The sequence below is a fragment of the Acinonyx jubatus genome, chromosome C1 (genome assembly GCF_027475565.1).
Source record: "Acinonyx jubatus isolate Ajub_Pintada_27869175 chromosome C1, VMU_Ajub_asm_v1.0, whole genome shotgun sequence".
Lineage (NCBI taxonomy): Eukaryota > Metazoa > Chordata > Mammalia > Carnivora > Felidae > Acinonyx > Acinonyx jubatus.
Genome location: NC_069381.1, coordinates 206,289,541 through 206,433,719, shown reverse-complemented (window position 1 = coordinate 206,433,719; position 144,179 = coordinate 206,289,541). Strand labels below are relative to the sequence as shown.

General features: G+C 42.7%; 1 protein-coding gene across 1 annotated transcript; it reads left to right on the top strand.

The window, feature by feature from the left end:
- The first annotated feature begins 23,375 nt into the window (after positions 1–23,375).
- On the top strand, positions 23,376–82,923 carry IRS1 (insulin receptor substrate 1). Its single transcript, XM_027049053.2, has 2 exons — positions 23,376–27,648; positions 81,898–82,923. The coding sequence occupies exon 1, from the start codon at positions 23,923–23,925 to the stop codon at positions 27,625–27,627; it is 3,705 nt and encodes a 1,234-aa protein (XP_026904854.1). The 5' UTR covers positions 23,376–23,922; the 3' UTR covers positions 27,628–27,648; positions 81,898–82,923.
- The last annotated feature ends 61,256 nt before the right edge of the window (positions 82,924–144,179 follow it).

The window sequence follows — 144,179 nt, the reverse complement described above, 5'->3', positions numbered from 1 at the left end:
GGCTTGAACTCACAAACTACTATATCATGACCTGAGCAGAAGTCAGACGCTTAACCAAGGCGCCCCAAACCAGAATCTGTTTTAAATGGAGGGCTGTTGAGGGAACACTTAGAAGAGAATGAATGCCACCTAAAGGTCAATGGGTCAACCTGTTCCCTAGCATGTGGTAGTCCTGGGCGGTGACTGGGAGAATCAGAGGCAGAGGCATCTCAGGTGGAGGGAGCCAGGGACAAAAGACACAGTCAAAAAACTTACAGAATTATTGCTAAGGTTCTATCCAACTTAACGACAACAGGCTAGGAAAAATGGGGCAGAACATGGGGTCGGGGGGGGGGAGGGGGTTGATATCACCTATAATGACAGAGAGCTCCACTTTGCATTATTTAGATTTTTCTTTTTCTTTTTAAATTTAACACACCTGATTTCTAATCAAAGCATTTCCTTCTCGGGGGGATTTGTTTTTTTGAGTGCTAACCACATAAGTAAGAGCTGTCATTTATCTGAGAATTTTAAATATGTGTAACTGGAAAAGGATTTTTAGAGGTAACTTTACTTTTCTTATGAGCATGCCAGGCATCAGGTGGATGTCAGGTCATACAAGGTTTTATGCTGCCAATTATTTTTTAATATTTATTTTGAAATAATTGCAAACTTTAGAAAAGTTGCAAAAATAGTACAGAGACTTTCTCTATATTCACAAAATATGCTGTTAACATTTGTTTCTCTTTTCCTCTCCCTCTCTGTCTTTATATATACATTAATATTAGCATTAGTATTTTAATATATACACACACTTTTTTCTTAATTATTTTCATGTAAATTGCAGGCAAGGTGCTCCTTTGCTTCAGTATCATTGCCTAAAACAAGATTTGTTTTTTAAGAAAAAAGTTACCAGTCTTAAATCTCTGGGGTAAATCTAGCACACTATTCTATGCATTTTAAGTTGCAAACGTCCAAGTGCCATGAAGCTCAGTTGGGAGCAAATGATGACATCCATTCTATTCTAGACCATACATTTAAATATTGAGTAGAGCACAACCTGGATTTTAAAAAAGCAAAATGCAAATTGATACTTTGGGCTGAACTACCAACACGAATTAAACATTTCTAACTACCAACAGGACTCAAACATTTCTTTCTACTAGGGCACAAAATGACAAACATTCCGACAAAATTTAATTCATTTGACTCAGTAATGTCCCAGAACCTTAAAATCAATTGATTGAATGACTACAATGAATCCAAGATATCGAGGATGCGGCGAGGTGGGGATGAGCATGGGTCTAACAGGCTATGGTAGAACTTACTATTACATAAACCTTTAAAGCTGTTTGAGCGCTTGATGCAGGCTTTTGTTTCTAATGTTTCTGACTTACAAGGAACAAGAAAACACAGAAAATTGGAAAATGCACAGAATATGATTTTCAGTTCTACCACTGCCATGTGGCCTCACGTAAGCCATTCTGACCCTCTGACACTTAATTTCCTGAACTGTAAGATGAGGGAATCACATGAAATGATTTCTAAGTTCTCCTTCAGCTTAAATATTTTAAGATTCTAAGATGGAAAGAAAAAATAAATACAATGTTAGAAAAAAAATCAAAGAAGATAATAAAATATAAAATGTGACTATAAGTAAAAGTTGCTAAGCCAAAGAAACATTTTAAGATATGGATGAAAGATCACTATAATTTTCAACACTTAAAAATTCACATAAGTTTAATTAAAACCTTGATAGTGAACAAAAGTAAAAGGAATAAAATATATGGTTTCGCTGTATTTTAGAATGAAGAAAACAGAACGAGGACACAGTCAAAAAACTAAATACAAATCACAATTACTTACTAAATATGTCTTGTGTTACGATGTCGATGAGACACGGTTACAGCTCTAGACAAAGAAATCTCAATTATGGAATAACGCACAACTTGAAAAATCAAGCAACATAAAGTTAAAACATTTCTATCTATTGAAAGCCTGTAAGTCATGGGGCGGGGAGGGAAGAAAAATATATAACTAAGTGAAGTCAACAACAGTGAAACCAACTCAAGCAAAGAGTAAGCTGATTATTTTTTAACTTCCTAGGAAAAAATATCAAGAATTCATTCACTGCCCTTACAAAATATAGAAGACACTCGTAATCGTGATTGCATTCATAAGCAGCTTGAATTCCAGCACACCAAGCTTCAGCCTTAGCCCTAGCCAAGGGACTGTGTGTTCTGACCAACCTCTCAACTGGGCCAATAATTCTTTCTTCTGTGGCTTCTCGCCAGGATTCAATGAGATAAGGTATGCAAAATGTAAACCTTCGTGACTGGCACATAGTTAAAGGCTCAAAAATATGAACTCTAATATCAACTTTTCCGCAATTCATACTCAGTTTTCCACTTTGGGGAGGAAAAGCCAGAGCTTGAGTGGCAGAGATAAAAGAAAATGGGGGGTATTGGAAGCCAGAGAAAGAATGGGGGTCTGACTGATGTGGGGGTGCTGGGTGCCCACCTTCCTGGACCAGTTAACAGGCCCTGTTTCTTCAACACTGCTCTTTGGAACACCAAACTTTCTGGTAATTCCTTTTTCGGTCTGTGTTAACAGCTTTTCTGATCTAACTTGCAAAAACAGAAGTTAATTTTTAAAACAAATATTTACTTTTCTGTGGACTTCTTTAGAATATGCACCTGAGAAATGGAAGATTCATCAAGAGAGTCTTAGGAGTGATGACTAGATATTAGTCTGAACAATACTCTGTCATAGATAACTCATTTGCCTTTTTCTTTTTTTGAATGAATAAAGCTCCTTATGAGAAAAATTAAAACAAGGATTGACTACCTGCCTTTTTAGGGAGTTTTTCCTAGGCCTTAGGAAATATTGTTTAGTCAGTATCAGAAAAAGAATCACTGATGAAAATAAAGGCTATCATTTACTGAACGTTTGCCATGTGCTTTACTCATCAAACTACATTTATCCTTCTAATGAGTCTACGAAATAGGATTATTATCTCCTTTTACAGATACAGAGCTCCAAAACAAAATGACTAAGTACAAGTTCACAAAGACAAAAAGACTTTGGACTTAAACCTAAATCGCCATGAATTCACCCACAAATCTTCAGCTGCCCGAGCTACCGGAGGGACCTGATTTGTAGGAGAAAACTACCATTTAGTTTTCATACTTAAACCTCGGTTTGATATTTTATTAACAGGTTTTTACCTTGAATTTTCTTGAGACTTATTTTTAGTGCACATAATCAAGGGAGAAAAAATAATGAAGGGAAAGGCTGACTCTTCCAGCACCAGGTTATATTTAATCTTAGGGAAAGGCAACATGTTGTTTAATTTTCAAGCCCCACTGAGAAATAATATGACAGATTTTAACTGTATTTTTATGGAAGAAATACAAGACATGTTGCTTATTGAATATTCTTGGACTTTTAACCACATGTGATTGATTTAAGGTGAGTATTTAAGAGTAGTTTTTAAAATTATTTATTTTTGGTAAATTGTAACCAGTTGTTTCCTCGAAGACAACAGTCTCTAGAAGCACTTTCTTCCTTTTGGCTGTGAAAAATATTCACAAAATAAAATATGCACATCAATTAGATGTGGCAAATTGTGTAGCCTCTTAGAAAGACTTGAGTTATATTAGACCTTCTTTTGATTAATGGGCATTCTTTAAATGAATTAGCCCAGATTCTGCCCAGGAGCATAGTCTGGGCATCCCAGGGGAATGCACTAGAACAAGTCAGAATGTGGAATATCTGTCTTCATCATCAAATACTGTTCAAAAGCAATTGGTTTTGAAGTACTCTTCAGACAGAGGTCACAAACTCCAGTGCCTAGAGGAGGTAGGCAGGTGATACAGAGTCAAGTGGGCTGGGTGGAGGAAAGGACCTGACACATCATGGTGACAAATGGCACCTGACACTTGGCCATGGTGTTAGGGAGATGAGCTGGTGCCATGGGACTCTGGCAAACTGGCCATGGAAAGGGGCAGCTGTTTTTCAATTTTGGCTGACTGAGGCCATTTGGGAATCGGGGCTCAATGCTTTCAGATCATTTGATTTTTAAAGAGGAATTAGAATTTCAAATTTTGATGGGTATCTTCTAATGTTTAATAGTTGACGATTACTTTTGAAAATACTAGTTGGGCCAATTAAAAAAAAAATACCCTGGACCACTTCTGGTTAATAGGCTACCAAGGGTGCAACTTCTGATTTAAGGAAATGAGACAAATAGTAATAGAAGTGATACCTGCAAATGATCTCATGGTTCTGAATTCTTATACCTCTTTACTAGCCTTTATATAACATTAAAAATGCACTTAAGTTATACTTGACCAAAACAAACAGCAAAGAAGGTGTAGGCCTGGCGTCCTATATGAAACCATATGGTGCGTTCCTTGATGTGTGAACTCTATACCACCTCCTTCAGAATTAACTAAAGAGCTTATTTAAAATGTGCATGCTGGATTTACATTAATTAGGTCTCAGGTGGCTGCTACAAATCTGACTTTGTGCAAGCAAGCACCTCAATCCCCAGATGATTCTAACTGCCATTAACGGAGCTCCCCCATTCTGAGAACACGCAGGGGATGTGGTCACTTCCTTTACGTCTGTATCATCCCTGTACTCCCAAGCAGACACAGCTCTGATTTAAAAAGGGTTAAGTTTTGGACTCTTTGGATCCCTGGTTGCTTGGGTGACCCAGAACACGTCTGTGCTTTTGGGTCATTCAATTCTGTAGTTCACAGTGACAAATGTCTACCTCATTAGCTTGCAGTTTATAGATGCTCAGTACACGTCTTCATTTAGCTAATGTCTTCGTGGGTTATTTCCTCCTGGCTCCCTACTGAGGATCAATGTAGTGTACCTGATCGGCGCCCAGTAAGTAATTTTTGATCGACTATTATAATGTATTAATTAGAACACTGTCAACTAGGCCTACCAAATCAACTGTCTGTGACTGAACTGAACAATCATTTACTTTAACCCACGAGGCATTTTGGGTAAGCCAATAATTTGACTAATTTTTAGTTCTCAGAAAATTATTTGATGACATTGACCAAACGAGCCCATCCCCAAATAATAAAATTTCTGGCCTCACCTGCTCTTAAATTCAGGAAGCAAGCACATTATTAGGAGTGTGTAACTCACTATGCATTCTTACACAGGACAAAAATAGTATCATGAAAGTGTGACAGTCGCATCATTCTAGACACTGGAAACATTAGCTGTAGAATATGCTGATAGATTGGCACGTTCAATGAGCTACACATTTTAGTGTGTCTAGGGAAAAACCACAACTGAAATGTAAATTGCTATTTTGCTTCGGTGAAAAATGAAGCAAAATGCAAGTTGTATTTTAAAAACATCAAGATCAGGAAAAGGCAATAGACCTGTGTGTTCTATCAACAACAGAATCTGGGTATAGGGCACAGTTTAAGAGATCATTCATCACTTAGCTTAGACTATAAATAAACTGCCTCTTAAACCATTCCATGCATTGGTAGACAAAAGAAAATTTTGACCTCCAAGGTAACCTTCTCCAGAAGATAAACTGATAATTTTTTGCACAGCTTGTCTTTTTTTCATCATTTCCATGCTATTCTAGTTAAGGCAACAAGCCTTGCAGTTCAGAATATTCAAATATGCTATTAGGATCCTGGACACAGTGATGGGTCTTGAATTCACCCCTGCAGAGGTGAAGTAACATTAAATTTGTCCCTGCCTCCTCTAAGTCAGCAAGATGGCACCATACAATATCTTTAGAAATACTAAGTTAGGAAGCCCACGGAGAAGAAGGTGAAAAGAAGGTTAGCTACAGCATAAAATCACGCACCAGATGCGATGACCCTTCATCAGAGGCTCTGTAGCCTGCAAGTCAGCATAATGTTATCGGATTCCCCTTCCTAGCTGAAGCCAGACACATTGACAAAGGCCACCCCACCTGCACACTGATAAGCCATCAGCATCACCTCACAAACTAGAAACACAGAGCTGGGGCAATTTATAAAGAGAACTTAAAGCTATAAATAGCCTCTTTTATTTTCTATTCCCCTCTATTCCCCTCACCCCAAACCCAAAGAATTGACCTTTTCTTCTAATGTCTGAAGAGCCCATGAATATAACTTAGACATAAACATTGACCTTTGGTAGCCAGAATTCCAAAAATTACACTTTGAAGAATTCCTAGAAAACTCAGTCCTCCATTTTTTGAGCAAGTGGAATAAAAAACTTTAGTATTGCTCGGAACAAATAGAGTGACAGCTCTTCAAATAACCGTTTCTTCCACAGAAGACACTTAGCAGAAATAACTTCAACTAGAATTAATGAAGTGGAATAAAAATTGCCAGTTCTAATTTGTACTTTTGCCTTCTGTTACGTAGGTAAAGTGCATGGTCTTGGAATCAACCAAACTTGATATGCTTTGATTAATACAGTATAAAAATTTCCAAAAGAGTTCTGTGTGACCTAGAGGAATTAAAAAGTAAGATATTCAATGAATCTTGAAAGCTTGGATGAAATGTATAGTAACTGTATTACCTGATACACAGATCTTTATTTTAGAAAAGAGAATCCCCAAACTGGATGCGAAGTGGGATTCTAGAAGGCAAATTCTAGGAAATTGTTCATGATGAAATTTTATTTCATTTTATTTTATTTTATTTTATTTTATTTTATTTTATTTTATTTTTTAATTTTATTTTATTTAGTTTTGAAAGAGGGAGAGCATGCAAGAGGAGCAGAGAGAAAGGGAGAGAGAGAATCCCAAGCTGGCTCTGCACCGTCAGCATAGAGCCTCATGCAGGGCTTATCACAAACCATGAGATCGTAACCTGAGCAGAAACCAATAGTCGGACACTTAACCGACTGAGCCACCCAGGCCCCCAGAAATATTATTTTAGAAATTAGAAAAATCATTTCAACTGCTCCCGTTGCAGAAATTAACTCATCATATAATTACTGATGGGAAATTAATTGCATGAAGACAACCAAGGACCTCAGATTAATGATTAGAGTTCATGAATAAGGATCATGGGAAGAAAAATTAATTAGATTGGTTTGGGCAAAGAAAAGAAAATAAGTTCAAGTCAGTTATACCTAAGAAGGAATCAGAAGCATGCACTTTAAAAGAATGGTGTTGGGGCCCCTGGGTGGCTCAGTCGATTGGGCCTGCGACTTGGGCTCAGGTCATGTTCTCGCAGTTCCTGAGTTCGAGCCCCATGCCGGGCTCTGTGCTGACAGCTCAGAGCCTGGCTGCTTTGGATTCTGTGTTTCCCTCTCTCTCTGCTCCTTCCCCACTCGCACTCTGTCTCTGTCTCTCAAAAATAAATAAACATTAAAAAAAAAAAGAATGGTGTTGGGAGGGCCGTCCACCACTGGCCAGATGCAGTCTGTGAAAAGTCTTTGAGTGGCCAGCCTGTAGCCTTCTCCCTTTCCTGATGCTGAGCAGTCTCTGTAGTTAGTCACATGGGCAACCATGTCAAGGTGCACACAGTGTGACTACCATAAGTTCCTACTCCCTGGGGGACAGCAACGATGGGAGGATGGCTTGTTTTCTGCTTGCAGGGCTGGGGTCATGGGCTCCTCTCCTATACCAAGCCCGCTTTTTGTGCAATATCCATTTCAACCACTTGTGTCGGCCTGGTGGACTTGTGGGGAGAGGAAACTGGCGTAAACATGACTTGTGGTTACTGCTTTTTCTATGAGTAATAAAATCATTCATCGCCGGGGAGAAAAGGTGATCAGATGTCCCATCAGCTTCCTAATCACTCAGGATTAAAATTCTAGTTATCTTTGAGTTCTGTCACGATGCTCCCAAATATCCAATCTGTTTTCAAAGCATTGTCTCCACCTCTGAATTTTTTCTGCATCTCTTCCTTCCTCTTCATTTTTACCACCACAGACTTAACCCAGACCCCCATGATCACATTGGTTCTATTGAAACAGACTCCTAATAGCCTATCCCTGCCCAAGGTTTCCATTTTATTCTATTTCCTGGATCTGCTCATGTCACTTCCCCTGTTTATCATATCAAGTGCTCTTCATTACTAATGAAATAAGTCCAAACTCTTTGATCTGCATTCAGAGTCATCTGTATGGTCCTCAAGGTTATATAATAGCATCTGATTCTAAAATTGGGTATCAAGTGCCTGCTATATAATAAAGATATGACACTAGATGTTCTGAACGGTTCTCAAAGGAATAGGACACTCTTCTTCTCAAAGATTTTGTGGTTGCCACTTCTTATAATGGCTATCACGATGGTTAACTAACAGGTGCTAAACACATTACAAGCATGATCTCATTTATAGACAAGCCACATGTTCTCCTTACTCCAGTCCACATAGAATGCCTGTGTTTCTTCATGATTCTCCCACCATTGTTCATATAGGCCTCTGCCAGGAAAGCTTTCTTCAAGCCACCTTTCTTTAAGACACATCTATTGCTCACCCGAAGATAGCAGCGAACAAATCACATCCATTCTCTACTTTATGAGAATAAATAAGTATAAAACATGTCTGGTGATATTTAAGAAACATAAAGTAAGTTAATAGTGTCAAACTGACCAAGTCTTGCCCCTTAAGGATGGGGTTTCTGTGATCCTCACCACTCTAGGGGAGGCCCTGTTCTATAATAGGGTAGGGATTGAAGGGTGAGGAGTGATGAAGAGTGGTAGGACTAATCCCATTCAAAATACATGGTTGAGGATAACGACCATAATGCCGATGATGGTTAATATTTATGGAGCACTCATAATGTAAGCTCTAACTGCTAAAAATCTCACAATGATTTAGTGAAATACTACTTTATTCACATGCTATTGACTTTTGAGACATGAGAGAGGTTGAATAAAATGGTTGACATTTATAGTGATGATAAGTGACAGTCAGTTGGCCCAAGGCAGTCCAGACCTAAGGTCTAAACTAATAGCCATTCCATGAATCGATGCACAGAGTATGAGGGTGCAAGAGATGGAGAAACTCGATGCTGGGTAGATGCCCCCCAAATTTCCATGTTAACTACCTCTGTGCCTCCAATCTCCTCTCTTCTAAACCCCTCCTTCAAAACTCCAAGAGTGCTCTATTCCACAAGAAAGTCCAACTTTGTCATTACCCTGATTAAACAATTCGATGGCTCCCACTGCTAGAGAGAGAATCTATTATTATTATTGTTATTACTATTATTATTACTTGCTAACAAAATGTATGAAGTGGTACGTACCTTGACTGTCAGTTTAAGAAAATCTCTATGCCAAACTTAAGCACCTGGTACAGAAGGAAAAGTTTATTTAGTGATTTATTAGCCATTATAAAGAGAATCCTTATTAGATTTCACTGATAGACTGGAATTTAGTTTCTATGCACAGAAATATGTCCTCAGGGGCATAAAAGCAAAGTAAGAGACAGCTCGGGGTGGCAAAAGGAAGAACAAGCACAAGGGCTTTGGAGCCAGAATTTGGAATCATGGCATGCTGACTTCCTTAGAGATCCAGCAGACTTATCTGCAGCACCATCAAGTGCAATTTGGGGAAATTTTTTCCTCCTCATAAGGTTGTTGTGAGCATCAAATGAGACCAGATATTAATGGGCTGAAAACAATGCCCGCATAGAAATTCCTGAGCAAATGATAACCATTATATATTATTAAAGTTTTCATTGTTCTACCCTTATTATATGCTATTATGGTAGTTAAATTCAAGTAGTAATATGTGAATGTAGCTTTAAAGACAAGCAATCTTATATTGCTTGAATATGGGATAAAAATCCTTCTTCCCGAGAAATCCACTGCAAGATTCCTTTTTCTTTTTAATGTTTATTTATTTTTGAAAGAGAGAGACAGAGTGTGAGCTGGGGAGGGGCAGAGAGAGAGGGAGACACAGAATCTGAAGCAGACTCCAGGCCCTGAGATGTTACCACAGTGCCTGACTCGGGGCTCAAACTCAGGAACCACGAGATCATGACCTGAGCCGAAGTGGGACACCCAACTGACTGAGCCACCCAGGCACCCCTCCATTGCTAAGATTTCTTATTTGTCCTTCTAGAATTTTTGTGTATAAAAATATACATGAGCTCTTTAAAAAAAATAAGTGATAGCATTTATTATATGGTTTGCATCTTACCTTTTTTTTTCTGTGAGGATTATTCTGTAATGGCACTTACAGATCTGCTGAGTTATCTTCAGTGGCTATGCAGTATTTCAATAGGTAAATGTGGCATAACTTATTTAACAAGCTTTATAACTGATGGACATGTACGTGGTTTTCAGTTATTTCCCATTGCAAAATAACATTTTCCTGAATATCTTTGTATAATTGTGTTTTTTAGAATTCATTTCTAGAAGGGGAATTGTTGGGTCAAATGGTATGTGCATTTGAAATTTGTATAGCTCTTGTGCAACTGCCTTCTGAAGAGGTTGAAAGAATTCATACTCCTCCTCAGTTGTAGTGTAAAGAAGCTATTTAAATACATTCCTTAAAAATCACTCAATTTTCTTAAGCCAATTTTCTCACTGTCCCAGAAAAGCCTATGCTACATTCCTACCTCCTTTCCTGTAATTGTCTTTGCTCCTAGCCTAGAATTATCCTTCTCATTTGTCCTATCTAAATCTTCCCCATCTGCATTAGTGGGACACATGTGGTAGTAAGTAAGAAAACTCAAGTGAAACTAGATTAAGGAAAATTAAAAGAGTGGGGAGGATAATTACTGAATGGATTCTAAGTAGTTCACGGAATTGAAAGATGAGCTGCAGGTTCCAGAGAAATTCTAGAGAGGTAGGACCAGAGTCTGCACACACACATCTAATTATTCATTTACAACTCTGAATCTCTGAATGATTGAATTATCTTCATTGGTAGACTGGTGGGTCTCATAACTGTCAAAAATGTGAAAAGGTAGCAAAGTATAAACACAGAACTTCAAAAGATATTTTTGCACTGGCAGCTGCTGGTTTATCCATACTATTGGTATCTTCTTATTTGACGGAATTCAATCAAGAAGTTTAGAAAGCTCTGGTAGAGTGTTCAGAAAAATCATCCCTCCTAAATATCAAGGAGTCATAATTTCAATGTTATTATTTATAATAATGTCCTATAAGTGAAAGTTGTGCAGCAACAATTCCAGAATCATCTCCTCCCCCACCTACATGACTAGAATATTTTGAAAGCGCCCCCTTCATCACGCTCTCCATGGTCCTGAACCACTACAGTCAATTGAAATGTGTTAGGAGGGGGAAAAGGGATAGAAAAAGTGAAGAAACTGCCCAGTTTTGTTAATTTTTAAATACTCTCAGTAACCAACAAAGAACTAAAACCAATCTTGATCGAACCAAAAGAGCAAGCGATTTTGTAGGAAGCCATGTCAATCTGTGCAAATGTGCAAGTGCACAGGCAAAGTCATGTAGGGGAGTCAGCAGATCATCACTGTGTAGAGAAATGGCACATCAACTGCCCTTCACAGTGAACTTATAAAAAATTACATGGATTTTCTTTATTTCTACTTTGATGTTATGATGGGATAATTGCAGAACTAAAATAATAATAAAGTCTCACAATTCATAAAGCTGTGTTTAAGTATATTTTGTAGTTCCATAAAGATTTTGAGAGTTATGGCTTTTACTCTTTGGTAAATTGTGTGCTCATCAATGACATAGTCATTTTTATTTTACATAATTATATTGTTGGTGTTGATTTATTTTACAAAAGATTTTATTTCTTACTTGTCCAGCTTAAGACTAAGTGCTAGTATTGATATTTGTCTTTTGGGGGCACTAAATACTTTACATTAATCTTTAAAAGTAATTCAAGATAGGGGCTCCTGGGTGGCTCAGTCGGTTGGCGACCGACTTCAGCTCAGGTCATGATCTCACAGCTCGTGAGTTCGAGCCCCGCGTCAGGCTCTGTACTGACAGCTTGGAGCCTAGAGTCTGCTTTGGATTCTGTGTCTCCCTCTCTCTGTCCCTCCCCTGCTCACACAGTGTCTCTCTGTCTCTCTCAAAAATAAACATTAAAAAAAATAACGTAATTCAAGATAAAGGGGAAAGCTATTATTTATTTGGGAAATTTTTAAAGCAATAAGGTGTGATTAATCTAAAAGTAAATTTCTAGAAATACACTTGCATATAAAAATATTATTTAAAAGTTTGGTAAAAAAATTAGGACATATGATCTTGGAAATTTTTTCTATGAATCTCTATCTCTCTCCTCACTTCCCCCTTCTTTCCCTGTCTTTGAATTTCAAGAAATGTCGTCTAGAAGTCTAGGTTTTAGAGGCAAGAAGGTAAAAGTCCGTGGTGAGAATTATCTAAATATAACATCCATACCTTTATATATTTCAATACCTTTATCCTTATGGCAATTTTTCAAGTAAGAGTTATTTAGCAATTAGAAAATGTGTTGCCATGATTATCCACGTAAGCGCTACAGATTTTACTATACACATTTACTGTACTGTATACATCTGAAGAGTACATTGAACTCCAGTGATTTCCCTAGAAATCAAATCATACCCTGGGCAGTTTGTGTGCACCTGAGATTAATGTTGATCAGTCTTACACATAAAACACAATAAGGCTAAAGCCTGTGCCAATTCCAAGGTTTCCTCTGATTTGACCATCAGTAGCAATTGACTTACTAGTTTACTTTCTTCTCCCTGATACAGTGTCTTCCCTTTGCCTTAAAGAGAACACCCTTAAGTAGTTACTCTTCCCACTCTCCTTTGCTGGTTCCTTTGTCCTATTCTGTTCTCTACTTTCTGCCTCTTGATGATCGTGTCCAGTATCATGGGCTTTCCATTCCACATATGCCAACAACCCAGACCAGACCAGTCGTTTCAACTTCAATTTTATATATACAAATGCCTACTTGATATCTCAACCTAAACATTCAACATGCACCTGAAAATCCGCATGTCTAGAACTGAAACTTCCTGATCTTCCCATCATCCGTGTACCTGTTTACTCACAATCATCCAATCTGTGGTGGTTAAAAAAAATGGCTACAAATTCTTTATTATTCCTCCCATGACAAATATGGTTCAGGTGTCTTCCCCTTTAATCTGGCAGGGGTTGGTGACTGCTTTGCCCGAGAAAGTACATACGAAAGTGAAGCTCTATGACTTCTGAGATGAGGTCGTTCAAGGCTACACAACTTCTGTCTGGTTCTCTTGGAACACCCCTCTCAGCACGTTTGCTCTTGGGGTGCTCTGTCTGTAGTCTCAATCCTTTGGAATTTAGAATTTAACCTTCATTCTGAGCTCTAGACACATGGAGAGAGCAGGTATAAGTGTTCTGAGAGACACAGCCTTTCAGTCATCCCAACCCAGGTGCCAGATGTATGAATGAAGAAGTTTCCAGATGATTCCAGACTCCAGTCATTCAAGTTGCCCCCAGCTATTCATGCCATCCCAGGAAGGGTCCTGGGCATCATGGAACAGGGACACACCATCCTCACAGTGACCTGACTGAATTCCTGATCCATAGAATCTTGGAGCGGTTTGTTAACCCACTAATAGAAAACTGACACTGTCTCAGTTGTTGGAAACTTTACCTTTCTGGTTGTGCAGATAAAAATGCCCTTTTTCTCTCATGTCACATCCAAACCACCTACAAGTCCTGCTGACTCCACGTTCAAAAAATATTCAGAATTTGACCACTTCCTCCCATCTCCACTGCCAAACGGATCTCCATCACATGATCCTTTATGGTTTCATGCACTGTTCTCTCTCGAATCTCTCTGCTTCCTATTCTCTCCTTCCCAACTCTGCTTCAGCTACGCTTCCTTCTTCACCATTCCTTTAATGTGCCAAGCAGTTTCCTAACTTGGGCCCTTTGCCCTGTCTATTTCTTCAGCATGGAATACTCTTCACATTTTTCAGTTGGCTATTAGCTCATCTCCTTTGGGTCTCAATGTTACCTTCTTGAAGGAGACTTAAACCTGGACCATCTACTTATCACTGCAAGCCTCTGCTACTGCCAACATTCCCAAACCTCCTAATCTTGATTTAATTTTTTTCTTCCATAGCACTTATCAACTTCTAACATACTAGATATTTTAATCATTTAAGATGCCTTGTCTTGGGGCGCCAACTTGATGGCTCAGTTGGTTAAGTGATGGACTTTGGCTCAGGTCGTGATCTCTCCATTAGGGAGTTCAAGCCCCCACATGGAGCCCCATGTGGCGCTCTGTGCTGACAGTGCAGGTCCTGCTTTGGACCCTCCGTCTCCCTCTCTCTCTGCCCCTACCCTGCTTGCACACTTGCTCTCCCTCTAAAAAATAAAAATAATATTTTTTAAATGTTTATTTTTGAGAGACTGAGAGAGACAACAAGCCAGGGAGATGCAGAGAGAGAGGGAGACAGGATCTGAAGCAGCTCACCGCTGACAGCAGAGAGCCTTATGTGGGGCCCAAACCCATGCACCGGGAGATCATGATCCAAGCCGAAGTCGAGGTCAGATGCTTAACCGACTGAGCCACTCAGGCACCCTAAAATAATAAATATATATATTTTTAAAAAAAAATTTTTTTTCAACGTTTATTTATTTTTGGGACAGAGAGACAGAGCATGAACGGGGGAGGGGCAGAGAGAGAGGGAGACACAGAATCCGAAGCAGGCTCCAGGCTCTGAGCCATCAGCCCAGAGCCTGACGCGGGGCTCAAACTCACGGACCGCGAGATTGTGACCTGGCTGAAGTCGGACGCTTAACCGACTGCGCCACCTAGGCGCCCCTATATATATTTTTAAAAAGATGCTTAGTTTTCTCGCCATGTGTCTTCCCTTACTAGAATGTAAGCTCTGTGAAGGCAGGTACCTGGCCACCTTGTGCTGTACGTATCTCAAGCATTTGAAATAGTGACTGACAAACAGTCAATGCTCAATAAATATTTGTTGAATGAATGATAAATAGCCCTTAAAAACTTAATTTCCTAGTACTCGGAGGTGTTTATGTTTGGTAAATTGGGAAGTACAAAAGAGCATTTAATATTTTAACTAGTTTAATGAAACCAATGTCAATAAAACTAATTTACATTATTAATACGTAATTCATTTTTAAATGTGTCTCCTTTACAATAAAGGGCAGTCCCTTTCTTATGTAACCTCAATCCAAAACTGGTGCAAAATTAAAGATAAGTTTATATGAATATATTTTATGTGCATTTATGTCTACTTCACCTCAAATACTTTATACATCTTGCAAGGGAAATGACGTTAACAATACAATAGAATAAAATTGAGAAATGACAATAAATATCTATTATCTTTAAGAAAATAGTAATTGAATTACATTATGTTCTTAATTTGTCTTTCACCTGTATTTAAATTTCCATTGTTAAGATACATGGAAAATTTAAGTGTAGCAGACTTCATTACTTGGCAGGTACAGATTGGCTTCAGTGGAAAAATCATTTGGTTGGTAATAAGAATTGTATAATTTAAATGAACTAGAATCCACTGGAAGTGTGATGTGCTTTTGTCCTTGGGAGGTTTTATGGTGAGCACAACCGAGAAACTAGAGGTGTGGTTGTTTTGCTTTTGAATTCAGAAATACTCCTATAGTGAGGCAAACTGCAGATCATGACACGTTAATGTGCTTGGAAATTAATTTAGTGGCTCTGAGCAAGCATTAAAAGAGCATGAGAAAAGAGAGAAAGATGAGTAAAAAGATTCAAGTGCATTGCAGGGAATAAGGGTAGACCATGTTTCAGTTGTGTATGTAGATATGTACAGGGCTTGACATACGATGTGTTTGTAAAATGTATTTTTACTGCGGGTCATGGTCAAAAGATTTTAAGTCACTGCAGTAGAGTATTTCAGAATAAAACTACTGACCAAAGGTCAGTCCTTATGTATTACATGATATTTTCATTTAAAATATGTGGGTTTAGACATAAGATATGGAGTGGTTTGCAAATCTTAGCACACATGAAACTCAGTGGGGGAAGTGCACATTAAATTAGAGAGCATCTGATCCAGGAGTCAGGGGTGGGATAGAAAAAGGCTGCACATTTAACAAGTACCCAGGTGATTCTGATGCGGGTGACCTTCTGCCCACATGTAGAGCCATACCAGACAATACCGCGGTCATTGATGTGATTATGAATGCCTTGAGTTCAGATTAACTCATATCTTCCTAATCCACACATAGTAAATATTCCTAAGCTTCTAATCAGTTGTGCATTTTTTGTAGGTTTTTTCTTTGTTTGTTGTTAAATAAAGAGCCTTAAAATCATAAGCCCTAGTTTGAGGAAGAATTACAAGAAAAGAAGAAGAAGAAGAAGAAGAAGAAGAAGAAGAAGAAGAAGAAGAAGAAGAGGATGAGGATGGAGGAGGAGGAAGAGGAGGAGGAGGAGAAGGAGAGGAGGAGGAGGGAAGGGGGAGGGGGAGGGAAGGGGGAGGAGGAGGGGGAAAGAAACAAAAGATATGATTATTAACCCTGCCATTAAGGGGGGGTTGGTGGGAGAAAAATGAGGGGCCGTGGGTGACCAGGGATTCTTTGTTAGGAAAACCAACATATTTTACCTCCAGGCCCTGACTACTGAATAAAAAGTACTGCAAATTTGTCATTACTAAAATTCTTATTAAAAAACAAGTAAAGTTGGGCCACCTGGGTGGCTCAGTCGGTTAAGTGTCAGACTTCAGCTCAGGTCATGATCTCACAGTTTGTGGGTTGGAGCCCTGCATTGGGATCTGTGCTGACAGCTCAGAGTCTAGAACCTGCTTTGGATTCTGTGTCTCTGTCTCTGTCCCTTCCCCGCTTGCATTTTGTCTCCCTCTCTCAAAAATAAATAAATATTAAAAATTTGTTTGGAAACAAGTAGAATTATTTTGAAGACATTTTTTGGTTATCGAATTTTAGACGGAGTGCACCACACGAAAACATTTTTAAATTTTTTACGTTTTTAAAAAGAAAAAGCAAGTCCTTTAGATGAGTGTGTCAGTCATGGGGAATCAACCTAAAAAAATCATCAATCAGTAAAAGTTCTGAAATGGAAAAATTAAAGACTGGCATAGAGTTCTCACCTGCTCCCTCCCCTCCAACCTCAGTCATCTGTTTACTTGATGTTTTGTTGATACCCAAAACAGCAAAAGGTTTGAGATTGTCTGTTGAGGGTGTTAATTAATGCCTGTCTGAAATCCTTTGTGAGTTCTCAGTTAGTTATCTTCTCTGAGTTCTCTGGGATTGATGGGGAATGAAATCAAGACTAGAGCAGAACTGGATCCTTACTGGCTGACTGCCTGTAACTGATTATTCCCCAAGACTCAGAGACTTATCAGGTCTGAGAAGTCTCTGTTTCACCCAACGGTTGTAAATAGCCTGCAGGTAGAGACCTTTGCTTCCTGGTTAAGGCTGTGCATTTACCTATTCCCAAGGTATTTAATGAAACATTCCCCTTTGGGCCTAAGCCAATGATTCTTAAGTTTTAGTGTAAATAAGAATCTTTTAGAATGCCACTTAAAAAAGTAGCAGCTCAAAATGTTGCAGGATTTTTACCTTAATACCCGGAATTCATTGTTTTGCTGCAGATGCAGCATGAGCAGCAGGCAGAGGTTTATTAGAGTATAAGATTAGAAAGGAAGAATAGTAGGAAAGCTCTCTTTGCAGGGGGAGGACATCGGAAAGCAAGTGCCCGAGGACTATAAGCAAGGGTCCTTGTTTTAGAAAATTCTGGGCAGCCCACCCCCTCCCCTTCCCCCTGTTCCTTCTCAGGTTCTACACTTATTGGTTTGATAGCTCTAGGTGCTGGGTTGCCCGTTCCGGAATGGCTTGTTTCCATGGTAAGAGGGGTGGCCTATGGCCACTCTTAGGTCTTTCATCAAATTCCTGAGGAAAACCTGAAGGGGAGTAGGGGTTCTGTTACATTCTTAAGAGGAACCTTTCACCGGAGGGGGTTTGCTGGGATCAGACACTCCCAGTGTTGTTCCAAAATACGTGTTTTTCTCCACCCAGTGACCTCAGGTCCTATCCTTTCCCTCTCTGCCTATTTTATCCTCTTTTCCTATCATAATAACAGCTACTTAAAAATGCAGATGGTGGGGGTCTAGTGTTCTGACATTTTGGTTCACTAGGACTTGGATGTAGCCAGAACTCTACATTTTTAATCACACCTTGGAAAACACTCACACAAATGTTTTTTAAGAGACAGAATAATTCTTCACACTTGTCTGAAAGATTTGATACCTGTGAATGAAAAGAGAGAAGCTCCAATGCAATAATGCCTCAGTTAAGTAGAATTTTCATTGCTGTGTTCTCTTGGAATGTATATAATACTGAAATGCAAGTACTTGCCTTTCACAGCAGCATATTGTTGTGCCTTGCAGCCAATCGTCAGTCATCTGAAACTGTGTCACAGAAAAGATGGTGCCCGCATGGACCCGGCAGAAATGGTGTCACTGGGAGTATGTCAAAAATGTAGGACATCAGCCTGCCCTAGACCTTCTGAATCAGAACCTGCACTTTACAAACACCATCAGATTTGAGAAGCATTGATCTTGCAGATTCTCGAGCCAAATGTCACTTTCCAGCTCACTTTCAATTTCCCTACCTCACATTTTTTTTTTTAATCTGAAAGGATGAGAGATTTTAATCACGAGAACAAGGTTATTAAGGGGAGGGGCATCTCCAGGCTCCCAAATCATACCATTTGTGATTGATGACTTTTAAATCAGAGGCCAATAGGCTGACATGGGATATTGTTTGCCCTGTGCCTACTTTTTCACGAGATCACAGTGTTCTGGAATTGTATTAATTCGTCCCCCACCTTCACTGTAAGCTTTCTGTGGGCAGGATCATATCTCAGGAATCTAAATCTTCAGTGCCCTGCTTAATGCCTGACCAAAGAGGTGACCCTAGCACCTGAACAGAAAAAAAAAAATGCCTATCACTTACCTGAGTGATAGCCACCCTTCAAGTTCAAGCTTAAGGCTTCTCTCCTTCACAAAGATTTCTTTAGATATTTCATCTACCATGCTCTCCATCTGCTCTAAGTAAATACTTCTTATTCGACATTTAACATACGTACATAGGACTTTAGGTATCATTCGTCATTATCTTGTATCTCTTATTATCCCATCAAAGCTGTAAGAAGCTCTTTTATATATTTTATACTGCCTTGAAGAGAAGGTATTCAAATATTTGTTACTATTAAGTTATCTTAAAAATAGATATTAAAATGAGAAAATCTGCAAGTTTTTATTTTCCTTCAAGCATTATTCTAAACGGCCAAAATTTTAGAGATGACTATTTAAACAGCTCCTCCAGTTGTGAGCTATTTCTCTTTTTTTAAAAAAAATTTAATGCTTATTTACTTTTGAGAGAGAGAGAGAGAGAGAGGAGAGGTACAGAGAGAGAAGGAGACACAGAATCTAAAGTAGGCTCCAGGCTCTGAGCTGTCAGCACAGAGCCCGACGCTGGCTGGAATTCAAGGATGGCAAGATCATGACCTGATCCGAAGCTGGACCCTTAACCGACTGAGCCACCCAGGCATCCCTGTGAGCTATTTCTCTTAAGCAGAACATGTTCTGATACAGGAAATACTAAATGCTTTCTAATTGTCAGTTGTAGTTTCAGCCCATTCAAATCTAATTTCTGTTATTTCTGACACTGACTTATACTTCTCTATGTTGACAATATATAAAATGTTTAATTTATAGCAGATTAATTCATAACCAAAATAAGTTTATACTTAGAGATCACTTTAGGGACATAGGTAATAATTTACGAAGTTTTTACGATGTCCCTGATAGCATTACACATAGACCAATATTTTCATTTCAAGCTAAGTGTAGACATATTGCCCAATAGTGCATCCATGGCATGTGAAGTTTTAGCTCCTGGAATCATCACTGCATTTGTGAATATCAACACAACTGTTCCCGTGTTTAGATGAACCATTTCAGCTCTTAGTTTTAAAATGCACTCTAGTCTACCACACAACTCATCTCTAACTATCCTATAGATGGCAGCATTGAGCAACATATTCGGTAACAGGGTTGCTTTTTGGTTTCTGTGAATTTTCAGCTAGAGCTGAATTTTTCATACAGTGTTATTTCATTACAGTACGCCACAAGACTAATTTAGCACGTACAGTGACAAAATAATACTTGTACCTGCTCCAAATTACTTAGATTCCGCAAAAGCATCTCTTTCTATTCTGTATCTTATATGAACCAAATGTGCATTTCCAGAGTAATCTCAACCCATTAATAAAAAAAATGTGAAGAACAAATGAACTTACTATAGTACAATTATAATAAATATTAACCATTTTAAACGTTGGTAGTAAAAAAACATCAGCAAATAGGAAGAAATGGCAATAACATCCCGTTATCAGCAGTAACCTTCCACCTGAAACCTGCTGGTCTGAACGGAATTTGTCGCAGCAATCTGGCTTATGTCATGATTTTCATAGAAGTTTTAGCCACTGAAATTCAATTTTTAAGGCAGAAATCATTTATCACTAAGACAAAAAAGCTTTTATATTATTATGTAATAATTTATTTCATATGATTAAAATCCAAACCTCTCTGTGAAGGTTAGGGTAGAATATTTATTTGCAATTAAATTGATCTTCTGGCTTTCTCCTCCTTTTAGGAGAGAGTATTTTGTTTTCTACAAAGGCGTATTTCCTTTATTTAGCTTTTGGGGGGAAGGGAGGTGGGGAAAGGAAGAGGATCATTTGAAAAGTAAAATTCTATGGATTTGGATGATTTTCCTACAAAATTATAAATACCCTCCAGTCCCACCCCGCGCTAACCATCAAACTTGCAAAAAGCCCTTTGGCCTTAGATTATGTTACTAACGAATAACCCTTTCGTCTCACTTTTTTCTTGCTAAGGGTAAAAGCCCACACAATTACACTTTGCTATGAACTTCAGGCTTCCCTGCTCCGCACCCCCCTTCCCTGTTCCCTAGGAAGCAAGCGGTGCCCCCAGAATCCCGGTCCCCGTCGCTGCAGCCTCATTACCAAATATCTGCTATTTATAGCTTTGCTGTAGTGGGCACGTGTGCCCTCATCACCAAGCTGTCAGAGGGAGAGAAGGGCGGGCTTTCAATTCAACAGTGTGTACACAAATTACAGATTAACCGGGTTTAGATGAGCCTGCATGATGGCAGGGAACGTGAAGGTACGAGGAGAAATGAGAAGCTCCCAGGCTTCCGCAGATGCCGGGTCTCCCAACTTACATACCTTACGCCACTGAATGGCGCCTATGGTTCTCTCTCTCTCTCTCTCTCTCTCTCTCTCTCTCTCTTACTACGCTTTGCAACCTACCTTGGTACCCTCACCCTCTGTCCCCACCTCCCCTCCTGCTATGCAAGGCTTGAAAGACAGGCAGCCCTACCAATCAGCAGGCTTCCCCTGGAAACAGCCCCCGCCCCTCACCCCAGCTCTAGGCCCAGGCGCGCTCCGCCGCGGCCCAGCCGGCCGGGCCATTGAGCATGCCCAGCGCTTCCACTGCTGCGTTTCCCCGCGAGCATCCCGCAGTGTCTGCGAGCTGGAGGCAGAGGAGGGTCTCCGGCGTGGAGAGGGGGCGGAAACCCCACACTGGCCAGGGACGGGGTGGATAATTAAGACAGCGTTACCCTGAATGACAAACGTCATCTTTGGAGGGTTCTCAATGCCAGGCGGGCGAGCAAGGGACAAACTGCTTGTTCATAGGTCAGCTCACACAAACAACTTTGGGGAGCGTTGGCATGTGGTGAGACGGAGACCCCAAGATAGCTGTCAGACTATGCAAGCAGATCCAGGATGCTGACCTGTTCCACTCATGAAGTACCATTTTCCCCGTAGCGTTGAGCTGGCAAGATCCTTGTTTTCTCCCGATTATCCTTGTGGTCAAGGGTAAAAATGTTACAGGGTGGTTCAATGGGTGTGGATGGATACCGTGCGTGAAACAAACACTTAAGCCAATATTTACACAGTAGGGTTTGGGCCTTATGAACCCTCTGTAGGTCCCTAACAACCTTTTTAAAACAGACACATTTCGGAATATGATAAAGGACGTCTTCGTTTTCTCGCCCAGCCTTCACCCCCGTGAATCCCCGCCCCCTCGCTAGGAAGGAGGTAGGGGGAAGCCGTGATATGTACATTTTTTCCCCCCAGTTCCTCAGCAGTAACCCCACAGCGCTGGGTTTCGAACACCCTACCCGGATCCCTCTTCTCATTTGGAGTGACCAGAATCCCCCAGTAAATGCCCTTGGGCGTCCCTCTGTCCCTTCGAGGTACCTCTCCCTGCAGTGGTTTCGGGGATTCCAAGGTGGAAGGCTGGCCCAGAAGTCCCTTAGAAGACCTTATAAAAATACAGATTTCCTCACCGTGGCCTATCACTGTGAAACTGAAGTCTGGCTTCTCTATTTTCTGGAGGAAAGAGGCTTGACCAGAAGCCACCCTCTCGAGGGGTCGATCTTACCTGTTAGGTAAGATCTAGCCCAGCTCCGGCGCCCCCTCCTCCCTGGGTCCTCCCACTCAGGGCCCTGTAGCCGCAGTCCCCCCCCCCCCCCGCCGCCCCCCACCCTCACTCCTGCGTCTTCCCGAGCTCGCCCCCCCGCCGCCGTTTTCCCAGACTCCCCTCGTGCTTTCGGGTAGCCACCCAAACACACCCGCCCGCACCCTCGGCGGGGATTCCTGCGGGCCGGGGGCGCCCTGGGTGGCACGCGGGGAGGACGGCTCTGCGCCGGGGCGGGCGGCCGCGCAGGGGCGCTGCCCGAGCGCTGCGCCGGGGCCCAGCGCGGGCGCCGCTGCGGCACTGCCGGGGGGCGGAGAGGGGCGGGCGCGGGGCGGGCTCGGCCGGGAATGTAGAGACCCGGGCGGGAGCCTCCCGGCGGCGGCGGCGGCGGCGGCGGCCGGGCTGCGGAGCGCGGAGGCTCCGTCACGTGTTTTTCTCCTCCGAGTGAGACGGCGGCGCGGTCGGCGGGGGCCGGCGCGCAGAGCCAGACGCCGCCGCTTGTTTTGGTTGGGGCTCTCGGCAACTCTCCGAGGAGGAGGAGGAGGGAGGAGGGGAGAAGTAACTGCAGAGGCAGCGCCTCCCGGGGAAGAGGCGTCTTCCCCGACTCCTTCCCAAACCTCCCCCTTTGCCTCCCGCCCTCGTCCCCTCCCCTCCTCCCCTGCCGACTGGAGCGAGGGGCAGGGATGAGCCTGTCCCTCCGGCGCGTCCCCGGCTCCCTCGGCCGCCTAGTAGCGTTTCGCGTGGAAAAGGCACTTTCTCCGTCCGCCGAGATGGGCCCGAATGGGGGCTGCAGCGGACCCGTCCGCGGGCGGCAGCAGCAGCAGCAACAGCCGCAGCGCCGCGGTCTCTGCGATTGAGCTGGTATTTGGGCGGCTGGTGGCGGCGGGGCGGTTGGGGGGTGGGAGGAGGCGGAGGAGGAGGCGAAGGAGGAGGAGGAGGGAGAACCCCGTGCAACGTTGGGACTTGGCAGCTCGCCTCCCCCTGCCCAAGGATATTTAATTTGCCTCGGGAATCGCTACTTCCAGAGGGGAACTCAGGAGGGAAGGCGCGCGCGCCTGGAGGGGCAACGCGGGGACCCCTGGCCGCCGCCGCCGCCCGCCTGCGCCAGACTCCAGCCCCGGCGGCGAGAGATGCATCTTCGCTCCTTCCCGGCCGCGGCAGCTGCGAGGAGACTTGGCTCTCGGAGGATCCGGGCTGCACTAGCGCCGGACGCACTGCCTCCCCCCCAGGGCATGAAACGCCCGTAAACTCCGGCCGGGGCCACCTCCTTGGCGCAGCCGCTGCGTCCCCCTTCGGCTGCCCCTCCCCGGCGCGGGCGGCGGCGTGGTGTTTGGAGTCGGGGGTTCTGCCGCCTCCAGCCCTGTTTGCATGTGCGGGGCCGCGGCGAGGAGCCTCCGCCCCCCACCCGGTTGTTTTTCGGCGCCTCCCTCTCCTCGGCGGCGGCGGCGGCGGCGGCGGCGGCGGTGGCGGCGGCGGCGGCGGCAGCATGGCGAGCCCTCCGGAGACCGAAGGCTTCTCGGACGTGCGCAAGGTGGGCTACCTGCGCAAACCCAAGAGCATGCACAAGCGCTTCTTCGTGCTGCGGGCGGCCAGCGAGGCGGGGGGCCCGGCGCGCCTCGAGTACTACGAGAACGAGAAGAAGTGGCGGCACAAGTCGAGCGCCCCCAAACGCTCGATCCCCCTGGAGAGCTGCTTCAACATCAACAAGCGGGCGGACTCCAAGAACAAGCACCTGGTGGCCCTCTACACCCGGGACGAGCACTTTGCCATCGCGGCGGACAGCGAGGCGGAGCAGGACAGCTGGTACCAGGCCCTCCTGCAGCTGCACAACCGGGCCAAGAGCCACCACGACGGGGCCGCGGCCCCCGGGGCAGGAGGCGGCGGGGGCAGCTGCAGTGGCAGCTCGGGCCTCGGCGAGGCTGGGGAGGACTTGAGCTACGGGGATGTGCCCCCAGGACCTGCGTTCAAGGAGGTCTGGCAGGTGATCCTGAAACCCAAGGGCCTGGGTCAGACAAAGAACCTGATTGGCATCTACCGTCTCTGCCTGACCAGCAAGACCATCAGCTTCGTGAAGCTGAACTCGGAGGCGGCGGCCGTGGTGCTGCAGCTGATGAACATCAGACGCTGCGGCCACTCCGAGAACTTCTTCTTCATCGAAGTGGGCCGTTCCGCGGTGACGGGACCTGGGGAGTTCTGGATGCAGGTGGATGACTCTGTGGTGGCCCAGAACATGCACGAGACAATCCTGGAGGCCATGCGGGCCATGAGCGACGAGTTCCGTCCTCGAAGTAAGAGCCAGTCCTCCTCCAACTGCTCCAACCCCATCAGCGTCCCCCTGCGCAGGCACCACCTCAACAACCCGCCACCCAGCCAGGTGGGGCTGACCCGCCGCTCTCGCACCGAGAGCATCACCGCCACCTCTCCGGCCAGCATGGTGGGCGGGAAGCAGGGCTCCTTCCGCGTGCGCGCGTCCAGCGACGGCGAGGGCACCATGTCCCGCCCGGCCTCGGTGGACGGCAGCCCCGTGAGTCCTAGCACCAACAGGACGCACGCGCACCGGCATCGCGGCAGCTCCCGGCTGCACCCGCCTCTCAACCACAGCCGCTCCATCCCCATGCCTTCGTCCCGCTGCTCGCCTTCTGCCACCAGCCCGGTCAGTCTGTCGTCCAGCAGCACCAGTGGCCACGGCTCCACCTCGGACTGTCTCTTCCCCCGGCGCTCTAGTGCTTCTGTGTCCGGTTCCCCCAGCGATGGCGGTTTCATCTCCTCGGATGAGTACGGCTCCAGTCCGTGCGATTTCCGAAGTTCCTTCCGCAGTGTCACCCCGGATTCCCTGGGCCACACCCCACCGGCCCGCGGGGAGGAGGAGCTGAGCAACTACATCTGCATGGGAGGCAAAGGATCCTCCACCCTCACCGCCCCCAATGGTCACTACATTTTGCCTCGGGGTGGCAATGGTCACCGCTACGTCGCCGGGGCCGGCCTGGGCACCAGCCCAGCCCTGGCCGGGGATGAAGGAGCTAGTGCAGCCGATCTGGATAATCGGTTCCGAAAGCGGACTCACTCGGCCGGCACGTCCCCTACCATTTCCCACCAGAAGACCCCATCGCAGTCCTCGGTGGCTTCCATTGAGGAGTACACGGAGATGATGCCTGCCTACCCGCCAGGAGGTGGCAGCGGAGGCCGCCTGCCCGGCTACCGGCACTCCGCCTTCGTGCCCACCCACTCCTACCCCGAGGAGGGTCTGGAGGTGCACCGGGGCCACCACCGCCCAGACACCTCCTCTCTCCACACTGATGATGGCTACATGCCCATGTCCCCAGGAGTGGCCCCAGTGCCCAGCAGCCGCAAGGGCAGCGGGGACTACATGCCCATGAGCCCCAAGAGCGTGTCTGCGCCACAGCAGATCATCAACCCCATCAGGCGCCATCCCCAGAGGGTGGACCCCAATGGCTACATGATGATGTCCCCTAGCGGCAGCTGCTCTCCTGACATCGGAGGTGGGCCCAGCAGCAGCGGCAGCGGCGCCGCCCCCTCTGGGAGCAGCTACGGGAAGCTGTGGACCAACGGGGTCGGGGGCCACCACCCTCACGCTCTGCCACATCCCAAACTCCCCGTAGAGAGTGGTGGCGGCAAGCTCTTGTCTTGTACTGGTGACTACATAAACATGTCGCCGGTGGGGGACTCCAATACCAGCAGCCCCTCCGACTGCTACTACGGCCCGGAGGACCCCCAGCACAAGCCAGTCCTCTCCTACTACTCGTTGCCAAGGTCCTTTAAGCACACCCAGCGCCCCGGGGAGCTGGAGGAGAGTGCCCGGCACCAGCACCTCCGCCTTTCCTCCAGCTCTGGTCGCCTTCTCTATGCCGCCACCGCAGAAGATTCCTCCTCCTCTACCAGCAGCGACAGCCTGGGCGGCGGGTACTGTGGGGTCAGGCCCGATTCTGGCCTCTCGCACATCCACCATCAGGTCCTGCAGCCCCATCTGCCTCGAAAGGTGGACACAGCTGCCCAGACCAACAGCCGCCTGGCTCGGCCCACGAGGCTGTCCCTGGGGGATCCCAAGGCCAGCACCTTACCTCGGGTCCGAGAGCAGCAGCCACAGCCCCCGCTGCTGCACCCTCCGGAGCCCAAGAGCCCAGGGGAATATGTGAATATTGAGTTTGGTGGGGATCAGCCGGGCTACTTATCTGGTCCCGTGGCTTCCCGCGGCTCGCCTTCTGTCAGGTGCCCATCCCAGCTCCAGCCAGCCCCCAGAGAGGAAGAGACTGGCACTGAAGAGTACATGAACATGGACCTGGGGCCGGGCAGGAGGGCCACCTGGCAGGAGGGTGCCGGGGGCCAGCCAGGCAGAGTGGGCCCCACACCTCCTGGGGCGGCCAGCGTGTGCAGGCCCACCCGGGCCGTGCCCAGCAGCCGCGGTCACTACATGACCATGCAGATGGGCTGTCCCGGTCAGAGCTATGTGGACACCTCACCAGTTGCCCCCATCAGCTATGCTGACATGCGGACAGGCCTCGTTGTGGAGGAGGCGAGCCTTCCGGGGGCCACGGCCGCCGCTCCCTCCTCATCCTCGGCGGCCTCGGCTTCCCCCACTGCGCCTCAAAAAGCAGGGGAGCTGGTGGCCCGCTCTTCCCTGCTGGGGGGCCCGCAGGGACCCGGAGGTATGAGCGCCTTCACCAGGGTGAACCTCAGCCCCAGCCGGAACCAGAGTGCCAAAGTGATCCGTGCGGACCCGCAAGGGTGCCGGAGGCGGCACAGCTCTGAGACCTTCTCCTCGACACCCAGTGCCACCCGGGCGGGCAACACGGTGCCCTTCGGAGGGGGCGCTGCAGGAGGGGGCAGCGGTGGTGGCAACGGCAGCGCCGAGGAGGTGAAACGCCACAGTTCTGCTTCCTTCGAGAACGTGTGGCTGAGGCCTGGGGAGCTCGGGGGAGCCCCCAAGGAGCCGGCCCAAGTGTGCGGGGCCGCCGGGGGTTTGGAGAACGGGCTTAACTACATAGACCTGGATTTGGTCAAGGACTTCAAACAGCGCCCTCAGGAGCGCCCCCCTCAACCACAGCCGCCCCCGCCCCCGCCCCCTCATCAGCCTCTGGGCAGCAGCGAGGGCAGCTCCACCCGCCGCTCCAGCGAGGATTTAAGCGCCTATGCCAGCATCAGTTTCCAGAAGCAGCCAGAGGACCTCCAGTAGCTCGACTGGACATCACAGCAGGTGCGTTTCATGGTGACAAAGTCAGAAGACAAAACCGCTTTGAACCCTGTGCTGGAATTCTCTTCCTCTTTGCCTAGGCCCCTTTTCCTCTCCTTCCCACTGCTTCCTTAGGGGGTGCATTCCCAGGATGGGAGAGGTTAGGGCACACAAGGTGTACTCTCCCCGCCCCCGCCCCCCCCCCCCCCCCCTCATGACACTTGGCTGGTGGTCAAATAAACCTGTTGGAACAGCGGCCCAGGAGGCCTTTTTCATTTGAGGTTCCCAAGTGAAATACTTAACCGTATGATTTGCAAAAATATATACCCTACACCAGTGCTGAGGCTTGTGAAGTCCCTATATAAGAACCTTGTTCTCTTTATTGAAGTTTTCTTTTGACTGTATATTTAGGTCAGTCCCTAGAAGGAACAGACGAAAAAATACTGGTTTATACAGGGTCTAAACCAAACCCTCCACTTGAGATAGTTTCTTGGAGCTCTTCAGGGCGATCTTATCAAGTTGCTCCGTGTCCTTTAGTTCTGTGATTTCACAATACCAAGGCAACATAAATAGCAGTGGAAACATCAATTTTTATTCCTGCTGCCCTAAAACGATTCAGAAGGAAGAGCTTATTCAGGCTTACATATTTAGAGAGACATACTTGCCTGTTTGTGACTCTTTGTAGAAAGTCATTATGGGTGACATTCTCTTTTTGTTCCCGAACCAGGATTTGTGAAATATTATTCACACACCGACCCACCACCTCACAGGCATGGCTGTTTTCATACAGGGTATGCAGTGAAGTCTGCTGGTGTCTGAGACCCATTATTAGTTAAGAGTTATGGAAATTCACCCCAGCGTGTCTGCCTTACCGTTGTCTGTTCTTGCAAAGGCCTCAGGGAGACATCACCCAGATCGTTTGAGGACTACCGCACATCTTCTGTAAAATTACTTAACATTTTTTTGTGTGTGGAAGAGAAAGTATTGAGCTAGGGAAGCGCAGGGGTCTGGTTTGATTTTGCATTGAATGTTAAAGCCCCTTCGTTTGGGGGGCATTTCTGGTTGGTCTTTAAAGGCAAGAGTAGACACCTCAGTAAATGTGGAAACTTAGCCTGTTACGTCTTCTGTGGCTAAGGCTCTACTGAAAATGAAAAACATTTGTAATAGGAAATCAGCCTGTCCTTCATTCCGTTGAGCCTGTTTTCTGGTGGTCATAATTGTGGGAAGAAGAGAGGAGTGCAGTTTGCAAATAATGTGATGAGTTGGCAATGTAGAAGTTTCCAGCATTTGGAAACACTTTATTCTGACGAACTGATTATCTTGTGATAGTCTTTTTGATATACCCTTCACAGAATGAGCTTTTAAAAGCATTATTCTTCGTAATGTGTGTCCATTCATAAGAAATTGTGCATTGGGTTTCTATTCATAGGTATTTGCTTATCATGTGGCCTCAGTCTCCTTGATTCTAACAGCCTCTAATATTTGACCCCTATCCTTCTCTGTTTTCTAGAACAAGACATAGATATAAAAACATTCCGACTAAGATTTTAGAGGATATATTACACAAAGCATTATTTGATCAGTATTTAACCTTTATTCTCATGAGTCACTAGATGAGAGATTTAATTGTATATATCAACATCAGTTAAAAACTTTGGTTATTTTTAAATGATAAAAAAAATGCTTAGGGGAAAACCCCTCTAATCCTTTAACCATTTATGCTGAAAGTGTTTCATTTATAAAGTAATGAGAGTTTGAAGGAAAAAAGAAAAAAACCCAGCAGAACCAACATTGTGGCCAGAGGGGAGATGAAAGAGGACAGGAAAGAAGAAATTCTCCTCACCTGCTTTCTTCGGTCGAACCGGTCTCTTTTTATGTAGAGTAGAAGAAATAATATTTGCTCTAAAAGAAACTGATGACCAAATAGAGTTTTCATCTTTTCAAGGGGCTTTAAAATGCAATCCCCTTTACGTGGAGGGCACCTTAAAAACCAACCAACCAAAGCCAAACGATCTTCTGAGCTTTCTTAGGGAGAGTATGATATTTTGGAACACGCATATAGTCATATCCCTAATAATCTGGGAGTAGCAGCACACCATGCTTTCACAGCACCATGGCAGAAAAATTCGACAGTGCGTATTGTACGATGTAAATGGCGAGATGAGAGGTGTGTGCGGGTGTGTTTTCTGTGAGGCACCGAATGCTGCTTGGCCCGCTTCCCATCGTGAATTCTGCTCACCTGCCTCTGCCCTGTTGAGTTTAAAGACAGTCCATTCTCCTCTGAAACACAAAAGCGGACCCGCCCCTGGCAAACAACTTTTCCCAGGAATGAGTATGCTGCTTTGTGAAAACATCCTTTTCCTAACTCCCTTGGCAATTTCTGTCTTTGCCTGCCTTGCTGTTGCTCAGGTAAAACACGAAACTGGGAAGGAATGAGGCGCGCTTCCTCCTCCCCCCCCTCCCCGTTTTATTAAACATTGCGGCTTCTCCAGTATTTTTCTCTATTAAAGGAGAACATTTGTGAGGCAGCTCAGGAGCTCAGAACTGGTGGTTTTCCTTCTGATTGACCTCATGGCAGCTACCGGGTTTTGTCAACCTGTGTCTCCTCGGAGTTCTGTTTTTAGTTGTTTTCCGGCATCCCCTTCTCCCCTGTTCTTTGTTTCCCATCTCTTGTTTCCTGTTTCTGGCGTTGTCTTGTTGTGTGTGTGTGTGTGTGTGTGTGTGCGCCTCATTTCAGAATCTCGCAGTCCTTGTGGCCTACTCTGCAGAGAGTGGGTTGAGAGCCCAAGAAAGAAGGCAGAAAGGACACAGCAGCCCAGTTTTTCAGTTTGTTTTTTAGTTTTGAAACTGCAGCTCCGGCACATAGATCAGGCTTTGGCAAAGGCACAGACCCAAGCCACCCCTTTTAGGTCCCCCCCCCCATTTTTTTCTTTTTTGGTCATTTTGTTATGATCCCCTCAAAAAAAAAGGGAGGGGGGAGCATTTTTCTTTCACTGCATTTCCTTGGGATTTCAAGGATTCCTACCTCCACGACTACCTCCCTCCTCCTCCCTCCTTCCCTTCCCCTCCCTGTGTGGCCTTTTTGTCTGGCGCATACCGTCTCAGCTCTGGCACTTTCCCGTTTCCCGGGTCACCTCCGCTTCCTGCATTCCTCCCTATTTATTTGGCACTTGGCTCCCCTCCCTCCTCCGAGCCCCTTGAGCCGGGGGTTGGGGAATCTGCAGCGGGGCTGAGGCCGCCCTCACAAACCTCCCACCCCGCCCACCTCCGGTCGCCTGGGGGCGCCGGGCTGCCTGGCCCCGTCCCCGCCCCGCCGGCCGCGTGGTGGTCGGGAGAGCCTGCTGAGCCCCGGCCCCTCGGTGCAGGACTGGCTCTGGGTGGGCGGGGCGGACGGGCGCGGATTGGCTCCCGCCAGAGCCAATCAGCGCGAGCATTGGCAGTACTGCGGAGGGCGCGGGGTGGGGCCTCGAGCGGGGGTCGGGCGGGGGCGGTGGGTCCGGGCCTCCGGCCGGGCTCTCCGCGGTAGCCGGCGGGCTGGGCATCGGGGGCGCCAGTCGTCTACCTCTGTCCCTCCACCTCTTCCCTCTGGAGCCCGCGGAGCTGAGCCAAATGCGCGTCTCTCCCCCCGCCACCCCCCCCCCCCCCCACGCCCGGAGGATGTTATGCTCTCAGCCTTATTCGTGCCTCCAGCCCAGAATCCCAAGAATGAGAAAAGTCCAACCAGCCCACTGACAGAGGCCGGAAACACACACTTCCTCTTTTTTTTAATTGAGAAAAATCCAGGCCATGACCATGTGACATGCCCCATTTTGTTTCCCTCCTCTCTTTACTACGGTTTACTACGACGCCACGTTCCTTCATCTTCCTGTCTGGAAATCCAGGAGCACGTGGTTGTAGGATTGATTGGGTTGGCTCAAGATTCTTACATTTACGTCCCTTACTAATGGGAGGGAGGAGGGGGAAAAAAAACGGAGGAGGAAGTACAAGTGCTGTGGCTGGCACTGTTTGGGGAATCATTCAGGAAAAACTCATTTGGCTGGAAATTGCATTAGGGTCAACACTATATATCGAGCGGCTGCAGTTCGAAAAGCATGGAGCCAGATAAGATCAACAAAAACTGACCCTTCTAGGCCCAGGGGAGCTCCCAGTGAAATGAAAACGCCGGATATAGCTTGCAAATCATGAGAATCTAGAGATTCATTGCAAGGGCCTGGGTAGGGTTTGGTACTGAGGTTGGGGGAAACGCTGCTTAAGCTCTCAAAACCAGGTTTGTTTTTTTGACCAGTGACAGCTCCAGTGAAAGATCATCAGGGGAGACTGGCTACCTTTCTTAAAGCTTGCTAGGTTTGTGTTGTGGCCCTCACATAACCAACAGCATATGAGATGTATTACTTGAGGGGATGGAAAATGTGTTCAGATCTATCCTTTCTAAAATAAAGGAAAATAAAAGAAACCCTCCCCTTCCCCTCTCACCAGCCAGCATCCCTCATGCATCACTGCAGCATAAGCCCCAAAGGCAGCCGTTTTTTCCGTAGGTGTAAATGTAAGGAAGAAGCACCGCCCTGATGTAAATGTCATGCCTCATGCTGTTCTGAGCTGTGGGAGAGTTTCTCTGTTCCAGAAAACTTTGAACATCTAACAATCTTATTAATCTCTGCTCTCCTTGAAGTAGCATTTTAGGTTAAAAAAAATAAATCCATAAAAAATTCTATATATTGTAGTCGTTTCTCTGATTGCCCGCCCCCCCCCCCCCAAATGAAGACTATCTCCAATATTGCCTACAATAAAGGACTTGCAATTCAAAAGTTCATGTCTCCCCTGACCCTTGCTTCTTCCCTCCCACCCCCGGAGTGGTGGGGAGGTTATCAAAATTTCTGGAAAATAGCTTTATGCTATCTTCAATGATGGAATGGAAAAACCAGTTCCTGGAAGCCAGAGATCTTGGGTTGTAACACAGCCTGTGCCCTTCACTAGCCAAGCGACCTTGGGCAAGTCACTTAATTTCTCGGAACCTATTTCCTCATCGGTAACTCGAGAGTTGTGTTCTAAATTATTCTGACCTCCTTTGCAGCACTAAACATAGGAGTATTTTGGAGACAATAACTGATATTCTTTAATGGGTCAGTTGTAATGAGGATTCTTTCTGAAGAAGCTGTTGATGGGGTCATAATGAAGTGCATGAGAATATTCTGTTTCGTCCTGTTCTGGCTTTTGGATCACTCTTAATAGTTTTGATTCAGGACCTATTTTAACCTTTCTGGTTTGGAGGGGAGCAGATTTTAACAGACCTTAAGACAAGACCTCCAGACTGCACCAGTCTCAATTTTTCGAAACTTTTCTAGACTGAACTGGGCTCCTCCTCCTCTTTCCTTGTTGAAAACTCAAATGTGTGTGGGAATGCAAGTCAGCTGCTAGTTTCTTGCCTCCTAAGGTCAACTGTTGGAAGCATCCCACCCCACAGTACAGGTCAAGCTTTAACCAATCGATGCCTATGACATTATTCTGTTTCTTCTCTTGGAAATCACCCTTTCTTATGTGGGTGGTCTGCTTATGGATAGTGTTTCTCATTTGTACAGTCAGAATCCTTCAGTGAGGTATCAGAGAGGAAACCTGAGAGGGCAAGTGAGGACTATAGGAAATCTTTTACAATTTTTTGTTTCAGCCTTGTTAGGTGTGTGAAAAGGCCCCGTATTTCTCTTGCTGGCAGCCTGAGTGTCACCTAGCTTTTTTGTGTGTTCTCTTTTCCAATCCTTCTGCTACCTATCATGTATATTTCTTAGCTGTATAGTATATTAATGGGTTTTTTTTTTTATTTTGGTGGGTTGGTAACTTTAGGATAATGGGACACCTCACAATTACAAGGTTTTGTTTTAAAGAAAGCTATTCTCTCAATTATTTCCTCATGTTACAAAGTTACTGGAAATTGTATTCAAGGAAAATAGTGTCTTGTGAATTCAGTTTGAAGTCAGTTTCACACTAAAGATTCTGCAACCCTCTTTGCCACATCTACAATTATATACTTGATTTATTATTTCCTTATGAGTCCGTAGCTATGCGTCAGACTCTAAAAGCTGTTCTTAAAATGTTCTTGAAACATGTTTAGAAGTTGTAATCACGTTGAATTTTAATTTAACAGAATTACATTCTAGTATTGGTATGGGATATAATATTAGTGTGCTCATTGCCAACTAATGAAATAGTTGCCCCCCCAAAAGTTATCATAAAGCTTTTTTGAATGATAGCTAGGAAATATCATCTACTTACTTCCATTCTTGTCTTGCAAGGTGGAGATGGGAGTATCTTGCCCGTTCTTGATTCACAGAAAAAAGGAAAAGATAGATTACATGGGTGTAAGGTACTGTCATCTATGGGGAAAGGAACATTTCCCATTTTAATAATATTCTTGCTTCAGGCTCTGCTATAATCTGTTTGTTAAAATAGAGTTGGTTGGATAAACGGTATTTGTGCTTCCTCAATGAGCCAGTGATCTTTGAATAATAGAGCTTTTAAAAATGATGTGTTGATGTTGAAAAGGCTGCTTTTCTTTTTCAACCCTCTTTCTGTATTTTCATTAATGATGGCAGTGGAACTGAATATGTGGGTCAGGCTATAATTTTAATTGGATCATTGCATCTGTCTTCAAGCGGAGAGGAAATTTTGTGGTTTTATTACCCCCACCCTGAATGTTTTATTGAGTAATGTTTTACTGAGTGAGCATTCATTGTTTTCCTTTTGCCATTCCTTGTTTGCTCCTTTGTTTGTTCCCCACTCTGTGTCGTACCTTCTGCCATTTACTCCTGGTCCTGTTTGAGCCAAACCCACATACATTGGATGCTAATTGGTTGGGCTGTAAAGAAGATGCCGGTAAACCCAAGTTCATAAACTTTTCCCCCTTGTTTTCTATTGACCGAAAAATACTTGGATGCAAGTTCTCTGATCTGCCCTGACATATTTAGGTCATGCTGCTGAATGAACAGTATCACTTAATCTTGAGAAATTGATAGTTGTGTTATGTTTGTTGAAATGATTAAAGAGACATCCCCCCCCCTTTTCTTTTCTGTGAATGTGGATAGTGTGGCAAACAAATTATATTTTGCACAAAAAGTCATGATGCTTCTTTTTAGGAAAGTTACAATCCATGCAAGGTGGGCAAAAATTTGAGAAAAGACATTTATAAAAATATGACAGTTAAAGGTCTGCAAAAAATTCATTAGTTACTCTGTCTTCAACTATTATTTGTCTTTTATTCTCTCATGATCATTTCCCTGTTCCCTTTTCAAATTATTTGAAGGGCTCATTAGGATACCAGAAAATAATCATACTTACCCTTGAATTTTAGGGATTGTGGAGATAATCAGAAGAACTTTAGCTTCTCTGGTACAAGACCAGAGGCCGCCTACCTCCCAAACTCAACATACATGATCTGCCCTTGGCCTGACAGGCCCCAGACCATGTTTTCTTGCTGGCCCCTCTCCCTCTTTTCCTCAACATACACCACTGAGCACCGACGGTGTTCCAATAGCACATATTTTCTTGTAAGCCAATGGGGGTGGACCCATGAAAGTGGAGGGGGGGGAAAGGTGGTGAAGGCAGTTCAAGTAATTACCAAACTTCTTACGGCACAGCTTATCTGAGGGAAAAGAAACAAACCAAAAAACAAGATTCAGAACATGAAATCCATGAAAGTCTCATAGCCTTATGGGGTGAATGTGCCCATCTACCTCAAAGGATTACGCTTTTCTCAGCCCTTCTAACCCTGCCTTCCTGGCTGGCAGTAACACCAGCATAATTAAATAGCTTATAAGGCTGTTGAAACTATTTGGAAGAGTGGCCCATTTTTGGATATTCAGCCGGCAAACATAATATTAGCAAGAAGCAAGAGAAAGATCTCTTTGGCTCTTTTGTGCAGGTGAAGCGGCCAGGAGAGGGGGTCCAGGTGTTATAGGGACCAGAGTTCATGAGGACTTGCTGGAGGTTGGGCCGCATTACGAAGCCTGGGGTGAAGGTGGAGGCTGCAAAAGAAATTGTAAAAGTCTTCTTTCTGTCTTCGAAGTTCTATCATTCAAGGACTTTTTTTTCCCCCCCTTCGGGTGGGTGGTTTTTATTTTTAGTAGTGACAGGCTTTAACTCTCTGACCTCTGGTTCCTGTGCCTGCTTCTGGCTGGAAGTATAATCTCCTTTGAGGTTTTGTCATTGCTGTTTCTTCCGTGTGTTCCCTTGCACTCTCTCTGCTTTGATGATGGGCAGTCGTATTTGTTTTTAAGGTTAGAGTCGTTTCTTACGGGAACAAAAAAGCATTTCTTTTTTAAGACCACCAAGTCTTAGGATAGCTTGCCGGATCTAGTCACGTTATTTAAAAAAAAAAAAAAAAAGTGTCGGTGTGGGTAATTCGTGCGCGTGCTCTAAGTTTCAAGCAGTTGAAAACATTTTTTTTTTGTTTTTTTTAAGGTATGAAGTGAAAACTAAGCTTCCCTCCCGCTCTTGCTCCCCAGGTCGCCTTCCCCTAGGCCACCATCAATGCTGGATTTTGTTTATGTTTCCAGAGATGAACTGCTCATAAATTTTGAAGCTTAGTAATAGGGGGTTGGTTAAATGCCCAACTGCTCCAAGTCTTCCATGGAAGAACATGCTCAGATCCCCCGTTTTTGCACCGAAGGAACACAGCAGAGAGCATGCCTCTTACGAGACACTCACTGCCTTTTTTGTTAAGAGGAAAAAAGAAAAGTACTCTTTACCTTCCTTGCCTCTTGTGACTCTTCAGGACGCAATATAAAAAGCATAATCTAGTGTAACCCAGCGATGGAGGGAAAGCATTAGTTAGGAAATGATCTGCTTTTCTAATTTTGAAGCATTTGTGCAAATTGATTATGAAGGGAAAAGGGTCTCAGTCTTCAAAGTGCAAGTCTTTATTATTCTGTTTTCTCCTCGGGGCACTTCCATGGTAGCTGGCCAGCATTTCCCCGCCCCCTCCAATGGAATGAACAACTAGTTCTTAATATAGTGTGGTAGGATTAACTATAAAGGTTAACGATCCTTTTGAAGGCTTTCTGGTCACCCAGGTCTCCTACTGGTGAGAGTTCAAAAGAATTAATACTTTCTATTGGAATGGTCTGAAAGATTGGGGAAACCATTTCAAATTCTGGGAGCAGGTTACTTTAGACATCATAATCGCATGTAAATAATACAATAAATTGCTTTCGTGTTTTCCTCTCCTAGTAACTTTGGAGAAAGTGAGTGGAATCTGTTCCGTCTCCTGAGGAAATGTGTATCACTGTGTGTATGACAGAGATAATCTCTACTTTGTACCAGAGAGGCAGCCTAATGGTTAGACACATTTATGGCTGATGTTCTTCCTGATTGTGGTCCAGGTACGGTATGAATAGGAAGGGGCAGTTCTCGTTACAAAATAGAAACTTTCGAGAACACGAGAACAGATAACATTTAAGTCGTAATTACCAATATTTTTTATCATTTTTGGTGACTTGTTAATAAGAATATGCTAAAGGCAATAATACCGGGTTTTCTTCCAGATCCTCTGGAGTGAGGGATGAAATACAACATGCAGGAACTTTTAAAACAGCTGTTAAAGAATTTAATATAGGAAGCAAGCTAATTTCTTGGGTGTATGCATCATTTGCCTTCATTAGGTGTACGCATCATTTGAGCTGTAAGAAACCACCCCAAGACCTGTTGCCTTAAGATATCTGTCATTTGTTAGATCCCAGTCCTGAGGGCTGGGGAGCTGGGCTGCGTTCAGCCGGGCAGTTCCTGTCTCACCTGGGTAAACTCCTGTGGTTGCAGTTGGTAGACGGTTGGCCGAGGGCTGGTTGGTTTACAGTGGTTTCCCTTACTTGTCTGGTGGATGATGCTGACCCTTGGTGCCTGCTGTTGGTTGAATCAGAGCAAGCTAACCCAAAGTTCGCGCAGTCTTTGGGTGAGCAACCAGCCGCAGCCAGAGGGAGCAGGAGTGCACAAGTACTTTTCAGTGCTCTGCTTACACCACTTTTGCGACTCTCCCATTGGCCGGAGCAAGTCACAAAGCCGTGCCCAGTTTCAAGGGATAGGAAAATAGACACTACTTCCTGATGGGAGAAGCCATTGTTTCTGATTTCTCCAATGTATGAGCGTATGCATACGTGCAGTTGTTCATACCATCATTGACCATTTATCAGTTGCATGTTGAACATTTAGAATAAGGTTATTCTTAAATGTGTATAATGAACATGCCTAGCTTTGGGTGAAACATCCCTGATTCCCTTTGTATGAAGTGTTATCGCTTTTTTCCTAATTTTTCTTTGAAAAACACAAAAGCTTAGAAGGTCTCCACAAACTTTTATTGAGTTCATACTGTGAGCCGGGCACTGGGGACGGAAATAGGTGTGCCCCTGCCTTCCTGGTGCTTGTAGGAGGCAGAGAACAAAGACGTAAACAAGGAATTTCATTGCTGCAGAATGTGGTACGATGAGGAAGAAGGACACGGTGTTACGAAGTAGAATAATGGGAAACCACTTTAAATGTGGGGACAGGAAATGATTTGAGAAAATAGTACATAATATGGTTCTATCATTCAGGTTTGTGAAAGGAGAGCAAATATTTTTCTATCACGTGTTCATGGGGCCAGGTACAGATTCAGATGTTTTTTTTTAAGAGTTTGATTTCCCCCTTGAGATAGGCCTCTTATGGAATGAGTGAAAGCTGGAAGTTCACCTCTAAGAAAAACATGAAAAATGACTCCTGAGGTTTCTAGTATCAGAGGCTGTTGTGGACTACACTTTCTAACAGTCCTCAGGCAGTTCACACAGTCTTGGCGATGAAATGGGGCAGTAGAAAGGGGCCAAAGCCACAGGGCATCAGGCATCTTCCCTCTGCCCCTTCACCAACACCACCCTCTCCCCACGCATGTGGCAAGCTGGACCAGAGCAGAGCTTGTGCAGAGAACTAGACTTTTAGTGGGGAGTGGTGGAGAGTAACGGGTGAAATGGAGTCCCGGACTTTTCGACGGTTTGAAAGGAATTTTCCCACCTGAGCACAAACGTAGACTTTGGTAACACAGAGTTGCTGGTTCTTGGGGAGCAAATGCTTGATGGTTGGCAGTATCCGAAGGCCAACCCTGTCCCAGATCTCTTACCAGGCAGGATTTCCATTTTTCTTACACCAGAGCCTCGAATGCCTTAAATGTTCCTGAGGTCAGAGAACAAAACAAAACTGGGACACTGGGTAACATATGTCACATCGGGAGGAGGGAAGGGAGATCCCTAAAGTGTTTTGAGGGGCTAGTTGAGTGGTGTATTTATATCCTGATCTTGACAGCTTGCACCCACCCCCCAGCTCCTCCTTGGCCTGCCCTCTGCCCCCTTCCCAATTCCAGCACACTCTTTGAACCGCAGTTAACAATACCTTCCTTTCAAAGCTGATCTCCTTCCCTCTGGTTAGATTAAGGTATATAAATATTACATTTTTTTCCCTAAAGAATGGCTAATGACTTTACTTCTGAAAATATTTTACTTTCTCTGGGAGCGTACCCTGGAAGTCATTGGGATTATAATGAAAACTTTCCCTTTTGCTAAGCTTTTCGTGTGTGTGTGTGTGTGTGTGTGTGTGTGTGTGTGTGTGTGTGTGTGTGTTTGGAGGCGAGGAGGGCTGGGGAGTGGAAACTACATTCCAATAAAAAGGGTTACATTCCTAAAACGAGGTCTTTAAAAATATTTTGCAGCCTGAGCCTTTGGTCCCTCACAAGTTCCTACAAGGGACAACCTTCAGACAGTGTATGGGCTTGTTGATTCTCGGGCCTTTGAACTGTGTGAGCAATGTGTCTCAAGACGGAAAAAGGAATGACTCCTGCTTTTAGGCTCTAGCCTGAAAGCTGGAAGAATGTTATTGTGTCTTCAAAGCCTGCTTCCCACCACGCTGTATTAGATGGGTTCTTGGAAAGCGTCTTTGCATGATCAAGTGTACAACAAAAGCCCGTGCCACCCAATTTGATCTAATTCAATGGCTACTTTTAGGTGGGTTTTAAATTAATGTGTCTCTTCTATAAGAATACAGCCCCAATCCTCTGCTCCCTCTTTACCCCAGTTGAGATGATTTATAGTGACTCACTAGATTAGGAAACTTGAGGCCTTCCTTTTTGGGGGGGGGTGGGGGAGTGGGGATTGGGGAGTGGGGAATGTTACTTTAAAAAAAAATAGTGGCAGTGGTATTTCCGAAGGTAAAGAGTTCTTAGCTCTGTAGAATTGAGAATAGATTTTCACTGTAGGTAAGTCTGATTGAATTTGCATTGTAAAATCAGTACATTTAAATGATCACAGAAAACATGTAGAGTATTTTATTTGCCTGGTTCAAGTGTACCTGGCACCCTCCCTCTCTCCTTTCTTTCAGAAATGTTCCCTCTTCCTGTGATGGTGGGAAAACCCTGGTGTCCAGGCACTCGGGCACTCTTACCTACTAACAATTGTGAGCTCTTTGAGCGTAGACTCCAGTATCTGAAGAGGGAAGGGCCCACAAGACACTTGGCCAGATTAAAAACTTGTTCATCAACAGTTCAGGGAGCAGTTATTGAATCAAGGCAGGGGATAACTTTAGAAAAAGTCTCAAACAAAAACAATGCTGTGGGTATATTTTGAGTGCCTCCAACCATTTCATTCCCCAGATATCTTAAAAATCAAATTCAGATTTACCATCGTGTTAAAAATAATCAAACCAAATTAACAGGAGCTCTTGCGATCTGATATGACCGGATATGAAAAGCTTAGGTGAAATTAATTGCAGCCTCATCATTCATATGTCTGAAATGCTGGGGTGCTTCCTCTGTTTCCCCCAAACCCTTTTTTAAAAGATTGATGGAAATTTTGCTTTGTTTTGGCAAGATTTATTTCTCTGCTTCCAACAGGAGTTTAACCAACTTTTAGTCTGCTGAGAGAGTTCTTCTGATGTTAATTGTAGTTTACTAATCTAGGTCAGAGCTTACTTAGCATTCTCACTGATGAGGTTTAAAAGTATTAAAAGCAACGAGAAAATTATTTGAAAAATAATTATTGTATCACCATTACCTCTGCCTTTACAAAGAGGCTAGTTTGTTCTCTGTGCTTATTCCTTTTCTTCTTCCTGAGTGTATCTTTGCTAATTAGCCCTTCTACTAAAATACTGGGACGATCTGGGGAAAGGAATTAAATTTAAATGAGTCCGTTCTGCCAGTGTGGCACGTGTTAGCTACTCTGCTACAATGTTATCCTGGGTCTGGGAAGTTGAACCTAATTGCCAAGGTAGGAGACTACCTGCTACCCCCCCCCTCCCCCCGCCCCCGGGTTCTGTTTCCACACTCCATTGAGGCTGGGCTGGTTTGATGGCCACAGTTCTAGGACGTGTATTGTAAACTAGTGTATCAGCTATTAGAGCAATTCTTCTTCAACATTGCTTTTGCTATTTCAAGTATGAAGCTAAAACTTAGAATCTAAGCAATTTTACACCTAGCAACACCAGTTGTCACCCTTTGTTCTGAAACCCCAAATCTGTAATATAAATGCCTTCTGTTTTATTTTGAAGAGTCTTTCCATTTTCTTGGCCAGTCATTTGACATTTATGCTACTTTCTAAATAAAACCTTGCAGTGTTTCCCAGCAGGTATATGCATCTGGTATTGGGCTAGGCTATTTCTGGCTCGACCAGCGTGGTTGACTGGGTTCGAATACTTCATGCAGTGAGTTTGGCATTTGGTAGATACTGTTTGTTGTCGATACTGAATAAATGAATGTGGGGCCATATGTTTTTAAACCACAGTATGGGAAGTATGCCAGCACTTTATTTATCTGTAGACCAGAATCATATTCTGTTCAGGAGGATAGAGAGTGTTTCTCAACTCCATTGCCACGGCCTCACACTTACTTGGCGAGTACTTGTCTTAAATGTTTCCATTCGTTCCATAATCAAGCTGTTGTAATTAGCAAACCTGGATATTTGATAACTGGTCATGAAGACAGTGGTGAGGAATTGCCAAAGGCTCAAATGTTTGTAGACCAGACGTGAGAGAATGTTCTAGTTAATACAACAAGGAGTTAGTGGGTTTCTGCCGAGTGCCAGGCATAGTCCTAAGTTCTGGACTCACAGCTGTGAAGAACAGACATCAGTTCGGGCCCTTGTAGAGCTTCTTTTCTCAAGGACAGGTTGAGGGAGTAAGCTGTCAAGGATCAGCTTTCCCAGAGGACAAAGGAGACCCACTGAGAGATGTGACAAGGGCTTCTGGCCCCCCCTTTATGGACTTGAGAGGTTGACAACATTGATTTGTACACACACTTTTACCTTAAAACTCATCACAGTCCTTTTGCCTGGATGTAAATACGTCATTTGGACTCTTTGTGGCTTATCAGTCATGACTAAGTTTACCTTGTGACTCACAAATGCAGCAAAGTCTGATTTTTCTGCTGTAATAGGGCTGTGTATGAGAGAGAAGGAAGTAAGAGTTGAAGTTGATGTGTCTCCGCTTGGAAGAGATGGTCTTACACGTAAAGTCAAGATCTGGAGCAGATGACAATGAGGGAAAAAGGGTGATGGGTATTGATATCTCTGGGGGGTCATGGCAAAGATGGGAACTGGCCATAGGTATGGCCACCATTGTGTGTTGGGCCACAGATGTGTGTTGGTGTCATGAACAAACCATAGCTCATGTTGCGATGCTGACGTCAGTAATTTTCCCTGGGTGTCAAAACTTTTCTTTTGAACACCAGTGTGCAACACTGGTGATGTGTAATACCAGTCCTTTTCTGAAATTTTGTCTGGAAATTCTGTTGGAAAAGTATTTAGTATACTTTCTCTATGCTTATTACTTGTACAGAATGTTTGGGAGGAAAGACCAAAATCTTGAAACTACTCCTATATAGAAAGATTTTATTTTTATATTATTGTGTGTTTTGCTAGTAAGGATCTTCAAGCATATTCCTGTTAGAACCACAGATCACAAGAGGAAATCCCACAGTTTCAGGGAACATTTTCTAGTGGTTTAAAGCTTTTATGGTGAGATTTCTTTAGAGCTGACTTAAGTCCCTTATTCTCAAGGGAGAGAGAGCATTTCCCTCATTCTGATTTTAGTAGTGGTGAGAAGTGATAACCCCTGTCTTTTTTTTTTAATTGGGTATGTAAATTTTATTTTTATCAGAGGGTTTAAATATATATATATATATATATATATATATATAATCTACTGTAAAGGACAGTAAGGTTGTAAAAACAAATTAAAAAATAAAACATAATGACTACGTTTATTTATTTTAATGTTTATTTATTTTTGAGAGAGAGCATGCATGCAGGGGAGGGGAAGAGACAGCGAGCAGAGCTCAGATGTGGGGCTGGAACTCACGAACCTCCAGATCGTGACCTGAGCCAAAGTCAGTCACTTAAACCCCTGAGCTACCCAGGTGCCCCTTTAATGGCTAAGTTTAAATGTGCAGAAAATGATACAGGAAATCACAATAACCTTGGTGCTGGTACTAGTCAGTTTGCTAAAAGAGGAAATAAGGCTGGAAATGATTTTAAACCAACTCTTCAAAGAAAATAGCCGTAAACATAAAATGTTTCATAAGCGATTAGACAATGCTCATTAAACTGGATATGACTTTCTGGGTTTCAAATATGATATATATTCATTAGCTGAAATTTATTTATAGAGTCACATTCTTCTGAAAGAAACTTTTTATATTTTGTTTTTTATTATATTTTATGTTATGTATTTTCTAAGAAATATTTTATATTTTATAATTTACTTTTCTACCAGTAACAACAGCGCACCCAGTACAATTACAATTTGGGGCTCTTTAAAGAGTTTACTTTTAAGTAATCTCTACACCCAGCGTGAGGCCTGAACTCACAACCCCGAGATCAAGAGTCATGCACTCCACCCACTACGCCAGCCAGGCACCCCCAATTTAGGGTTCTTTTATGTGGCCAGGAGATTTAAAGGTGTTTGAAAACCAGTTGGGAGAGCTGCTGAATATTTATACAATTCGGTTTTTCAAGTAAACTTGTTTCATCGTTCATTTTTAACTCAGTGGTTTTTTTTAAGTGTTCCCTTACTTTGTGACACTACAAGATGCCCCAGGATCATCTGATTTATTTTCTGCCCTAACCCTAGAATCTTCCATTTCTCCAAGAAGCCCTGGATCCTTTCCTTGGTGAATTGTATTAGGGACCAACATAGTGGCACTAGCTGTGTTTGTTGCTACGGGTGTCATTTATTTTCTGCCCTCCCAGTTGCCAGAGTGAGGAAACACATGTGTGTATATTACACCCTATAGATACAGACATACCTACAAATATGTCTATATGTAACCATCTGGATCTATACCACACTACACATGAGTTCATACTGATGTCTCTTACCTCTAATGGATTTCCATATGGATTCTTCTAGCTTTCCCCCTTGTTTATCTGTCACCTCCCACCCCCAACTGTGGGAAACTTTGCTCTCACCATCCTCCGTCAGTTCATTTCCTTGTTGGAATCTACCTCGTGCATATGCATGCCAGTTTCAGAATTGTTAACTTGTGCCCTATAGGAAACAACTTGATCAACCAGAGCATGGTGCTTATGTAGTTTCTTTTGCCTTAAGTCTTACAGATTCCCCTCCTTTCCACAGTTACTTTAGTCAGTATCTTCTTCCTTGGCCCCCTTCAGTGAGGTAGTTTCATGGGTTTGTAATGCATTTTGACTCTTCTGTCCCATTCTGTGTTCTACCTGTGATCACTGACTTTTTTTTTTTTTGTAGGATCCCTTAGAATATTTTTTAAAATGTTTTTTTAATGTTTATTTATTTTTGAGAGAGAGAAGAGAGAGAAGAGAACATGAGCAGGAGGGGTAGAGAGAGAGAGGGAGACACAGAATCCGAAGCAGGCTCCAGACTCTGAGCTGTCAGCACAGAGCCCGACGTGGGACCCGGGGCTCAAACTCACGAAGTGTGAGATCCTGACCTGAGCTGAAGTCGGACGCTCAACGACTGAGCCACCCAGGCGCCTCTGTGATCACTGACTTCTTAATGATTTTTAAAAATTTGCAGACATTAAGGTTTATTCTTTTTTTATGTTTATTTTTTTTGAGAGAGAGTGCAAGCCGAGGAGGGTCAGAGAGAGAGAGAGAGAGAGAGAGAGAGAGAGAGAGAGAGAGAGAATCCGAAGCAGGCTCCAGGTTCTGAACTGTCAGCACAGAGCCCCACGCGGGGCTTGAACCCATGACCCGTGAGATCATGACCCTGAGCTGAAGTCTGCGCTTAACAACTGAGCCACCCAGGGGCCCCCACGTTCTTCCCATTTTAATCTGCTCTATGTCAGTATTTATTTGTGCAGCCACAGAGCATTATAGATTTTTGTACCACCTTGGAGCTACTGTGATTGTCACAGCCTGTTTCAGCTTTCTTCCTTGAAGGGTCTAGATATTTGGGCGTTTGAAACTGTGTTGTTTGAATCCTCCTGCTGGTCATCTTTTAAAAACCCTGTTTTGTAATCTTGCCTCACTGTAGATATTTATAAAATCTTCACTTTTGCTTTGCCTTAGTTGATTGACGGGGCTCAAGGAAACGAGTTAATACAGTTAATTTGAGCCTGGTCATCATCAGTTCCTAGACACCCGGTGGGAATCTGGAACTGGCCACACACTGCTGCCTGGGCTGGGCACAACAGCATGGGTCACAGGAGGCAGCCACAGGGCTCAGCCCCATCTGAATTTGTCCTCTGGGGACAGGGCTTTCTTTGCTGGACTGCAGGAAACTGTTTCTGGGCTTTAAAAGGCCACTTTGTGGTAAATTGGTGCTTATCACCTTTGCAGGAAAAAAGCAGCTACTTAGCAACTGGCCGAAAGGGGCTTGCAGATCGTATTTACAGAGTCTTTTAACACTCAACCAGGTTTTTTTTTGTTTTGGGGTTTGTATGTTTGTTTGTTCTGTTTTGTTTTTTGATCATTTACTACAAGCAAAGTGTAATCAGCCTTAAGGCTACTTTCTCCTGGGGTGGCTACCCTTGACCCAGACAACTGTGCTTCCTACCCACCAGGAGAGCAGGTGTGCTGTGGGGCAGGTACTCAGAGGGGGGAGTGACAGGGGAGCCACAAAGGCACAGATGTTTGGGTCAAATGCTAGGACACAAAAGACAAATAAAATCCAGGTCATTTATGTTTCACAGTCTTATTCCCTACAGTCTTTTTTTTTTTTTTCTTTAAAAACACAGACATTGATTTTTTTCTCACCCTCTGAAATTGTCTCAACTTGTGTTTCTGGCAATAGAATTCCTGACATACTAGATCATAAAGATTACTGCTAGGCGTATTTTATATCTCTCTGTGTGCGTGTGTGTGTGCGTGTGTGTGTGTGTGTGTGTTTTCTCCATATATTTAACCTTGGGTTACATGTGTAATTTTTCAAACATTCCCTTATAATCAGTTTTGTTGCCTGTACTTGTTGACTGTGAAAGCCTCTGGAAAAGTTGTTTGAAGTACAGGAGACTCACGGGTTTCTTTATACGTGTCCTTTTCACCAAAATGAACCTGGATGAAAGTTGTTTTTAAAACTGTTTAAAAACCTACTGACCTAAAATACATCTTATGCCCTTTTTTAACCTTATATTGAAAACAAGCATGTATACCTGCTAATGCCTGTGATTTCAAAATGCCCAGACATGTCCAAATAGCGTCCCACAGGTCATTGACTAGAGACATTCATGGTATCCTCCATAGAGTTTCTGGCGCTGCTTGATTTTGCACATTCCAGATTGTCACCAGAGTCTAAAAAGAATTAGTATGCCTGGACTATATTTGCATTTAGAGTGTTAGCAACCCTCCAGAGTACACACACTGGGCTATTTATGAAGCAACTTCAGCTGACAGCTGAAGATCAGAAGATTCTATTTTGGGAAGTGTCCTAAATGTGAGGTTCTGTGGTGAAAAAATTTAGTGCCCTACAGATAAGAATACTTAAAACAGGAAGCAGTGGTAATTTATTGCTTCCTGTGTAAGTATCCTTATCACTATGATAAGCTTTAGGTTTCAGTTCTGCTTTTCTGATCCCAAGATTTCTTTTCTTGTAATCAGCTCCTGTAAGAGGATTACAGATAATAATAATAATAATGATAATAATAAATATAGGGAAATGTACAAATGTGGTGGTTGCAGGTGGGGCGGGGTATGGGGAGAGAATTTACCAGCATGATTTTTCCTGTCTTGAGAAAAGTCTTTCATTTCCAGCCACTCAGTAGTGTTTGGTAGGCTAAGACAAAAACTATACTACTATTGGCTCATTCCCTTGGCTCTGTCTGTTGCATGCGTGTGCATATGGCATCGATTCCAGGTTAGTGTAATGCAAGGCTGGGTTGACTGTGGCTCATGAAAGGTTGGATAATGGGATAGACCAGCATGGATAAGAAAAGAGGAGATGGGAATTTTATTCCTGATCCTGCCACTTCCTGGGATCTACCATTTTTGACCTAATTTTCTGGTTCATAAAATTAGAGGTAGTAATAATCGTTCCCCAATCAATCTGATAGCGTTGTTCCAAGGAGCAAGTGAAGAAATATATGGAAACTCATTTATAAGCTGAATTGCCTTGGGAGCCTGTGGTTTATAGTGGTTTCCCTTAAATCCACCGCTCCCCTTTAGCTCGTAGGACACAAGGGTACTTTTGACTCATGTTCCTTCCTTAGTAATAGTATGTTTCAAATTCAGTCAGCTTCCTAGATTTCTCGGCTGGACAACTATATTGTGATTGTACCTGAGAAGATGCATCAATGTTGACTCTCTAGTGGAGATATGTGTTTCATGAAGTAGGAGTCTGTTGTGCTGTTAAATTCTAGGGAGCTGCGTTGCATTTATTAGCTTGGCATAGAAAAATCAAAGTTCTACATATGGGCTAAATTATTTTATAAGCTGTAAGTATAAATCAGGATTAAAGAGTGAAACGTATTTATTACATTTTAAAAGGAAGTATGTACATGCATTTTATAGTTCCTATGGATTTAATTATATACTAAATATGGAAAATAAAAGTATTACTGGGTAGCACTGAATGTTTACTTCCACAGCACTCAAGTTGATAAATGTCTTTGCTCTTGAACCTGTGCCTTCTTTGCCAGAGAGATCTGGTGCGATGCGCTGTGCCAAGCAGGAGGGACAGCCATCCTAAAGAGATGGGTGAAGGAAAGCCAGTAGCACTCAACATACTTACGTAAAGGTTGGTCATAGGTTCTCGATGGCATAACTTACTCTTCCTAAAGAAAGGGAGCTTTGGAGAGCAAAAACCAGCTAAATCATCTCCTATTCACTCCTGCTCTTGCAAAATGACTTTTTGTAGTGTTGGCTGTGTTGTGATTTTAAAGGGTGCCATGTTTTTATGGAGGAGAGTGAATATTCAGTTGTGAGCTCATTCTTGGTCCTGACTTGCCTTTGTCAAGGTCACAGGTTTGTGGGAAGGATGACGATGATAGGGTACACATGGCTGTAGAGGAGTCTACAGTTGGGTCCCCTTTCCTGTCCTCAAGTGTATGACATTGGCCAGCTCTCCAGAGTAATTATGTCAGTGGCTCACTGGGCTCATATGTGTTCCAAAATTATTTCAGAGCATTGGCTCCATTGGTCAAGGACAAACAGAGATAAAATGAGAAGAACAAAGGGTAGGTTGGAGGAGGAGTAAAATTCATGTGGTGGTTTTGTAGACAGCCACTGACCAGAGTTAATTACTAATTTATAATTACCCAGGGGTCAGGAGTTTGAATTTTAGTTATTTCGCTGTTTTGTTTTCCACGTAGAGTGGGTTATGTGAACTATTATATGAATCTTTGAATTTAGTAAGAAAAATACTAGGCCTGAAAGTGTCCCTAAAGATGATAACACTTCAAACATTCATTCTATGGTTAAATAAATTCAGGTCCAGAGAAGTGAAGTCAGTTGCTTTAGATGATACGGCTGTTTCATGGTAGAATCAGCAGAGAACCCTAATATATTATCTCCAGCTTGATGCTTTCTCGGCACCCCCCCACCCCCTGCCATGCTATACTGCACAAAGACATTCATGCATATATGCCTTGTTGATTTTATGTGTATATAATGTTACACATGTTGCATACATATATGTGTGCCCAGAGGGTATACACTGTAGATTTAATCGTTCATTTATTTGTTCCTCAAATAGTTAATAATGCTAGGCACTGTTTTGGGTGCTAGGGATATAGCTGGGAATAAGAAGTTTATATTCTAGTGGGAAAGACAATAAACAGATACAGTTATTTCAGATACATTTATTTCTGATAGTGGTAAGTACTCGTTGGGAAAAATCCAGCAGGGTGGAGATAATGGGCAAAATGCACCATCGTCAGTTTATCAAAGCAGCTAAGTGGACCACACTCAAATTTAGTTTTAATTTATTGTTATTGAAGTCGTTCTGAAAAATTCGATTGGGCAAGAAGCATTTGGGTTTTCAAAGACATGTTTGGGGAAAAGTTATAATTTATGAGAATAATTAAAGGATTTAAAAGATTGCTTGTTAAATGAAGTTTCCTCTTTTATATGCAGAGTATTTGATTATTAACCCTCCATGAAAATAATTCATGAGCATTGGTAATTAACTGCCTGTATCCATGACTTAGCCAGCCCTATCCGTAAAGTTTTAAAAATGCATTTATGACTGGCAGGAATTTATTAGTGCTCTTTTTTCAGCATCCTCTTTCCTTTCTGGGGGAGGAGAGGACTAGATTTCCCAGTGTTTGCACTGCTCTGCTCATCTAGGAGAGCCCTGAAAATGGTGATGCTGTATTTTATATAACTTGGAAGGACTTATTTTAAATAATAGTAAGGCAATCAATGGATGATATGTTTAAACTAAGATAAATGTATGCTGGTTATCAATGAATAGCCCTGGTTCCTTGGTAAAAGTTGGAAGACTCTTATTTCATTGGCTTATGACTTATTTTTATAGGTACCTGTTCTCCCCACAGTTGTAGATAAAGAGTTTTCTGGAGATAATGACCAGAGTAGTCCTTGCCTGTTTTCCCCACTACACAGATCACTTTGTCAAGTGACTTTGATATTATGGTAATGGTTGGTAAGTTGTTGCTTCTGAAATGGAGGTTAAGTCTCCAGACTCCTGTGAAACTCTTAGGGAGCCTAAAATGTCATGTCCTGCAGGTCTAGGTCTTGTATTCATAAACTGGTTGGCTGGAAGGACAGGCCCAGAAATGGCTCTCTGGTCCCATGGGGCGCTGGGGACCTGCATTGTTTTGGTCTAACATTTGGACTTTCTGAAAACCCTCTGTGTAGCCTGACTTGAGCTCCTTTTTCCTTTTGGTTGCTGATCATTTGAACCTGGATTCTCCTGATTTTAGTGTCCATATCCTTCATGGCCCTTGTCCTTTCTTGGCTGGTCAAGGGCCTGTGTCCTAATTGTCTTCAGTTCATTGTTCATGACTCTTTTCTGAGCGTGCTCCATTGACTGCAATCTTTGGCATATCTTCTGTGCTTTAAGAGCATACTTGTGGCCACAGAGCAATTTGGTGATGGTGATAGTGTTGAATTAGGAGAACTCTAATATCAGTTTCTAGGTTCTGATGGTTTTTCCAGTGGCGTAAACAATTTTGAAGTATACTGAATATAGTCACATAAAATATATAGAATGTGAGTAGTCCCATTATGGCCAAACAACACATCAGTCAGCTCTGATGACTTTAAAGAAGAATCAAGATCTTTGTAAATTTCTGAGGGCCTCCAGATTGGTTTGGTAACAGCGAGAGCTTAGTTCCAAGTAGATTTGAAGGTCAGCAAATATCGAGGAATACTGAAGGCAATTTTATCAATCACCTCTAGACATTCTCTGTAGTACACAGACACCTAAGTCTTTGATTAGCCCTTTGGCTTTGGTTTGGTTTATTTTCATCTTATCAATGGTTATTTGCTTATTATATTCATTACTGTCTCATTATTTCATAAAATATATTTGTATCAAGGCAACTAATATATGTCCAGTTATTCATTGCATAGGTATTTACTTGTTGACTAACCTACCATGTACCCAGCTACTTTGGAAGATGGAGACTCCAGTAAATTAGGCAGAATTAGGTTTTTATCATCATGACATATATATTACCGTAGTGGAAGAGACAAATGATAAAGAAGTAAACAAAAGCATATAATTTCACGGAGTAAGACCTACCAGGAAAATTAAGTCGTGTACAGTGATGGAGAAGAAGGGGTAGGGTGGGCTATTTCTGATAAGAGTAGTCAGAAAGGAAGCATTTGAGCAAACACCTGAGTGAAGTGAAAGAGAAGCTCTTGTACCTATCTGCTCGTGAAGAGCGTTCTGAGGAGCAGCAGATGGGAGTCCTACAAAGGGAACAATCCCAGTACGTTCCAGTGCATCTGGAACAGCCGAGAGAGGGGTAGCAGACGCAACAGGAGTAGTAGGTTAGAGCCAGATCTTGGAGGGCTTGATAGGTCATGGTGAGTGGTTTGGATTTCATTCTTGTGAGATGGAAAGCCCAGTCAGAAGGTTAACATACGTGCCAGGAGCACCCTACACGCCTACCAAGGATTCTACTGGAGAGACATGGAGTTCGTCTGTATACTCTCTTACTCGTCACCTCTTTACTTTCAATTGAGCCAGTCAGCTGGGGCCTCTTCCATGAACTAAAACCACCTTCGACCTAGGTTTTCATAGATCCGTTCCTAGAATTGCTTAGGCACATTTTAGGGGTACCTCCAGGAGATTTCATCTTCGGTCTTGCCACAGCAGCATGTTGCCCAAGCCGCTGAGATGCCCATGGGCCAAACCAGCCCCTTTGGATATTGTCACTACAGTTTAGTCGTCATTCCAAAACTTTCTGGATGCTTGGCCACCCACCTAATGATCCTTGACACATTCCTGGCAAGGCACGCCTACTCTGGTTTCTTTACAGCCAGATCACAATTCTTTGGAGAATGGCAAAGCCCCTTTCATCTAGGGTAGGGTCCTTGATTGAAGCCTCTGTCAAGCATTCTAGCTGCAAATAATTTAAGCCAGTTTTTAATCTACCTTGATTTGGTCATTTTTGTTTTGGAATCCACATCACCTGACATGACCCGTTCACATATTGGCCTTATTAGTGCTTACATTTATTTCAGCCCTCTTTTTATCTTAAGTGGTTTTTAGGTTATGGGATCCAAATTTAGACTTGCCGATAACAGTTGGATGCTAGTGGACTGGCATTGAGTGGAAGTCTGTATGTTTTAGGAAGTACAGTATTAGTTCGTTTTAATCCTTTGATCTTCCTGTATGCTGGATACTAGTCTGCTCTAACACCTACATTCAGAGCATTTTTTTTTTCCTGTGACATTTAAAAGCTGTAATGGAAACATATGGCACCAATCAGGTAGAGTGAGTTAGCTTTGACTTTTATTGCTTTTTTTTTTTTTAACTGGATTTTACCTACTTCCTGGAAAATGTTGGCCGAGTTCACTTTTAATGATGTTTTGGATATGCCATTTGCTTTGAGGTGTTAACTCTGTGATCTTTCTTGTTTTGAGCTGCTCTGGACAGCTGGCTGTAGTGGCTTCATGGAGACATGCTCACGGGTTGATGAGACCCTAAATATGCGCATGGCAGGGGGAGGTGGCAGGGGGAGAGTGACCTTCATTATCTGAGGTCCCGCCATTATTAAGGATTTAGTAGGGAAGTAGAAGCTATAAAAATATTCACTAATAAGCTAACCACTTCTAGAATCTCTCCATGCTTATTATCTCTCTATACTTACTACCAGGGATGGCTCCTCTATCTGCTTTATTCAACATTGAAAGTGTGCATTTTGCAAAAGATGCAGAATTTCATGAAGTCAATGGAAAAGACATTGAAAGGGTGCCTGGGTGGCTCAGTCGGTTAAGCGTCTGACTTGATTTTGGCTCAGGTCATGATCTCACAGCTCGGCTCGTGAGCTCGAGCCCCATGTTGGGCTCTGCACTGACACCATTGGAGCCTGCTTGGGATTCTCTCTCTCTCTCTCTCTCTCTCTCTCTCTCTCTCTCTCTCTCTCTCTCTCTCCCCCCCCTGCTCACACTCTCAAAATAAATAAACTTTAATAAATAAAATAAAATAAAATTCTCAAAAAAAAGAAAATGAACTACTGAGATTCCAAAGTAGTCAGTGACAAGTCTAGATCTAGCAGAATTAGATGAGAGAGCTACTGAAGAAACAAATCAAAGATAATGACTCCTTTAGGGAATGGTAAAAATATAGGATTAAGAGAGGCCCATGGGGAAATTGATAAAGCCTCTGAATATTTCTACAGAATAACTTTTTTTTATGATTGTTCTATAAAAACCGAAGAACTCAAAGAGATGAAATATGCAGGAAAAGTATTTTAAAAAATGAACACTTTGATCACACTCTGTTCATTCTAAGACTTTGCCAGGAGAGGCAGCTGACTTACATTTTGTTAAGTACAGGCAAAATAGCTTTTTCCATCTATTTTAGTTTCAATATTTACAGTACTCTAATTTTCCAATATAAAATTCCATTGAAACTGCTTTTTACTAGAAAAATGGGCTCCATCTTTTAAGTAGATTTTACTTTTTTTGTAACTTTTTTTTGTTTGTTCAGAGAGAGAGGACAAGTTGGGAGAGGCGTGGAGGGAGAGAGAGAGAGAGAGAGAATCAGAGAGAGAGAGAATCCTAAGCAGACTCCACGCTCAGCGAAGAGTCCAACGTGAGGCTCCAACTTATGAACCTTGAGATCATGACCTGAGCCGAAATCAAGAGTCTGATGCTCAGCTGACTGAGCCACCCAGGCACCCAGATTTTACTTTTTTAAATGGCTTTTTGCTAGTACCAGTTACGTTCAGCTGATAATGACGTTCTGTGTATTTCTTTTATGCATGTGGCATATGATAGTTGTGGGGAGGAGCCCTTCCCTTTTCCTGCCCAAATTTTGCAGAGTAGAATGGAGTTTCTCATTGTGTCAGTCCAGTTGTTGAGTAGGCAGGTAGCAAAACTCCAGGGATAATTCACTCTGGTGAGCCCAAGAAAGACCATTAGTGCTCACGGATGGTTTTGAAAACTCATTGGAACGGAGCGATGCTCGCCAGCGTTGTAGCAAACACAAATAAGTTGTCAATTCCACGGAGTCCCAATAAAAAAATTCTTCCCGGCCCTTCCAGCTAGATATGGATCAGTCCTCAAGAAGGCTACGCAGAGAGGAGCCTCTTAAGAAGTTTGTCTGACAACAGATAGCCATTCATGAAAAGCTTGCTGATCCTAGTCAATAAAATTTAAAATTTTAAGGGTTTCTTCTCATGTCTAATTCCCACTTCAGCTCAACTGCATATTTCCTGAAGGAGGCGGAGTTAGAGCGAATTTTTTTTTTTCTAAGAAAGGAATATGAATCAATGAAGCCATCCATAGTGGGAGGTTGGGCTAGGTAGCGATAATATCCAAGAGGAGGGTAATGGAAATATGCACAGATTTTTCTTGGCTGGGAAGAGAATTATCAAGAAACGAAGCTTGTTTGATACAATTCTAAGCACGATATTGATGTTGTTCCTATAACCACCACCTCAGTGTGATTATGCACTGCTAGGTCTTCCAGGGAGCACTTAATTAGTGTCTTGTAGAAAAAAATCAAATCTTGTAGGAAAAAAGTCAGTTGGGCAGCTGTCCAGTTTCTGATCTGCTCACGCGTAAATGAAGATGAAGACCTTAAGAACTACAACCCAGAGCATAAATTGTAGTATCATTTGTGAACAGAGATGATGACGTGGGATGACCACCACGATCTACTTGAACTCCTTTTTCTGGATTCATAACATCATCCTCGTTAGTCATTCTTTTTTTCCTGGTCTTTGTGTTTCAGGCTCATAGAGCGCTTTCCATAGCAGTTTAAAAGTCCATACTTCAAAATTCAATTCTTTGTCACATTCTTTGGGTGATTCTGTTATTGCCAAACCAACACATGCTTTTATTAGTGCAGTAAAAGCAGAAGCAAAATATTATTTAGAAAATCTGGCATAGGGAGAAATCATAAAATTTATTTTCAAATGGAATAGAAATGGTACTGGATTGTGTGCTGTTCAAGTTCATCCATGTTCCATCTTTCATCATTTGGCATGAACTACAGAGTTATGTATAGGGGTTTTCATTTTATTAGTGTTTGAAGTTCATTTGCTGTAAAACATTGATACAGATGAGTTTTGAAGCCCTGATTAACCCAAGTGGTTGGCCCAAAGATTATTGTATGAAGTAGGACATATTATTGCCCTGAGACCTATTGTTGGTATTGACTAGAGTAGCTTGGGTATTGCTCAAGAGAAATTTGATTCAAATTGTGAATGGAGGATTTACCCAGGGTCTTTTGTGATGGCATTTAAAGTGGACCTGGGATGTTTGTGCAGATAATGAATAATTCCAGATGGAGTAAAACTTGACTTCTATCCTAGAAACCAAGACAGAAAGACCACAAAAATGTTGATACCTTGGCCATTAGAAATCAAACGCACTATGATCAAATATTTTGGATTACTGGCGCTAGGGAAGAAGAAGACTCTTTCTGCTGCCGTTTTGCTTTTGAAAAGCAGATGGCATCTTTTTAAAAATACCCTTGAAATCCAAGCTCTCTGGATTGCTCATTTCATTTTCACGTGGGCATTCAAGGGGGTAACCACTGGGATCTGGGATGTGGCATCTATGGTACTTCTTGTGGCTTTCGTTTGTAATATTTTTGTCAGAAATGTGGCGAGCAGCCATCCAGAGAACCTTAATACAGGACTCTTAGAATCGTGCATAATTTTAGGACCAAAGAAACCACGGCATAAAAAGAAAAACCCCAAAAATGTAGCAATTTGAATAAAAAGGACCCCAAAATAGGATGGTAAGGGAAGTGTTTAGGGAACGAGGAGTTAAAACTAACAAGACCCTCCAGTGGAAGACTATCTGCCATGCATTCTTTCCACTTTCTGGATCTCTCACACAAACCATCTTCCCTCCTTGCCTTCAAGGGCTTTGTCTCTTTCCTCCTTCTGTCTTTCCATTCAGAAAACTGCCGTACGTTCTTTACTAGAAAAGCATTTAAAAGAAGATGATGACACAGAATGCTCTAAGTTGGTCTTATTCTCTTCTGGATGGTCAAAATAGTATCGCAATATTCTTGTAAGAATCGCAAATACATATTTATCCACGACAGACCACTTGTTAGCTATTTTCTTGCCTGATTCCTTGCATCAGAAAGGTGTTTTATACTTGCAGGGTTGTTCCTCTGAGTTGATTTGGGTTTTATGTGTAGTCCTCTTTGTATTATTCCCGCTTTACAGTAAAACACGTAATTCTACTTAACGCTAGATAAGGAGTTGACAGAGTAGAGCTTGTGGGCTAAAATCTGGCCGTCACCTGTTTTCGTGTGTGTGTGTTAGTTATAATGGGGATTTGGCCACCCCATTTCTTTATGTATTGTCTGGCAGCTTTCGACCTAGAACAGCAGAAGTGAGTTGTTTGAAGAGAGATTGCAGGTACAGATGGTAGGTAAAACTTGACATTGTAATTGCTCTCTATCTATTTTGTGCGTGTCTATGGTCTCATGGTGCGTTAGGTGATTGTATCACAGGAGGCCTGAGTTCGGTGTCTTTGTCAGTACAAGGTGACATCTATTATGACTTCCCAAAGAATCCTGGACCGTGACTCCAAGTCAGGATGCCACATTCACATGGTGATAGCGCATATTTATAGTCACTAAGAGCAAGGTTTTACAAAGTGTAAGTAAATTAATAAATCATGCCAAATTTGAATGGATCGTTTCTGGAAAATAACGATCGCCAGTTGTTCAAAGAAAGTGAACCTCCGGGAGCCTCGTAATTCGTACGGGGAGTGCTTCTGTAGTGAGCCAGGAGTGGATAGGTGTAGGGCTACAGATCAGCCCTTTGTATTGATTAGTCATTTTAGTCCTGTTTTATATGCTTTTTGAGTCATCTGAATGAAGTGACTGACCAGGGGTCTTTGCTAAAATTAATGGGAAACTAATTTTTGTATAGTTTATGATCATGGGAAAGTACTGTTATTTGACAGCTTCTATTCGTGACCATGCTTATGGCCCTGTCATAGCTTCTAAATTACACTCATGAAACAGTTATTCAAGATTCACAATTTGTATTTTAGTCTAGTTAGACAGCTCTTCCTTGGGCTGATTCCATGCATTTGGAGAATTTCAGGTGTATTGATGTACCTATAAAATCTTAGTTCTGTTCAAATGTTAGAATGTGTATCATCTGTAATTGGGGATCTTTGTGGGGAGGAGAAAGCCTTTTGAAACCTCAAAAAGCCTTTATTCAGTGGGAGGTGTGATAAGAAGCAAAACTTTGACACTGTGAATGACAGTTGACCGCTGTGGCGGAGGCGACTGGAAAGAAGTACATAGGAAAGTACCAGGGACAGGATGGCTACTTTCCAGCTTTTTCTGAGGCATGGTGCTTGGCAACCGGTTTCGAATGGCTTAATGGAACTCACAACCACCGGGCTGTGTACGGTGCAATTCACAGGGCTATTCTCACGCAGACAGTGGTATAAACAGCGCCCCCTGTAGTTGTACTGCCCTAACCTCGGTTACAGCAAAAAGCCAAACTAACACCAAAACACATTCCCAAGCCATTATGTTGTTGTTTTAGTTAGATTATCTGGAGAGTTGGGTTTTATTGCCCTGCCTCGCTCATTAAAACTGAGAGTGAAGAACTGGAATTGTCTCTAGGTTCCCACTCCTGCTAATTAGGTGTGTTGTAGCTTGATACAGAACCCAGCTTGATTCTCAGTTTAACTTCCCGTCATGAGCCAGCCCTGAAACCTGGAAGTATTGTTTTTCATGGAAGCAGTGTGGAAGACCTCAGCAACTCCTGAATCCATGCCGAAGTACACATGCATGAGTCCGCTGCTCTGGGGAGGAAAGAGCTGCAGGGTGAAGATTCACAACGCTGCCGTCACAAGATTGGCCTTCGTATTATGCATATTTGCTTCCAAGGCTTCTAGTGCCGGTAAAAGGCAGCGCCTTGGATTTCAGACAGCTTCCATGGCACGTTTTCAAGCTTTGTTCTTGCAACATCTTTTCAACAAGGAATTATTTGGTGTGTGATGAACGTACAGAATTGAATTAAAAAAAATACACCTTATTTTCCCGCTAATAACTTTATCTGAAAGGGGGAAGAAGAGGGTGCTGGAGGGATTAACCTTTTAGCCAGTGTCCGCATGCACATAAGTGGGTTCCTTCCTACGTGCCCAGATCTCTATCAGCTGTGTACTTCTTCTTCATCTTTCACAAGGGTGAGGGTTTTCCTCTGACGTAGAGACATTCCAGATGGACAAGAGTGTAAATGCCAGGTGACATTTTTAGGGGCTTACTAATGGAGCCACAGCAGATTAAGAGCGGGGGAAAAAAGTATGACTGCACAGACTTGTAGGCAAGTGTGGACCGGACACTGTTAGATTAGCTATTTGTGAGAGCCTCTCTTTTTGATATTTCATAAACTTCTTGAGTATTTTTCAACTCTCTCCAAGGAATAGAAAGTAGAATCTTAATGTCACCTTTTGTGGAAATAATATTACGGGCAACCTTTTTTTATTATTATTTATTTATTTATTTTTATAAAGAAAAATTTTAATGCTTATTTTTGAAGGAGAGAGAGACAGAGTGCGAGCGGGGGAGGGGCAGAGAGAGAGGGAGCCACAGAATCCGAAGCAGGCTCCAGGCTCTGAGCTGTCAGCACAGAGCCCAACGCGGGGCTCGAACTCACAGACTGTGAGATCATGACCTGAGTCGAAGTCAGACGTCCAACTGACTGAGCCACCCAGGCACCCCTCAGGCAACCTTTTAGTAAAACCACTTATTGAATCTTGGTTTTAAAATTAATTGTTAAGCTTGTCTTAGGGCAAAAGACAATAATGCAGGGAATAAAACAAATTTAATTTGTGCAGATACACTAAAAAACTTGTTTGAAGGGTGGGCTTATTCTGCGAGTGACTTTTCTTTCTCATCCAAGCCTACGTACATGTTCTAACAGACTGAGGTCAAAGCATTTCAGCGTATCTTCATGGTTTCATTCTTCATGGTACTGGTGCCATATTTGCATTTCAGTGTGAGTTTCGGTTCTCTTGCGTCTTCTCTAGTGTATAGAAAGTGCCATGGTTTTAAATTACAGTCAAAAAATGGATTTGGGTTGTCTTTGCACGATTTTTGAAAGAAGAAGTTTCTATGTTGCTTTTCCTTGTTTTTAAACACATTTGAAAGTGTATTATCTGCTTGGATCGTAATACCCCTTTTCTGCTCACGTAGTCTCATTCAGCCTTTGTGAAGAAATAAATTTCGTTGCATATCAACATTTTACGATATTATAGGAAGTGCTCCCGAGTTTTGGAATGTGACTTGCTTCAGCTGCTGTTGGTGGTTAATGGTTCAGGAAATTTGCCAACTGCCGTGGTTTGCTGGCCATGTCAAAACCTTTGTAACTTCAGACTCAAGAGCCCAGCACTTACTTGCCCCTTTATTAAACGCAGGTGCCAGGTTTAGAAGTTCCTTTGCTCCAGATCTCCATAAAAGTTTTCTCTGGACAAACTGTTTTGCTTTTTAGAAAGAACTGGTCTGTTTACCAACATGGCATCATAAAAATACAGCAGCTTTATATAGCTTTCAAGACCACATGGTTGCCTAATGAATATTACTTGCTAGTTGTGACTTTTACTTGTGATTTGAGCCCTTGTGTGATATTGTTCCCCCTGAAACAGGCATTTTGGGGCATTAGGGCTTATTTTTTCGGTATTCCCCCATTGGGCCTCTCTGAGTCATCTTCTGGGCACAAACAGAAGTGAATGTATAATTGTAGAGCCTCTCTGATTCCACAGTTACTGGATCAAATAATTTGTAAAGTGCACCGAGGATCTTTGTTAGAGGAATTTACAAGAACATCTTCAAAACAATCCTCATATCCATTTGTCCTTCAAAACCCGAGGAGCCAACATTTCTTTTGGTATATCAATTGTATTCCAAACTATTAATTATTGGTGCATTAACCTCTCACTGACTACAAATCATAGTAGGAATTTAAGAATAGAAAAACAAATATGGTGTTGTCAAAGTATGTTTTTGCGTTCAATTAATTTTTATCAACTTTTCCATCCTAAAATTTCTCTTGTTTCTACTGGTGTATATTTTGCCCAGGATTTTATCAGAATGCTCTTTGAATAGTGAAGTTCAGGGAGAAATGATTTTCGGGGGGGAGAAATTTTACACAGCCTTTCTCGAAGTGTGCTTCACAGGGTGTTCGAGTTGTTAGTATGGAATAAGATCTACATACTTTCTGATCATAAGTTTGGGAAACATGGGGTTAAACAAAATGTGAAGGCTCTAATGTCAAGAGGGAGATATTTCCTAAATGTCATGGGCCACAGAACCTTCTTTGTCATGGAGCTCATGTTTCATAGAACATACTTGGTACTGTTGGCTTACTGTATGGCCAGAACTGGGTCTGTTGGAGTGCACAAATTTGGGGGCACCAACCATCCTCCCTAGTGGAAGCTTCTTACCTTGTATATTGTAGGTTCCCCCAAATATTGCTATGACTTGGAGTCTTGGTCCTGATCCATTAATTGTAATACTGTGAAGTAGAGAAATATATTTGCTATTCTTACACATGCCCTTCATCACTGAAAGCAAGCGCACAGCACTTAGACCTTTCTTTGGCTGTATCTATATGGCTGCCTTCTCAGAAGCCTGTTAAGAAAAGGAGGAGCCATCATATTGAAGGAGACAATTTGGGGCTTCCCTATAATTCTATCCTAGTTGGTCTGAATTCATACTGTTACTGTAATGCATCAATAAGGATATAATTGATCAGTAAGTCATCTGATCTCTAAAACTATCTTCTCTACTTATATTCTAAAGGAAAAATATAGGGGCGCCTGGGTGGCGCAGTCGGTTAAGCGTCCGACTTCAGCCAGGTCACGATCTCGCGGTCCGTGAGTTCGAGCCCCGCGTCAGGCTCTGGGCTGATGGCTCGGAGCCTGGAGCCTGTTTCCGATTCTGTGTCTCCCTCTCTCTCTGCCCCTCCCCCGTTCATGCTCTGTCTCTCTCTGTCCCAAAAATAAATAAAAACGTTGAAAAAAAAATTAAAAAAAAAAAAAGGAAAAATATATTCCTTTGGAATGTCAAGACATTGGAATATATTTGGATATTTGGATGTCAAGACATTGACTTCCAGTTGCATGGTTAACGTTTACAAACAGCGCCTATAACTCTTGGGCGACGATTCACTGACACAGGAAGCATATCCAGGGCTGTTTCACCGCCTTTCGTGGTGCATATGTTTTGATTCCGTGAGATCAGCGATGCCAGATTTTAACATCGGGATTTTCTCAGTAAGATGAAGTTGGTGATTCACCTTGGCTCATACCTCAGACATGTGGGTATAGGATAAATGCATTCTTAATGATAGTTCAGAGCCGCCAAATCTTTTATCTGCCTGAACTTATTGACTGTGTTACCATTGATCTTAATTGGCTGCTCCTGATGGAAGTGTGCTTGTATTAAAGTTTAAAAGGGACTTAGAGGGGCGCCTGGGTGGCGCAGTCGGTTAGGCGTCCGACTTCAGCCAGGTCACGGTCTCGTGGTCCGGGAGTTCGAGCCCCGCGTCGGGCTCTGGGCTGATGGCTCGGAGCCTGGAGCCTGTTTGGGATTCTGTGTCTCCCTCTCTCTCTGCCCCTCCCCCGTTCATGCTCTGTCTCTCTCTGTCCCAAAAATAAATAAACGTTGAAATAAAAAAAATTAAAAAAAAAAGGGACTTAGAATGAAGTCTCTCCCTTTATACGGACAATTGAAAGTAAATGCGCGAGGCCTGTAGATGACATGGAGTTTTAAGGACTTTTTGCCAACTGTTGATCTCCTGAAAATGTAACAGAGTTTGAGAGGTTTGGCTCCTCCCTTCCCCCTTTCCACTTACCAGGTGGCTGGGATGCAGAGATTCATGCTTTTCGGGTTTGCTTGTTGTGGCATTCGTGCGTTAATGTTCAAAGACAAGAGTTTAAAAACTGGTTGTCGTGATGGGGACACCCGGTTTTCTAAGCTGGAGTATCAATGATCAGGCCGATAAGGATTTATGGGTGGCACTAATTGGTAGGGAGAAGCTATTAAGGGTAAGTTAAAAAAAAAAAGTTGGGAGGAGGAGGGAGCTAAACAAGGGATGAAGGCACAGAGTGTCCCCCAATAATGGCATCCACCGTCACCCAGGCCCGGTGCCACCCAAGTTCAGTGCAGAGTTTTGACTCACAGGAAAACCTTGGGTTGCGAGTGACTTGTTCTGTGAGTGTTCCACTAGACGAGCAAACATGTCTTATAAAATTTAACTTGAGAAACGACTGAACTGTCTTGCAATCCGAGTAGTATGTGACGCCGAACATCCCATGATCGCACTGAGCCGATCGTTCTCGAAATTCATTTCAGTATACGAATGCTTTGGATTACGAGCATGTTTCCAGAATGAATTCTGCTCGCGAACCAAGGTTTTAGCGTATTTTGATTTGTTAAGCCACTTGTACCCCCTACCATGTAACAGGGAACATACACTGTAGCTGGATCCCATTTTCAAGATTACAGATATATTTTAGAGCTTTCTGTAGACAGACATCATTAACACAATAACAGCTCTCCACTTGAGCCCATTTTATATCAATTGCTGCCAACTGAAATAATGACACAGAAGCTCTGTTTCTATGTAAACTGTATAATATCTTAAAGCTAACGTCATTGTTTTCTCCTTGCCAAGTACAGCATGTTTTGATCTACATCGGGAATATTTTTAAAAAGTGGACGTCTAAGAATGTAAACAGTTGGGAGGAGAGATGCAGCTGTTTATGATTTACTTTTTCATCTTCTGTTCTTTGGTGGCTTCTAATGTCAAAGGACTTTTCTTTACATATGATAGTGTATGGCTTAGGACCATAAGTATGCTTTTTCTGGTTTTTATTTCGGCTTTCTAAATAAAGGACGGAAGGACGGAAGGAAAAGTCGTTGGATAAAAATATCCCCCCACAGACTGGGTCTTGCACTGGAAGCACTGGGCCAGAAGAGCCTACGGTCCTAGAATGGAGAGGGTTTCTATTTTATGGGGCCAATAAATGTCAGGCTATGAGCTTTATCTTTCGGTGCTGTGTGTGTGTGTGTGTGTGTGTGTGATTGTCAGAGTCTATTAGTCACACCCAGTTGCTTGTGTTGACCACTGTCTAGACTCTTCAAGAAATGAGAGATTTCATATTTAGTGTTTTCACAGGAGGGCACATAATAAGGGATAAAAGCATGCATTTATGATGGCAATGTCTTTTACAGATGATTTTCCAGAAGTGGAGGGATTTCTGATATCTGGGTGCCTATTGTGTGAAATGGTGTTCTAGTTGATTTCGTTTAGATTTATCAGAATGGCATTTCACTCTGTAATTTCTCATTGCTCTTTGTAAACACGAAGCTTACCCCAATCTCCTGGTATAAAAATAACTTTGTATATTCCGGTGGACTTTGTTTAGATGAGCGGTTTGACAGTCCTTTCACCCATGCTTTTTCTAGCATTGTCTGTAAATGTGTGGTCGCCACCTGGATTTTGAGTCCCAGTGGCCCCAGGTACCAGCTTTGAGATCTTGAGGAATTTACTATTCTTTCCAAACCTCAGTTTCTCATTTTTTAAAACAGAAATAGTAATATAGTCTCAGGATGGTCATGAGGATTACATGAATAATGTGCATTAAAACTCATAACATAGTGCTACCAAGGAACAAATGTGGGCCCTATTGCTGGTGGGGACTGTGTGTGTGTGTGTGTGTGTGTGTGTGTGTGTGTGTGTGTGTGTAACATGCTTACGTATCACCACCTCACCCCAGAAGTGCTTTACTCAACTATTTGGGGAAGGGAGGAAGATACAAGTGAAATTTGAAAACAATTATAATCAGTGTAAAATTTGCTTTATTTGTTTAGTCCTGCTTAATTTGTAGTATTAAAAATAGATGGAGCTTTTTAAAAAAAAATTTTATCGAAAGGGGATAATGCTTTTAAAAGGTTAACAAAACCCCCACTTACTATTAAATGTAAGGGAAACCACAAAAACTTAAGAGCCTCTTTTTCTTTGCCTAAAATTACCCTTAATCAGGTCATATGGACCTTAGACTATGTGTGTATGGCATCTTATTTTCACATATATACCTTTATATCTATAAACATTTATTGAGTGCCAGTTATGTATGAAACACAATGATAAATCAGAGCTGGAGAGTGACAAACCTTGAGAACAATTTGGTAAATGATGCCAATCAAATGAAAGTTTTATTGACAGGCTCAGAAACTGAGATTTCATGGCATAGGTGGAATATAGTATGATTCTACTATGCCAAGATATACTTTTACCTTTGAGCTAATGAAGTATAAAAATTCAGGTTATAAAAGTTTAGGGTGCTTTAGAATTGCTAAGACAATCCATTTTAAATAATGGATCAACTATTAAAATTATAAGTTCAGAGCAAAATAGGAAACACCTCCACACCCAGTGATAAAACAATGGAACAGTATTCCTTTAAAAAAATTTCTTTTTCATGTTTATTTTTGAGAGTGAGAGAGAGAGACAGAATGCAAGCAGGGGAGGGGCAGAGAGAGATCCAGGATCCAAAGCAGACACACAGGATCCAAAGCAGGCTCCAGGCTCTGAGCTGTCAGCACAGAGCCCAACACGGGGCTCGAACTCCCGAACCACGAGATCATGACCTGAGCCGAAGTTGGACCCTTAACTGACTGAGCCGGTCAGGCGCCCCTGGAACAGTGTTCCTTATTGACGATGAGTGTCATTGTTGGGGTTTCGCTGGCGCCGTTTTTTGAGGTGCTCCTCCCTGCAAACACACGAACAGTGTTGCAGAGAGCAGAGAGCAGTCAGTGTCAAATACCTTTCCATTTCCTTTGTGTTCCCCTTTCTGCCTTTCCCTCCCATGGCTTCTCGCTACTGGATGGGATGCATGGATTGTTTTGTAATTGCTTAATTGTCAGGGTCTGGGAGCTGTGCTTTACGGTCACCATCTCATTTAATCCTTACCAACAACCCAGTGAGCTAGGTGGGCACTTTCATCTGGCACCTCACTGAGGTCGATCCAGTGCCTGAGTGCCGGTAAGTGCCACAGAGGAGCTAGGGTCTTACCATCATCGGAAAGCCACAAGCCTCAGTGCCTTGCAGGCAGTTTCCACTCCTGTTGTAGCCCATAACCCTTGGTGAAATGTATTTTCATCCTGTCCCAGCTGGTTAGGAAAACAACTCCTGTGAATCGCACAGCATGCGAGTTGCGCTACCCGGCAGTGGTTTCAGAATTAGTTCTTGGGGAAGATCTCTGGCCACCTCATCATTTTCCTAAAGCCATCAGAAACCTATGCTTGCCTCACTGGGGCTTCTCTCCCAGACCAGTAAAGCTGCACCCCCTAGTCAGAGCACAGGGTCAGGCCCAGTGAACGAAACCGCGGTCAAATAACGAAGACCTTTGTACTGCTGTAAAAGTTCATTAACGTGAAAACGGAACCTCGTAGTCACTAACTTGCCAATCAGTTGGACTGAAGGGCATGCTCTTGACCCAGGCTATGTGCCTTCTAGAAAGCAGACGACTTTGCTACGGTCTGTCGATGTGAATGGAAGTTTCTAGTACACACGCACCATGCTCCTGTGCTTAAATTTGTAGTCTTTTCCAAATTTTGGTACCTTTGAGTCACTATGGCTTTGCTACTTCCCCAGAGGCAAAGTGTGCCTGCCTCTGGATCTTCCTCTGCATGCATCTATGGTTCTGGGGATTTGATACTTGCACATAGAGTCCGCTTCATGCTGCAGAAACATTATGGGGATAAATTAATGTTCCGTGGGAAAATGGGAGCATATTTTTATATCAGTACTTTTGATACCTCGAAGCTGAAGGTGTCGTCATCATGTAATTGTTATGTCGATTCTACTCTTGTATGCCAGATGGGATCGGAGTTGGCAGTTTGGTGGCTTTCGCTGCTGCTGGTCCACTCAAAGAATGAAGCCAGGGAGTTAGGAACTAACCTCCCATTTGTGCCTTGTGGTTTATTTGGTAAAAGACAGCTGGAGGGGCGCCTGGTTGGCTCCGTCGGCTGGCGGCGTGTCCGACTCTTGATTTCGGCTCAGGTCGTGCTCTCACCACCCACGAGTTTGAGCCCCGCGTTGCACTCTGAGCACTGACCACCCGGAGTCGGCTTGGGATTCTCCCTCTCTCTGTCTCTCTCTGCCCCTCCCCCGCTCTCCCTGTCTCAAAATAAATAAACTAAAAAAAAACCCAAACCAAAGACCTGCTGGAGGGCAGGGTGTACGTATGTGTTTCGTTGAGGTTTGGTGAATGCTTGTTTATTTGGGTTCTATCATCTGTGAGCTAACACACATGGCCCGTCTCACTTCCTCTTGACCAGGACCTCCAGACTTCAAAGTAATCTGCATTGGTGTTTTCCAGAGATAGAATTGTATCGGGTCACAGTTTCCATCCCCCTTTTCCCACACCAACTGTCTGTGGTCTCCCTTAGCCTGAACACGAAGCAGGTAAAAGCCCCTCCGTGTGGAGTCTGCCGTTGTCTTCCCCAGGGTCTTCTTTGCAGCCATCTAGATCTTGTGTGTTCAAGGGCCCTGAGGCAGAGGCTTCTCATTCTTCTGCGGTTCACTCTTTTAGAACCTTTCCGCCTGGAAGTCTTTCTTTGTGTTTCACTGTAAAACTGTTTCTGTAACCTAACCTCACTTACCTTGCTGAGATGGAGCCCAGATGGCTTATGGCCTGGCCTTCCTTCGAAGTCCCCAGTGAACTAGTCTTTCCTTCAAGGTTCTTTACTCCTTGGCTACTCAGAATATGGTCCCCAGACCAGCAACCTGAGTGGCACCTGGGCACAGGTTAGACGTGCAGAATCTTGGGCCTGTCCACAGACCTACTGAATCCCAGTCTGCATTTTAACAAAATCTCCAAGAGATCCGAAGCAACTTAAAGTTTGAGAAGCACTACTTTATTTTATCCCTTCGTAGTTGAGTTATTTTTTTTTTCAACGTTTATTTATTTTTGGGACAGAGAGAGACAGAGCATGAACGGGGGAGGGGCAGAGAGAGAGGGAGACACAGAATCGGAAACAGGCTCCAGGCTCTGAGCCATCAGCCCAGAGCCTGACGCAGGGCTCGAACTCACGGACCGCGAGATTGTGACCTGGCTGAAGTCGGATGCTTAACCGACTGCGCCACCCAGGCGCCCCTCGTAGTTGAGTTATTATTTTCTCTGTACTTTTCTCTGGTTTGCCCGAAGAGTGGAGACCCCTACTGGACACGCTGACGTAATAGTGGAAATCGCCAGTGTTGCTGTATCTCAAGTCCCTATTAATTTAATACCTGTGATACAACAAGTGTGAACTAAATTAATGTGTATTCTTCATTTACAATACATTTGTGGCCTTCAGAGACTTTTTGGGGTTTCCCTCTGCTCTATATTTGCCCCCTTGTCCTAATGGAACGCCCCATTGTGACTTGGCTGCTAATATCTTGCTTTGTGCTTATGTTGGGTACCACCTTGTTTTTCCTCTTCCTTTGGGAACTTCTCATTTTTGCCGGGGGAGTGGGGCTCTTTTCTTTTCTGAAGACTTGGGCTATTAAGATGTTAATGATTCCTGGTTAGAAAGAGTACTCTTTCGGGTGAGGACACCCCATGTCTCAGTGGGATCTTACCTCAGTGGTACTCTTGACCAGTTTCGTGAGCTCAGGCAGCGTGATTCTAACGCTTAACAATAATCACATTGGTCAAGGAAGTCTCCGTAATACCAGGCGTGGGACTGCTTTGATCGTTCTGTTTACGTTAAATCTGCGAACCCTTTCTATGATGACTTGGGCACGCCGTGGAAGTCACCTGTTGAAATGGGAAGGGAGCATCTAAAACAAAAGTTGGAATAATTACCATCCAGATGCATATTTTGGTGAGTCCTTGGACTGTCCTTACCACTAGCTTATTTACTTGTATCAAATGGTTCACTAGTCACCTTCCTATTGATTTCCTCCAGCTGTGCGTTAGAAAGGACATTAGCAAGGATCTGGCCACTCTTAATCCTTGCACCTCTATATGGAAGACTGTGGGAAGGCCTTTGTCTCTCCTGGAAACTCTCTGGAGAGGATGCAGAAGAAATGATATATGTGAAGTCAGTGACTATGTTTAGGGGCTCTTTGGGTGCCGCTGATGGCTGGGAGTGAGGAGAGCTCAGGGTGGAAGGACAGGAGGGAAGAGAAGCATCTCCTAAGATTCACATTTGACGTGGACACTTACGTGGTCTTGCTCTCCCTTATACTGTTAAGGAAGGAAAGTGGGGGTAACCAAATGAAGAGGTAGACGGTTGCCCATTCGTGACATGGTTTTATGGGAAAAACTTCAGGCAGTTTTTAAGCAGAATTAAGCAAAGCTCATCATAGGGAAGTTAATTAAATGTTAATTATAGCCTGTCGCCGTTGGGTAGTAATGGTGAAATTGTGTGGTTCAGTTTTATTCTGAAGGTATTTTGTCAGCTTCGCAGGCTACAGTGTAGAAGAATAGAAGCTATTGTTTTCTTTGTATACTTGAGGACCACAGTAGCTTCTGGGGCTTTATTTAAGGAGGATGAGCTCTTATTACCATTACCTTTGGCCTCAATCTGCAAAGCTTCATACTTAGCCACCCGGAAATCGACTTGTTCTTTCTGTTCAATGTCTAATTTTTAGAACTTTGAATCCTGTGTACTCTCGTTGATGATGTTATATATGCCCTGCCCACACCCCCACCCTCCCACGTCCCCCACCCCCCACCCGCCAGCATTTTTCAATTTTAAGTTTTAGGGAAAACAGACCCTGAATGTATCTTCCTGGGAAGACATCTTATATTTAGAAACAGCAATTAGGGCCCCTGGGTGGCTCAGCCGGTTGAGCATCTGAGTCTTGATTTTGGCTCAGGTCGTGATCTCACAGTTCGTGGGATTGAGCCCTGCCCTGGGCTCTGCACTGACAGCAAGGGGTCTGCTTGGGATTCTCTGTCTCCCTTTCTCTCTGCCCCTTCCCTGCTTGCACTCTCTCAAAATAAATAAATAAACATTCAAAAAAATACTTTTAGGGGCGCCTGGGTGGCTCAGTCAGTTAAGTGTCTGACTTCGGCTCAGGTCATGATCTCACAGTTCATGAGTTCAAGCCCCACATCCTGCTCTCTGCTGTCAGCACAGAGCCCGTTTCAGATTCTCTGTCTCCTCTCTTTTCTCTTCCCCCACCCCTCCTCTCTCTTTCTCTCTCAAAAATAAACATAAAACAAATTTAAAGATTAAAAAAAATACTTTTAGAAACAGCAACTGGAATTTCTATCTTGTACTTTGATATATATATATATATATATATATATATATATATATAGTAATAAATGCTCTTCCAAGGTGAGTATTTCATAAGGTGAAAAAAATCTCTAGGAACTAGTATTCTGAATTAAGAATAGCCTCTTAGAGAACAAAGTTAGTGGATTTATTTTAAAAGGTTGACTAGGGGCACCTGGGTGGCTCAGTTGGTTGAGTGTCCAACTTCAGCTCAGGTCATGATCTCACAGTTTGTGGGTTTGAGCCCCGCGTCGGGCTCTGTGCTGGTAGCTCAGAGCCTGGAACCTGCTTTGGATTCTGTGTCTCCTTCTCTCTCTGCACCTCCCCTGCTTGCTCTTTCTCTCTCTCTCTCTCAAAAATAAGCATTAAAAAAATTAAAAAAAAAAAGGTTGACTGATTCTGGAACAAAGGGGGCCTAATTCCTGACTTCATTTTACTTCCAGATATTGGAGCCCAACGGGCACGACTAATAGTCACAAATAACATAAGGAAAGTCTCTTCTTTCTCAGTGAGTTTTACAAATGATTGTAAGGACTAGATATTTTCTCCATTTTATGAAATTGTGGAGGCAAAGTGAGGTCAGATGACTTGTCCCAGACCATCCCGAAAGTATTGGCTCAGTTGGATGAGATACAAACCTGGAAGTAATAAAGCATAACTCTTCGTGGGGTTGATCTCTTTTTCATGGTCCATGTAGGGGGAGCACAGGGCACCTGCTAGTCTCCCCCACACTCTGTTACTTTGGACTCCATGATGCCTGGTGTTCTCCCCCCGGTTTAGTCCTTGCTTTTGTGTCACATCCGGACATCCTTGTTCTCCTTTGGAGGAGGAACATGTGAAAATATGGGCCTGGACTGGTTAATCAGATTGGCCATCTTCTAGTAAAAAAGGAGGGAAGGGGACACAGCAGAGGTAAGGCTGTGAGCATGGAGTGCACACCCACTGGGACTCTGAAGCCACGGTGTGGCAGTCATAAATAAAAGAGGGTCTTGGAAATGGGAACGCCTACCTCTTCCCGCGTGCACTTCCATAGAATTGGCATGGACCCCAGAAACAGTTAACGGGCACGTTTGGCGGCACGTTTCTCAGCCTCAGCACTGTTGACGTTTGGGGCCAGATAGTTCTGGGTTGCAGGTGGCCATCCTGTGCATTGTGGGAGGTTTCATAGGATTCGGGGCCTCCACCCACCACATGCCAACGGCGTCTCTCCCCCTTCATTCCAACCCCAGTTGTGACAACCAAAAATGTTTCCAGGCATTGCCAAATGCCTTTTGCAGGGAGACATTACTCCTGGCCTCCCAAATTGAGAACTAGAGATTTAGTGATGTGCTTGGTCTCTGCAGAGAAAAGGGGTTTAGTCCCCTGAGCATGTTCCAGTGGAGTCCAGATGGCTCCTGCCTGGCTCACCAGTGGCTTACCTTCACAGACCCCCTTATCTCCCCTGGGACTGTAATTCCCTCAGGGTCACTGAGCAGCATTGTCTTTTTTTTTTATGTTTATTTATTTATTTTGATAACGCACATGCTTATGAGCGGGAGAGGGGAAGGGGCAGGGAGAGAGGGGGAGAGAGAGAGAATCCCAAGCAGGCTCCCTGCCATCAGCACAAAACCTGATGTGGGGCTGAACTCATGAACTGTGAGATCAGAATCTGAACTGAAATCCAAGAGTCGGTCACTTAACCAACTGAGCCAGCCAGGCGCTCCATTATTCCTTTTTTTTTTTTTAATGTTTATTTTTGAGAGAGAGAGAGAACGAGAGCGAGAACGAGCAGGGGAGGGGCAGAAAGAGAGAGGGAGACATAGAATCTGAAGCAAGCTCCAGGCTCTGAGCTGTCAGCCCAGAGCCCGACGCGGGGCTCGAACCCACTAACTGTGAGATCATGACCTGAGCCGAAGTCAGACACTCAACCGACTGAGCCACCCAGGCGCCCCACCACCACCTCTTAATTAAGGATTTGGCACAGCTGTCCTCAGGAGGCTTCTAGTTCAGCCAGGCAGGCAGCTCAGTAGCCGAGTGACATGATGGGGTTCAATTCAGCGGGCTGGTGAGGGAACTTCTCCGCGAACGCCGTTCTCCAAATTAAAAAGCCAAAGGCTGAGATGTCAGATAATGGGGAAAAGAAAGGGGAACAAGAGCAAAGTGGAAGTGAGACTTGAGACATGAAAGCAGAGACCCTGAACCCGGGGTCAGCGGGTGAAAGGTCAGCTGCTCCTTGTCGGCTGGAAGAATTTTGCTTCCTGATCCTGGACAATAGAGAAGTGTTTGCAGTCGCTTAGAAATCTGCACCATTGTCTGCTTCCAAGGCCTTAGAGATGCAAGCAATGTACACGTGGTCAATAATTTCAGATGATCTTTCCAGTGTTTTTCCCCCTCCTCTTCCAGCTGCCCACCCTTCGACGTGTGCATCTGGCTGTAATTTCAGGTTTTCGTCAAGTAAGTCAGGCAGCGTTGACTGGCTGTGTCACATTCCTGTTCGGTTCCTTCAGATGCGAGACTGGGGACAAGAATTCAGAAACAAAAGCCGCCCGTCCCCTCCCCCTCCAATTAGAAACATGCTTTGGAACCTGGAAATAGTGCATAAGAATCTCACTAAACATCCATTTAAGTCTATTCAGGAGAATTCTTTGTGAATCGTTTCGTGTAGCATGGTGAGTCTTTCATTGGCTGACTTAGAAGGGCTGGGGGCTTCAGGCTTCTGATTCCTCTGAGAAAGCAAGAGAAGTGGGCTTTCAACGGTGTTTCTGTAGATAGCATTAATTTAAGATCTGCCAAAGACACGCGAACGCTTTCCATCCTAATATTTACCTTGTGCTGTTCCCTGTGTAGGTAGACAGGTCTTTGTCTAAAATCCTATCCCAGGGTCTTATTTTTAGCTTCACCACTACTTTTTACCTTTTCTTTTTGTTCTGGCACTTCCTCCATACCACCCCCCCCCCCCCAAATAATTTTGTCTCCCTTCCCAAGACTCATTCTAACCTTGGCTTCAGCCTCAGCCCTTGGCTGGTATCTGGTCTATGGATTTATTCTTGCTTGCAGATTCCACCAGAGCATCTTTGGTTGGTGTGTATTTTCAGGTATCAGGAAAAGATGGGAGATCCAAGGATATCTAGGACTTTTTTTTTTATGTTTATTTATTTGTTTTGAGAGAGACAGAGACAGAGGGTGCACCAGTGGGGGAAGAACAGAGAGGGAGGGAGGGAGAGAATTCTAAGCAGACTCCACGCTGTCAGCACAGAGCCCGACTCGGCTTAAACTCAGTAGCTGTGAGATCATGACCTGAGCCCAAGTCAGACGCTTAGCCGACTGAGCCACCCAGGCACCCCCAAGGATATCTAGTTCTTGATAAGAGTTCTTACAATAAGAGCTAATGTTTGAGGGCTCACATGTGTCAGGCATAATGATGAAAATTTTCGTGTATTATCTCATTTAAGCTTAAGGATAACCCTATGACATGAGTACTGTTATCCCCGTGTTACAGATGACAATATTGTGATTTACAGGGGTTGCTAACTTGTCCAAAATCACAGAGAAAAGAATGAGAGAAGAGGAGATCATGTAAATTCTTAGTCTCCTTTTCAATTTTTTTTTTCTTTTTAGAAAGAGCACACAAGTGGGAAAAAGGGGTAGAGGGAGGGAGAAAGACAGAGAGAGAGAGCGAGGGAGAGAATCTCAGGCGGGTTCCATGCCCAGCAATGGAGCGTGTTGTGGGGCTCAATCCCATGACCCTGGGATCACGACCTGAGCCGAAATCAAGAGTGGGATGCTTAACCAACTGAGCCACCCAGGCACCCCTCCTTTTACATTTTAACTTGGAAATAAGTTTTGAGTTAAAATTGACCAGTGTTTACAAAGTGTTAACAGCCATGTGGTAGGACCATCTTCGTTCTCAAAATAACCTTTTTTTTTTGGATTTAATTTCCTAAATTATATTTTAGAATTCAGAAGTCCATACAGGACACACCTCAGTCAGATGGTGACAGCCCTACTTATCGCATGACTTTATTGCAAGCAGGGTTACAGCTTTTCTTGAACACAGCCCACCCCTGGCCTTCGGTAGCCTGAGATGGATGGGACTCTTTTCCATCCTCCTTAACTGACTTTTGTTTCAGACTTGCTTTCACAGAAGCACCTGGGTGGCTCAGTTGAGCGTCCGACGTCAGCGCAGGTCATGATCTCGTGGTTCATGAGTCCAAGCCCTGCATTGAGCTCTCTGCTCAAAGCACAGAGCCCACGTAGGATCCTCTGTCCCCCTCTCTCTCTGCCCTCCCCCACTCACGTGTGTGCGCGCACACACACACACACTCTCTCTCTCTCTCTCAAAAAAAAAATAAAAAAAAAACACATAAGAAAAAAACGAACAAAAAAAGACTTGGTTTCCTAGCCCAGAAGTCTTATCACTCGCATTTCTTTAAAAAGAATTCTTGGGGCGCCTGGGTGGCTCGGTTGGTTAAGCGTCCGACTTGGGCTCAGGTCATGATCTCACAGATCGTGGTTCAAGTCCCGCGTCGGGCTCCGTGCTGACGGCTCAGAGCCTAGAGCCTGCTTCAGATTCTGTGTCTCCCTCTCTCTCTGCCCCTCCCCTGCTCATGCTCTGTCTCTCTCTGTCTCAAAACTGAATAAAAACATTAAAAAAAATTTTAAAAGAATGCTTCCAGTAAAATGAGTCACAATTGTGCTCTGAATACATTTGAAATACGCCGCCGTCTACCAGTTTCGATTGGTTTCAGAGAGTTTTCTTTCACCATTTGGGCCACATAAACAACAACAGCTCCCGTAACTTGCAAGAATCTGGATTCAATTCTCCCCCACATTTTCCCCCTTAGTATTCTCAAAGCAAGAGGGAAGACAAAGGGTAACACCTTTTTGTTTGTGGTTTATGATGATGGTTTCCAGGACATGTCACTTAGATTGTGTGCAGTCCGGAGAGTCTTCTACTGAGCTTGACCTTACTAGGAACAGTTGGGCATGGCCCTGTCCTCTGGTAGGCCCGTTTCATGATCAGAATACCACGGAAGATCAGGGCCACGCAGCTGAGGTACCTCGTGGTTCCCGTTAAAGATGCTTGTTCAGTTCAGTACTTGCATTTTTCTTGCATTACCAAATTCTTCCATACAGTCAGCCACAAACCCATATTATCGGGGACTCCGGCTAAAAACTCGTGGTGAGTAGGAAGTAGATTAAAAACACAGGTTTTCCCTTTTCCCCGACTGCCAAAAGTGATGTCAGTGGTGTTAATGATCCTTACCTCAGCCCGCTGCAGACTCGGGGCCCTCTGTGTGAATGCTTGTTCTGTGCTCTGGTTCCTATGCTATTACGGAAAAGCTGCTGATAGTTGATAAGAAACAATTGGGTAGTCAGACAATTACTCAAATGTAAAATCAGGCACTTGCTTTCTTGAAGCAATTTATGATCTGACTCCAGGGAGAGAGGAAAGAATGCGAAATCTATTTAGTGTTTAGCAGAAATATTAAAGGCAGCAGCACTAGGCTGAGTCTGCTTCATTCCCATTTGCCCAATTCCAGAAATGGCATTGCAAACACTTTTTTACTATCTCTACACCACATTGTAAACTAAGTTGTGATTTGAATTTATGTCTACTGGTTTGGATCAAAGCCAGACCAATAAAACCTACTTCCTGTGTTTCTGAACATTAAAACAAAACAAAACCAAAAAACTGATGCGAAGTGACAGTATAAACTATAAACCTCAGAGCTGGAATTTAATTCCTAGGAGAGAAAATAAACTGCAGAAATAGCTCCCATGAAAGCAGAAGAAAGACTGAATTTTATGACTTGCTTTCTCAGGTAGGGAAGAAGGTATCATATTACTTTCGTGTCTTCAGGCAACAGGTTTATTTTGGTTGAGCTCCGTTAAAATCAAAGCTTCCTGTCCCACATTATGTGGTCTGACTTGTAATGTAGAGGGGTTTTTCTGAGTTTCCCCTACCTTGACTGTCACGTATGTGGGGATGCATTCTGATTTCTGTAGAAGAGAGATCTGAGACATTTTGACTTACCTTGCGGGGATGGGGGAGGGCTCTTAACGGTGTTGACGACCCCCGTTTGCTTTCTCAGCATGCTTCCTATTAATAAAAAGAAATAACCCGTGAAATGACTGAAGTGAATATTCTTTGGCTTAAAAGATTTTTTAAAAATGTTTATTTATTTATTTTGAGACAGAGAGAGGGGAGAGGAGGGGCAGAGAGAGAGGGAGAGAGAGAATCCCAAGCAGGCCCCACAGTGTCAGTGCAGAGCCCCACGCAGGGTTGGATCCCAGAAACCATGAGATCATGAGCCAAAATTAAGAGTCAACTGCTTAACTGACTGAGTCACCCAGGCACCCCTGGCTTAAAAGATTTCTGAATGCTTCTTCAGATTTCCTTAATACATCATTGGCAGAATCCTTTTTTTTTCTTAAGATTTTATTTTTAAGTAATCTCGAACCCATGACCCTGAGATCAAGAGTCACCCGCTGTACCCCACTGAGCCAGCTGGCCACCCCTGGCAGAATCCTTTTAATTGTTGCAAACCCTATGTTGTTGTAGTCGTTTTAATCTGTCTTCTCCATAAATTTCCAACCCTCTCGAAAAGTCCCTGCTCTTTGTTTTTGGGGACAGGAGAGGTCCACAGTGCTGGCAGGATTCACCCCGTGGACCACAGCGGAGGCTCGAAGGCTGGATGGCCGGCTCCTGGGTCAGCCCCTCTCCTTTTCTTTTCATAATACACGTTGCCTTTCTTCACTGGTGGTCTCCTGAAGTCACCGGCCCTGCCAAAAGGTCTTTCGCTGGGACAAAAGGGGAACTGGAGCGAGGTGGCCTCTCACATGTTGGCAGCTTTCCCTGAATGGTCCTCCCTGGCAGCCCCGTGTGCTGGAAGGGCTGGCCAGCAACCTTGTTATCTTCCCCAGCTCTCGCCCATGTGACTTGCACCAGGAAAAGGTGCTATTTAAGCAGCTCCTTTAGAGCACTGGCCTGGCTGCTCAGTTACCCTTTGCCTCTTAAGACCATGAAACCAAGTCTTTCCAGCTCCCTTCTGGCCTGTTTTCAAAGATGTTTCCTTTCTTTAGCTTCTTGTCAACAGAAACTAGCAAACGTCTTGGTCTTTCCTCTAACTTGAGTTCTTTAGTTTAATCCTACCTTGATTTTTCCTTCTTTCTTTTTCTTTCTTTCTTTCTTTCTTTCTTTCTTTCTTTCTTTCTTTCTTTCTTATCTCTCTTTTTCTTTCTTTCTTTCTTTCTTTCTTTCTTTCTTTCTCATCTCTCTTTCTTTTCTTTCCTTCTTTCCTTCCTTCCTTCCTTCCTTCCTTCCTTCCTTCCTTCCTTCCTTCCTTCTTTCCTTCCTTCCGCCACTTAGGTCTGTCCTTCACTAGAGTCCCAGCTTGCCCCACACTTCCCAGCTGTACCTTGTAAAAAGCAGAGTGATTCTCCCTGTGTCCCAAACTTGAAACTCTCTGGAGGTAGCTTTTCTTTTATTTTACTTGGGTGATTATTACGGCTAACAGGACTGAGCTGATAATTCTGTTTCCTCCCTAAATGCTGACATCCAACCCTCGGTGGTAGAACCAAACTCTAAGCCAGGAAATGTCTTTAACAAGGGTTTCAAAGTCCATCAAATGGATCAGCAGTCTCCTTTCTCCATCTGAGATTGGGTAGTGTGAAGGTTAAAATCCAAAGTACACATATACTCCCAGAACTATGAATCTATTTAATACTGATGTGTGTGTGTGTGTGTGTGTGTGTGTGTGTGTGTGTATGTGTGTATGTGTGTGCGTGTGTGTGTTAATTTACTGGCCTGTTTGCCAGAATCAGGTCTGCTTAAAGACAGAATACCTTGGCAGTGTTTTATAATGTACCTTACTAATAATATGTTAGCATTCTAGAAGACTCGATCTTCTCCAAATTAGTGGTACCGTGAATTATTGTGTTGGCATCAGTGAGGTAGCTGAAGAAATGGACTGCCATCACAGTAGTGGTATGCAGTTGACTATAATTGTGTCAAATAAGAAGTCAACAGGCCAGGAAAGACAAGATTTAGAGAGATGTCACAGGCTCCATTTTCGGCATTCTGCCAAGTACAAAGCTACCCACCATGCCCACCATTTCTCTCTCTATTCCCAGGTGAAGGGAACGGTCTTCTCCTCTGAGGGGAATCCTCTCCTCCTGTTCTTCTATATGCTTTGTCCCATTCCCATAAGGACTTGGGCTTTGGGACCCCAAAGCCAGGAAGCCAGAGGCTTTTCCTACTTTCAAACTCCCATCCCCATCCCCATACACGATAAATTGGGAGGAAGGGAAAGGGATAGAATACCGAAAAGGTTTAAAAGTTGGTTAACGTTTCAAATATCGTCTCATCACAGATTTTTTTTTTAAGAATGGGGAAGATCGAAATATGATGAAAACATTATTTTCCAGTCCTATTTAAACAATTTTGACATTAAAGGTAGAATTTTAAAAGTTCAAGTCCTTTAAGCAAATAGTGAACTTAGAACCACAGCTGAATCATGGTTTTTACCTGGTTGACAAGATTTCAGGAAATGTTTATTCCTTCTTTACTTTTTTTGTGTTGTATAAATTTTGTATATTGTGATCGAGAATTTTTTTTAAATCATAGCTGTTTATGTTAAGTGAAAGAAAAATGTGCTGTTTTGACACATGCCTTTAAGTGGAGGAATTTATTTATAAAAAATTTTTTTCTAGTTGATCTACGATATGAGATTTCAAACAATGATCTCCACCGAAGAAAAGCCATTTACTGTAGTTACAGTCATTTTTTTCTAAGCATAGTTGGGTGAGGAAGAGTTACGTTCTGGCTACATTTTGGTATAAGACAATAGCCCAGCAACTTATAACATTTTACTCCTGTTTTCTTACTAAAAGTAGAAATTGCAAGGACTGCTTTAACCAGGTATTTAGAACAGTGTTGCAGTTGACTCAACAAACTGGAAGGAGGTTTCAAGGCCTTTGAATACAAGAGAAAACTTTTAGTCAATGGGTTGGACTAAAAATTCGTCGTTGGAAGGGTATGGATCCTTCATTGTACACATATCGTATAGCCTGATGCTGTTTTCAGCTGCTTTACAGTGAAGGTTAATCAGGCTGAGTGTGAAAAGCAGCAGAAGCTTTATTTGTTTTTCAGCTTTGGTAGGCATAGTTTAAGTGGGTCGAGTCCAAAATATGTAAATTCCTACTGGATGCAATAATGCAGTAATCCATAAGTCTCAAGTAGCATTGCTCAAGTGTTGACTTACTTGATAATGCTTTAAAAATTGCATTTTTCATTACTGGCAACAGGATTAGGTAGGTTTTATCTTACAACAAGACACACGGAAAGGTACAAGAGATGCTGATGTGGTGATGAAATTTTATCAAAATGTAATTTCCTGCTACTAAATCTCATGACAGGTGCATGGTATTTCTGAGTTCAGAAGTTATTCCCCAGTGATGTAACTAGACAGAAAATATCATAGGAACATCACCATTTGGTATTTGCCCAGCTCTTCTCCAAGGAAGTGTTTTTGCTTCTTTGTTTCCAGTTTATGGATGTTACAAATGACTTTTTGTATTTGTAAAACGTTGTTGCAATATTTGCCTCATACGGTTGGTGGGAGTCCGTTGGGGTTGTATATATAAAGTGTATTAAACCTACCTATACCCCTGTCTTCCCTTTTGGTGCTGATTATAGTCTTTATCACTGACTTTTCATTTGTCACTAACAGATGTTTCTTGAATTGAATGAGTGCTGGAACCTGTTGTGGGTATTGACTTTTTAAAAATATATTCCAAAAATGTATACTATATGTGTTTGCCTTCCTTCAAGAGACTTCGTTTATTGAGAATCAGCCCTTCCTGACTGCAGTTGCATAGAGGCGGGGATACAGGCAAGGGAACTTAAGCCCCAGGAACATAGGCTGAGGTCTGTCTGTAATGTCCTCAGAGTTCATGTCCAATAAAACTCCTCAGAGCATTTGTGAACAGCTATGCTTTTGGAACTTTAGTTTTGGGGTTCTTTGGCTTTAGCTAATGCCTCACTGGGAACCATTACTCAGCTTAATCAGCCCCTGTGTTCACCCTATTTGGCTCCCAAAACTTCTTGGCTGTTTCGAAAGATCAAATGTGCCCTCAAAGGGCCAAGACTGGCTGCTATAGAGATCCTTCAAAAGAATATGCCCGAGGCTGAGAAGGCGGGTGCAAAAAAAAGAAATGGGAACTTGAGAAGGCATTCCAAAAATGCTTCTTCCAACAATGGCTGCCTGATTGGAATAAGTATGCAGACCCCAAGGTGGCTGGATGAAGGACAGTTCTCACCCAGGCGTGCCTGTTAGAAATCTGTATCATTTACTCAGGAGCAAAGTTTTCTGTGTGTCCATACAGACACACAGACACACGTACACACACACCCTTGAACAAAGATAAGCAGATGTGAACTTCAGACTTTCCCTTTAAGTTTTTCTGGGCCCCTGTTGCCTGTTTATAGCCTCTGTCCCCATACTCGCGGTCAGCAGACCCTCCCACTTTCCCCACTTGTTTTCGCTTTCTCAGAGATCCCCAAGGTGATGGCACCAGAAGGGAGCATTAGTGGCTGAGACGTGTGCTGATCAGGATTTACGACAAAGGGCTTTGAAAAGTAGTACGCTGAGACTTTAGAGGGAGAGTTTATGGTGCAGTTGGCAGATCCTTTATTTCCTGCTCTTTGAACACACACGCATGCGGGAAGCTACAGGGAGGGTTCCGGAGTGGCCCCAAAGCAACAGATTTCAGCATCTGGCGAAGCCACAGTGTTTTCCCTTTTCAGAGGGCCCCCGGTCTCTGCCCCGCCGCATTCATGCAGGTTGGCACATGTGACTACAAAACTGGATACAGTTTGTTCCTGTGCTGAGCTGTTCATTCAACCCTTCTGGCCGAGAGCCAGGTATAAAATGAAAAGCATACCGTGTGCCCTCCGTTCCCACCGCACACACACTCCCCTCCCCTTTTCTGTAAATGAGCAGTTTGTTTGTTTGTCTCAAGCCCTTTAATACAGTGGGGCCTTCCCACTTCATCTTAGGCCCAGAGCTGTGAAGCTGTGTCTGGATGCTCTGGTCAGAACGTTCGGATGGATTGCGGTGTGAGTGCAGGAGAAACTTGCAAGCCCATGGGGGATCTGGAGATGGTTTCTGAAGGGGTGGGTTTTCCTGACACTTTGGGAACCACACAGAGTTAAGTCCTGTTCCTCTGACAACGAAAGGGATAGGCCTGGAGCGCTCTCTTGTTTTCACATTGGTGTCTCCATGTCACGTCTTTATTTGCATAGAGAAAAATAGGCTGTTTACCTGTCATTTAGGGGTGGGGTTAATATTTTGAAATAAACAGAAATCTCCTCATCAAGCTAGAGTCTCCGTTTAGTACATTTCGACTTACCTGAGAGCCATTATGCAAATAGGGAAGGCTCACAGGTCCCGGCCATACTCTCCTTCGAGAGAAGAGAGCGAGAAACAGTTCTATCGGTCAACATATACACTGGACGAACTGTAGAACCTGTTCCTTTCCTTGCCACGGATATGGATTATTATAACTACCACATCTGGACTTATCATGAAGCACGTCTTTGTTGTCCCTATACTTAGAGGTGTCTTGGGGTTTCCTTCAGAGCTCTTCATCTACCCAACCTACATTTGCAGGTTTACTTCCTTGACCCCTTTCCACATACCTGGTGAGGCAACACGACTATATTCTTCCCTTGGCCTTTCCGCGGCCGCACTCTCTTCCCCGGACCTTGTTTGATCGTGTGCTCGCGGTGGGAACTGTGCTTTTCCCCTTGGATTCATTCCACTCATATTTAGTGAGTACTTATTGTGTGCCAGCCCTTGTGTTGAGCTCTGGACAGGCAACCCCAAAGCAGCATAGATAGGATCCCATTTCCACATCCCCAAACTATCCCTTTCCTTCCAGACCAAGCCATATGTGTCAGTGAATTACTTCCTTTCTGTTCCCAGTTAGAAGTATTCTTTCCGTGCAGCGAGAGCTTTTTTCCTGTGCATTTACCACGGGATTTACCTCCTTCCTGTGCATTTACCAGGGGATTGACCTCCCTCCTCTTTTGTGTGGTGCCATATACTACTGAAGACATTCTGTAAATATTGGTATTTACAAATAACCGTGGAATGCATAAAGAATGTGGCCCTCAGAAGGACTGTCGAATGCTAACACTTGAGAGCGAAGGAGGGTTCATAACGTTGAAAAAGGTGTCTCCTCTCTGGAAGGGAAGGGATAATGCCCCATGAGGTCTGCCTTCTTGCATTGCATGGAAGAAATGTGCTTCTTGCAGAGTAACATTTCTATTAGGTCTAAATCAGAATCCCTTCCCTTTTAATTTAATGATTAACTGGGTCTGTTTCACCTGGGTCTCCTTTCGCATCTGAACTTTTCATCTCATGTCAAACAACGGCACGTTAAAAACTTGACTTCAGATTTTGTAACGTTAGGCCCTCTGGCTTCAAATTCTAAAATCTACACTTGACTTTTAACCAAAAGAAGATGAAGTGTGGCCTGGCTGGACTCTGCCTACCATATTTTATAGTAGTTTTACACAATAACTATAATTCACATTTTTGTTCTGATCCTAAGAACATCCAAGTATTTTGTGTTTTTGTGTTGTTAAACTCTGAAACCTCCAAATCAGATCGATTTGTTTACTGACTTAATATTGACTGTTTTGAGTTTGTATTTGCTTTAGACTCTTGCATTTTGAAAGGGAAAAAAAAAAGTTAAATACAGTCTGTTGATTTTATTTAAGTACACAGTACTGTTTGTGCCCGTAACTTCGGCTTATCTGGTTCTGCCTCCTTTTTAAAGAAAAACCCTTAGAAAATGATGGAATATGAGGTTTGAGATGCCTTTGCTGACGACTCTTTTTCTTTTTCTTTTCAGAATGAAGACCTGAATGACCTCAGCAAATCTTCCCTTAACTCATGGGTACCCAGACTCTGAATATTTCATGATTCACAACCAGGACCTCACATCTTCCTCCTCAGTAGATGGTACGATGCATCCATTTCAGTTTGTTTACTTTCTACAATCCTCAGGAGTTCCTTGACTGAACTGCACGTACTATATTGTGCCAAGCAAAAAAGCACTGTGACACCAGAATAATGAGTCTGCATTAAGTTCATCTTCAACCTTAAGGACTCAGTTGGCCACGTGAGCTGATGTGATCACCTCCATGCCACGAGAGAAGGGGTTTACTCTCACTGCATTTACAAGATACATTTCATCTGCTGCTGAAACTGCGTATGACAAAGCATCATTGTAAATTATTTCATACAGAACTGTTCGCTTTGGGTGGAGAGAGTATTAAATATTTAACATAGGTTTTGATTTATATGTGTAATTTTTTTAATTAAAATGTAACTTTTCTTACAGCACATCTTTTTTTTGGATGTGGAACTGAGGTATACAATGTTCTGTTGTAAAGAGTGGAGCAAATACTTAAAACGAGGCTAACAAGAGTAGAATAGGGTACGATCCTTGTTTTAAGATTGTAATTCAGAAAAATAATATAATAAGAATCATAGTACCATTAGATGGTTCTCAATTGTATAGTTATATTTGCTGATACTATCTCTTGTAATATAGCCCTGATGTTGAGCTGAGATCCTTACAAGAATTGACCTTAATTTTGTATTTTTCCTGTAAGGCAATAGGCCATGTTAATTAAACTGAAGAAGGGTATATTCTACTGGGTATTTTCAAGTGTCAGCTTAAAATTGGCAATTGGATGGAAGTAAAATCACAACTAAAAGAAATCAAAGACTTCCATTGTATATACTGTAAAGAGGAGGAGACTTGGGTGATTCCTTTAAATCAAAAGCTCTCTTTGGAATGAACAATGTGGGTGTTTGTAAATTCTGGAAATTTCTTTCTATTCATAATAAACTAGAGACTGTTGATCTTTTCTTCTCCCCCTCCCCCCACTTCTGTAAGCTTCCTGCTCCATTGCTACCATTTTTTTTTTCTGTGCACACATTAGGATCTTTTATTTCCTGCATTGTGTCGGGAAAGATGGTAAGATAAGTGAGTACTTGTCTTTCATTTCTAACCAGAAATTAAAACTCCAGAAAAATGGTTTTTATCATGACCAGGGCTACATGTCACTTTCCATAAGACCCTTACCTCCTGTTTTCTGAGAACATCCCGTGCCACATTATTTAACTGAATGTAATTTGGCCCATTTGCCCTGGTGGGTACTGGCCTTTTAGTGATTAGTTAATAAAACCCAGTGTACAGAGTGCATGTCAATGCCTAATGACCAGCTACTGAAACATCTAGCCAGCAGTGAAGAGGTTAATCCTCCTCTTATTTGGAAAGTACACACATCTTGGAATTTTTCCTTATGAAAAAGAAAAGGCGGTGGACATAACTTCGAGCTATTGCCTACAGTGTTTTTAATCTTTTTTTGCCAGGGAACTTCCTAAAGGTTAAGTGAATTAATGCCGATGTCAGGCTCTTCGGAGGCCGGGTAAACTCTCTATCAGAAATTCCCAGCCCTGCTGTTGAGAAAGAGCAACATTTTATTTCTCCCATGGGTTGAGCTCCCTGGGTGGGGGAAGGGCGACCCGGAAGGGGCCAGGGTTGGGGGCACTGCAGTGGCCGCTGCCCCTCGTCAACTGGTCGGGGGACCACTCAAAAGGGAGTGGACATAAATGGAATTCCTCACGCTGGCAAGGCCTGCGTTCTGTTAACTCAGCCGGATAGCATGTACCTCACAGATTGTTGTACAGTGTTCATTGTGGCAGATTCCAATCATTTGCATGCTCATCAATTTCTAAGATGAATAGGTCTGTGGTCGTAAGAATCCATTGTTTTCAAGGAACTTGCTGAATTACATCATTTCCTATGAGGAGAGGACACTACCGATTTTAAAAATCTGATACGAAATTTTTTTTTTTTACACTTTTATAAAAAAGACTTTCTTTGTCAAACTAACTTAAATGTTTCAAGTATTCTGACTCATACTCTTGCTAGTGTAGGAAGAAAGCAAGCTGTCCTGCTGTCTTCTACTGGGGACATAGGTAGTTAAAGAGAAATCAATGAACAAAGTCAGCCCCAACCACTTTTCCTGTGAAGCTGGTTATTATTTCTCAAGGAAGCTAAGTTTTGACTATTGCCAAGATACCTCTGTGTGTGGAGTATCGACATCTTTTGGGTGAGAACAGAAATGAACAGACTGGAAAAGCCATCTCTTGGTTAATTTCTCTGATGCTTTGTTGAGTCACGTAGCATAAAGTTAGAAAATCTTATAGAAGCTGCTTCTAGGGGTCCCTGAGCTGGGTCTGGTGGTGGTATCCAACCTCATCAATTTAAAACTGGAAGTTGCTGGTATTTAAGGCAAAAACTCATGCTCTGACTACAGAGGGGTTGACCTTGAGCAACATCAGCTGCTAAATCCTTGTGTTCAGTTCCTATTGAGAGCTGGCTTTTATCCATTTCCAAGTATTTGTAGGCCAGCCAAGGAATTACATTAATGGGGCTTCTAGTGGCCTCTGGTTAACCTATAAGTTAGTGGCTTTTCCTCATGAGACCAACCTTTTATAGTGTTCTTTCTTAGAGACCTAGGCAGAGTTTTAAAATTCTCCTTTGTAGAAAGAACAAATATATTTCATGACTTTGAGAATATCTTCATTCTGGGAAAAAAAAATCCTAGAACCAGCTAGAAGTGAAGAGAATCCATTAATGATCAACCACCTGAGTCAATAATGACAATTCAGTACCGATGTTACATTTGTGGCTATTTCTCGCTAACTTTCAAAGGTCAGGGACTTTCTTAACTAATCTAGGTTGACTGCAAAAGTGGGTTTACTGAACACCATCTAGCCAAAAGTAGAGATTTTAAGCCTTTTTTCCTCTGTTGTCTCCTAACTTAATTTTGGGACATTTAACATATTAAGAAACAATTTTACTGTCCTGTAAGAAACAGCATTTTACAACACTGAAGCCCGTTTTGTTTGATCTCGCATCCTGAATGCAATACACCATGTAGTTGAAAACTTTAATTTTGTTTACTGCAGGTGGTTTAAAAATGGGAGGGGAGCTCATCGTCCACTGACAGTAGAGCCATGAAAAATGGGAGAGATGTGAAATGCTCTGCTTTGGCAGAACTCTGTGGGTCAGTCCATCACACAAAGAGGTGCTGAAACCAGAGACACTGTGGGAAGTAAGACCTTGATTGGGGAGATCAGGAGGACCCCTTGGGAGGAATATGGAGATGGATGGAAGCCACATATGAAATTGCTGCTTTGCAATGACTTGACAGGGGAGTTAGTGTTCCTAGGACATCGTGTGTGTTAGGTGGAGGTAATGCTGCATTCATAAAGGCTGCTGAAAAAGTTGAGAGGAAGAAGGATGCATTTCTTGGGATGTGAGGAAATCTGGCCTCACCAATACTGAGAGAAAGACATCCACTCTGGAAAGCAAAACAGCCTTCCTGTAGTCAGAACATCGAGGGTTAGACACCGGTGCCTTTGATCATTTCCAAAACCAAGCCATAGAAGATCTTGGAGGTCCTACCTAGTGTAGCTCTGTATGTCCATGTCTCCTACACCTGGGTAGAGAAAGCATGGGTCGGATGGCATGTTGGGTTTCCCACTTCTTGTAACCAGAGCATCTAGTTCGATGTGGTGAAGAGGTAGAAAGATAAGTGAAGGTGTTTGACCCCATTCGTAAGGAATGTATCAGTAATGGAGAGCTTATAATTAGTTAATAAGATTAGAAAATGACTCAGCTGGAGAGTTGCCTTCCTTTCATTGTTGATGACTTGGCATTTGTGATGTATACACCAAGAGCTCTGGTGTTTTCAACCCTTGCCATTCACCTGGCATTTAAATTTCTCCTTGCTTCTGTTGTTAATTTCCCTGGTGTGAACCAGTCTGCCACATAATAGGACAAATTCAGTAAACAGGAAAACTTGTCTGTATTTGTATAGACCTCTTGAGTGCTGTTTTTGTGTTTGTTTTTGTTTGTTTGTCTTAGAACTTTGCTATTTGGCTTAAGAATGTAGTTCCCAGGACAATTTTCCTTACAAAGTTCTTTCATTACACCTCTTGGCTGCAGGGTGGGCCAAATTAAATACATATATATATTTTTTTCATTTAATGTATGTGCAGTTTGGTTTATCATCTTAAGATGGTGGTGCTGTCCATGGTGCTACTTCATCCGTGTACAAAAGGACCAATGCATGGTCTGTATTGCTACCAAAACATTTACTGTATATATGTGTATAACATATGTATTATGTATATATGTAATGGGTACCAGGCCAGGTATATATTTTTATTTAGAAGTGTTTCACTTTTCCTAGTTTTCTTTATAGTGTTATGCTTATTTTCGGTCCCCCCTTCCCCCTGATTTTGTCTGGTACTTAGAACTGTAGTGTCTTCATTGTTAATTAAAGAAAATTGTCTAAATGAATTCACGGATATGAATGCTAGTGATCCTTAATGTTTTTGGTTATGGGATGTGAAACAAAACTGCCAATTAAAAGAGTTGCTGGGGCATTTGGGTAAGAGCAGCATACACCATTTAACATACTTTAATAAATGATTTTGGAACAGATAGGTTTGCTTCACACTGTCCCTCGTCAGTTGGCTTTCAGTGGCCAAGAGCATAAAGAAAAAGACCCTGGAAAGATTTTAAGCTGCTTTTGTTGTTGTTGGTAAAATGGGAAGAGGGAAGCAAAAATCCATTCTCCTTGGGATGGAAAGATAGATGTTCTGTTGATAGGCACTGGAACAGCCTTGTCAAAACTTTCAGTGTGCACACGGATCCCCCAAGAGGTTGTTCAAATGCAGATTGTCATTGATGGGTTATGGGGACGGGGCCAGAGATGCACTGGTGACAAGTTGCCGTCATCTGGATAGCTTTTAAGAAACATCAATGGCCAGACCCACTCCAAAGATGGCTGATTCTTTGGAATGGGGTCTGGGCATCAGCCGTGGTTACTGCCACCACTTTTTACACTGTATAGGACACTAGTACAGGGAAAGTATCTGATTGCTAAAGTCACTTAGAAATGCTGATTCCCTGGAGCTGTGTAGGAACATGTGTTTAAACAGGTGACTCATGGTGGGCAAGTGAGAAATCCCGATTTCTGTGCAAGTGGAACCTTTTGGATTGTTTCACCACTAGAAAAGATAGGACACCAATGACTTTTGCAAATAAGAAAGCATGTTGCCGATATAGAAACAGCCAACTCCTCTACCTTCTCCCAAATTGAGCTTTCTTGCTTAAGCAATTTATTTTTTTTAATGTTTATTTTTTGAGAGAGAGACAGAGACAGAGACAAAGACAAAGTGTGAGCAGGAGACAGGCAGAGAGAGAGACACACACAAAATCTGAAGCAGGCTGTGGGCTCTGAGCTGTCAGTACACAGCCTGACATGGGGCTCAAACCCATGAACCCATGAGATCGTGACCTGAACTGAAGTTGGATGCTTAACTGACTGAGCCACCCAGGTACCCCTAACTTAAGCAATTTAAATAGGTAATTGTTGTGTCTTACATTGTTAGAGCAGACTCAAGATTAACTTAAAAAATGTTTTTTTTAATGAGGCTGATACTCCACTAAGAGTAAAAAGCCTGAGTTTTCTTATTTGGTGCAACAGGCTAGCACGCTCTTCCCTCTGCCTACATTGTAAATGGTATCCTCATTGCTAAGAAGCAGCACAGAACATGATTGAATAAATGCTTGAAGTCATTAGTTCATCTTTGCTTTACATTAACTTTGTCCATTTATTTTCAAAAGAAAAACAATGACAGCAACTGACTTTTCCCTCCCTGTAGTATTACACACCAAACATCACTCTAGCCCCTATTGAAATTATATGTGAACATCACTAATTAGGAGTAATTTGAGGGAAGTCTAGTTGGAATGAATTGATGGTGCCATTTATAGCCTAACTGTCTTATTGCCTTTTACACATATACAGAAATAAACCAGAGAACGTAAAAGGTGGATGAAAGGACTTGGAGCATTAATAATCAAGTATCTGGTATTCTCTCTCTGAAGCGACATTACTCTGCATTCATTCTAGGTTAGGTACCAGGAAGTTACATCAATTGTCTCACCTCATCTTTCCAGCAACCCAGAGGTAGGTATTATCCATATTCCTGTTTCCCAGATGTGGAAGCAGAGGCGAGAAGGGGCATATGTGTGTCACTGGCTAGGATGCTTGAGAGCAGCCCCTGCAGTGAGGGTGACTTGATGGCCAAGTGTGTATTCTCATCGACGCCACTGCAAGTCTTTGGTTTCTAAGTACTTAAACAAAACTTAAGTTCTGTACGTGAAAAACATTTATCGCTCCAGCTGCCTTGTGTTACAAATTTGCTGAGCAAGTATGATCTCATAGGAGCTTGAAAGTGAAGCTCTGTTCATCTTAATAACTTTCACCCTAGAAAGTAACAGGGCCTTATTAGGTTTGTTTCCATTCTTTACCTTTGTGTCTAGCTTCGTTTATTTGTGTCAAAAATCTTTTTTTCTGGTTCCCTTTTGTTTTTCTCAATAGGTATGCCCCTTTTCAAAGGCAGCAGAATAGAAATATTTGGCTTTATTTTAGGAATGAACATGGGCAGCAGGTGAAATGTGAAAGCCGCATAAAATCCAAACCACTGTGTTTTGGGCATTAGGTTTTACATATTACCTCTGTAAATAGAGGTAAATCAGAACTTCTTAGGTTCTCTCTTACGGATTATCAATGATCAGATAAATGACAGAGATTAGCCAGAGGAAAAACGTGAGCAGGTGGATGCCTGAGTCTCAACGAGTTGAAGAACAAGGCCTCACGTGAAGTGAAAGAATGGTGGAAACTCCTCCAATACAGGAATTCCCTCTCTGCTATACCCTGCAGGGGAGGAAAGAGTTTTCATTGACTCTTAAGGTTCCTGGCTTGGTCTGAAAATGAAACGGACAAAGATTGACAGGAGGAGAGCACACAAATTTATTCAATATAAATTTTGCATAACACAGGAGCTTTCCTAAGGAAACAAAGACCCAAAGAAACAGCTAGATGAGGATGTTTAGGCTTGGTTTGATGAAAAGTGGGCAATTGTGGAGGAAGGTGAAAGGTTAAGGAGTATGAGGTTATGGTAGTAAACAGGGAAACAGCAAGGCCTGCTTGTTCAGATTCTTTCCAGACACCCCTTTGTCTTTGGAGAGAAGTATGCTCTTTTCCTGTGGGTATAGGGCAGGCACCACTCAAGTGAGCATGTTATGACCTGTTCCAGGGGAGAATGTCAGAGTGATCTTCCTGCTTCTGCTGTTTTCTTAAACTCCTTCAGTTTAAAATATTTAATATGCTAAGGTGTTGTATTTTGAATTTTTTTAATGTTTATTTATTTTTGAGACAGAGAGAGACAGAGCATGAACGGGGGAGGGGCAGAGAGAGAGGGAGACACAGAATCGGAAGCAGGCTGCAGGCTCCAGGCTCTGAGCCATCGGCCCAGAGCCCGACGTGGGGCTCGAACTCATGGACTGCGAGATCATGACCTGAGCTGAAGTCGGACGCCCAACCGACTGAGCCACCCAGGCGCCCCAAGTTGCTGTACTTTGAACCCCACCAGTCCACAGTGCTTCTCAAAGCTTGGACTACACACAAACTACACAGAGTTTCCTGAAGAGCTTTTACCAAATAGATTTTAACAAAGACCTCATGACACTGTATTAGTAATCAGTTGTTTCCCCAAAACACACATCTCTCCAGGGTTATTTTACACCCTGACCTTAAAGGAATGTGTTGTTGGTGCTTGATAAGCATTATCCTTTCTGCTCTGTCCTACATGTATATCGCCCCAAATCTCAAGCATCATGTTCTTAGTTGTAAATGGGAGAGAAGGAATGATATTGTTGGAGATCCTCACTGCTTCTGGAAAAAAAAAGAAAAAATAAAAAACAGTCTCTAAAGTAGAAATTAGTTTCAATTTACATAGGGATTAGCATAAAAATAAAGGAATTAGGTAAATTTTTACTTACAGTGTTATACAGCATTCTTCTGATTCAAAAACCAAAATATCCCCAAATATTAAGAAGTGGTATGTCTGATGGCATTATAGATGATTTTAATTCTAGCTTTTCTATTTTTCTGTGTTTACAATGATCCTTTCTTATTTCCATAATGTTAAACAAAGCAAAATATTATTTTAAAAAAGCACAAAGGGGGTTGGGTGGGAATCTCAGTGAATCCCACATGTCAATATTACCATACATCACACCATGCCATGATCAATCAGTCAGAGGTCAGACAGCTATGGCCTGTGAGCCAAATCCAGCCAGCTGCCTGTTTTTGTAAATAAAGTATTATTGGAATGTAGCCATGCTCATTCATTTATTTATTGCCTCTAACACCGTAACAGCAGAGTTGAGTAGTTGGGACAAAGACCAAATGGCCCCCAAATAAAATATTATCTGGCCTATATAGAAAATGTTTGCTGATCCCTGTAACTGATGGTTTTCAAGAGTCATATTTGGGATGAAGCAATGTTTTGTGCCCTGGGCTTCTGAGATTCTCCCCAGTGTGCTGAAAAAAGTGTCAAGAAGCTCTGAGGCCACCACTATATTGCTGTTGGACAGAGTTTATGATCATATTATCAGAGCTTCTTAGTCCTTGTACAGTTGATCACTGAAGTGCTAAAAGGACTTCTTTAAATGTCACTTACACTGAAATACTTATTTATAGTTAGGCATGTACCGCTGAATTAGGGTAAATCTGGGATGATACCTTTTTCTTGGTGCCTCAGTATTTCTAGATTAACAGCCAACCTCCCCCACAAAAGGTAGAAACAAATTAAAAGTTTGTCCTTTTCAAAGGGGGCTGGGTTTCCTCAAGAATTCCAAGGGGAGTTCAAAGTAGTTTGTGGTATCCAGAACAGCAGGACCTCAACCAATCAGAGAGACAATAAACAGGCATCCTTTTCCAATCTCCTTTTCTAACTTGTCATCAACTGTCATGCTGAGAATGGAAACCAGGGCCAAGAGCATGAATTCCAGTCAGGAAGATAATATCTGGAAACCTACGAGGCAAAGAGAAAATATTTGAGAATTGCTGGATTAAAAAAGAAGAACCATTGTCATCAATTGAGTCATTAGCTAGGAAGGCAATTGCTTGGTACTTTTTAAAATTGTTATAGAGTCCCAATATTTATTCACCCACAATATTATCGAGGAACTATTATGTCTTATGTGTAAGAGATACCCTCATAATAACCCGGCTCTTGTCCCCTTGGAGCTGTCATTGGAGGTACTCTCAAATCTGGACCACTTGTTTTATGTACAAAGAAACTGTATTTCAGTCCCACCCTCACTGAATGTGACTTTATTTTAGAAGTTGAATTAATGGGGTGCCTGGGTGGCTCAGTCAGTTGAGCACCCCACTCTTGATTTCAGCTCAGGTCATGATCCCAGGATCTTGATATGGAGCCCCATGATGGGCTTGGAGCCTGCTTGAGATTCTTTCTCTCTCTCTCTTTCTCTCTCTCTCTCCTTCTGCCCCTCTCCCCTTCTCATGTTCTCTCTCTCTCTAAAATAAAATAAAATAAAATAAAATAAAATAAAATAAAATAAATTGAATTTATATCAGTTGATTAAATGGATTCCTTAACACCCCCCTCCCAGCGAGTGTTTGGGGTTCTTTCAAGGGCCCGGTATGCAGTGAAGCTGGTGCACAGATTTGAGAAGTCATGTCCTAGATGGTTGCTGATGTTGACCTGGATAGCCGGTTAGGTGGAGAGTGGGAGATAGGTACAGCACTGAAATGGAGCGGTGGTGAGGACCAGAAAGCTGGCATGAGGAGAGTGAGAGCAAGGAGGTGGGGAAAGCCTCCCACAGCCATCTTTCAAAAAAACCAGAACGCATCATAGAATCACAAATTGTTGCTGTGGAGCAGAGTCCTTTATCTGTCATCAGGAGCAACTCCTTATACTCAACTAATGTGAAGAAACTAAGGTCCCCAGACACCAGCCCATCAATTCGCAACTTTCTCCTGGATCAAATATGGTGAAAATCCAAGTAACACCCCCAGCTCACCTTTAGTGGCATTTTTGCTACATGTCTGAGGCTGGTCATGGATCAGCTCGTGTGCCCATGTAACCCTTCATCCCAAAGGTTTTGTAGATATTATATAAAACACCATTTTACAGAGGAAAAGAAAATCAAGGTCTAGAAAAAGAACTTGCCTAGGGTCACTCAGTGGGTAAAGGTAGAGCTAGAATCCCAGCTGAGTCCAGTTAACTCCAGAGCTTTGTTTTAGAGTTTCAATAATTGAAAGCCATGGAAACAACAACAAAAATCCACGTTCTTTGAAATCCTCGTATACATTTATGACCCTAGGTTGTCAGAAAATGCCATATGGAAAGTTCTCGATTTACAGTTTCAATTCTCCAGACACAAACTATACCCTCTCCTCCACACCCCCCCCCCCATCAAGTCCAACTTTCTCTAGTGCTTTTGAGGGTTTCCAGTTAAGTCAAGATGAAAGTGTTCCTCAGCTTCTTGAAACTCAATTCTTAATTAAGCGATTTTCCTCACCAGGTTAATGCAGCTTCTAATTTGCTTGTCACAGAAGATGGCAGACAAATGCACACACACATGCATACCACACCACTCATGCACGTGCGTGCACACAGACACACACACACAGGCCCCACACACAAACACAATTCAAGGAGGAAATGTTAATGAGGCATCTCAAACAGCCAACTTATTTTTTATATCAGCAGCATGTTTCTGGGTTAAATTCAAGTTGTCCATTTAATTTTACATCCCCCTGTCATCTCCACCACACAGCAACTATTCCAGTTAGCAGGGTCCCATGCCCCATATGTGAAAAAAAAAATGTAGACCTCTGAATCTGGTTTACTTCATCTGTTGGAAAATAAAATGAGTTGGTCTGAGCTAAACAAACTTCTTCCTGAACAGAGTAACTCTACCATTTGTGTTTGCTGAAATGTTTGACAGATGGGAGTCTGATGGAGGTGGGGGTGGAATTTCTTTTAATGGCTGTGTGAATACTTCAAATCTTGTCTTTGCCTCACCACTACCTGTGTGACTTTGGGCAAAGCACTTCTCTCTGGCTCTCCACTTCTTTGTTTATAAAATATGAGGGCTACCTAATTGTAACCTGGGTTTCAGGAACCCGTCAACACTAAAATCGGGTCCAATGTTTTTCATGTGGATGGCTGTGTGCATTCTTTTCCCCCTGGGGAGAAGGGACTGTGATTTCTGCTGGATTCACCAAAGATTCAAAGCAAAGAGATGGTTTCTTGATATCACAGAATTTCACAATTGGTAGGATGCTCTAGCAATTTGTATAGAGTTAGGGACTGGCAAAAATATTAGACCAGCACAAATTTCCCCTAGTGCTTTCTCCCCTCAACTCTACACACTGGTTGAATTTGGATACCTACCACTCCCTTTGCCAAATGTTTTCTTGGGGGCCCAGGTTCCTGGAGTGGAGAAAACACATCTGATAAACTATTTTTCCCACAGGTATATGAAATTAATGTATTAGCCCTCAGAGCATTTGGCTCAAAAAAGAAAACATATCCAGAAGGAAAAGAACACTTTGGCAAAAAGGAATTAATTGCTAATGGTGGTATTTTAGGTAACCATGTGGGGAGATGTTTAATAAGGGGAGTTCAGTTTAGTTGAATCAGATTTCATACTTTATAGGCACTGAGCCTCGGAAAGGAGTATGATGAGGTAATCCCCTTCTCTTACATGTAATTAAAATAAAACTTTACTTTGGTAATGACATAATCCATGCATGTTTGCTAATGATAACCTTAATTTCTAGATTTTTTGAATAAATTTAATTTGGGGTAAGTTCACCAAAGTTAAACTTTTTCCCTCCTTTGTTTTTGGGGTGAAAGGAGGGTCTTTGCCTGGCTGGTGCTCTCAAGCCTTTCCTGGGCTCAACCCCCTTGTCTTCACGTCTCTGAGGTCATTCTGGTAGGTGACCACCTACACCAGCCATTTGTGAAGTTGGCTCTGACTCATTTAACGATGAACTTTGTTTACTTGTTGGCAGGGAAAGAACTGAAGCAGGAAAAGAATGAAAGAATTTCCTTCTGGCAGACAAACAATTCCTACTTGTTGCTACTAACAGGAAATCTATTTTTATTCTTCCGTGCCCCAGCAATGGAGTTGATCTTCATGACACAAAGAAACCCTCAGCCAAAAAATTTAGAAAGAGCATTTCTCTTTGGAACTTACCAACTCCCAACATCTTCTCTAGGAAACCACACTATAGTACTTCAAGTATGAAAATGATGCTCCCTGTGCATGTTCCATAAAAATGTTGAGCCCCAGTGAAAACAACCTACAATCAAAGATTTTCAACAGAGGTGACCACACAGTTGAAATATGCCATTTAACTTTTCCTTTGGTGGTCACGGAGAGGTAAGTTTTTCTTCTAGAAAAACTATGCTGTAGCGTTGGAATTAGACAGTCCTAGGCCAACCGGGAAATGCTGTTTACTAGCTCAGAGACCATGGGAAAATCACTTAACTTCCCAGAGCTATTGTTTTACCATTTGTAACGTGGGGATGATGCTATTTACCCTGAAGAGGTTTCTTAAGCATTGAAGATACTCCTGTCATTCCCAGTGCATTTCAAGTAGTGCTTCACCCGTAGCTGGTACCCGATACATGTAGACCCCGTAGAGTAATTTTGAGTCTCAACATTTTTACAACTTTTGGACAATAGCGCTTCTTTCGTGCCAAAAGAGTTCAATCTATCTGTTTATCTCTATAAAGTTTAAAAGGCCGTAGACACAGGAAGTCTTCCTTGCCTGGTCTTCATTCTGTATTTCTGGCAAAAAAGACCCAGTCTCCAAGGAAAGTTTATGACAGGGCCACTGGTGGAATTGGGTGATCGTGGCGCTGCTTCTCAGAAATGCACTCGGGCAGTCTCTGAGCACAAAACTGGCACCGATGAGGAAACTGGGCATTAAGAACAACGAACAACGTTAGCTAACTCTACCTTCCATTCCAACTACTACGTTACTCTCCTCAAGACGTGAGTGGGGACTGGACACTCTCCTCCCAGCCAAGCATGGTAACCTTTCCCTTGGATTCAAATATGGTTCCCGAGTGTCACCCTCTCACGCTTTCCGCTCGTGCAAACACTGCTGTTTCATTCTAACTGTAGCCCTCTTTTGGAGGTGCCTGTCTATTAGCAAATAGCTGCTGCACCCTTTGGCCCTTGGGGTTGGCCAGGCTTAGGTTCGGCTCTTTTTATATATATATATATTTTAATTTTTTTCAACGTTTTTTATTTATTTTTGGGACAGAGAGAGACAGAGCATGAACAGGGGAGGGGCAGAGAGAGAGGGAGACACAGAATTGGAAACAGGCTCCAGGCTCCGAGCCATTAGCCCAGAGCCTGACGCGGGGCTCAAACTCATGGACCGTGAGATTGTGACCTGGCTGAAGTCGGACGCTTAACCGACTGTGCCACCCAGGCGCCCCATCTTTTTATATTTAAATCAAAATTAATGAAGAAAATGGGGGGTGGGGGAGAGGGGAAAATGGGTGATGGGCATTGAGGAGGGCACTTGTTGGGATGAGCACTGGGTGTTTTATGGAAACCAATTTGACAATAAATTATATTAAAAAAACAAAATTAATGAAGAAAAATATGTAAGAAGAGGCTGTTTCTGCCTCGTTTATAATGCGGGTTGTCTCTGTCACAGGGCTCTTCGAGAGGAGGGTGTCCAGCGGACCCTGCTATGGCATGGTTCAGCCACCCCATGCTGTGGAGAGAGCATACTGCCCAAGACAAAGGAGCCAGGCAGCGCGGAGCAGACCCCGCTTCTGGCCAACTTCTTCTCACCCTGTTTCATCCCTTCTCCTGCCTTTCGTTTCTTTCCCTCCATTTTAGGGCTGAGCCAACCTCGCACAGCATTATTTTTAGTTCTCGCACGGGAACACGGACTTGTCTCTCTGCTGGTTTCTTTTTCCCCTTTACCAAGGATGTGCGATTGTTTTTCCACCGTGCATTCAGGGGCTCGGGAACATCGTGTGCTTACTTACGGTTAACCCCTTGCATTTCCCCGAGGTGCTTTGTTCAGTCGCTCATGAACTTTTAATTTTTTCCAGGCTTGTGTGTTTTGTCCAGACTGCGGCTCTTCTGGAGCTGGGCCGGCCTCTTTGTTTTGGGGAAGCTTATTGCTTCACAGTGAGACCATCTGACAGTTGTTATCTGTGACCTGAAAGCCAGAGGCAGCCAGGAGCCTGTTCTTCTCGAAGACCTCCCAGCTCCCCAGCCCCCACCGCCATCTGGGACCACCCGAGGAAAGAGACCAGTGTGACAACAAATGTTCACAGGAGGATGGAAGTTTTCTCCACCCGCCAAGGTCGGCCTCGGTCTGTCCTTGAGCCCCCAACAAGGGGGAGAGCCATCAGATTCATCTGTGTGGGTGTCTACCAGGATCTTCTCTCCCTCCTCTCTCTTTCTCCCTCCCTGTCTTCCTCCCTTCCCTTCCTCTACCTTTCATAAAAATCTGTGGGCTGACTGCTGGGTAACAGCTCTCCAAGCACAATGGCAGATATAACACTGAGTACAAGCCAGTGAGCCATGTCTTCCAGAATATTCCCAATGCACTGAGAATAAAATCCGTGCTCTTCATCGGGGCCAGCCTGGCCCTGAGGGACTGGCCCCTGCCTGTCTCTTCCCACCTGACCTCTGCATGCTTCCCTTCACTCCCTGTGCTGTCAGCTCCTTCCCCGCCCAGAGCCATCACATTCACGCCTCCTCTTCCAAAATGCCTGGCTTCGGAACTTCTCATAGGTGCTTTCTTCTCATCTCCCGGGACACCACTCAGTCCAAACGCTCCCTTCCCAGTGTGGCCTTGGCTCATCGCCCCTGCCTCTCTAGCCGTCCACTGCACATGTTTAGTTTCTTCACAGTGCAGTCTTCATCTGCAATTATCTCTGTATTTAATTGTTTACTTGTTTATTTTCTGCCTTTATCCTGCAGACCCTCTGTTTTTTTCTCCATGTGGCCCCCAGTGCCTGACACAGACTTCGTCTTCAATAAATATCTGTTGAATAAGTGGATAAATAAATACTTCAGTAGGGGATGTAAGAAATAGCATCACAAATAATGATAATGATAACAATAATTGACTTCTCTGGGGATTTTCCCAAGCACTGTGTCTTAAGGATGCTATCCCCAATCTGCAAAACAATTGAGAGAGAATATCGTTCTTATATTTTGCCCTCCCACCCCTAAATGAGGCTTCCAAGCATTGGTATTTTCCCAAGACCACCTACCTAGTGAGGGACAGACCTGGGATCTATCCTCAGACAGGTCTGACCTTACGGCCGGTGGTTGTTCTTTCCTCTTGGCTGTGATGTCTAAAACACGTAAACAACGATCATACAAGCCAGGAAGAGATAAGCTCCATGAGAGGCACAGATAAAATGTCATGGGAATTCAAAGAAGGAAGAAGTGGCCTCTGGATGAGGGCAACAGGGAAGGCTGGTGACAAGGTGATTTTGTTTTGCTGGCCTTGTGCCCCTGATGACTCAAGGGAGAGAGGTGGAGGGATTCGGACAGTTGGAGTGGGTTGAAGTCAAACACCAGAGGGCTGCGTGTGCGTGTGTGTGTGTGCGTGTGTGTGTGTACACGCAAGCACACACGTGATCGTTGAGGGCAGAAAGGCAAGAACGACAAGATGATTTTAAATTCAGTGCAGAGGAAGCTAGTGCTTGTAATAGGGAGTATTTTCTTCTGGTCTCCAGCTCTAACTCTGATTATTATTTAAAGACAAAAGCACACATCTGTATCTATTAGAGTAAGAGCTTCAAATAAACATTTATTATCTCACATTTCTGTTTAAGCAAACCTCACTATTTATCTACAAAACAAAATATATTTTCTTCCTGAGTCACGTCTTCAGTTCAGATGTAGTCTAAATGTTCCCAGGCCTATCTAGCCTGAGGGAGGGGTCACATATGACCACGTTACCACTTAAACCCAAGTTTTCACGATTCGGTGTCCCCATCTATTTAATAGGTTTTATGTTCCTTGAAATACCTCTGACCAGATTTTCCTCGAGTTTTCAGGGACACATCGGCTGCGTTCGCAGACAAGTCCTTCCTGTTTTCTCTGCTTTGCCCTCTCTCTGCTGCTGGACTCCATGCTTTGGACCAAGTCCCCTGCCTATGGCTCCAGATTCCCAGTCTCCAAATGGACTGCATTCCCCTTAGTCTTCCCGGCACTGGACCTGTACACTGTGGTCCTCACAGGACAGGGACAAAGGCCTCCTCTCTTCTGAGTCTCAGACCTGTTGGGGGAGGGCTGGCAACTAGAATCGAAAGCACAGCAAAAGCCCTGCCAGTCACAATAGATTCCATTTAGATTGATACCAGTGTGTTTTCAGGGAACTGAAAGAGATGATGTCGATGTGATTTTTACAGTGTGATGCGAAGGAGGTCGTGTAGATGTGCTGATTTCCTGATCTTTCAGGTGAAGAGACAAAACATAATTTATAGGTGATAAACCAAATGGTAGAAGTAAACGTATATTCAAAGTGTAAAACTCAATATTACAAAGCAAAATTGATAGCAGAGGAAAGAGCCATGGGAGACAGAAATAGAACTATAATAATTCCGATCTATTGGTTGCCTTTATAACTATAATATATCACAGTTTAGTATGATAAAGAGTGCAATTCAGAGCAAGGATCTAATGGTTTTGAATATACAGAAGCCTAAGAACACAGTATCAATATTCATGTAGAAAAAAATTCAATACAAGATACAGGCAAAATTACTTTATAAGGGCACCTAGGTAGCTCAGTTGGTTAAGCATCTGACTCTTGATTTTGGCTCAGGTCATCATCCCAGGGTCATGGGATTGAGCCCCACGTTGGGCACCACACTGTGTGGAGACTGCTTAAGATTCTCTCTCTCTCTCTCTCTCTCTCTGCCCTCTCCCCCACTCACACTCTCTCTCTTTCCCTAAAAACCAAAACAAGGGGCACCTGGGTGGCTCAGTCGGCTAAGCATCTGACTTTGGCTCAGGTCATGATCTCATGGTTCGTGGGTTCCAGCCCCACATCTGGCTCTGTGCTGACAGCTCAGAGCCTGGAGCCTGCTTTGGATTCTCTGTCTCCTTCTCTCTCTTCCTCTCCCCCACTCATGCTCTGTCTCTCTCAAAAACAGATAAAACATTAACAAATTAAAAACAAAACAAAACAAAAATACTTTCTAGCAAAAGACTTGCATGCATTCTATTAGTCCAGGGTGGATCAAGTGAATAAAAAGTAATAAAAACAGAAAAATACTTATACAACAAAATTAACAACCAAAATCTAGTTGGTATATCTCATACTTTGTTTCACAAACACAGACCATACCTTTTTCCCTAAGTGTCCATGGAACATTCGCAAAAAAAGACCACATATCAGTACACAGAGAAAACTAAGCAAAGTCCAACCTGTATAAAAATCATCTCCTGCTCATAAATGGAAAAAAAATAGAAGAAAACAATCAACAACAAAAGCTCTACTGGCTGGAATTTTCTTAGGTAACTCTTGGGTCAAACAGGAATTCAAAACCGAGACTGCAGAACGGAAGTTATTTAGGAAATAATGAAAACAAAAACACTACCTATCAGAACCATGTTATAAAGGTATGAATTCTATTCTACTCCATTGACATGTAATAAAAAATGAAAATAAACTAACAAAGAGGGGAGAATAAATCAAAGGAAAGTGAGAGAAAGTATGAAAGAAGAGAACGTAAATTAATTGAGAAAATAAAGAGTACAGTAGAAAATGAAAAACCCAAATCTGTTTTTTTTAAAAGAAGCAACACAAAACAAAACCGTCAGCTAATTTAAATAAGTGAAAAAGGAAGACACAAAGTGAAGACTATATAAACTAATGATGAGAAAAGAAACACAGGAAAGGGGATTAAAAGTCTCTCAGAGAATACACTGCATCACTCCATAAAAATAAATGTGTGAACTTGGTTGTAATGGGTACGTTTTCTAGGACGAGTTATAAAAACTGATCCCTGGGCGCCTAGGTGGCGCAGTCGGTTAAGCGTCCGACTTCAGCCAGGTCACAATCTCGCGGTCCGGGAGTTTGAGCCCCGCGTCGGGCTCTGGGCTGATGGCTCAGAGCCTGGAGCCTGTTTCCGATTCTGTGTCTCCCTCTCTCTCTGCCCCTCCCCCGTTCATGCTCTGGCTCTCTCTGTCCCAAAAAAAACAAATAAACGTTGAAAAAAACAAAAAACTGATCCCAGAATAGATAGGAACTGGAAATATTAGAAAATAGCAAGAAAGAAGCCTAAAATTCATATTTTTGGAAACTAGGTAACATATAATTATACAACTCTCAAGTTAAAGTGAAAATTGTAAAGAAAAAAGTATTTACTAATGAATGATATGAAAATACTATAGTTCAGAGTTTGTGGGACAACACACGTGTTTGTACAAAACGTTCACATTAGCGTTCTTTATAGTTCAATTAGACTTCTTCATATTAGCCCCAAATTGGAAACAAGTCAAATGTTCACTAATGGGTGAACAGCTCAACAGATTGTGGTATATCTATACAGTGGGATAACACTCAGGAATAACAAGGAATGAACTATTGATACACTCAACAACAGGGATGGACCTCAAAGACATTATGCTGAGTAAATAACACCAGGCATAAAATAGTAGCTTATGTTTCCATTTATATAAAGTTCTGGAAAAGGCAAAACTGATCTATAGTACTAGAAAGCAAATTAGCGGTTCCTCTGGTGAAGGATCAGGAAAGATTGACAAGGGGGATGAAGGAACGTTTTGGAAGGTTGTGGAAATGTGACTATGGTTACTCAGTGGGATACATAAGTTAAGATGTCAACCTGTCCACTTAAATGACTATACTGAATTCAATTTAAATTTGATCTCAATAAAGTTGGTTTTTAAAATTGTGTGGCAGCAAAGCAGAACTTTGAGATAAATTTACTTGGAAACAAGGAAGATTTAAAAAATAAGGATGCTAAAGATACTCATGCTCTTGGTTGCAACAAATTTACCTATAATTTCAGTGCAACCCTCATCAAATTTACATTTGGATTTTTAAAAAGAAACTTAATAAATTTATCCTAAAATGTACCTGGAGGAATAAAGTTATACAAATTGTTAAGTCAATCAACAAAAGGAGACAAAGAGAGAGATTTGTCTTACCAGGTGTTATGACAGAAGTCACAGGTTTAGTTTTATGAAAGGAGTGTTAATAGCAAATCATTCCAATGATCAGCATAAAGAGCTTAAAGACAGAGCCCTGAATGTATGGTTCTTAATAAATTATGTGTAAAGCTAAAACTAAGTATTAGGTAGGGTTCTCTAGAGAGACAGACCAATAGGAGATCTATGTATGTATGTATGTATCAATCTATCAATCATCTGTTATCTATCTATCTATCTATATGCATATATACACACACATATATATAGTGTATGTATATGCATATATATGTGTGTGTATATATGCATATATATACACTATATATATGTGTGTGTATATATACACCATACTCCATGGTATGGGGTCCCTGTGTGGCTCAGTTGGTTAAGGGTGTGACTTCAGCTCAGGTCATGGTCTCACAGTTTGTGAGTTCAAGCCCCACTTGGGGCTCAATGCTATCAGTGCGGATCCTGCTTCAGATCCTTTGTCTTCCTCTCTCTACCCCTCCCTTGCTCTCTCTCTCTCTCTCTCACTCTCTCTCTCTCTCTCAAAAATAAACAAACATTAAAAATACATAGATAGATAGATAGATAAACTACTCCAGGGTACTGCTGCCTTGGCATCCATTTAATTTGGCCAAACAGCCACTGGGGGCCTTAAACTGACTCTTGCCCCTCATGCAAGCCCATGTTCTAGATAACACCCTCCAGGTCACACGTAAATGTAGGTTATTGATGTGACTTCCACCAAGGCCTTGTAATAAACAGTCTCTCAGACTCCCAAATGTCCCCTTGTGCATTGCTTAGATAGAATCCTCATGCAGCTTACAAACACCCTGCTTTTTAAATTTGAATTTCAATCTTGCCTTAGTCTGGGGAACCCCCAAAGCACCTCACCCACAGATGCTGATAAAGGCATGTGCCTCAGATCCCATCACTTTCTCTCCTGCTCCCTCCCTTGACCTTCCTATGGTGGAATTTTGAGGAATGCTGTGTACTTCTTCTGGCACCTGTGAGTAATAAAACTCTTGATTTCGATGTCTCTTGTGGTCTTCGTTGAACCAGGACTCACCATCCAGCTCTCTGGGCCTCTGCTTAACAAACGTTAATTTAACAAAGTAATAACACATGATTATGAAGGCTGGCAAATCCAAAGTCTACAGGGTGAGCCGGCAAGCTGGATACCCACCGAAGCTGGATACCCGCAGAGGAGCTGGGTTTCCTCTTCCCAGAGGTCCATCTTTTGTTCTTTTTGGGCTTTCAACTGATTGCATGAGACCCACTCACATTATGGAGAGCAGCCTGCTTTACTCAAGTCATTTAAGTGTTAATTTCAACCAAAAGTACCCTCACAGAAACATGCAGAATAATGTATGACCACTTATCTGCACACCATGCCCAGGCAAGTTGACACGTAAAGTTAACCATCATAACTACATATCCAATTAAGGTGGTATTAGAAAAACTTGGAGGAAAATCCAACGAGATTCTTCCAGAACATCTCACCTAAAGGTAAACTTGAAATGGATTTAATTAGATAATTAAATATCAAAGAAAAAAAGAACAAACAAGTTGATAGAAGAAAATACAGAAGAATATCTTTGTTACCTCGAGGAGGTATGATATTGTGATTTATGATAATAAATAAATATTTACTCTTTGTCCCATTTCTGGCACAGAGCTCCTAAAACGATTGGAATTTCCTAAGTGAGGAGAGCAACAAAGGTGTCTTTTCTTATGTTAATGAAGTGACTTTTGCAAAGTGCCTAGGTAAGCTAAGGGGGTGGAGGGCTGGTTATAGGAGAGCTGACCTTGAGGTTGGAGGGTTAGAACTTTCAGCCCCATCTTCCCAACCGCCAGGGAGGGGAGACAGGCTGTAGACTGGTTTCAATAACCCATGGCCAGTGGTTTAATTAATCATGCCTATGGAACAAAGCCTCCACAAAAAGCCCAAAGGATGGGGCTCAGAGAGCTTCTGGGTTGATAAACACATGGAGATTTGGGGTGAATGGAGTATTCAGAGGGTGCATGAGAACTCTACACCCTTCTCCCGTACCTTGTTCTTTCCACTTCTTCCATTGGGCTATCCTGATTATGCCCTTTTATAATAAACCAGTGATCTAGTAAGTAAAATATTTCTCTGAGTCCTGTGAGCTGCTCTAGCAAATTAATCAGGCTTAAGGAGGGGGTCACTGGAACCTCCAATCTATAGCCAGGCAGTCGGAAGCACAGGTGACAACCTGGTCTTGAGACTGGCACCTCAAGTGGGGAGCAGTCTTGTGGGACTGAGCCCTTAAGCTGTGGATCTGATGTCATCTCCCATTGAATGGGGTCACAATGGAGATGAACTGTAGGCTATTCAGCTGGTGCCAGAGAATTGCTTGGATGTGTAGGACAACACCCATCCCCCCCCCACCCCACCCCGAATTGGAACTGGTGGTCAGAAAGTTAGCAGGAAAAAACTTTCCAATAAAACCTCAAAAGCAAGACCATAAACGAAAATTCTGAGAAAACTGATTACATTAAAGACTGCTAGTCCACAAAAGTCATCATGACCTAAGTGGATAGATCAAGGACAGAATAAGAGAGGCATTTGCACTGACTAAAGCCAAGGACTAATATCCAGATTAATCAAGAAACCCTTGAAAACCAAAAAGAAAATTAGAGCAAGTCCGTTAGAAAAAATGGGCAAAGGATATGAAAAGGCAGGACACTGAAGAGGACAGTATTTGGAAAGCTTGCATTTGAAGAGAGATCAAAAGCAAATTTAAAGTAACAATGGTATATTGGTGTGTACCTATCAGACAACAATTAGAAAACTAGACAATCAGTAGGGTTCAAAGAGGAGAAATCCTTACACACTGTTAGCAGGACTGTAGGCTGCTCAGCTATTTTACTCAATGAAACAGGACATCCCCTGTGGCCTGGCCTTTCTACCAGTGAATTCTCACGTTGATTTCCAAGGAGGCCAGGTACAAGGACACTGCAGAGCCACTTGATGGTGGAAGGTGGGGCACAGAGGACCACCTGGATGCCCATTGCTGGAAGAGGGCAGTATTTTAAAATCAGGAGGATGCACACTTTGGAATCTATTGCACCAGTTAGAAGCAGCGGATTTCATGTTTGCAAAGTGACATGAATGGGTCTTAAAACATAGTGCTTGAGAGAAAAGGTAACGAAAGGAATAAGACACATAGCACAACACCATTTATGGAGATAAAAGAATGCCTGCACACACACACACACACACACACACACACACACAAATGCACTTTGCAAGGATATCTATCTGTCTATATATATATATCCACACACACATATATAGAAAGATGTTCATTAAACATATTATTTTTTTATTAAATATAATTTATTGTCAAATTGGTTTCCATACAACACCCAGTGCTCATCCCAACAGGTGCCCTCCTCAATGCCCATCATCCTCATTAAACATATTAGAATAGTTGCCTGTATTAGGGGGATGAGGATGGGAGAGGACGTGAGGGGTAAAAGAAACAGATGCTTTAAAAATTTTTTTTTAATTTAAATTTTTAATGTTTATTTATTTTTGAGAGAGGGAGAGTGAGCACAGATGGGGCAGGGGCAGAGAAAGAAGGAGAGAGGATCCAAAGTGGTCTCTGCACTGACAGCAGAGAGCCCGATATGGGGCTCAAACTCAAGAACTGTGAGATCATGACCTAAGCCAAAGACAGACGCTCAACTGACTGAGCCACCCCGACACCCCAGGAACAGATGCTTTTAAAAATTGGAAAGGGGGGGTCCTTGTGAAACACATGATAATGATGTACCAAGAACTGAGGAGTCTGGTAAACCCAACCTTCTGTTCCTGAACCTTAAAAAAACTAAACTAAACTAAACTAAAATGTACACTGGAAAAATAATATAAATAAAACAGAGCAGTTTGTGAAAGCAAATCCTTGGAAAGCCCCAGGCCCAGACAGTTTCACAAAGAAGTTCTACCAAATCTTTAGAACAGGTAACTCCTGTGTTACTCAGGGTGTTGTAGAACAGAAGAAGGAAAGCTTCTAAGTGATTCTTACAGGGCAAGGATAGTACTGATCTCACAACCCAACAGAGATAGCACAAAAAGAAAGCCATAAACAATATTACATGGCTATCAATGCAAAAATCCTAGATGACATACTAGCAGACAGGACTCTAGCAAGAAGAATAACTTCTTCTTTATTAAAAAAATAAATCATAGTCACATGGGGATTATTTAAGGAACATATGATGATTTGAAAACAAAAAGTTTGGGGCACCTGGATGGCTCAGTTGGTTAAACATCCAACTTCGGCTCAGGTCATAATCTCACTGTTCCTGAGTTTGAGTCCCACATTGGGCTCTGCACTGACGGTGTGGAGCCTGCCTAGGATTCTCTCTCCCTCCCTTTCTCTCTGCCCCTCTCCCACTCACATGCACGCTCTCTCTCTCTCTCTCAAAATAAATAAATAAACTGAAAAAATAAAAATAAAAATAAAAAGATGTTTAACATAATTTAGCAAGTCAGTAGCTAAAGCTATGAGAGTCATTTGTCCCAATGTATGTGGAAAAGGCATTTGATAATATTCAATGTCCATTTTTTAAAATGTTTATGCATTTATTTATTTGTAAATTTTTATTTTTGAGACAGAGAGAGCACGTGTGGATCAGTGGGGTAGGGCCAGACAGGGTAGGGTGCGACAGGATCTGAAGCAGGTTCCACACTGACAGCAGAGAAAACGAATGCAGGGCTCGAATTCAGGAACCGTGAAATCATGAGCTGAAATCAAGAGTCATATGCTTAACCAACTGAGCCACCTAGGTGCTCCTATTTATTTCTTTTGAAAAAGAGAAAGAGAGAGAGAGAGAGAGAGAGAGAGAGAGTGAGCACAAGTGAGGGAGGGGCAGAGAGCAAGGAAGAGAGAGAATCCCAAGCAGGATCCATGCTGTCAGTGCAAAGCTCCAAGTGGGGCTCGATCCCACAAACCCACGAGATCATGACCTGAGCTGAAATCAAGAGTGGACGCTTAACTGACTGAGCCACCCAGGCACCCCACAATGTCCATTTTTTTTAACTAAAAAGGTTTTGTATTAAAATAGAAAGAAGTAGAAACGTGTGTAGTCATCAATGAGGACTAGTATATAAATTATGATACATATACACAATGGACTGTTCTGTCCCTGTAAGAGAGAGAGAAAGAATGAGGAACATCTCCATTGCTGGTATGGAAATATCTCCAAGATACATTGTTAAGTGAAAAAAAAAAAAAGCAAGGTGCAGAGGAAAGAGCATCACATATTATCAGCATGTAGAAAGGAAGAGAAAAGATATGTTTGTGTTATCTGGAATGTATAAATTTATAAATATCATCTGAAAAGATAACAAGAAGGCGAAATCATAGTAAGTGGTGCTGCACACATGTGCGTGTATGTCGTGAGGGAGTAACTGAAACCAAATAGGTGAAGAAAGCCTTTTTATAGTATATCTTTTCATACTTTTCGTTCTGGGATCACATGAATCTATTACCTATTCGAAATATTAAGTAGGTAATTTGAAAAAGAAGTTACAAGTTTGTGCCACTATGATTATCTGTGCTCTCACAACAAATGATAATACTTTCAGTGTTGCTGGGTGAGTAATCGTAGCACTTTAAAAAAATTTTTTTTCAACGTTTATTTATTTTTGGGACAGAGAGAGACAGAGCATGAACGGGGGAGGGGCAGAGAGAGAGGGAGACACAGAATCGGAAACAGGCTCCAGGCTTCGAGCCATCAGCCCAGAGCCTGACGCGGGGCTCAAACTCCCGGACCGCGAGATCGTGACCTGGCTGAAGTCGGATGCTTAACCGACTGCGCCACCCAGGCACCCCTTGTAGCACTTTTAAATCTGGAATGATCATCTGAGGAAATCCAAAATCTCTTTGGCCAAGGGTGGGACGTACGCCCAGAGACATGACGTGGTCTGTTTTACCTACTGTCAGAGCGAGCTAGAACTAAGACAGCTTGCATTTTCCTATTGATTCCCTGGCAAATTTAGTGATCATTTATGCAATTCCTTTCAGGCTATTTTAACTCCTCTGTTCTACTTAGTTGGTTCTTGCTTAGTACTAATTGTGTAATAACTACTCCATGGTTCTTCCAAGTTTGTTATTCCCCAATAGGGAATTAGATCCCTGAAATTCATGGCCAAAGACTGGAATGATAACTAAATTCCTCTGTATACAGGAACATTTTCTTTGTGGTCTTATTCTGAAGTTAGGTATCGCATTATAGCTCCAAAGAATAGAGATTTGATTCTGTAAGTCAAGAACGTTCAGTAATTTGGCGATGCTGTGCAAGCTTTCTGTTTTCCTAGAATAATAACAATAATAAATAGTATAGCTAACATTTATTGGGTTCTCTCTATAAGCAAGGAAGCAAGAGCTACCTGTATTAACTCATTTAATCTTCTTAACAATATTAGGAGACAGATACTGTCATGGAACCCATTTCACGAGGAAGGAACTGAGGCTTGCAGACGTGAAGTCTCTCAGGTTGTCAGAACTGGTCAGAAATGGAATTGAGTTGCAGGTAAATGAAGGTTAACTCCTGAATGAATCAACATCCTTCATGGTTTCTCAGATGCCTCTGTCATAAGGAATTCTTTTTTTTTCTTTAGATCTCTAACTCCGTTTTCCTTCCACTTCTCTCAGACCCACTGGTTTGGAAATGTCTTTATATTTCATGAATTTCTGAATGCAATGAGCTCTGATGGCAGTCTACCAACAGTTCTGCTCTTGGACACTTCGTCTTATCTAAGACTTCATTGAAGGGGCATCTGGGTGGCTCAGTTGGTTAAGCATCTGACTTTGGCTCTGGTCACCATCTTGTGGTTTGTGAGTTCGAGCCCCATATCAGGCTCTGTGCTGACAGCTCAGAGCCTTGAAGCCTGCTTTGGATTCTGTCTCTGTCTCTCTCTCTGTCTCAAAAACAGACATTTAAAAAAAAAACGAAAAAACTTCATTGAAGACATCAGAATGGGGGTGTCTGGGTGACTCAGCCAGTTGAGCCTCCGACTGGCTCAGGTCGTGATCTCACGGTTTGTGGGTTCATGATCTCATGGTGTGTGGGTCTGAGCCCTGCATCAGGCTCTCTGCTGACAGTGCAGAGCCTGCTTCAGATCCTCTGTCCTCTCTCTCTCTCTGCCCCTCCTCTGCTCCTGCTCTCTTTCAAAAAACAACATTTTTTAAAAAAGAAGATATCAGAATGCTATAAGGTTATTTCTCTTCGTCAGGTACCTACACTTTAGCAAGAGTGATTTTGAGTCCTAATATGTTGTTAACATGGAGCTAATGTAGGAGATAACCACAAGAGTAATAGAGAGAAATTCTTAGAGAAATTAGTTATTGAGTATTTGAGTAACTCAAATTCAGTTATGCAGTATGGCTTTTAAAGAAATGCCACCTGCATTGCTTTTAAGTAAAAATAGTAAGTAAAATAAAGTCAATAATTTGTTGCCTAATAAATACCTTAGGAAATCTCTTTTAATACATATGGATGATTTATAATATACATACATACCAACACATATTTTAATTCTTATAACAAATAAATATTTTAAAGTACATAAAATATTTTTCTTTCATGGCATAGATTTTTTTTTCTGGCCACCTTTTATTTACAAAAATATAATTGATTTACTTATGTAACAGGATGCTGAGTTGGGGGTTTTCATGTGTTATCAAGATAAAATAAATGCTCACACCATATATGAAAATTAACTCAAAATGGGTCAAAGCCTTTAATGTAACAGCTCAAATGATAAAACTCTTAAGAGGAAACGTGGTTGTAAATCTGTAGGATCTTGGATTAGGCAATGATTTCTCAGCTATGACACCTAAAGCACAAGCAAACAAAGGAAAAATATATAAATTGGATGTCATCAAAATTAAAAACCTTTGGCCTCAAAGAACACTATCAACAAAGTTAAAAGACAACCCATAGAATTGAAAATGTTTGCAAGTCATGTATCTGATAAGTCTAGTATTGAGAATATAGAAGGAACTCTTACAAGCCAACAATAAAAAAGACAAGTTAGTCAAGAAGTGGAAAAATATTCGAACAGACATTTGCCCAGAGAAGATATACAAATGGCCAATAAGCCCATGAAAAGATGGCTAACATCAGTGTCATTAGAGAAATACCAATCAAAGTCACGATGAGATACCATTTCTCATCCACTGGGATGGCGGCAATTAGAAAGACAGGCCATAACAAGCGTTGATTAGAACGTAGAGAAAACAGAACCTTCATACATTTGGGATTGTAGAATGGTGTAGCCATTTGAAAAACAGTTTTGTGGGGTGCCTGGTGGCTCAGTCAGTTAAGCGTCCAGCTCTTGCCTTTGGCTCAGGTCATGGTTCGTGGGTTGGAGCCCCACATCAGGCTTTGTGTCAACAGTGCTTGGGATTCTCTGTCTCCCTCTCCCTTTGCCCCTCCCTTGTTCGTGTGTGCTTTCTCTCTCAAAATAAACAAATAAACTTAAAAAAAAATAAAAGAAAAATACCTTGCAGTTCTTAAAAGTTTCAACATAGAGTTACCATGCAAGGCAGCAATGTCAACCTTAGGTCTATACCCAAGAGAACTGAAAACAGACGTCCACACAAAAACTTGTATGTATTACTCCTAAGAGCCAAAACAATGAAGACAACCCAAATGTCCATCAACTGATGAAGAGATAAAAAAATGTGTTACACCTATACGATGGTATTATTCAATCAAAATGGAGGTTGGTGGGGGGATGAGTGGAATAAGCGATGGGGATTAAGGAGCGCACTTGTCTTAATCACTGGGTGTTGTACAGAATTGTTGGATCACCGTATTGCACACCTGAAGCTGATATTACACTGTATGTTAAGTGGAATTTAAAATAGAATGAAATAGAGATACATGCTACAACATGAATGACTCTTGAAAACACTATGCTAAGTAAAAGAAGCCACATATTGGATGATTCCATGCGTATGAGATGTCCAGGATAGGCCGATCCATAGAGACAGACAGTAGATTAGTAATTGCCATGGGGCTGCAGAGAGGGGGCAATGGGGAGTGACTGCTAACGAATATGGGGTTTCTTTTGGGGATGATAATAATGTTCTGGAGTTAGAGAGGATCATCGTGCAACCTCATGAATATCCTAAAATCTACCGAATTGAACACTTTAGTGAATTTTGTGGTTTCTAAATTATATCTCAGTTTACAAAAGGATGTGATAAATGTCAGATACCAAATTTACCTAGGAAAAGATTAACCATATGCACATTTCAAAAGATATATTCCAGAATCTCTTGGATTCCTAACCCAACTGACTCTCACCTAGACGAAGGATATAAAGTGTGGCCTTGGGCAGACCTACAGAATCACTCTCACCTCCCAAGTTTTCTAGGAAATGTTCATTTGTGTGGAGGGTCTTGTCAACCTCCCGGCTCTGCCTTCCAGCAAATTAAATGCTTCCCTCTGAAAGGTGAAGAAAAAGAGGAAGCCCTTGCAAAGTAAATAACACAGAGCTAACAGCCTGATGAGCTGCAAATGCATTTTCTTAGCAGGTTTACGATTGAAGAAAATATTCACCGATAAGCACTTTCTCACCTATGGTACTGCATAAATTAATTTCTTTAATGAGTAATGATCAGCACTTTCTACAGAGTGTCTCGATTTTAGAGACTTCATGATTTTATTTCAGGAGGTGCTTAAAGACAAAGTGTATGTTGTGATAAATGCTACACATTTGTACCATTCATTAAAGTTCAGGAATGGATCTTACAGTGCAGACACATGTTTGTACCTAGGGTCAAACAACGGGCTTTAAATACAGTATTCGGTTAAATGGCATAAAACTTGATCACAAATACGATAGTTACGCCAGCTGGCATGGTTTTGATTGCTCTCTTGAAATACTCCCTTCAAAAAATAATCATCTCTATTTAGGCTTTAAACAGGATGCTGCTTATTCTATATATTTTTATCTATAAAGGGAAAAATAATTTTCATTGCATTTATATTCTTAAAAAAACAGCACTATTTGTAAGCTATACATTGAGTGATGATTTTAAACTATTTGACAGTGCAGACCAGTGAAGTCAATAAATAAGGGAAGCTGGGGTGCAATGATCTGATCTCATTCTCCCATTTTATAGATGAGGACATTGAGGCCCAGATGTGATACGTCAAAGGTGAGTTTGTCTAATTCTAAGACCAGCCTACTTTCTACCACCCAATGCTGATGGAAGATCAGAAGTGCCTGAATGTGGCCAAACACCACTTATCAAAAGTCTTGAATAGTTTCCTCAAGGCTCTTATTCGAAGTCAACTCGACCGAAACAACAGGAATGGAGTTGGAGTAGCTAAGTCCACTCTGTCCTGTAGGTTTGTTGCCCTCCTGTTGAGGATGAGAGAGAGGAACCTTTTCGACTTGCTGTTGATCTGTGAGCATCATTGCAACTCTGTGATTTCTGCTTTGATACACGTAGGGGAGATGGAGTTTCAGGGACCAGTGGTTTGGGACCATAGCATCATGATGATTGCTGTGAATTTGCGGTGTTTTACCTTGTCTACTATTGTCGAGGAAAAGCAGATGATCTTAACAGAGTTTGGGATATGTGCATCCTGTTGCAGGCTGCCCCATAATCACACCTTCCTCCAAGCTAATGCACCAAAAGCCAGAAGAAACGAGAAGTGAGTCTTCTAGCGGTCATCAGCGGCATGTGATTGACCAGCTGCTGCCTGTTCTTTGTTCACAAAGCATCTGATGATTGTTTGCTACTTATTCAATAAAAAGAAAGTTGGGCACACTCTATAAATGCAGAACAAACTGGTTATTCATTAATAAGCATGAGTCTGTGTATTAGCTTCCTGTCGCTTCTATAACAAATAAATACCAACTTGATGGCTTGAAACAGCACGTGTTTATTCTCCCACGGGTCTGGAGGTCAGAAGCCTAGACTCAGTTTCACTGAGCCAAAATCAAGATGTCAGCAGGACTGTGCTCCCTCTGAGTATCTAGGGAGTGATTACATTTAGCACCTACCTGAATAACCCAGGGTAGTCTCTCCATCTCAAGATTCTTAATTTAATCACACCTGCAGTCTCTTTTGCCATATAAGGTAGCATTCACAGGTTTCAAGGACTGCACCCTCAATATATTGGTGGAGGGCATTGCATTATTTAGCTGACCAGAGTTTGCAAGGCCAATAAGCTTTCTCAAGGGTACACATGAGCCCTGCTTTTGAGCGTAATTTTAAGCATAATTAATTCTTCAGGGCCATTGGGTGCACTCACTGTGCCAAAGTGGATCTTAGAAGCCCACAGAAATTCATCTACTTTCTTAAAGGCCCAATTTACACTCAGGAAGGGGCTTTGGAACGGGATTAAATTTTTATCCATAACAGCTACTACTCTTTATATAGGCTGAATTTGCTTACATTTGTGCAGATCTGGCTGGCGGTAAGGAGAAGGATTATTCCTCTCTCCTTTCGTGTTCTTCTCTCTTCCAAATACAAGTCTTATCACCACACAGGACTGGAAGCCTTATTGTCTGGGACCCTACTGGACCTCAGCTGGATTTGGAAGGGTCCCGTGTCAGGCTCTGGGTTTGGCTTCTTTCCACTGCGCAATTGGGAGCCCCACCTATGACACTGGCCAGTGATTTTTCTCTCAGTCGACTTGACATAAGCCTTAAGATTTAAGGTATGGGTGCCTGTAACCTCTGGAGGTAGGGAAGCTATGGATGGTGGAGGAGGTGAGTGAATCTTATTGCTGGATACCATGAATAATCCAGATGATGTCAGAAGAAGCATCTGGCTTAAGATTTAAGGGTCCAGGCTCTGGAGTTAGACTTCCTGGGTCTGAATCTGGTCTGTGTGATCCTGGGCAAGGTGGGAAACCTTTGGGAGCCTCGGTTTTCTGAGCTGTAAAATGGGGGACAATTGCAATTCTTAGCTTCTGCGTTTGCTGGGAAGATTGAATAATATAATCTGAGTCAAGCTTTTTTTTTTTATGTTTCTATTTATTTTTGAGACAGAGAGAGACAGAGCATGAGCAAGGGAGGGGCAGAGAGAGAGGGAGACATAGAATCCGAAGCAGGCTCCAGGCTCTGAGCTGTCAGCACAGAGCCTAACACGGGGCTCGAACTCATGGACTGTGAGATAGTGACCTGAGCTGAAGTCGGACGCTTAAGCAACTGAGCCACCCAGGCGCCCCCTGAGTCAAGCTTTTAGCACAATAGCTGGCATCCAGAAGCACTCAATTTGTGGAAGCACTTGTGAATAATGTGTCCAGCCACGGAGACTTTCAGAGCATGGATTTGCTTGTTGATTCCCCAAGGTTATGCTGAATGTGTGTGTGTGTGTGTGTGTGTGTGTGTGTTTGGGCGGCGGGGTGGGGGGGATGTACTGCACTCTGAATCCTCTGTTTGGTCATATTTATGGAGATTCTTGACAGAAGTCAGTGCTGTGGGAAAGACTGAAGTGTATAAGATACAGAACTCAGCATCTGCAAGAGAGAGTGAAGTAGATATAAAAGTTCTCATAAATGCCACAGGACTAAGGCAGCTAGATCAGACTCTAGGAATCCAGAGCAAGATAGAGGGACAGGGATAGAGAATTTGGTTGTCTGATCACTTGTAAACCTCTGTACACCATTGTCTTAATTCTCTAAATTTGTTTTCCATTTATGATTATTTGGCGTCCAATTATAGTTAAGAGTGTTGCATGGAGATGTGATTGGAGGCTGTGTCTGCATGGGCAGAGACTGTTGACTCATGGATCTCACAGGAGAGGGTTCGTTAGGGGCACTAGCCAGGGCAGTTGCCTGCCCCAGGAAAACCTCTGCCAATTTCCTGCCTGGAAATTGAGTTGTGCAGCTAAGTAGGAAAAGCAGGCTGATGAAGGTTATCAGAACTTTCAGCATGTACATTCCACTTTACCATCCTCTCTCCAGGAGATCCTTACTCCTTCAACCCCCGGGATGGTCTTTCTAGATCAAGGCGACTGTATTAGCTTCCCAGGACTGCCATATGTAACAAAGTACCACAAACTGGATGGCTTACAACAACAAAAATTTATTTTCTCACAGTTCTCTGGGCGCTAAATCCCAAATGAAGATGTTGGGAGGGCTGGTTCGTTCTGGAAGCTGTGAGGGAGAATCCATGTCATGCCTCTCTCATGGCTTCTGGTGGCTGTTGGCAATCTTTGATGCTCCTTGGCTTGTGGCTACATCACCTCCTTTTTGTCTCTAGTTGTCACACAGCCCTCCCCGTGTCTCTTTCTTCTCCTTTCTGTCTCTGATAAGGGATCTCCTCATTAGATTTAGGATCCATCTTTATTCAAAACAGGTCTTCTTTCGAGACATCTTTACCTTCATTACATCTGCAAAGATTATTCCAAATAAGGTCACATTCTGAGGTTGGGGGTGGATGTCTTTTGGGGAACACAAGTCAACCCAATACAGTGACTATATATTTTGTTTGTCCAAGCCAAGACATGTTGGGATTGACAAATGCTAAACAGGATGGAATGCCAGTCAAGTGTCCTTGCTCGGTCACAGTGGGCAGGCTGTATAACCACCTTCTAGATACCCACCCACCATCTTCCCCTGGGAGAGCGTCTGTCAGGCCACGTGGGTTAGAAGAGGAAATGAGAGGACTGAACTATTAACACCGACTTCTGAATGTTTCCAATATCCTTTGGCAAAAATTCACTTGCTTGCTGAGTCTTCTCCTTTAGGGACACTGAGGTTGAAAGCTAAGTCCATCGTTTTTAAACTTTGTGATGTCCTCTTCCACCATTGTCCCCTCTCTTCTTTTTATTAACCACTGTACTGTCACTTTAGTGGGGAAAAAAGTCAGGAAAACAGTACCTCAGGAATTGGGAAGGAAGAGACATAAGTACGGGGGCTCCATCGGCTTTTGTGTATAGGGATGTGCACTAGGAACGAGTGCATTTTGGTTTTACTTTAACGTTAAAATGCGAGAAGTAGGTGTTCCCGGGCGGCTGAGTCAGTTAACCAACTCACTCTTGGTTTCGGCTCAGGTTATGATCTCACGTTTTGTGAGTTCGAGCCCCACATCGGGTTCTGTGCTGGCAGAGCAGAGCCTGCTTGAGATTCTCTCTCTCTGCCCCTCCCCACTTCTCTCTCTCTCTCTCAAAATAAATAAATAAACTTAAAAACAAAAAAGATGCAAGAAGTGAAAAAGGATAAGGAGACCCTCACCCATAATTTAAGAAATTGTAATTAAAACCATAATGCATACTTATATTTAAATGTCAACCCAGCAGATTCTTTTTACGGTGATGTTGTGATATTTAATACTAGGGGTGTGGGGAGAATAGGCAGTCTCACACACTGCTGGTACAATATAGGTCAGCAGACTTTTCTGGGGGAGAATTTTATGTCAATTTTCAAAGGCCTGAAAAATATGCCCATGTGTTCACCCAGCTTCACCTCTAGGAAATTATCTAGAAGAAAAACAAAAAAGATTTGTTACAGACCTATGTGTGAGGGATATGCATTCACAAACTATGTGTAGGTCGCAATCAGTGAAACGTTAGTAGGGTAATAGTTAAATTAGAGGGCATCCGTATGATAGCATTTCATGCAGCCATTAAAAATCACGTTTTAAATATTTAATAACACTGCCAAATGATCAGGACATTGTTTAAAATTTAAGAGGTAGGTTACAAAGCAGTAGGTTCGTAATGATCTGTGATTTAAAAAACCCAAACATCTTCATGCATTGTAAAAAAAAAAAAAAAAGCTGAATAGCGACGTCAGCATGTTAAATATCTTCAGTATCTCTGGAGGATGTGATTAGAGGGGGCATTTATTTCTATTTTTGTGTTATTTTGCATCTCTGTGTTTTCTACAATGCATGTGTTACCGTGTATTGCTGTTATGTTAAGAAATTAGCCCAAGAGAACAAAGACAAATGGAAAAAAATGAACACAACAGAAAAACACAATCTGAGTCGCTGTCTCTTCCCCCTGTTCCTTACATAGGGCAGTGTGGAGCTATGTAGGGAATGGAATCTATATATATATACACTCCCCAGGGACTGCTGGCCTCTTCCTACCACCTGTGTCTTTGGAATCCAGCCCTTCAGAGCCCTGTTTCATTGAGATCTGACACCTCGATGTTTTTCGCAGCCTGCCTTGTTCATATACCATAGTTGGGAAACTCTTTTGACCTTGGGGATAAAAGAGATTGCTTTTCTTTTAGCTACCAATTTACAGCAAAATTCAGTCTTTTGTAGTGCTATTTCTCCATGGTGACCCCTTTCTGCCGGTCACTGCATTAGAGCACTCAGATGTCACTACTTCTTGTACGAGTCGTGAAGAATTTAAGGTGAACGTACCATTCTTCCCCTTCATGTAGTCATTAGCTTTACCTGAAAGCTAATCTTCTGGTCAAACAGATAATCTTAAACTTCTTATGCTCTGGGTATTAGTGAAGCATTTGAGGCTTTTTTTGTTCCTTTAGAGATGTTGATTGATTAGTTTCACAAAGTTGAGAAAAATCTCCCTTGACCCCATATGCTACCTTCCCCAAATCCACTAATCAGAGCTGAGATGCTATAATTTCTGATCTTTATATCGTTGTCCTTTTAGTCACTTTCACCTAACTTATTATGCCTTCACAGCACCCTCCTCCTGCTGGGCATCGTTTCCTTCTCAACATCACGCGTGCTCACGCACCCTCATATGGATAAGACTTGCAGATATATAGCAAAATGACAGTTGAACGATAGGATGTTTGCACACATTTGGTAATCTGTTTGGGATTAAAATGTAAGACTCCCCATTAGGTTGCCCCATGAACATTTATATACTGCTCTTTGTTTAGGTGACCTTAGATTCTGAAGCAAAAATTAGGACACATAATGTGGCATATATTTTTTTCTTGTGTTTAAGTATCTATTTGGTCCAGTTTACAAGGGGATAAAAATGCTTAGTTTAAAAGTTAGCTGTATCGATGAAAGAAAATTCTATGACATTAGGACTGTTTTAGACAATCTTCAGTACTTGACCACTATTGTATCGTTACCCTTGGTTGGATGTGTGTGTGTGTGTGTGTGTGTGTGTGTGTATGAGATTCTTACAGATGCTCAGTCTACTTTGTGTACAAGTAGTATTATATAAATAATTCCAAGGTATTAGAATATATAATATTTCAAAATGCAATTTACATTGACCCATCAGGTTGTTAACTTATCACACCTAAACACACAACACTGAGCTGCCATTGTTCACGGCAGGTTATTTCTTCCTCTTCTTGGCTGCCAGATGAAGGAATGCTAAAAATGGCTTTGTAGGTTGGTAAACTTACACTTAAAAAAATGATATTACTTATTAGAAACACAGAGTGGGAATTTTTGGAGCAAGGATTTCAGATTCCTGTGGCTGTGTTACTCATGGTCCGGCCTACTCCATTGTTTATCTGATTATAAAAGTTGCTTATTGAAAATAATTTTTTAAATATGGAAATCAATAAAAGCATCAATAAAATGACAATAACTCAATTTCAACACTCAGAGACAACTTCTATTCAGAATCTGACTTTTAAAATAGTTTTCTGTGGATATATAAATATATAAAGATCCTGTTGAACATGTAATTTAGTATTCTGCTTTTTTCACTTAACAACAAATGTTAAGCATATTCTATATAACTAAAAACTCTTAAGAACATAATTTTTAAATTATGTAAACTCCACTGTGGCAGAGATGTTTGTCTGGATAGTGTCTGGACGTAGTAGGCTCTTGATAGCTATTGAATGGTTCTGTCTATTATGAATGTACTCTAATTTACTTGTTTACTCTTATGGGCAGTTTCTTTCTTTTATAAATTATATTACTAGGGATGCTTTTGAACACATCATAAATCACTTGCCTTGGGAGTTATTTTCTAAAATTTGATTTCCTAAAAGTATAAATATCAAGTTAAACAGCATAAACATATTTATGGACCTTGATACAAATGAGTTTTCATTTATGGTGCCCACCTTCAAGAGGACTAGTAAAGATTATAGATTTAAATTATCTCTTTGGACAGAACATAGGTAACCAGTTAAAAGGATAAACAAACTGTGACTTTCCTGAAATCGTTTAACCAAGCATCCACCAAGGTAGCTTACTAGTCACATACTGACAGTGAAGTCAATATACCTACATGTTGACTGCCCTACAGTTAACACTAGAAGGATTTATTACCTATTCAAAAACTGCATATGGAACACTCATAATGAATCGTGTACAAACCCTGGGAAAAGCAAGATGAAGACAGTCTCTGCCTTTATGGGGCTTACAGTTGATTGGGGCAGACTGAGACCTATGAAGGTCTGGCACCATCTGAGAAGGTTGAAAGACTTCAGAGCTCATTTTGAAATAAACTTGGGGAAACTACATGTAATTTACTCATTTCTTAACACATGGTGTTTCTTCTCTCAGAGAAGGCATATTCAACATCATCAGATTGAGTATGGAGGAAGATGAGACTAAAAGTGAGGCATGTACAAGGCATGTGTGAGCCATGTATGAACCATGTGTGAACTCCAGCAGAGGTCTTGGGTTCACCATTCAACTTCACAAGGTCTTGGTTTTTCACTAAAATAAAGAAGGATAATTTCAAACCCAGCTCCAGTCTTCTCTGATATACTTTTTATTTTTTAAGTTTATTTTTGAGAGAGAGAGAGAGAGAGAGAGAGAGAGAGAGAGAGAGAGCACGAGCATAAGTGGAGGAGGGGCACAGGGAGAGAGGGAGACACAGAATCTAAAGCAGGTTCCAAGCTCCGAGCTGTCAGCACAGAGCCTGATGCGGGGCTTGAACCCACGAACCATGAGATTATGACCTGAGCCGAGGTCATATCTCAACCCACTGAGTCACCCATGCGCCCCTCCAGTCTTCTTTGAAATCAAAGCTTCAAGGGTCTCTGCTTAGCAGTTGAGAGGTGATCTCTAGGCTACCAGGTAGTATTCCCTGATCTCTAAAGGCAGAATTTTGTGTTCACAGGCAAATATAAGATTTTGGAAGATCCCTGAGATAATAGTCTATGACTAGCTTTCAAAAAAAATTTTCTTTATAGGTGTGCCTGGGTGGCTCGGTCGGTTAAGCGTCCGGCTTCAGCTCAGGTCATGATCTGACAGTTCTTGAATTCAAGCACCAGGTCGGGCTCTGTGCTGTCAGCTCGGAGCCTGGAGTCGGCTTAGGATTCTGTGTCTCCCTCTCTCTCTGCCCCTCCCCCACTTGCACTCTGTCTTTCGCTCTCTCAAAAATAAACATTAATAAAAAACTTAAAAATACATAAAAATAAATAAAAAAAATTATTAAAAAATTGGCTCCTGTCTGCCTTCTGCCCATTTAACTTGACACCACATCTTTTTATTTATTTATTTTTTTTTGCTGATGTTTTGTACATATCCCAAGCTGAGAGCCTCTAGGAGTCAATATTGATTCCTTTTACACTATTCCTTGGTTAAAAGTGTGTCTTAGGATGATAGAATGACAGATTTATATTATGGCACAGATATCAAGTACATTCCTTTTCTTTCATATGTTTTGTATTTATTTTTTGGTGTGGGGTAATGGGCGATACTCCATCTATGTCCTCTCCTAGATGAGCAGGAGCTGAGACACTTATTGGATGGTACTGAGGGGGCCAGGGATGGCTATCTCATGCCCTTGGGTGTTAATTCTCACTCACTGAAGGAACAGCCCGAAGATGCAGCATCCATTCAGATGCAGCATCTGGAAACAAAATCAGATCGAATTATACAGCTGGTTTGTCCATCTGAAGGACCCATCAGAAGAAAGTCCTGTCAATGGGAGGGAAACCAGTTGAGTCCAGGGTTTAGAAGTGGAAGGGAAATGGAGTCTGAGTTGTGAGAGTGGCTCTAGCAACTTTTTGTAGGCATGTTGTCACTTCTGGGGATAGCAGAGAGATACCATCAAAAGCAACATCTGGACCTTGCCAACTATGAAATGACTAGAACTGTACTGGTGAAGAGGATCATGGCTGGCCAGCAGCCAGCAGCAGATTTCTCTGGAACTGCCACACCAGCTCAGGGCCAAGGAGTATGACAGGACCCCTGAGTCATCTCTTTTCTAAGTCCTTCAACAGGAGACACTGTGGAAGGCTCACAGTGGAGCATTGAGTGATACCAAACATTTTGTTTGCCTTGTTATATCAACTATAGTTACAGTAGATTTTATTTGATTGGAACAAACTTCCTCATGATGCCTGGTTGCCAGGCAACAGGCGAGTTGGTGTTACCCTTCAGGACTGCTCAATAGATGGTCTTTTTCAGGAGAAGAGCCATTCTGAAGGGATGACTTGATGACAGAGTGCTAGATTTCTCTGCCTCCGGGGCTCACACAGTCAATAAGGGGAGGACTGGAGATGGGTTAAGAAAGAAAGGAAACTTCTCTTCCATGGGCTGTAGATCACCGGTAAGAAGAAACTGGCACTCCTCACCTTTCCTCTCCCACCTTAAAAGCCAGAGAGAAAGTTCTGTCTTCACACTACCATGATTATGCCAAAGAGACTGAGTAGTCGTCTTATTTGCCCTTGAGTGTTTGGATGGCTTCAACTTTACTTTTTCCTCATGTTAATAACTCTAGGGCTAAATTAGTACTGTGTGTGCTAGTTTAAAGTTTTCCGTTGGGAACCTACACCATTGTTTCTGGTACTAGCTGTTCCTCCTTTATTGAACGGTAGCAAGTGTGTTACCCAGTTTTAAATCCATTTTTGGCAAGTTCTCCATAGTTCGGTGTCAAAAGAGGTGATGGGGCCAGCCTTTCTTGATTTTTATAAGAAATTGAATTCTGTATTTTAAAAGACATTTGCCAAGTGTTTACATTAAAAAGAAATATATCTACGCAAACACTGTTTGACTCAAATTAGGATAAGCTATGCTTGGAATTTAGACGAGATGCGTTGTTTGCCAGAATGAAGATTTATTCAGTATTCAACAAACATTTATTGATTTCTCAATGTTGGCCAGGAATTGTGTTAAATACTATGAGGTTTGTATTGATAAATGAGATAATGCCTGCCTTCAAATCACTCACCGTCTCTGGAGAGAGACGTATAATAAAAGATTAATGGCACTTGTAATTAATGTCTAGGTGTAAGTAAGCAGAGGAAGCTTTAAAGCCATTTTGAGGGGCTCCAGACATAAAATATCAGGTTCAGAATATCAACCATTGCAATGCCAAAGACTTCTATACCTACCTATGTGGATTCTTATTTTCTTCGGTTTCCCAAATGCTCTCTGCATAATACAAGGGTTGATAACCCGTGTTCTTTAAGTCTTTCCTCGAATACCACCTTCCTACTGAGGTCTTCTGGGGTTATCAGATTTAAAATTCTATCTTTAGCTCCCATCTACCCAGGTCACTCTTCCCCCAACCTGTATTCTCTAATCTTCTTCTGCACTTTATTCTTTTTTGTTTAATTTTTATTTATTTTGAGAAAGAGAGAGAGAGAGAATGAATCCCAAGCAGGCTCCATGCTGTCAGCACAGATGTAGGGCTTGAACTCACGAGCCATGAGATCATGACATGAGCTGAAATTGAGAGTCTGATGCTTAACTGACGGAGTCACCCAGGCGCCCCTCTGTGCTTTATTGCTTTTTCTCCAGCAACTCTTGCCTTTAGATAGAATATATATTTTACTTTTTATTGGTTATTATTATTGTTAATCAACTATTTCTCTCTCCCCTCACTGGAAATATAAGCACTGTTCTTGTATAGTCGTATTCTAAGCACCTAGAATGGTGGCTTTCACATAGAAGGTGCTCAGTAAATATCTGTTGACCTAAATTAAGGATGAGGACTTTTATCATTTGCACAAAATTAAGGACATGCTTAATGGCCTATGCATTTTATTTTTATTCTTTGCATAGCCAAAAACTTCTGAGGGAGAAGCTAGTAGATAAAAGTTAGGCGGGAAAGTTATCTTGTAATTAATCAGTCGATAGTTACTGAGTGCTGGTTACACATTAGGCATTGTGTTGGATAATACCTGAAGCTCAAGAGAGATCTTTGCCTTCGAATATCTTAAAATGTAATTGGTGAAGGAGATATCGATGCATGGAAAATTAAGAACCCAGGAAAATAGTATGAAGTCTTGAGGCAGAATAAGAGAAAGAGCTCAGGGAGTGTGTAAGCAACCTTGGCTGAATGGACTGAAGGTAGCTGGTTGGTGAGGAAAGTTTCCTGGAAAACATAGGGCTTGATCCTATGAGAGCCTAATGCTCAAGGTGGGCTTTTGGGGTGATTAGGTCATGATGGCTCTCATGGGATTAATAATGGGATTAGTGGTCTTATAAAAGGGACTTCAAAGAGCTCCCTTACTCCTTCCACCATGTGAGGACACAGACAAAATGGCTATTAATTAGGGAGTAGGCTTTCACGAGCCCCCTGATCTGCTGGTGCCTTGATCTTAGACTTCCAGGCATCCAGAACTGTCAGAAATAAATATTTGTTGTTTATAAACCACCCAATCTATGGTATTTTGTTATAGCAGCCTGGATGAACTGAGACACCGGCACCAATCAAGCTGGACAATGCTGTTCGAACCTCAACTGAAGTGTGATTTTAAAGTAACGGGCTATATTTTCAGATGTGTCTCCCACACTGGAGCTGAAGGCAACTCAAGGTTGCCTTTAAAGTTGGGGGTTAAAAATGTGTTGAGGAGAACTGTGTCTGTTGTAAATCACCTTCTAAGGTGACTGTTTTGAAAGCCATTGCTCATTTGGATAAATAATTGCTAAAAAAGCAACGATACTCCTTCATTCATCACTTTCCACAATTGTAGAAAGGGATTCTTTTCTCATTTCTCTGAATTCCTTCTACTGGCTCTTTGCACATGGAAATGTCTTCTTTGCTTCTGTAATCAAACCAATTAGCTGTGATGTCAAGAAATGACCTCTCTGACTCAAGAAAATCATAGGGAAAAGAGAACAAACTCAGCTCATATTTAATTATTATATGAGCATCATTGGTGTGGTCAAAGGAGATAATTAACTTTGACTTTGTCCTTAATAAAAGAGAAAAACTAGGCAGTAAGCACATCATGCGAACAAGACACAGTGCCCGTTTGGGGACACATGTAACCCCTTCCACTTCTCCTGTCCCTTGATGCTCTGCCACACCCAGCTATATGCCTCAAACTTTGGCTTCAGGCCTGAGTCCTGAAACACTCAGATGACTGGCTAGCTGTATGCACGATAATCTCTAAACTTTGCCTCCATTTTCCTGAGTAGATGCTATCTCCATGTTCTTCAGCATTGGATTTTTTGGTGGTAGAGGGATTATGATCACCAAATGATTTTTATTTTATATATAAATGGGAAGACCAATAATCCCATTTGATATTTGGCTTCCACAGAAATTATTCATTGATGGGAGCTTGCAGAAGACTTTGACAGGACCATGTGCTAATGTGATCACATTCGAGAGGCTGACCGAATCACTGTGACTTTGAAAGTAATTCACCTCCATGCGTCTATCCCAGGGCGGACCGTCAGAGAGAAGAGGTAAGTGTCGCTATCAGCTGGAGTTTCACTAGCTGCTGACAAACAGATCCTAAGTGCAAGGGATCACTTGGTAAGGACTAGCTTTGTTAAAAGAGACAAGGTCAAGCTTCAGGAATGGCAGTTCAATTGTCACCTTGAGTCTTAATGTCCACAAGACTGACAGCCTGAAAGGCATCATGGAGCCCCCTATGTATGCTGTCCTCGAATACATAGAGCTTTAAGGTAGAAAGGGACTGGGGAAAAGAATTCATTTCCCACAATTCACATGTAATTAAATGATAATTTGTCATTGCTGCTTAGGGTGGGTTAGGTTTCTGTCCAAGACTAAATCGTGTGTTGCTTGGATATAGCCTAGAAAAGATGCACTTGTACTGTCTCCACTTAGGTTAGCAAGTGTTGGACTATTTGGAAACAGGCAGTTAAATATGTTGAGTTACTGTTAGGACTAACCATTTGTAAGCGTGTTTGGGTCTCACAATATCTGTAGAAATACATACGGTGCAGAAACAAAGCAAGTGGGGGAATACAGTGCATTTTGCTGCAGGCAAAGTGACGAGAGATGGATTATTTCACCTCAGACTTTCCTACCCGTCCATAGTTCTCATGGCTGAAGAAGTCACCTAGCTATGTGGTCTTAGCTATTTTACTGGGGCTCACCGCCCAGATCCGTAATTTTAAAGGCAACATGCTAACTGGCGTTTGAGCAGGAAAAGAAACTGTGCTATTTGCAACCAAAGGCAGGAAGAGCAGGGGAACGAGAGCAAGTTGGCACTTTGTAGGTCATTATTGCCCCTGCTTAATAAAGTAATAGATGCTTCAAAATCACTTTGAAGCGGTTGCCAACTTCCTCCAAGCGCTGTGAAACCTGATACTTTTGCCTTTAAACCATGCGTGAACGAGCAAATGGTAGTAGTTGTGAATTCATTCAGTGACTTCCAAACTGTAGTCTAAGCAGGGAATGGGAACCCAAGACTGAAGAGGGAGGGAGAAGTGGCCTCTACGAGATTCAGTGGTTGGATGTCAGATTTGGCTGACTTTTAGTTATGCAGGCTTGAACTTTACAGAGATAAACATTGGTTTCCCCAAAGGATCTAAAGGAATTAGAAGAGGGAACTTTGATCTTCTTAACAGTTTTTTTTTTTTTTAATTTAATAAGCTCATGGCAGAGTTAAGTGAAAGCCGGCTCAACCCACATTTAATAAAACACTTATTGGACTACCGAATTTAATAGATGTGTTTTAGAAGGTGGAAATTAGCGTCTGAATAATACAAGGGTTTAGGTCAGAAGAATATTTTTCTGTGCTTGTACTGAGCTGACTAGTGGGAAAGACTGGCTTAATCCTAAGGCTGAAGTCATTTTCTGTTATCTGCCTTCCCTCTCTGAGCAGGCGGTCTGCGTGTTGAGGTTCTTGAAAATGTCAAGAGTCATTTTCAGAAGTGTCATAAAGGCCACACAGGAAACTAAGGAGGCCTTATGTCTAGAACTTGCATGATGGCCTTGGTTAGAGACTCACAATCTCTGTTGTAATGGGGGGAGAACATGACAGCCAGGTTGTCCTTGCCCAATTTGCTTGCTAACAGAATGGTTGAGAACAAAGGTTGACTCCTTCACTGCTCACCGCCTGCTGAGTTGTGTAACAGGTCGGCAGTCTCAATCTGTGCGTGACTTTAGCTATTCCTAAAGCAACTAGTCCCAAAGTCAGACAAGCAGAGTGACGACTTTCTTGTGCAATACGGTGGCCAGTACCAAAGAGTCATGTGGTGCAATAAAGAAATCTTCATGTGAACACTGTTGCGGAACAGCAAATTTTCTCCAAAGATTCATCACCCAGTGATAGTACAGGTCTCCATGAAAAAAATAGTCCATGTTCTGCAACAGCTTTGTTCAATAAAAGACCTTGCATGGGGAAGGAAATGTTCTCTGTCTGCACTGTCCAATATGGTAGCCACAAGCCGCATGTGGCTACTGGGACTAAGAAACTGAAGTTTAGTGTTACTTATTTTTATTTTTAAATGTTTATTTATTGAGAGAGAGAGAGAGAGAGAGGGAGGATGGATGAGTGGGAGAGGGTCAGAGAGAGAGGGAGAGAGAGAATCCCAAGCAGGCTCCATGCTGTTAGTGCAGAGCCTGACATGGGGGTTGATCTCATGAACAGTAGATAGATCATGACCTGAGCCAAACTCAAGAGCTGGATGCTTAACTGACTGAGCCACCCAGGTGCCCCAGGTTTACTTATTTTTAATTCATTTTAATTTAAATAGTGCCATGCGTCTAATAGATCCTATGTTGGGTAGCACGGTTCTAGAGGGACCACAGCACAGATGTGTTGTGAGCACCTGCTTCACAGGCAACACAAAATTCAAGGATGCAATGTCTGGTGTATGTTTTTAAAGCTTGGGAGCTTCCACTTATTTTTCTCACAAAGCTGAAGTGCTGATCATAGAAGCAAGACACATTCCTGCAATACGATAACACCCTCATTAAAAACCAGAAGAAAAGAAATGAAAAGAAAAAAAAAAAGCTCAAGTTACAGGTGTTTCTTGGGAAGGGCCGATGATTATTTCTTGGCCAGACATTTGCCGTGATGAAAAGCAGTAATGTCTCAGCAAGCAGACCACTCTCCTACTGTCATTCATTTCTGGATGCTGGGTTCCTGCACTTTTATCTGTGTCGGAGAGCTGTCGAACTCCTTTCCAAGCCCCATCTTAGAAAAACAAAACAAAACAAAACAAAACAGTAAAACAGAGAGGGGAAGCTGTGCTAGGTGTGGGAAAATGCTTTATGATTCAGGTTTCAACTTGCTACCAAGTCATTCCATGTGTGACTGTAACTCACTGACTTGGAATCTGGAACATGTTCTCTATGGAAGCACTTTTATAACTGGCTAGCTTCCAAGGCTAACCTCTGGTAGTCTATTTGACCCATCATGGAGTTGACATATGGCATATTTGCAAAAAAATAGGAGAAAATGCTTCTGCGGAGTGCAGGTTGTTAACGGAAAGCCACACCCAAACACAGCAAGGTTAATTATTTGATACTGCTCTCCAAAAATACTTGCGAGGTTTGACACATTGCAGAAGAGTTGATTTTTTGTTTTGTTTTGAAGTGTTGGCTACTCAAAGAAAAGCAGATTAACTTTAGAAGAAGAGGGAGATTTGGGGGGACATTCTGAAGAAGGTGTCTGGGGTACTCTGGGCTTGTTTTTTTTTTAAGTAGGCTTCGTGTCCAGCGCGGAACCCCATGCGGGGCTTGAACTCCCAACGCTGAGATCAAGACATGAGCTAAGATCAAGAGTCGGGCACTTAATGGACTGAGCCATCCAGGCTTCCCATTCGGGGCTTATCTTAAGAGTGTATTAGCCCTAGCCCTATATTTCACTTCAAGTATTTTATTTCAAAGTTGATAGCTTCCCTTTTCTTGTCTGTGGGCATAGCAGCGGGGCCGCTCTTAGAATCATTAAGTAGCCTTGTGTGGATTTGTGACTGGAAAAAACTATGAGAGAGAAAGAAAAGTTGAGAGGCAAACGGAGACTGATATACAGTGGACAGAAGTTGAAAGAAAGTGAAAGGACAAAGCCAAAGTTTAGGATGATTGCCGGAGGAGAAATTCACGGACTTGGGAATGATAATCCTCTCCACTTACAGACACTTCCTTCCAACACCAGGATCTGAGCTAGATTATTTACATTGATTATTTCTTGTAATTTTCCTGACAACCCTATGAAGTAGATCTTCTCCCCCTATGCCTCAGTGGGGAAACCCAAATCGAGAGATGAAACAACTCACTCAAGGTAGCTTTTTGACCTCCAGGTAAAAAGGTACATGTGTCTGGATTTACATGCAAGCCTGTTGAGTGCCAAAGCCTCTGCCCTTCCATTATGACAACTCTTCTCAACTCCACTGACCCCAGGTAAAAAATGGAAGATGTGGGTGGTCATTATGTGTGTGAGCCATTTGGGAGGGACTTGCTGATGAGTGTGTTGGTGGTTCCTGTTACTTGTCGGGAAGTGAGTGATGAGGTGGTGAGGAGCAAACCGGGATCAATCATGGAGGAAGGGGCTGGTAGCAGTCTCAGAATTTTGACAAGCCTGGAGATCCAAACTCAGGAACACCTCTTGTTGCATCCATGTTAGTGAAAGCTCACTACCACGGAGAAACAATGGAGACAACTTGCGCTCTTCGACTGTTGGACCCACTGTTGGGAATATGCTGGACGTTTGTGGGTTTGCAATGGCTATTTTCTGAGGGAATCCGCTTCAGGGAATGTTTTCTCTCATCCCCGAGGGATCTATGTAAACCGTGCAAAATGATTCATTCAAGCAAAATCCACCTTTTCTGAGTACCTCCTCCCCATCCTTCCACGTTCCACAAACATTGAATGAAAGCCTGTTATGTGTCAGGTGTTCTTCAAAGCCACCTAAGGTGAACGCTAACTCCATGTATTGGACGACGTATTTTAAAATTCATATTTCAGGGGTGTCTGGGTGGCTCAGGGGGTTAAGTAAGCATCTGCCTTCCGCTCAGGTCATGATCTCATGGTTCAAGCGTTCGAGCCCCACATCCAGCTCTGTGCTGCTCGTGTGGACCATGCACCTCTGTCCACCCCTCTCTCTGCCCCTCCCTATTTTCTCTGTCTCACAAAAAGTCAAGCTTTGATTTACTTAATCTCCTATTTTAATACCCCTTTAATACCACAACACGGCGTGGCACTAAAACGGTACCTAAAGGAAGTGAGAGCATTTTCCTTGCAGTGTATTTATAACTTTCTCGTCCATTTAGGTCTTGACAGGGCAGAGTAGAAAACTAAATATAACCAGCATTTGTATTTTTCCCGCATAAGCCTGTTGGGCATTGAAAAGGAAGGACGGAACCCAAGTTTTGTGAGAAAGGCTTCCAGTGTTAATGAGCAGCTGTATGTATCTCAGGGAAACAGTTTGTAACTAAAAATAGAGTCTATCTAACTATAGCAACTCAGAGCATTTAATACCCAGATTCTACACGGGCAGAACTGAATTCCGAACTGAATTCCAAAGGCGTGTGATTAAGGAGGGTGGGATGGGTAGCGTTGAAGGGATCAGAAGAACTAGGGCCCCAAATCCAGGGTCCATCAATCCCCTCATGAATTTCAATCAAATATGCTTAGTCCTTTCAGGTGAGATTTTCTGAGTCTGCAAGACAATTAGAAATCAGTTCCTAACAATGAAGCTAAAAGAAGAAACAGAGCACCCAGGCTATTTTTAGCACGCTTCACCAAATTGTTTTTCTTCTTCTTCCTTTTTTAAAATTTTTTTTAAAGCCAAGAGTAAGTAGAAAGAAGGGAGTATAAATACGTAGAGGAAAAGGTAACAGAAGTTTCTTGGCGCATAGCCATAATTTCCAAGGATTCCAGGTATGTCCAGAGCATTGAGGATATTCGTTTTAAAATGGCCATTTCTGTTATTTTATTAATATTTGTAAAATTCAGATATCCAGAAAGTACTACCTGAACTGAATTAGAAAAATTCAAGAGGTACTTTTTGTTATTAACCAGGGCTGTGGACTGAATCCTCCACCCCACCCCCACCCCATTCATATGTTGAAGCCCTAACGCCTAAGGGGACCACATTTGGAGGTGGAGCCTTTGGGAAGCAAAGCCGTCTAGATAAGCTCTTGGTGGTAGGGTCCTCGTGATGGGAATGGTGCCCTCATCAGAAGACACACCAGAGTGCTTGCTCATTCTCTCTCTCCCTCCACTATGTGAGGACACAGTGGAAAGGGGCCATCTGCAAGCCAAGAAGAGATTCCTCATCATGAACCAAATCTGCTGGCATTTTGATCTTGGACTTCCCAGCCTCCAGGACTGTGGGAAATCAATGTCTGTTGTTTAAGCCACCCAGCCTATGGTATTCTGCTATAGCAGCCAGGACAGCGAATACAACTAGCATTGCCATTGTTGTGTTGAAAAGATAAGTTGTATGGTTATTGTTCAGTAATCCAGGAATGACCCACCAAACATTTTTGTTCCTCTCCATATTCTTTTCTCCTTCCTCCATGATGAATGAAATCTTTTGGAAATGCCAGCAGGTTAAGGTTAAAGATTGCTCCCAATACATGTTCTGATCTGCACTGGTCCTCACCTGATAAAACATTTCTACCATGTGTAGACTTAAAATGTTTAATTAAAAGTCAAAACCCTCAAAGTTAAGCATTTCTGTGTCTTTGGCGGTATAATACCGGGAGGAGGAAGAGGGACACTGCCAATGTTTAAATGACTAATAGCCACATCTTTGTTTTGAAATAGAATTGTTATGTTCTTGGCCATGGAGGATGACCTGGTTCCATATATACCTGTAAATACATTAAGGAAATAAAACTTCCCGTATGGAAGGATTTTGACTATGGTAATGTCTACTTACAATATAGTTGGTGAGTTCCTTCCTTGCAACGACAACAGATTAACTTGAGAAATGAAAATGTAACAAAATTTTAAAAAGAATACAATCATTCTTGAATCTTTCACACACATGATCTCATTTGTATTTGTATTGGGGGTCAAATTATAGTGGCAGATATCATTGTGTCCTGTTACTGATGGAGAAACCCAGTCAGGAAAGTTCAAGTAAAAGGATACTTTATTCCTCTCTGTTGGATGCTTTCTCAGAAACTTTAAAATACTAGCTTTCCATTTCCAGAGGACTTAGATCGACCATTCTCACAAACTCTGTTGACGCGCTTTTCTTGCAGTGATGAAGGGTCCAGAGCCGAGGAAGAAATTCCATTGCTATTCTCAGATGTATATTCCCAAACATGGGTAAAAACAAGGAAGCATTTATAGCGTTGTGTATTGTTGAAGTCCTCTTGGGTAAAAATGGAATAAAACAAAACAAAATAAAACAGAATAAAAACATTGCGGGCAACCTCCTTCCAGCAACTGCAGACACGTACGTCGGGTAGGACTGGATGACTTTTCTCAGTCTGTTCCCAGGTTGTTTTAAGTGCAATGTGAATAACAGATCAAACCATATGAAATTGTTAGTTTTGCAGGTCAGAAATGGCCAAATTTTGGCCATTTCTTAGAGTCATACTTAGAATGGATATTTCTCGGTTTATATCGCACAGGTTGATTATAAAATTGATCAGTAGTGGTTCTTTCTTCTCTCCCTCCTCCTTACTCCACTACAATGATTAGTTGACATTTCCATGTGCTACACTCACTGGATGTATTCAGACTTTATGGAAGCACCGAATTAGGAGCGGGGGGAAGATGATTTTTATCATCGTAAGAATTAAGAGCCCCTGGCGTAGATAAAATGGGCCATAGGCAACATTTTATTCCCTGGCCAGAGGAGTGCAGCTCTCTCTTAAAGAAAGGGTGAATGAAGTTACCTCTCTTATAAGAATAACCTAGAAAAGGCTCTGACTTATTAAAGCACTCCATCATTTTCCAACATCAGTAATGAATTATTTCCAGTGTGCTTCATGCCTAGTATACATGGTGTCCTGACTCCATGGACAAGAACCCTTAGCATTGCCTAAGAGTCTGTGGGAACAAAAGGGTTAAACTCTGAAGCTTTGAGCCTGTGCCCCATGGAGCATGTATAATGGGGTGTCCAGGGACTATCAGGATGACCGGGAACTCCACTTGTCTGGGAAACCTCTTTCCATTTGGATCCAGCTTGGAAGTTATAGTCAGTTGCTTTAAAAACCTTCCCAGATGCTGCAGTCCTTTGGGGGAGGCTGGACGGAGGAGTCTCAGTGGCCAAGATCACTCAAGGTGCAGAGTACAGGCAGAGCCGGGGGGCCTCACAAGCGAACCAGCAAGCACATGTCAGATCGGAGATGGCCTTTCAGAGGGTGTTGAATGAAAGCAACTGGCGTGTCACTAGGGTTGATAGACTGCTCACCCCAAATCACCACTGAAAGCATTGCAGACTGAGAATCATTTGTAGCTGATATGAAATATCTTGCCACGAAGAAACAGCTCACCAGTGAGGATACGTTTAGAACCCCCTTGAAATGAGTCTTCAGGAGACAGAATTGGGACTCCAACAGCGGGTGAGGGTGGGGACAGACTCGGCTGGGGACAGGCTAAATCTTACCTGGTAGGAATTTCCACCTATCCTTCAGTAAGAAAGGAATTCACTTAGAAAAGAATACCAGAACTTCACGAAACAGTGCTTGCAGTTTGTTTTCTGGGTATAGTGTGGCAGCTGTGGTCTAGCTTGTGTGTGTGAGCACGTGCTTATACTGAGTAAGTCAATCTCTCTAGTTTTTTATTTCATAGCGTGAGTTTGATCGCATTCAACGGACTCTTTATAAAGTATCGAGTGAAAGAGCCTGTTCCAATATTTTTAGACATGTATGTACTGGGCAGAATCAATTGATAAGTTCACAGGAGATTTAGATTCTTGGAGGAGGCAGACAAGACAGAGTTCTCCTTACAGAGTGCCCAGAAAAGGCTTGTTGCAGTCTGGGCTTATCCCCAGATACACCCGGATACACCACACATTCTCATGCTCACCAGCTCATTGTTTATATTTGGCAGAGATAGGGAAGGAAACCCATTTACATACGTTTTTCTGAGTTTTGGGATAAAGGTAATTAAATTCTAAAGGCTTTCAAAATAGGTATATAAATGAGGAGAACTGGATATTATGATGATTGTAAAAAGGGACAAAGGCTTGAATCTTAGGAGCAAATATCTGTGCTGTTAATGAAATAATAATAATAATAAGAAATTCCCAAAGAGAGGCTAGTATAAGACATTAAATGCACATGAAGACTTTAAGACCAGGTTGGCATTAGATCATTAGGGTTTTGTTTTTGTTTTTTCTCTCTCTTAATGTCAATTTCTCCTGGTTGGACAATGAGAGTTTTGTGAGGGGAAGAAAAGTGTGAACTCTACTTGGTCATGGACACTCAGGGTGATGCAGAGTCTTTTGCAAACACCCACAAACTCTGAGCTTGATGGGAAAGAAACTTCCCTACGTAAATATGCAGTTCAAATACAAAGTGGTATGTCTGAAATGAGAATTTCTAAATCTGTTTATTATCACTGAGATGTGAAGCACCCCTCATAGTTGGTGCCTGCAGTTTCTTTCCTGTTTCCCTGGGAAGAACTAGCACATTTCTCTGCGCAGAAAGCAGAATTTGATGCGGGGCACAGTATTTGGGCATCAGCAAGTCACAGAACTGCCAGTGGCCATACTTAGGAATATTATTGTGTGACGGTCCTCAAAGGCATGCATTTCAAGAATCCCTAAAAATACTTCTGGATCAAGGCAGGGCATAAATACATAAAGCAAAAAGTAAAAAGACACATTTAACACTTTTGCCTAGTTTAAGCAAATCGTGATCAGAAAAGACAGGAGAGGAAGGAAACAAAATCTCCCACCCAGCAGTCTAGTGTAAGAAGATGTCAGTGTCACAGCCTTGAGTTTTGAGAGGTCTGATGGAAGGATTCATGGAAAGGAGAGAGGAGATGTCAAACCCAGAGAGACAGGATTATTCAGTTATTTATTATTTATTAACACATCTTGGGGTGCAGAGGTGGGGAGGGGCTTTGTTTCTATTGCCCCTCATTTCTACATGGAGGCACTTCATTTTAAGCAGAAATTCTTTGATTTTGGGGGGTCTTTTTGGAAGTCTGGCAAAATTTACCAACACCTTCTAAGAATAACTTTTTTTAATTTTCATTTTTAATTTTTATTCTTTAGAGAGAGCACGAGTAGGGGAGAGGGGCAGAGGGAGAGAAAGAGAGAATTTTAAGGAGACCAACACGGGGAGCCCAACGCGGGGCTCAATCCCATGACCTTGGGGTCATGACTTGACCTGACATCAAGAGCCCGACCATCTACCAACTGAGCTGCCCAGGAGCCCCAGAATAATATTTTTAAATTAGATAATACCTATACAGTGTGCACATATATTGGATTAGTAGAGGAAATTATATCGTACCGTAGACAACATTAATTCTCTCAAAATGCCATTATCAAAATACTAACACAAATCTAAATCTGGGAGGTAATACATATGTGTTTTAAGATACAGAATGAGATCTAGCAGCACGTCCGCACTTCCATAACTTTGAAGTGTGTGGTCATGCGGCATGAAAGCATCTGAGCTGTGCGTTGCCCACAGAGTCACATGCAACTAACTGCTCATGTAAGTCTGGCTCACTGCCTCCTTTCATAACTGCAGGAAATGCTAAATTTCAGCTAGAGGTGAGTAGGTCAGCCAGAGGTCAATGACAAGAAAGAAGTAATTTTTCCCCTCTCCAATTTCAGAGCCCTCCCTGAATTTTCTCCAGGGACATCTTGTTTAGAACCCCTGGCTATATGCTTCCCTCACTCGTTTTCTGCCGGAGGAGGGATGGGGTATCGGCCTGGTGACTTTGGGAAAAGAAACGCAGCCTGCTCTTCTCCGCTCGGCTTCCTGCAGTCTTGTCTCTCTTTTCCAGAGAGCCTTGTCTGCACACTGCCATCCTTCCCACTTCTCTCGGTCCCGCAGAGAAGCCTGCCCCAGAAGGGAGACCTGCCTGCAGTCGTCGAGCTGTTCGCCAGACACAAAGCGGGCAAGTCTGTCTCTCTCGGGGGTCCTGCACATCATCCTTTGTGATGGTGCTAAGCCTTGTGTTCAGATCCAGTTTTTATCGGCAAGCAAGCTACCGTTTTGGAGCTCCTGATGTCTTGCTGTGGTCGGCCTCCTTGGTCAACCTCCCTCTGCAATCCCCAGGCCAGCCCGACTGTGAGGCTCAAGCCCACAGATTCTGGAGGCAGACTGCTTGGGTGCAAAGCCCACCCCTGCTACTACCTGCTGGGGCCTTTGGAAAGCGATGTATTTCTCCGACTCAGTTTTCTCGTTTGTAAAATGGAGCTAACAGAACCCGCCCCATAGGCTTGTATGAAAATGCAATGAGTTCATTCACATAAAGGTCTTAGAATGATAATGAGAAAGGGGTGCTTGCTCAGTAAATGCAGCTGTTATGATTCTGAATGGGGTGTGGGGGGGCTGGTATGCTACTGACTGAGCCCCCTAACCCCAGCCACTTCTACTTGAGGTCCAAAAACATCTAGTTGCCTGTGTGGATTAAGTTAACTAGATACTTGCCAGGTCATACCTACTTGTGCTGGGTTACCAGAGTATCAGACTCTCCTGTTTTGAAAGAGACGTAACCTCTGCATACGCACTCCTGTGGCTGTACTGGTTATAAAAATAGTGAAGCTTTATGAAATCGACTTTTTGTGGGCTGAAAATGGTTAAATATCGGTCCGTTCATGTGATTTAATCCCATACTTCCATACTGGTTGTTAAATACCCACTGCCTCCCAGGCCCCAAGCGGACGTCCTTCTGCCCCCAGATTCCCTGGGACTCTCCCACCAAAGGGGTCCCCAGGATCTTGTGTCGTGCCGAGGCTGACATCCCTTCTGGCTGTTTGGTGCCCTTTCTGTATTAAGGGAAAGGTTTTTAAAAGTCTATTATTTACGGAGCATCTGAGGACTTGTATTGGAGGCTGAGACATTGTAAGGCCCTCAGCTAATGGTTTCAACTTCAGTGCTCTGAAGCAATCACTCGAAACAAAAAAACTACACCCCCTCAAATCCCCCCAAACAAACCACCACCACCAGCAGCAACAAAACCCCTAAACAACAAAGATTCAAGGCTTCTGATTGTCTGCTTGGAAACGTCAAGGCATCTGCGACACTTCTTGAACCTCTATGCTGTGTCCCCCTAAGCCTAATTATCTCAGCTCTCAGATACGTAAGACTTAATGTCTAGTTCTCTTAGGAGAAGCAAGGCGTGAGGACTGATTAAGCAGAAGCTCCTAAAAGGATTATGAGCAGGCACACAGCTCCCAATGGCCACCAGCTGAGCACCGCCTCCTGGGGTGTGAAGAGGGATCATGTTGTGGTGTTACTTCCTGCCACTGTGTGAGTCACCTCCTGCACACAACAATTCCGACATCTGAGCTAACTTGGGGGAGCAGACCACGCAAGAATAATTACTTTGGCTTTTTAGAGTAGCTAGGCTTTGGCTCTGTTTCCTAATCTCTTCCCAATGGGTCGTCCCATGGGGATTTTCACCTCTGTGTTTTTAGCTCTGTGTCCCCTCCAGAAGCATCTTTTTCTTCCACCGTTCGCTGCTGAAATGGACTACCCATCCCAATGGATCATTCTTCTCAGAGCCTCACAGGGCAGACTATACAACATGATGGTTTCTGGATCACATCAAGGCTGCACACGGCTTCTTTCGTTGTGGGATAGATATGCAGGTCAGAATTTCCTTTTTCAATGGCTGGAACAGTAGGAGGAAGAAGGTTGACGGAGATAAACACTAGTTGAGCTCTTGTTATGAATTAAATAGTTCTGAGAACCATTGTTTGATCACTCACTGGGCAAATATTTATGTGCCAGCCATGTTCTAGCCACTGGAGATAGAATGATAGGCAGGACACGGTCCCTAAGCTACCTTTAAAATCTAGATCTTTCTATTGATGAAGCATGGCTTTGAGATTGTTTGCTATTCTCTCTTGCCGTAAGATCATGTACACAAACACAAACACACACGGGATGAAAACTAGATCTATTTTTTCCACTGTAAAATTTCCTCCTCCAAATTAAGAATTTGCAATCACTATTTTTCTACCATAACCCCTGTGGACACTAGTATAAAATAGAAGGGCCATAGAAACAACTGAAAAAAAAAAAAACCAAAAAAGCCAGGGTATATGTGCCTGTTTTCCCTTGTGACTTAAGACCAACTGATTTCTGCCATGTCTCTGGGGACTTCGGTGGTATGAGCACCCCTATAGCACCAAGCATTTGTCACTGAGCTACAAGGACAGTGCCTACGAAAGCCAGGCCACCTGCACGCAGAGGCCTGCTTAATTTACCAAGCCAGCGTGTGCAGATATGGAGAGGTCCAGACTGAACTCCATGGCAAGCTCAGGCTCAGATAAGCAAGGTCAGGTGTCCCTGGGGGCCCAGGCAATTACACAAACGGCAGCTCATTGCAGACCCACAAATAGGTTGCCATTTGCTTCTTGCTTTGTTTTGGGCTTGGCACCAATTTTATACAGGGAGAATTATAGTGTAGCGTTCACTTGCCAAAAAGGAAAAAAAAGACTGTGCTTGTTTGTTTTTTTTTTTTTTTTGTAAGTGTAGCAAACAATCTTGTTAATGTAACCCAGTTGGAATTTTATAGTTCTAGGAGTCTGGATTTTCATTTTTAAGGTAAGTGGTTTTTTTTTTTTTTTTTTTTTTTTTTTTGTCTGCTTTTTGGTTATTTTTGAAACCATTTTGAGAAGTGTAAAAATAAATTTATATATGTGATCCACTGTTGTATATAAGTAAGCGTTTTTTTTTTAAATGAGAGCAATGTGACAGCTATATATTACCAGGTGAAGATATTACATATAAAGTATTCTGTAGATATTTGTGTCCAAAGATACTTTTGATTGGGGAAGTTTCTTGGAGATGTTAGCATGAAGTTAGTGTTTGGATGAGGATACTTATAAAGAGTTATGCATATTAATGTGGTAATTTCTAATTAGCAAAACGACTTTCAAATAAACAATCTAGCTATGTGTCTAAGGAGCAATGTCTTTAATTGCCCTGTGATAAACTACTAACGAAACCCACAGCTGGGTAACAGATAGCAGTAAAATCTGTCAATAAAACCAATATTGTTATGCTTCACCAGCTCTGTTCACTTGTTAGAGTGCGTTAAGCGGAATTCTAATGGAGAATTATTTGAAAGACATTTAGGCACGCTGGAACATATTTCTGTTCATACGATGTGATTTAGTGGAATGCATTATCCTTCAAAGCTAATCATAAAAAAAGCAACACACATACAAAAGCATTTCGGTAAAAGTTTCCTCCTTTTTTTTTTCTTTTTAAGTTTTCTCCTTTAAAGACTTATGTGTCGAAAGGGTAAACCTGGCCGGGATTATCGATATTGGGACAAAATATATATTGCCCTTGTATCTTATGTGTGGACACTGGGTACTTCTAGGCCATTGTGGTTGCCTTTTAATTAGACTAAACTTCACTCGAGATTAGTAGACACTTTCGTTACAGTAGTATTCTTAGTCTGCTTGGTGATGTTTATTATTAAACATTTTGTTAAATTTTCTGAACTCTTCATCTACTATGTGATTTTTGTAATATTACTCTCATTCACATGGATAGGAATGACCATGGCTTATATTATTCAAAACAATTTTTTTTTAAAGTTTATTTCTTTTTGAGAGAAAGAGAGACCGAGCATGAACGGGGGAGGGGCAGAGAGCGAGGGAGACCCAGAACGTGAAGCAGGCTCCAGGCTCTGAGCTGTCAGCACAGAGCCTGATGTGGAGCTAGAACCCATGAATAGAGACATCATGACCTGAGCCCAAGTCTGATGCTTAACTGACTGAGCGACCCAGGCGTCCCATTACCATGGTTTATATTCAAGGTGGGGGATTGAACACATTCAGATTACCTTTCAGGAAGTCACAGAGTAAAGATTAAGACCCAGAGAGCAGGTCAGCCTGTGGTAACCGTGGCCTCTCACTGCCCTGCATGCTTTTCCAGTGTCCTTCTGATAACAGATCTTTGTTTTCCTTTTGGTACCAACCCTGCCCATTCCACGTGAACTTGGCGGGCCTGGCAGTCACATTGGCCTGCCCTCTCATGACCCCAGAAGCCAGGCACATAATTCAGAGTATCCTTTTGGCATGGCTACAGCGATTGATTCCGAGATTGGCACGTGGACCAATTTGAGTCCATCACTAACGGCCTCCTCTAAAATCTCAGAGTTCGCTATTTTCTGCCAGAGTTGCTACACTGAGAGAATGCGGTGGGCAGCGCTGGGGGTCATCTCGGGGAGACACAGGTTGAAGTATGAAGCCAAGTGAGGTAAAAAAAAAGGAGGAGGGATAGAGAAATGGAGGCCTGGAGACATTATTTACTTCCTCACACTAGCTGTGCCTGAAATCTGTGATAATTCTACGCCTCCCAGAAATACGGGATTGCCTTTTTTTTTTTTTTTTCAAGAGCTCATTTGAGTTGGGTTTCCATCATTTGAAACTCAGAGTCATGATTCCTACGGAGGGTTATCTGTTTGGGCAACACTCGAAGCAGGCTATATTAATTAGAAAGCCTGAGTCTAATTACTTACAGGTCACACCAAAATAGAGGTCTTCTCTACTAAAGGTGGAAGGTACAGTTTGGGAAACAGTTCTGCTAATTCAACAAAATATATCGATAAGTGTTCTTAGAGACTTCCAAAGACCATTTTACGCATCATTTTTGCTTCAGTTCAACACTGTATATCTATAAAGGAGATCCACTTCATGAGATAATTCATTTAGTTCGGTGGGTTATACGTACAAAGTGATCTAGGAAAAAAAAAAAAAAGCACATTGCACAATAAAACCAAAAGAGAACATACCCCTTTCTTACTCGGTCGTTAGAAATACTGCCTCAGAATTGGCTGAGTCCTCTTCCTGTGGCTCCTGTGGGAATGGAGTAGCCCTCCCCGTACTTGTGGTTTCAGTTACCCACGGTCAACTACCGTCCAGAAGCAGATGATCCTTCTGATGTATTGTCAGAAGGTCAGTGGTTGCCTAATGCTATGTCCCAATATCTACATCATTAACGTCACTTCATCTCATTCCATGAACATTTGGTCATCTCATATCGTCACAAGGAGAAGGGTGAATACAGTACAATAAGATACTTTAAGAGAGACCATAGCCATGGAACTTTTATAACAGCATATTACTATAATCATTCTATTTTATTACCAGTTATTGGTGTTGATCTCTGACTGTGCCTAATTTATAAATTAAACTTTATCATAGGTATGTATGTGTAGGAAAAAACAGTATATATATAGACTTTGGTACTGTCCAGTATCAGACACCCACGGGGCATCTTGGCATGCATCCCCTGTGGATAAAAAAGGGCTATTGTATTACTGTGAGGCTTGCCCCCAAGACCTCATGTCCCCATGTCTTTCTGATTTAAGTCCCAAATTTTCCAACCCCCATTGGGTCACCCCCAGCCTCTAGGGCCTCATACCTTCATCTTGTCTTTATTTTTCTGTTTCGCAGCCTTGATCCAATTTCTGAGACCCCCCTCCCCCAACCCCCAAATGTCATTTCTTCTGGGTTTGGTGTGTTTAATAATAGTTCTTTAGGCAAAACTCTTCCTGGACTAACTTATGTTCCAGGACTCTGTCTTCACTCACAATGACTTTGAGAAGTCTCCTTCCCTCCCAGATCTGGTCTGTCATTTCCAGCATATGACATGAGAATCATTAAGTAAGTGAGCCTTTCCCAATCGTGTTTCTCTCTGACTTCTAAAATTTCAGAGATTCATTCTCTTGCCTTGTTTCCTTCCTTGATAAAATGTCATCAATCATTTTTTGGGGGGAGGGGAGCTGTGTTAGACCTCGTGGTTGACTCCATAATACCCATCGTATGCACCTCCCCCCAGCCTGGGTTGGGAGATTTTGTGCCAGCTTCAGGGTGGGTGGGGCCCTGATTAGTCTCAGTCAATAATGGCCCTTCTTCTCCTTATCAGTAGTTGGTTCAGGAACTCAGACAGAACACAACATTCCATGTATGACAGCTTAGGGGTAAATGACATATGTTGGTCTAAACAGACAAAAAAGAAGGCTTTGATTCAGTGGCTGGGGAAATCATCCATCTCTCTCTCTCCTTCTCTATTCCTCCTCACTTGCCCCTCCAGTAGACATGAAAGGCCTAAGTGATACATGTAGCTGTCCTACAACCACAGGGAAAACAACCTTAGGATGAAGCTGAATTGTGTTTAGCAGAGCAGAGAGATAGAAAGAACCTGAGTGTTTCATGACATTGTCCAGTCCCTGGATAGGCCTAATCCTTATCAAGGCTTCCAGATAAGTGAGTCATACATTCTGCGTTCAAACCCTTAACTTTCACAAAGCTAATGTAACTAATACAATGGCTTTATTAGTGTTCTTTTCTGTGGTCAGGTTTTGAATCCAGGGGAGTAAGTACAGCCCAGAGGGAAGTCAAAGGAAAATATTTCCCAGAGGAGGAAAGAATAGGGAGTGAGAAACACCAGAAATAAGCTTTTCATACTTCGCAGCGTGCCAGAGGGTCAGCTTTCTATCCAAGTAGCCTGGAGATATGATTATATCATTTTTCCCCCCTCTTAACCAGGGATAAAGACTCCTTTTCAGACACTTGCCTTGAAACCCTCCAAATTGTGGTACAATGATGGAGAGACTTGTCCAGTGCTCCAGGCAAAGATCATAAGGTTGGGCCCTAAGTCCAGCAAATAATAAGAGCTAACATTAACATTTATAAACCATTTTCCAGTTTGCCACCACCTGATTTCATCTGAGCCTGAAAACAATTCTTCAGAGTAACTTTTCATCATCTTCATTGACAAATGAGGCAGCTAAGGCTTGGGGAGACAAACTGAATGAATGGCACAGAGCCACCCAGCTGGAGACAAAGAATCCAGGACCAAAGGCTGGAATTCTGACTCGAAGCTTCACTGTTGCGACCATCCCACACCACCCCTTTAAAGGCCCTCCCATGTGGCTTCTCTGTTCCCTGGCACACAGCGTCTTCCTCTACATTCAGAATCAGTTTTCCTCGTTGGCTTGTCTTTGGGAAGGCAGCCCCAGGCCTTCCTTATCTGTTTGTGGTTGCTGGACTTCTCTTACCATGAAAAGGGCTTTATTTCTTGGCATTGAGTCCCGTTCCTTATCCACTCCTTTTCTCCATTACTTCACTGGGCTTCCTGTTGGTTTGGAGTCATGAACACTCCGGGTTGACAACTGAGGTCAATTTCTGCATTCGATTCAAAGGAAACTGGGTTGGATGAATTCGACACAATGGTGAACTTAGTGGATCATTACGTCTTAAGTAAGTCCCAGGAAATGTGATGAAACTATAGAAAAGGTATCCCTAATCCGAAATAATGTGAGCTAAGCGCGAATAAACTCTTTGGATCTTAATGACACCCATGAGACTTTTGATGTCTGACCATAGATGTGGAAGAAAGATAAAGGAAGAAAAATTGAAAAGCAGCGAAAAAGTAGGAGAGGGGGAAAAAAACGTATGCACAAACATTGGGAGTCAAAGAGCATGTTTATGCAATAATTTTCTAACTTCTAAAGTTTTTCTCCCATTTTTGAGTTAAAGTAGGCATTGCTGAGCAAGGACGATTAGCCATTCCACAGAAGCTCTTGAGGACCACAGAACATATTAAATCAGTAATTTGTGTGATGGGCCTGATAGAGTTAGCAGCTGACAAAATGGCAGATGTAATCAATAACCTGCTGACTCACAAAACAGTTGATTTGGCCCCCAAATACCTATTGTGTTTATTAGTGAATCCCACGTACAGAATGTGAATTACAAGACAGTGTTGATCATTTTCCACAGTTGTTTATTTTTCTTTCCCTCCATAAGCCCTTACGAATTAAAATGCAAAGTAGAGGTTAGGAACTCCGAGAAATCTTGTTTTGCTCATTTTTTTTTTTTCCCAGCGCACATTTGCATTTTCGATGGCTGCAATCTCTGCCTCCCTGCTTTGGCGAGGCATACGGTTGTTGTACTCTGCCTTATGAATATTATGATTTAGCTAAGGTGAAACTTGGATAGGGATCAGAACATGTCAACCGGGGACTATTAGGTTAAGAGAACTAGACCTCTGGCCTCTCTTTGGGGCTTGTGATGTCTTTGAATCCCCTGATGTAGGAAATTTGGATGCTGGGGATTTCTTCCACACTCAAGAAAAGGATAGGATGGGTTTTATATGTACTTAAACTTTGTCTTTTATAACCAGGTGGCAGCCAATTTATTTAAAGCACTGATGAATAAGAGGAACCCTGGAAGGGAACATTTGACTCATCCTTATCTTTACTCTCAGGAGGACGATAATCCCTGGAATCAGGGAACATTCAAATAAACCATGTAACGCTGGATCCAACTGATTATCCTCATTAGCAGAACCCTGAGATTTACTGAGAATAATTGAAAGTTGCATTTGGCATGTGTCTTAATTGTTACTCTGCAGAAGGCAATATAAGGGAAGATTTTGAATATATCAGATGACAGAGTTATAGTGTAGATAAGTCTGGGAAAACATTTGCAAAGTTTATCCATATAACGTGCCTTAAGTTGTCAGGCAGTATATTTGCGTCGTAAAAAAAATGTTCAAGAAGACAGGCGGCATGGGATGTCCATCCTGCGTGGTGTTTCTCCGTCTTGATACGGGAGAACTTGGTAACTAGAGCAAAGCCATAAGCTGTGCAATCATTCTGAATTTGCATTCACTTAAGGAAAGATTTTGAATGTCCTGATTCGCTCACTTTTTCTGGCCCTCACGAGCCCTATCCCACTGCCTTGGTGTGCATTTCATAGCATCGCTCAGCTGTGCAAGTTTTTGTTTTTTTTTTCTCCTTGTTAATTTTCTATCCAATCCCCAAAGTGAAGCTTGCAGGAGGGATGAAGGCCGGAAAATAGCAAGTTATGAATAGGTCAAGGGATATGAACAAGCCATCGTGTAGCCTCCAAGCTTTACAAGCTTTTCTCTCTTAAGGTCTCGGATGTGCGTGTGTTTGGCTGTGCCGAGAGACAAAAGGAGGTCATCTTCCCAGTTCCTATTTCAGAGACAATAACAGGCACAAAAGTGCAGCAAATAGCCACCATCATTTAGTACACAATAGAAATGTGTTTAAATTTTTTTTAATGTTTCTTTATTTTTGAGAGAGAGAGAGATAGAGTGTGAGTGGGGAAGGGGCAGAGAGGGAGGGAGGCACAGGAGGCGAAGCAGGCGCCGGGCTCTGACCTGTCAGCCCAGAGCCGGACACGGGGCTCCAACTCACAGACCACGAGATCATGACCTGAGCCGAAGTTGGACGCTCAAAGGACTGAGCCACCCAGGCGCCCCTAGAAATGTGTTTGTATTAATCATCTCAGTGCCCAGGAGGACGGTCATATTATTGCATTTGACAGATGAGGAACAGGAGATACAGAAGAGTTAGGTAAATGGGCTCAAACTTGCACACCTGGAGGCTAAAAGTGTTAGTGTAAACCCAGACCTGGAGCCTGCTGAAGCCTGTGCATTTCTTACCGTGCTCTGTGCTTTTTTTTAAAGAAGGGTCTTGAGAATGTAGAGGAACAGATGGGGCCACTGGTTACATGAGCCCTTCTACGATTGCCTTATTCTCTCCTGACTGCATTTCCCCCTCACTTTTCTACCCACCACACTCAAGGAAGAAAACAATGGGGCAGAACCAAAAAAGAGACTTTAGTTGTCACTGACTTAGAAGTAAAAGGAGCTAGTCTTGGAAAGTAGACTTTCCAAACAAGCGATTTGGCCATGTTCCCAAATTCTAAACTTGGAGGCTCAGCTCTTTCCATTGAGCAAATTATCA

What these genes read in the sequence shown, in the direction of transcription:
- IRS1 (XM_027049053.2), top strand. Translation starts at nt 23,923, where the DNA reads ATGGCGAGCCCTCCGGAGACCGAAGGCTTCTCGGACGTGCGCAAGGTG.